We start from the raw sequence: 105,691 nt of genomic DNA, 5'->3' as shown, positions 1-105,691 counted from the left end.
ATCTGCTCTTAGCATGTGCCAGAGTACGCAGGTTGATTTCAAGAAAGATTGCAGGCGAATCCCCCTGTAACCTTGAACGTAATCCAGGCAGGTTTGCAGACTCAGAGGCCCGCCCACAGATGCCCCAAACGACCGTGGAATATGTCACCCTTTGAATCAATATCTGGAACTCAACAGTAGGGAGACTGCCGAGTCCTGCGTGGGATGCGCAGCAGGCGGCATCGGAGAAGAAAGGGACGAGGCATCGGCCGGTCCGTCCCGCCTCACGCGGGACTGCTCACCTGACAAAACTGTGGGCTTTGGATCCTTATGTTCTTGCTGTCAGAAGAGAGGGGCCCCCCGTCCTGTCTCTCTCTCACGCTGCAGTAGGAGAAGTAGGAAATGAACAAGACGATGACGTATTGGAAAACGCTACGCAACAAAAGGGCTTCAGCGCTGCACATGCACTGTCGCCAACCTCTCTTCCTCCCTACCCTCATGCAGGGCATGCACGCTTCAGATATTAGGGATTCGTTACAAGAAGAATGGACGGAGTGAGTGAAAGGGAAGCTGAGGTTTTGCACCGAGAAATATAGAAGATGGAGATGAGTTGTACCTCACTTAACACTCTTCTCATTTGTCATCTCCTATCAGGATCGTTTAGGTTTGGATTCCTTCTTCTAATCTTTCTCAGACAATAAAAGAAGAAAGACGAAGGGAATATTCCCTCCTGCTCACCTTTTTCTAATTCTCACTTTCTATGCAATAAACCTTATGTTCCAAGGCACCATTGTCAGTCACACACACACACATATATATATTAGTCCGTGCAGAATGAGCTGAAGAAAATTATGGTCAAACATGACCCCAAAAACAAGCTACTGTCCGCCAATCTTACGCGCAAAGGCAGTGAAAAGCGTAGAAGACGACAATTAGAACTGCACCTTTGCATGTCTCTCGTTTCCGAGAGAAGAAGAAGAAGAAGAAAAGAACATCCTAAGATCTTCCCTTGTAATACTTTTGAATCCCAGTTTAAGATCTGAACAAGGAGATTTGATACCAAAAAAGAAAGAATCCAAGCAACAACGAGATTTACACGAATGAAGCAAAGGAAGGGGAACGAGCACCGACAGGACATGCACTCAGATTAGTTCTCCCTGATGTACACCAGCAGCGAGAAGCCGTCCGATCTCTGCAACTCCATCTCCTCCTGGCTCGCCCACTCCATCACGGTGGAACTGCTCGCCGACGACGCCGACGACGCCGACGATGAGGAAGAGGTCGTCTTCAGGAGGTCCTTTCTCCTGCTCTTCCTCTTCCTCTGTGCTGCCGTTGTCTCCGCTCCGCCGCCGCCGTTGCTGCTACTCTCACTCCAGTTCCTGGTCTTCCCGGGATGCCCCCCGAACACCGTGCCTTTGTACGCGCCGTTCCCAGAATGCCCCCCGTACGGGCCGCCAGATACCTTCCCGGAATGTCCCTCCGCGGCCTTTGCGACCTCTTCCTCCTCTTCCTCGAAGCGGAACACGAACACGGCGTGCCCCCGCTCCGCGGCCGTCGGTACGGCTGCGTCGCTTAACGCGGCGTCTGCCGTTGACTGGAAGAGCCAGTCGTGGAGGTCCCACGAGACCTGCATCCGGGCGCCGCTCTCCACCTCCACTTTTTCTGTCCCCCGGAACTTCCAGCGGAGCCGCTGCACGTGGACGACCTTCTCGCCGTCGACAGCCACAGCCATCCCCGCCTCCGGCTCCCTATCTTTCGGGCCCAGTTCGATCGAAATCTCCCTATTCTTGCCCCCGAATCGCGCCATTGTCCGGTACGATCTCGGGCCGCCGGAGGTCCCCAGCACGACGTGCTCCCGCCTGGCGGTCGGCGTCGGGTTCGAGAAGGGGGCGATGGGCCTCCGGGCCTTGGTCTTCTTGTACGCCTCCTCGACGAGGTCTCCAGCGACGAGGAGCATCTCGCCATCAAAGGCGACGGCGACGAAGAACCCAGACGCAGGCTCGGGCCGGCCGCTGCCGCCCGTGTGGAAGCTGGCCCGCGAGAGGTCCCACGCGAACTCCACGCAGCGGTGGCAGGAGCGGTCCCTGAGGCTAAACCGCCGAGACCCCCGCCGTTTCCAAGGGAGCCACGGCCTGACGCGGAACCGGAGGCGCTCCCCCTCCTCGTCATCCTCCCCGGGTTCGCTGCCGGATAGGCGGAGGTCGGCGAGGAGGGTGAGACCGACGATGGCGCGGGACCAGGTGAGGGAGGCGACGCCGAGGTGGGTGTCGTAGATCGAGGTCGTCAGGTTGGGCCCGGCCATCGTCGAAGTCGGGGTGCCCCTGGTGGCGCCACCGCCAAAGCAGGACGGCAATCGATCCGGCATCGTCTTCGACCGGCCTCCGAGTCTGGGGTTGGAACCGGAATCGAAGCGACGAAACAAGGGGTTTGGATCGAGGAGACGAAGTCCACAGGAAGAGCAAGCTTGGTTTGTGCGCCTCTCGTAGCGACCATATTTATATATAAACTCTGAAAATAAAAGTGGAGCCCACAGTGGGGCCCAGAGTAATTGAGGCAAAAGGTGTGCCTTTCTTTCTTTTTTGAAATTATGCGCTACTAATACAAGTTTATCAGTCAATAATTATATGATAAAAAGGGGGAGCGAAGGGAAGTACCAAAGAATCTGAGGGTGATGTGGTCAGAGGGATGGATGGTCAAACAGGGTGTTGGACTTTGACTTGCGATTGACCTTGTAATTGATGAAAGGAGAAGAAGAAGAAGAAATAGAGAGTTTGAAGGGTGGATCAATCTCAACTTGACCAATTCCTGAGCACGTTTGCTTGCTGTGCTTTGAAGGGTCTAAGCGCAGGCAGGGAGACACGTTCAAGAGTTGGAAGCTTCTCGTCAGGAAGGTTTTGTTTGGCTCATGCAGGGCCTAACTATGGGTTAAGGTTTAGTATAAGAATGATAAGCACCTCTAATTTCTATCATTTTAGGCTAATTCTAAAGATGATAAAACGATTAAAAAATTAAAATAATATAAATATGTACTAATACAAATCCATTAGTAGTAATGTAAAGACATTTGTGAATCTTTAAAGATAAATATGCTTCATCATTACAGTAAAAATATTAATATTTGGTTTGAGAGCTTTATTATAATCATTATCTTTAAAACCTTTAATTCTCTGAATCAGATGAGTTTAATCACACCATTTGGATAGACATGTCACCTTTTATTCGGACCAAGTATTATTCTTTTGTTTCATCTTGTGATATCTATGTTAATAAGACTTGATTTATGATATATACAAAAAAATATTTTGAAATGGATATAAAATTATTTCAAATTTATTGAAGAAATTACTTTGAAGAAGATTTTTCTATCATCATCATTTATCTTTGAAAAAAAAATAAAAATTAATGTAACAGTAATTTGAAATACATCCTAACTCATATAATTAGATATTCTCATTTTTTTTGCCCCTTACCACTAATTATTATAGAGTTATGTTACACTTAAATAAGTTGGGTTAGATGGAGATTGAAGTAGCAAATATTATATTAGAAAATGTAAAAGAAGACTGGGCAGATATAATACTCACTCATTAGAAGATAACTTTTAGGAAAAAAATTACCAGGAAAATGTGTTATTTATCTTATTTGATGATATTTGTTATTATGTTGATGAGAGTGAGGTTGGATGCCACACCCCACCACAGACTCTGATGGACATGGATGGGCTACTGGTCATGTCAGCCGTCCCCACTTCGATAGCTTAGTCTTCCCAACCATCCAATCAATCGAGACATGCTCTTTTCGAGCCTTATTTACTACTCCAAGTTTCCTTAATTCATATGAATTTGCATTATTATAAGCTAACAAGCAGTATCCCAAACACTTTACTATATAACACTCTAAAACAGTGATTTCATGACCAATTATGAGAGTAACGCAGTAATATGATTGTGGAGAATAAGCTGTTTCACTTGGATTTCATGATGCAGTAGCAGGAAGAATTAACGTCAGTCGTCACTGAGATTTCTTGAGGGTACAATCCATGGCCACCATGAAGCTCTTGCTCGCACAGTATCTGCTATCTCAAACGCCAAAAAATGATGTTGGTATTCCCTTGTCATCTCTTTCATAGGTCCAAGGAATCCCTCTCCGGCTCTGAGCTACCTGCTAAACTCCAAAGCAATGAGACCAGGAGAGAGATCAAACACTAACAGCTTTCCATCAGTGCAGAGTTCTGCAAGGTGGACATGGCTGAGAAGGTTTGTGTGTCCACATCGGAGCTTCACCAACCATAGATTCTGAGGCAAACAAGACCCACAACAATCCACTCACCAATCCATGGCTCATTAATATGCTTATTCATTTGTCTTCCAGAATCCCCCAACAACTTGCAAAGGAGATCAACCAAATAAATTACTGTTGTACTTTTCTGCGAGTAGAGTGAGATAGGGAGATCATTGAAAACAATATTTGTGTGCTCCTAAATGCTACAGACATCCCAAAGTAATCAGTAAGAAAAATCTGAAGACTAATGGCTGCTGCCACCAGTAGACTACAGTAGTTGAACCTACTTGTTGATGTCACCAATAGTTTTACATGGTCCACCTACCACAGTAGATGAGTTGGGCACCGCTAAGCCTTTCTGTCATCTTCCTAATTACTTAACGAAGGGGAAGCACAGGCATAAATTAAATATAGTTTAGTTCTAAAATATTCTTCTCCGTTAGCTTTCATTTGTGTTGCCAAGCAACAAAAGAAGAAGGGGGAAAGAAAAAGAAAACAGTATTTAAGGCATAAATTTTTTTAGATGTACTGATTTAACTATATGCTAGAATTTAGATTTAGATTTTTCGAACACAAGGCCAATTTAGATCTAATTTGGTTTCTCCTTAAGTTAGTTTTAAGAAAATTAATCAAGTTGGACTTTTGATCCCCATAAAAATAAGTCAAAATAAGTCGAGAGCAGTTTCGATAATATATCCCTCCGATACTTAAGTCAGTACTCAAGTTGAGTAATTCGAATAATCGAATAAATTAGATAAATTATATTTTATTTATTATTTAGTATGCATTAAGTATATGTATGTGATCTCTTTTTATAGCGGGTGCCTAAGTAAGAAAAGACGTTGAAGCGAGAAGTGATTATCATAACCCAACGACCTCAAGTCGTTATACTCATCCATTACCTTAGTTTTGCTAATTTAGCTTAGCCATATGTCTTTGATCAATAACTTGGACATGTGGTGAGAGAGCCCTTGTTATGTGGATGGTAGTAATGATAGCGTAGAGTGCTGATAAGTCAGCCACATAAGATGTCAACGGGGCAACCACATCACTCTTACTCTAACACATGGCCCTCGCTTCTCGAGTTAAGGAGCATCACATATAATTAGTCGGGAAGTGTAGTCCGATTGGTATCTGCGATCTATTTAAGAGATGATGGAATTTTTGACTCGGGCCATTCAACTCGATAGGTTCAAACTGGGTGACTTGACTCTGTGAACCCAACTTGAGTTGCTCGACTTGATAAACCCAACTTTAGTTGCCCGACTCGATAAGCCTAACTTGACACATTTGTCTTAGTAGTGTCGACGTAGCATATTGGCTAAGTACCCAAACTCGACATATTCCTAGCTAGGCATGATAGCACATAAAGAAGTTACAACCAGACATGGTAGTATACAAACAGTCGATAGGGCTACATGTATTGGTGCCAAGGGCCAAAAAGGCCAAGCATGACAATGACTAATAGAGTTGTGTTTAATGGCGCCACGGGCTAGAGAGGCTAGGCACGATGATGCATAGAGGCTGATAGGGCCACATGCAGTGGTGTCAAGGATTGGAGAGGCTAAGCACGATGATGCACATAGGGCCAATGTGTAGTGGCGCCAGAGGTCGGAGAGGCCAAGCATGATGGTGCACATAGGGCTAATTGGGGCAATTGCCATTGAGCTATTAGGATTGTACTATATGTACTTAATAATGTTGGATAATGTCATATGTCCCACTCTCAAATATGAGAGCTGAACAAGTAATTGGTAAGTATCATCTTTAACCTTTGTAAATTATTTTTTACTATCTCAAATATTCCTCATCTTATCTTGTAATTAGAAATTCTATGAACAACACCCTTACGGCTTCAAAGCAACCTCAATTTTCAAAGGTCTGCAATATCATCCTCAGCCTCATCCTTCAACGCCTTGGACTTGGATTAGTTATCAACCTCATCATCATCTTTGGTGCAGGTAACAAATGCTTCAATCTCGGAAGGAGATAAGTTTGAATAGTTGGTACTACTAGCTCGATTAGGAGCATTGCTTCAATTCTCTATGCTAAATAGAAAGGGGATTCCTTAGTATATGTTTTTGGGGTAGTTCGATAAACCCATAATATATTCAAAAGTTTATCTACCCATGCATCATTAGCTCTTAAGACTTTTTTATTTAATCCATCTAGCATGACTCGGTTAGTTATCTTGGCCTAACTATTAGCCTACGAATAAGCCATTGAGCTGAATCTCAAAAGAATTCCAAAGAAATCATAAAATTTCTCTTTATTGAACCGCGTTTCATTATTAGTGATTAGCACTCTCAACACTCCAAATTGAGATATGATGCTCTTCCAAACGAACCTTTCAACCTGCTTCTCTATAATCGATACTAATAACTTGACTTAAGTTCATTTAGTGAAATAGTCTACCTTGATCACCGGATGCTTTCTTTACCCTATGGTTAGTAGAAAAGGTTTGAGTATATCCAGTCCTCACTCGATAAAGAATAAGGTTGGATCGGCTATGATTAATTTTAGAATAGGTAACCTTTAGACTCAAGCATTACACTAGCATTTGTTACAACATCAAACGTATTCCTCGACATTTTGCTTGAGGGTTAGCTAATAATAGTCCTATCGTAGAATCTTGAAAGTCATTGTACTAATGTGTTATATGCAAGCCTCCTCATGGATCTTGAACAGTACATGAATGACCTCAACAGGATAGAAACAACACAGCAGGGGATGTAATAAGGACATAGACCACGTAGTACCATGCTTGATGCGTGCACACTTTTTTTTGCTTCGATTAGCTCATTAACAAAAATCTTAGTTTTCATATATTTAATAATATTTCTCATCAAAGTGGCTTTAGAATAGTAGTTGTCATCTAATCCTTATGTAAATTCTTTTGAGTTAAGACTTTTATGGTGATCCCACTAGATGGTATAGGATATTTGTCGATGGGTCCAGTATCATGTTATCCTTTCTTGGGATTTACTGAATGCTAAATATCATGATATTAATTATTAGTATTGGAAAATCTGATCAGAGCATCATATGTATAGTGGAAGAACAGAAAATAAAAAGTACAAATTTTTCAAAAAAAAATATCTCCTCGTCATGCGAAGATTGGTACACAAAACATAAAATCGAAAACCGCACGTATCAAGTGAGATTTATTATCTAGGGATATCATATATACTTGAAAAATCTCAGATCTACAGGGGTAGATGAAGGATGTCAACTATCCTCCTCTCTAGCAGTGATTCACATAGTAGATACAACGAAGATGCTCCTTAAATCACTGCATTATCTTTCTCTCCACGCGCACCACATGATCAATAAGGGGTCGACCTTTCTTGCTATCCATACACCCTCAACTGAGGTTGTCGACCAAGAGGTGACTAGCCTATGCCATCTTTTGGGCCCATTTATTTATAAAGGTTCCTACCATTTAACATTAATGGATTATGTTTTATTGGGTATTAGATCCCTATCCAATTATCCAAACCTCTTGGATTAATGGATTTTTACTCAATAATCTCTTATTGGCTCTTATTGGATCTTATCCACAAGATCCAATAATTCAGAGCTTACCAGATATCTAATAAGATAGGAGCTCCAACGGATATCTCATATCTGAGCCTCTACTTATCGCAACACATACCATATGAATGGACAGTCACCTCTAGAGTAACTTACGATGAATCTATCCGGTTATCTCGATGTCTCTCTCGAGTAACTTACGATTGAGATTATTTAACGTCTATATTTAAAGGTGAATCGATTTTATTATCATGATCTTATCACGATCTGATTCTCATTGGACATCATAATTTATACAACATATAAAATAAAATGAAAAAATATCAATAAATAATTATAAGAAAAAAAAACTATGTAGCGTGTCACACGTGTCATCAGTCACGTGATTGGCTTCCAAGTGACTAGCAATTAATTGTTTTATTAGTTATTAATTTCTTACGATGAATATTAATTATAATAAAATATTTTTTTAATTAAAATATTATATATTTGAAGCATTACATTAATTGGTTTTCTAGCATGATTAGTTTAATTTTGTTGACAAATAAAAAAATAAACCATCAAGTTTAGAAAAAATATTAAATTTTTCGAAGAGTAGAAGCGTAGAACAAATAATCATGAGCTTCATTATTTATTTATATTCTTTTTTTTCTTGTTAAGACAAGCTTAATGAGCCAATCCATTTTTATCACCAAAGCGGGAGCAACGTGAAACTTATCTCCTGTAATTTTTCACTATTACACTATAAAATCTAATACTGGTAGAGGGGTCTAAATATGTATGAAAAACAACAACTATCCATGTATAAGGATTTATCCTCGAAAGAGCTCCTCTTTATATCCCATTAATTGTAAAGAATATGTTTTGAGTGAATTTTCAATTATTATCAATGATATCAATTTTTTTTAAAAAAAGTTCTATGTTGTATCTTGTTAATTATACGTTTTTTCATATATTGTCGACTACATATGAAAATATTTGATCCTTTCGTCCACTTTCTTTTCTTTTAAGCATATCTTTCCTTGTATCAAGATCTTTACAGGGAATCAATGATATTGAATATTCAACCCCTAGGAGAAGAATAAGGTATATAATGTTCATCTCACTCTAGGAAACTACTTAATGTTGATTCATTTTCTCTCAAGTTACTTTAATACTTATTTGTTATATTCACATACAAAAACCTAAGCATCAAAATAAAATTATCTCTTTAATAATTTAGATTATTAGGGTTCAACTCACAAAAATAAATTTTTTTTATGAGGGTAAAACTAAGTACATTGAATCTAAAATTCGTAGAGAAAGATAGAGAAACACGAGTTTATGTTAAAAGACAATGACAATGACAAAGGAAAAATTATAAATATATTTTTTTTTTATGAAATCAAAAGATGCACTGTAATGAATATTTTCTTTCATGAAAAGATTCTGTAAATTAGATGATGTTAAGGTTGAAACATCCCTAATGTGAATCGATTTAGTGAACTTTAACAATACCATAAAGGAATAAGAGGATTTGTCTACCTGCAATTGATACAATCCAAGGAAAATGATATGTGCAATTAAATTATCTGAAAGGACAATATTGTTTTTCACAAGAATTGGAAGGAGGACGACGACGACGACAACAACAACAACAACAAAAAAGGATGGTCAAGAGGAAATCTCCAGCAAAGTCTTTCCAGTTGAATTTATGGGTCTTGGTTCAATTCAAAACATGGAATTCAACATGATCAACACAGGAGTTGACTAATAACATGAAGTCATTGTTCCAAATTGATTGAACCATGACTCATCAAGATCAAGACAAAGCTTAGATCTTTTTGTCTTCCTTTCCAATAAGTTCAAAAGAAGAAGAAGAAGAAGAAGAAGAAGAAGAAGAAGAAGATATTTCTTGTCGATGTTTCGGATTAATGTTTCAGATAGTTAATCTATTTTTACCTACTCCAAGTCATATATGCAGAATAGTAATTATTCTTGAGAATCAGTAGAAGAAAACTTAATATTTGTGTTTTAATAACCATTTTCTTTTTTATGAGTTTTTCTCTATATCACATCGTGCATTTTCCGTAAATTAATAAGGTAAGCGATTTTCCATAAAATAAAATAAAATAAAATAAAATAAAAACATTTCTAGTGACTCTTCTCATCATACTCAAATATCTGTTATATTGGGACTACCCATTATCACTTTCAAAGGTTAATTTTATTATTATATCGATAATTAGTCTTAGTGTGGAGATTTAAGAGTGAATAAACCAAAAGAAGCTCCAAGTATGTGTATTTGATGAGTTAAATTGATGCCAACATATTAAATTTTAAAGTAATATTAATATATATATATATATATATATAAATAAATCAATTTAATCTAATTGAATAGAATTAGAATCAATAATATTTATAAAATTAAGTTTATATTATTTATAATTTTGAACATTTGAGTCGGTTTGAATCGATTAAAGTTTTATGATAGTAAATTTAATATCTTTTAGATTAAACTTGATTTTGTTATAATCGATCGAATCAATTTGATTCATAATCGATTCGTATTTCCTGGCTCGATCTGAACATTCCGGCCTCAGCCGCTTCATCTCCTGTTCTAGTTTGATGGGTTGAGGCTTTGCGTGCGCGAATGATAGTAGCTGAGTTGGAAGCGTTAATGCTTACTTCAAATTAGTCTCTTTTGCCATCCCACCACGTCGATGGCAGGACCGGTTCTGCCGGACCCCCGCGCTCGCGAACCGGGCTTTGCTCTCCTCCTTCGTCCCCCACCCATTGGCACGTGTCCCGATTTCCAGGCGTCGCATCTGGCGGGCCCCGAATTCCGGCCCTCCTCTACTATAAATTGGCGGGAGTTCCCATCGAAACAAGTACATCAAAGGGAGGAGGCCCGAGAAAGGAGAGAAGAAGAAGAAGACCCTGTTCTTCTCTCCCTCCTCCTTGCACCCTACCAGCCTCACATCCTTCTTCTAGGAGGATGGCCACCGGTTACAATGGAGTCGCCACCAAGTCCGTGTCGCTGGAGGACATCAAGAACGAGACCGTCGATCTTGTTAGATGTTTCTCGGACTCTTTTAGCTTCTTCGCTTTTCCAGTTGCCATGACATCGCTTCTTCACCTGGTAGACTTACTTGCTTCCTCTTCGCTTCCTTTCAGGAGAAGGTTCCCGTGAGCGAGGTCTTTGAGCATCTGAAATGTAGCCAGGAAGGGCTCACCGCCGAGGAGGGCGAGGACCGACTGCAGATCTTTGGCCCCAACAAGCTCGAGGAGAAGACGGTCGGTGCATGGATACTACTGCGACAAACTTCACCTTTCACCTTCTTTCACCTTGCAGCTAATCCATACGTCCCCTGCTCTTGAAATGATGACAGGAGAGCAAGTTCCTCAAGTTCTTAGGATTCATGTGGAATCCGCTGTCGTGGGTCATGGAGATCGCTGCCATCATGGCCATCGTCTTGGCTAACGGAGGGGTAACGATTCTGTGTCTTGTGTATCTTACATATATCTCCATGATTGCTGAGAGAAGGTTTTCGGAAGAAGCAGTAATCGTTTGCATGCATGCATTCATGCAAACAGGGTGAGCCACCGGACTGGCAGGACTTCGTCGGAATCGTCGTTCTCCTCATCATAAACTCCACCATCAGCTTTATCGAGGAGAACAACGCAGGCAATGCCGCCGCCGCCCTCATGGCTGGCCTCGCCCCTAAGACTAAGGTCTTCCACCGCGGTTCCATGAGTTCCTGCGTCTATTGCGGATTGCGTCGACTTAACGGGTCGGTTGATCTGTGGCAGGTGCTGAGGGATGGGAAGTGGTCGGAGCAGGAGGCTGCGATCCTCGTCCCCGGTGACATCATCAGCATCAAGCTGGGTGATATCATCCCTGCCGACGCCCGCCTCCTCGAGGGCGACCCGCTCAAGATCGACCAGTCGGCGCTCACCGGCGAGTCCCTCCCTGTGACCAAGAACCCAGGCGATGAGATATTCTCCGGTTCCACATGCAAGCAAGGAGAGATCGAGGCCGTCGTCATCGCCACCGGCGTCCACACCTTCTTTGGAAAGGCCGCCCACCTCGTCGACAGCACCAACAACGTAGGCCACTTCCAGAAGGTGCTCACCGCCATTGGAAACTTCTGCATTTGCTCGATCGCCTTCGGCATGCTCGTCGAGATCATCGTCATGTACCCGATCCAGCACCGGCGATACAGGGACGGCATCGACAACCTCCTGGTGCTGCTCATCGGCGGAATTCCCATCGCCATGCCCACTGTGCTGTCGGTGACGATGGCCATCGGGTCCCACCGTCTGTCAGAGCAAGGGGCAATTACCAAGAGGATGACGGCCATCGAGGAGATGGCCGGCATGGACGTGCTTTGCAGTGATAAGACTGGTACCCTTACCCTCAACAAGCTCACCGTCGACAAGAGCCTGATCGAGGTGACGCCTACATCTCCGACCTCAATTAATTCTTGACGTGATCCAGTGCGAATTAGCATGATCTTCTATCGGTTCGCTACAGGTGTTCGTGAAGGACATGGATAAGGATACGGTAGTCCTGTACGCTGCAAGGGCCTCCAGGGTTGAGAACCAGGACGCCATTGATGCCTGCATTGTCGGGATGCTGGCCGACCCCAAGGAGGTAGGAAGGGGTTCATGTTACATAGTAACGAGCGATAGAATGCTTCCTTTTTATCTGATTCGATCACATCCATGATCTTTCACAGGCACGAGCTGGAATCCAGGAACTCCACTTTCTGCCCTTCAATCCAGTAGAGAAGCGCACTGCCATCACATACGTCGATTCGAAAGGCAAATGGCATCGCGCGAGCAAAGGCGCTCCTGAGCAGGTAAACGGGTTCGATCTTCTGGAATGTATTCATTATACGAACTCTTAGCACCATCATGAATTCGCTTCTATCTCACGCATGCATCAGATCATTGACCTCTGCAACATGAAAGAGGACGCCCGGAAGAAGGTCCATGCCATGATCGGCAAGTTCGCCGACCGCGGCCTCCGCGCTCTGGGTGTGGCAAGGCAGGAGGTGCCCGAGGCGAGCAAGGAGAGTGCCGGCGCTCCATGGCAATTCATGGGTCTGTTGCCCCTCTTCGATCCCCCGAGGCATGACAGTGCCGAGACCATCCGCCGTGCGCTCAACCTGGGTGTCAATGTCAAGATGATCACGGGCGACCAGCTTGCCATTGCCAAAGAGACCGGGCGTAGGCTCGGCATGGGCACCAACATGTATCCGTCCTCCACCCTCCTCGGCGAGAAGAACGATGACACCACCGGCCTCCCCATCGATGACCTCATCGAGAAGGCTGATGGCTTTGCCGGAGTCTTCCCCGGTAAGAATAATAGTACCTCCCCCACTGCATTGTGTGGAGGATCTATCTGATCTCCGATGGATTAATGGTGAGACGTTCCTACAGAGCACAAGTACGAGATAGTGAGGAGGCTACAGGAGAAGAAGCACATCTGTGGCATGACAGGGGACGGCGTCAACGACGCACCAGCTCTGAAGAAGGCGGACATCGGCATCGCAGTGGCAGACGCGACGGACGCCGCACGCAGTGCTTCGGACATCGTGCTCACGGAGCCCGGTCTGAGTGTGATCGTGAGCGCAGTGCTGACGAGCCGCGCCATCTTCCAGCGGATGAAGAACTACACCATCTACGCCGTCTCCATCACCATCCGCATCGTGCTCGGCTTCATGCTCGTCGCCCTCATCTGGCGCTTCGACTTCTCCCCCTTCATGGTCCTCGTCATCGCCATCCTCAACGATGGCACCATCATGACCATCTCCAAGGACCGAGTCAAGGCCTCCCCACTGCCCGACTCATGGAAGCTCCGGGAGATCTTCGCCACCGGCATCGTTCTCGGTGCTTACCTTGCAATCATGACCGTGGTCTTCTTCTACGTTGCTCACGACACCGATTTCTTCTCCGTGAGTAACTATACCAAAAGGAAATTAAATGGATAGGCAGGCAAAAGCAGAGAACCCGTTGATGATCTCCACCTTTAACGGTGCAGGAAGCGTTCGGTGTGAGGTCAATCAAGGACCACAGTGATGAGCTGACCGCAGCGCTGTATCTGCAAGTGAGCATCATCAGTCAAGCACTCATCTTCGTCACCCGGTCCAGGAGTTGGTCCTTCGTGGAGCGCCCCGGTCTCTTGCTAGTCTTTGCCTTCATCGCTGCCCAGTTGGTGAGCTTCGCATCCTCCACGCACGCAGAATTACTCCTAGAGTCTCTCATCGATGGGCATCCATCCCCTTGTAGGTGGCTACTGTCATCGCGGTGTATGCCTCGTGGGGGTTTGCCAGGATCCAGGGCATCGGATGGGGGTGGGCTGGGGTCATTTGGCTCTACAGCCTCATCACCTACTTCCCTCTCGACGTTCTCAAGTTCATCATTCGCTACGCTCTGAGTGGAAGAGCCTGGGACAACTTTCTCCAGAACAAGGTTAACCGTCTCTTCTCTTCTCCGGAACTGCCGACGATTGATGTCTAATGGCTACTCGTAACAATGCAGACGGCCTTCACCTCGAAGAAGGATTACGGGAAGGGTGAGAGAGAGGCACAGTGGGCGCTGGCTCAGCGCACCCTGCATGGCCTACAGCTGCCCCCAGACACCTCGGGCCTGTTCGACGACAACAACAACTACAGGGAGTTGTCTGAGATCGCGGAGCAGGCCAAGAGGCGAGCCGAGGTTGCAAGGTGAAGTCACACACTCCAAGATATGCTAGAATTCTACACCGATAGAGAAGAGAGGTATTTGTTCGATTAAGAACATAGAGATTTACAAAGGGCGATGTTTTTGGTGCAGGCTTCGGGAGCTGCACACGCTCAAGGGGCATGTCGAGTCCGTGGTGAAGCTCAAGGGACTGGACATCGAGGGCATGCCGCAGCATTACACTCTGTGAGGAGCTGCCGCCGGATAGCCGGATGTTGTTCGAGTCATGAAGGATGGTGGTTGTGGTCTATCTTCTCAAGGAAGGGTTTTGGTAACTCGATATAGCTTATGCAAACGGTGGAGAGATCGCCGGAATCCGCGCAAGGATGTGTAGGCTGTTTATTTTAGTACATTGGAGTAGAAGATGAAATTTTGCTCTCTTTCTTGCTGCTTTATTGCCTCTCCAACTTTGCACATACACACTCACTCTTTGGACTAAAGCATAAAGGCCACAAGAGAAAAGGTAATCATCAGGAATGCATAAATTATATCGTAAAACTGGAATATGTTTGTATAAATAAATGAACACCCCCCAATGAAAGTTTCTCACTCGAGCCAGAATAGAAGAAATTTCAAAACAATGAAACACACTCGAGGAAGAATGAGTTGAGATCTTTTGGTAAAAGGACTCAATTTCTCCTGCAAAGCCATACTAGAAACATACAAACAGGTGCAGTTGGCAACATCACTATAATCCAAATTGCTTCTGATTGAAGAGGCTTGTCTATTTCTCCAAAAATAACCCACCCATTTGTTTGCAGCAACACACTTCTTTTATACTTATCCTACACAAATACATATCTCATTCCGAGCTTGCAGATGGAAAACAATTTATATTTTTAGTAGTCCTATAAAATAATGATCAATGTTTGTGATCAACAGAGTAAGCTCCATCATGCCCACAACCGAAAAGTTGAATATTTGTCACATTCAAGATGAAATTATATCAAACATTTGAATTCAACAAAAAGCATCTACATCTCATCTCTTCGATGATATTAGCTAGTAAAAACTTTTAGATCAAGCTTTGCGCACAATAACATGACGTTCCCTCTTATACTCCACCTCATCTCTTTGATGCATAATTAAGACAGCTCTCCTCACCTGAAATATTTAGCAGATATTAGGAGTTGAGTAACTCAAGGAATTTACAAAAGATTTGCATGCAAATTGAGTTCCTTACTATGGACTCATTCATGCCCATTCTCGCAAGCTCATCTATGAGACGCCTTTCTGATATGTGGCTTCCGATGCCCATTCTTCTTTTTATTTGTGCCTCGGCTTGCTATTCATGGGGTTGAAAGTGTTATTTAAGAGATCCAATAAATTTGATAGAAACTAGAAGCAAACAGGCCTGTTTTATACCTTGATTTCGTTTGCAATCTCAGGAGTTAAATTCAAATGCTCATTTATTCCAGAACGAGCAGCATCCATTGTGGAAACATTGAACAACCTGAATGCCTCTTCCACATGCTCTTGGGTAGCAACAGAAGTCCTGAATTCATGAATGATATTACATATAACACAAACATATACTTTCACCTTAACTAATAACACAAATATATATATATACATATATATATATATATGTATGATACTTACAATCTCATCTTAGCTAGAGATTCACTCAAACGTATTATTGCCTCAAGCTGCCTGACAGTAATTGGAACTGCAGCAGCTTTTCCAGTCTCATTGGCCTGCTGCCTCATTCTCTACAGTCACATGTAACTACTAGTATAAGGTAATTCAAACCTGCAGAATGATCCAGTTCCAGGCAGCAAGTGCATCATGATCTTGAATTAACTATACCATACCTGCCTGATCTCTACATACTTGTTTTGTAACATTTCAGCAGCCTTTTCTGATAGCTGTGGATGGCATGTGACCCGGCAGTACTCAATGTACCTTTTATAAATCTTAAGTTAGCAAATATCTTTTCATATTTCTGGAGAACAATCAGAATATTAAGTAAATGTAACTTCCCATCCACGATAATCACAGAAATAGCATACATACCTTTTCAGCCAATTTTCTCCCTCAGTAGCATTGGTGCTTTTGGAGGCCGCAGCACCACTAGCATGAACTTTAATAATATGACTAGCAATTTTCTGCCAAAAGGAATTAGTGTCAGGAGTAAAATTTAATAAGCAACTTGAGCACAACTTCAAATCAATGTGAACCTTGTCTTGGTCATATTCTCTGATATCTTTCACAATGAAGATCAGGTCAAATCTGGATAGGATGGTCGTCTGCAAATCAATGTTATCCTGTGCAGTCTGCAAGAAGGTAGAACTTGTAAACAAAAGATGTGTGAAGCCATGTTCAATAAACTAATTAAAAAAATATTATAGAAACCAACTAACACACCTTAAGATCATCATAGCGCCCAGATGGAGGATTAGCAGCTGCAAGTACAGATGTTCTTGAGTTGAGTACTGTTGTAATTCCTGCTTTGGCAATAGAAATAGTTTGCTGCTCCATGGCTTCATGAATAGCAACTCTGAAGAAAAGGAATGCTCAGTTCTATATCAGAACAAAGTTCTGAAAACAGAATCAAGAAAAATGAAGCACGGCGTCAAAATAAAAATGTAACCTGAATTGAGCTTGTAATATATTTTACCTATCTTCAGGCCTCATTTTGTCAAATTCATCAATACAAACTACTCCACCATCAGCCAAAACCATGGCACCTCCTTCAAGATAAAATTCACGCTGAAAGCACATTGCATTCAACTTTTAGTTAGGATAACTATTGTAATTGCAAGTTCTTAGTCCCATACTAACTATGCCCAGAAAACTAAAACCAATTTAGAGATCAAGTAATGCATTAATATTAGAGCCTGTAGACTTACTGAGCTACTGTCACGAATCACGGATGCAGTTAGACCAGCAGCAGACGAACCTTTTCCTGAAGTATAAACAGCCACTGGAGCTGTTTTCTCGACAAACTTGAGAAACTAGCAAACATGAAAATTCATTAAAAGCAAGGTATATCTGGTGTACTAAAAGAGAACTTGTAATAACTGCAAATCCAGAGGAACTGGATATCTGTAATAGTTTAGAAAATTTTAATCAACAAGAAGAAAAGGACTCTTCGTTTTTATGATGTTTACATCTTTAACTGTTTTTGATGGCTGCAATGATCTAATTATGGTGTTAAAACAGCAAATATTCACATCAGCATCGATAAGGCCATAGGATCAATAAAATTTCCAAACAAGTTCACAAAAAGGAAAAGCTTATTACTAGTTTTACCAATAACTATATACACGAATTTCAATGCTCTTTACTTAACTAGGGGTATCGCTTCGCACAAAGCTTAATGGTGGTAAAACATCCAAAGACAAACCCAAATGGTTAAGACATTACGGCTTTTTTGTGTAGTTGTATAAAAAGACTCGACTCATTTTTTGACATCTTGAAGAGTCCATTTAATAATAAATCAAGTCAATATACACATTTTCAAAAAATAAAACCTCAAATGCTTCCCGTATAGTATAAAGCATATGCTGCACATAAACATGATAGCTCATGCTAAATAACTCGTCAAAAATTTATGTATGATAAATTTATAATGATGTCATGATTCCTTGAAAGACCACCTTGGGCTAATTCTTCAAACTATGGTGAATAGAAGCTAATTATTGGTGACATAATAAATTCTACTATGGACAGCCTAATAATGAAAATATTAAGATCTTGTTGAAGAAATTATTTGAGAAAAAATCAAGTTAGACTCGAGTTTTGATGATGCACATAAAGATGCTAGCTTATGGTAAACAAATTGTTCGATGACTGATACATGATAAGTTTGTATGCACATCCCTTAATTATCTGAATGACCACCTTGTTCTTCTCATCAAAATTATGCATAGCATCTAATCAGGAGTGACTATACGAATTCAGAACATACAGTTGTCAAAAGCTAAGTTGCATCTACTATCCAGAATGTCAACCTGTGATTTTGCTGTAGATGGATCACCCAGTAGCAAGACATGGATGTCTCCCCTTAACTGTACGCCATCTGGTAGCCTCTGCATTATTTGGCAAAAAGAATATCTAGATACCTTTGAGATCTTATTTCATTTGCTTATAGGATGATAAGTTGCACTGTTGTACCTTCTTTGAACCCCCAAATAACAAACAAGCCAGAGCTTTCTTTACATCAGCATGGCCATAGATTGAAGGTCCAATCATTGAACATAACTTAGCATATGCATCAGGCCTTTGAGCAAACTCTTTGAATTCTAACTCCTAATTGAGAAAAAATTGATTATTAATTTTCAATCAACAGAAAGCAATTGCAGAAGCTTATTTTACTGGAGTTACCTCATCTAAGGTAAAGGTTGATGGACCAGAGGAATTTGTTTCACGGGTTTGTTCCAATCCGACAACTCTAATATAAGGTTGTTTAACTCCAACCGCACCTTTCTGACTGGAAGCACTAAAGAGTCAATGATCTAGAACTAAGAAATGAAAAAGGAAGGTACTAGAGTAAGAATTGACTGAATCCACTTCTTCCTTACGCTGCAGATGCTTGATAGATGCTATAGATGCCCATAACTGTCAGCCTTGTGCCAGGCACAATAGTCTGAACCAGGTGCCGATCTATGGATACAAGTGTATTTCTTGGCAGCTCTCCAGTTGGGACATCCTTGAAGACAATAAAAACATTGCAAATGAAACAAACTCTCAAACAAAAGCGGAAGTTGCCTATCCTCAAAGAACCAACATGATGATCGGTACTACATGAACTTGCTACTGGAAGAGAATTCCTGACCTCTGGATTCTCCTGCAGTTTGAGGGTCTGCAGGTCAACATACTTGCTCTTATCTGGTGCGACTATCCAAGGATCCAAAGGGCAAGGCTCTTCACCAGCCTGAGCAAAAGAAAATCCATCCAAAAAAAACAATTCGAGTGCAAATGAGAAAAACATGAAACAAGGAGCAGAAGGAAATGTTTTGATGATTGGGCACCTGAGGCACATGGTCACATGACCGGGGAACGATGGCACCTCCAAGCCCTGGTCGACAAGGCACAGTCTTGATGCTCTTGCAATTCTTGCACATCAGAGTTACGTATGTGGCCTTGGCCTTGACTCTAGAAGCAGCGATCGCAATCCCAGATATCTTAACAAGCCTGGACATGTACTCGGCCTAAAATCCACATTTAAACCAATACCAATTGTTCATAAAAGATAATTGGGAGAAGTCAAGAAGGCAGACGATAATTCGAGACAATAAGAACGAAACCAACCCCGACAGATCTCATGGAGACCGAACTCTCTTTGGAAGATAGAAAGACTTGCACCTCTCCTGTGATGGGCTCCTCCATCTCCCCTGTCTCGCCTGCAACCTTAGATCTCAGGCTCGCAAGCACCTCTGAGGCTGCGGTTTCGAACTAGTAGACAGAGAAGAGAACAAAAGGCGACTCCATTTCATCACGCAAACAACAGGAAATGGAATCCAAAACCCTAAAGAACGAACTCAAAATAAATGGGGATTCACGGGGAAAGCGGGTTATACCAGGGGGAGGAAATCGGCTGGAAACTTGCGGATCTTGTCGGAGAGCACGGCATCGAAGGCGTCGAGATCCTCCATGGCCACGGTGAGGTGGTCGGGACTATGGACGAGGCTCTCGCTGCGAGTTCGAGATCGGGGACACACGTTAGGGAGGATGCAAGCGACGAGGTTGGGATCCGAGGGGTAAGGGGGAGGGATTGGGAGGTTACCGGTAAGGGAAGTCGCCCTTCTCGCCATTGAATCCGCGTATGAACTCCTTGAACTTGCGGAGGGCGGTGTGGCGAGTGATGGATCCCTGATCGGGGTCTCCGCCGCCGCGGGGGAACTGCGCCTGGTCGCTGTAGAACACCGCCCCTTCATCCCACCCCGACATGATTCTCTCTTCCCTCCCTCTCTCTCTCTCTCTCTCTCTCTCCCTCAGACGACAGAGATTCTTAATTAAGGAACGGGCATTTGGGCGGGAAGGGGGAGATTTTGGCGGGAAGGGAATGTGGCGGGTGGGTTACTATAAGAAGAGGCCCAATTGGAGCCTTCGGCCCAAAGTAGTGTCGTTGGGATTGGCCCACAAGATCTGACCATCAATGTTCAAATATTTTATGATTTGAGAAAATTAATATCCTCAAAATTTATCGGATATAAAACTCTTAATCCTCACTACGTAAGCATATATTACTATTTGATTATTGTTTTAAGTATAAATTTTATCAACGAAAATTTTCAATAAGTCTCATGCATTATCACCAAACATATATTTTTTGTATGATCATTTAAATCGCATAGACTCTTAGAAATTTCATATTTTATTATACCAAATGTTGTAAATACATTATAAGTTTACAATAGAGATTGTTGCTTTTTGAAATGCATCAAATATGGCTACAAGCACTAAGCATGTTTATATTAAATTATGTATTGGTATAATACGATTGAAGATGTAAATCGTTTTTGTTTTATTTTTTATGTTTTCATAGTGTACGTAATATTTAGATCTTTATATATATCTAAAATCATATGATTATTTTTAGGATGAAATTATGAGAAAAAATGGCTAGTGATAAGGCATATTCTAAAGCTACCCTTGTGGCAACAATCAACGACCACGTCAGCACCAATATGGATCATTAAGATTGAGATGGTGCATCGCATCAATATGGCACCTCAGACTCAGCGATGGACAATCACATGTCCCACACTATTCGAGGCCATACGAGACAACGCCACATAGCATAAGGCTACTTCAAAAAGTTCGGAATGACGTCACGTGGTGTAGATTTATGCAGGTTAGTCGACACTCGCATAAGAGATACAAGCTACCGTATAAGGAGTTGACCGCTATTAACCGATCACGTATGATCGACCATCGTTCATGGGTATAAAAGTCAACCCTTTGATTGGCGTTAGGTGAAGCACTCGAGACATTTGACCCCTTTATCCGCACAATACTTCAAGTTTCGAAGGGGTCGAGTCGAAAAATCTCCCTTCTTACCTCGGCATATGTGCAAGAGCAGTTATAAAGAAGCAAACCACTCACCACAAGAGAAAATCACATTCGAGATACGAGTGTCAAACTCTTGACCCGACACTAGCTTCCACCACCCGATCATCCATGTTGACAACCTTACGTATTCGGGATTGGACTGAGCTGTGCTGACACCCGAGCCATGGTGCAAGGGTTCGGCATCTTTATGATAAAATCGAATCGATATTTTTTTTAATTAAATTATTTGATAAATTGTATAAAAAAATATAAACCTAAAAACAAATTTCAAAATTTAACACAAGAATAAAATTTATAAAAAAAAATATCTATCAACATAATATCAGGTATTTATATTTTAAAAATAATCATACAAACACTAAATATTTGAAAATTTTGACACTATTTAAAACCCTTTTAAAGTCAGCAAAGTAATTTTCAGGTCCAATCTCTACGAGGTCAGCTTCATCACTATTTTCTAAAAGCAACAAAAACGTGCATATTATACACTGAAATTTTGTTTACATTTAAAGAAAGTCTTTATAATAAAAAGGTATATTCGAAATATTTTTGTGGAAGAAATAAAAAACGAGACGGTCGTACTGTTTCAAAAAAAATAATACAACTTATCAATTCTTAATTAAATTGCATCTAGTTTTACACAAAGTCTGCAAAATGAGATTTTGCGGTAATGAGACTCTGTGGTTATATTTTTGAATTGAAAACATAGGATTATTATTGTTATACTATTTTTATAAAAATGAAAATGATCATATCTTAATGTTTTTAAACCATATCTTATTGTTTAGATATACTTAATACACATTCGATAATATTTTTAGTTGTTATAAATCTAAAAGAATAAAAATATTAATTTTTTTAACATGCATATTTTATGACTATTATGATATTTAGTTTACGTGTTATTTTAATTTTTATTATTAATTTGGTTCAATTTAATTAGTTGTTCCGATTTTAAATGCATTGAATCATACAATAAAAGAATCACCGAGAAATGTTAAAATCTTATAAATCAAAGATGCTCTATGAAAAAAAAAAATATCATACTATGTTGAAATAAAAAAGAGAAGATCGACAACCATAATTTTTTAGTGTAGTTTGTAAATAATTCTGAGATGTTGTTGAATTTTTTCTTCTCAACTCCTCATTTAACAAACTGCTTGTTACTTGACTCGTGACAATACCGAAACTACCGGTGTCTCCCAACTTTCTGGTAATGAATTGAGAAATAATAATATATACAATTAATCATCAAGAGACGTTTTCTGATTAGTTCAAAGTACCTTTAGGTTTATAAATTTTCTGATAAATAAAGTTAATTACTTTATATATCGATGTTGAAAATTGGACACTTAGCGTCCATGCCTTTTCCAAAGGGCGATCCGTGTTCCATACGTTACATCAATGTATACGCCAGTCAATAATGTACAACGCGGTAGGAAAAGGTCGTGCTATTTTAATACCCCGGTGGCTGTGTGAAGATCAAAAGTATACGTTACGCGTCATTGAGTACTCGGTTCATGACCTAAGTGCTTATTCGGCCTCAAAGTTGTCCCCTGTGGGTCCATGCCCAATCATCGCGCGGTCGAGAGTTGAGTTTCTCGAAAAGGGGTAGAAAAGTATATAACACGGAGAGGAACCGACCCGACGGCTGTCGGTCGAACGATCCGCCAGCTCATGTCGACCGTACCCGATTCGCTACCCCTCTTGCCTTGGTTATCTCGCAACAATACCCTCGTCGTCTCGAGGTTCCACAAGCTTTCTACAACCGTCCGATTTCAGATCAACGGTACGAAAATTAATCACGACCAAAAGAGCTTCGGTGATGGGCTCGATGTAAATTTTTTCAAGTTCAGGGTCGCCTTGTTGGCAGGATGCGATGATTGCGTCCAATGGTGGTTTTCTTGACGCGTCAGATTCGGCAAACTCCTCTTATGAAAGTCCTCATATAGAGTAGCGTGCGGGTAATATTTCTACCGTACGATCTCTAAGAGGAGGCGATCGCAGCGGTTCAGTGTACGATGGACGCACCCGATGTGCCTTGTTTGATCCACAGGTCGTCGTGTCCGTATAGGAATATGAATGCGGCCGCGTCCAAAATAGGAACGCTCTCCCTCTATAAAATGCCGAGTTGGGTACCCTTTATCTCGCCAATAATTCACGTCCTCTTCTTCTTTAGGTTTTTCTGTGGTAGGTGATCTTACCCTAATGGGCACAGAGGTGCTGCGACCGCACGATTGTCTGAGGAACCCCCTCTACGTCGATGCCTTCGGGTCCCGACCTCCGCCGCCGGCGAAACCCCACCGCAAGAAACCCCCCCGGTCGCCACCCACCTCCTCCTCCCCTCCTTCCACTTCCTTCCACGTTCCTCCTCCTCCTCCTTCGAAGGCAGGCCGGCGTGGCCTGGGCCAGCCTGCCCGCTCGCCGCCTCCCCAGGCGGTGGCCAAACCCAGCCGCGCCAACCCGCCGTTCGACAGTCGGAAATCGCCGTCTCCGCGGAAGGATGGTGCCCTCTCCGAAGGAGAGACCCGCTCGCGGAGGGCCCTCGTGATGGAGGGGGTCCGGATCTTGAAGCGAGGCGAGGAGTTGAAGCCGGGAGCCCCCCGGGCTGCCGATCTGGTACGAGAGGGTGATGGTTCGGTGTTCTGCTCCACGAATCGGTTGGGGCCGGAGCCGGAGATCCTCCCGAGGAAAGGAGGGCTCGCCGTTCTGGAGTCGCCGTACGCGGGACCGGCGTTCTTCGCGTCCCCTCCTCCCAGTTCGCTCCCTCTTCCTTCTTTTTGCCTGAAGAAGGGTGTGGTCAAGGGCGAGGAGGCCGCGAGGGCCCTTCCGTCGCGCGTTCTGGCATGGTAATCCGCTGCGGCGGCAAGTCAAATCGGCGCCGATTACAGGTGTAGGGATGAAAAGATGCGATCTTTGTAGGAAAAAAAAGGTGTTTGGTGGGAAAAAAAGTGATATTTGTCGACAAAATTTCAACTTTGGGGGCCCCCAAAACAAAAGAAAGGTGGGGGGGGGGGGTGGGGGGTGGGAAAAAGAAGGGATTATGGTGGCGTCTGAAGGGGCTAAAGCTTTAGATGGGACTGTGTCGTGTTGTTGGCTTCTCCGGTTCATCAATATTCCTCTATTTTTTCAAAAGGAAGGTGGGGAATCGGAGAACCAAAGGTCATAGGAGTACAACGACAGCCGTAGTTTATTGGTAGGGGATGTAGCTATTGCTTATGTTCATCTGGTATGTGGTAATGGTGATGCGTTGTTTGGTCAATTAGAAGGTATCTATGTTTGATGCGTCGAATGTTTTGCTTTATAGTTGTGGTTTGTAATCTTTGATATGCAGTTCTAATGGTGTTGTGGGCTAATGTTCTTCCTCCTGTCCAACTTAGTCATCAGTAAAAATAAAATGTTTGTCTTTGATGTTGTATGGATAGGCATGTTCAGATTTGTTTACTTGGTTGGATTGTTCAACTTGCCTGCAAATTTATTAGATTCTGCGGATTGGTCGAATGGCTTTGTTGGAGTCTACTTGGTGGAGTCGGTGAACTACCTATAATAACATGATTCATTTCCAACCAACTCTCTCCGAAGCTGTCATTGTTTGACTCACTCTTTTTCATTATAAAAAAAATATATATCTAATTTATTTATTATAATAATAATAATTATTATTTTTAAAAAGTAAAAGACAAAAATAAGATTTAAGAAATGAAATGTTATATGCATCATAATTAAAAAAAAAATTTCAAATAAAAGAGCTTGGAGTGTGTGATGTAATATGTCTTCACAGAACATAAGAATCAAAGCATCTGATACATCCTAATCGAGTAAAATATTCTTATGTATTATGCTTCCACCCAAGAAAAGTATCAAAGCATCCATATATGTAGAGCCCAATTAGCCTAAAGATGATAATGTTTCAACTGGGCTACCTGATTTCTAAAGAAAATATATTTTGATATACTTAAGCTTCCATAATTTTATTGTGATGTTTTTATATTAAATATATTTTGATATTTTTAATCTCAAAAATATTATTATTATTATTATTTGAACTCTAGAATCCTCATGGAATTGGACTGCAGAGGCAACATGTTTCCTACTTTGCTCAAGCTGCAAATTTCATTACAATCATTAATATATTAATAATTTCTGTTGTAACTTCATGTTAATGTTGCTATGTGGATGTCTTGGATATATATATATATATATATATATATATATATATATATATATTCATATTTTACAGTAATTGGTGTAATTGTTGGGCCGAACTTGATGGCCCAAAGATCTGACATTGGATGGAAGTCAATGGACCGGGTTTGTATTAACAGATAGAAAAGGATGGATGGAGTTCGGGTCATAATACTATTATTAGCCAAGGCTTGTGGTTTTAATTAGAACAGATCATGAATAATACTTGATTAAGCATATAATAATGATCATTTTTGTGCAATGATGTAAGTGTAATGGGGAGTAAATTAGAAATTATGTCGTCCTTCGTAACGTAGTAAAAACGATTGGAATTGATCTGAAACGATGCTGATTTCGTCGGTGAATGCGAACCCACGTCAACCGATTTGGTGCAGTGCAGCCTGTTGTTGATCGCACCCGTTTCTGGTATCCACCAGCTTGACCCCTCTCTCTGTCTTTTAAGTGGGTCCCACAGGCCACGATTCCCCCCTCCGACCGCCTTCAGATCTCCGATCTAAATTCCCACCCCCGCCCTCGCCCCCGCCGCGTCTCCGTTCTCTCTGCGTCGCCTCCTCCTTCCTCCACCTCCTCCTGCGCCGCTGCCCTCGAGAGCCCCCGCGGCGGGCCATGGAGCCGGATGTGAGCTTCGAGACAGGCTCCATGATCCGGATCGCCGTCCTACCCGTCGGCGGCTCAATCCCACACCCGCGGTTGCGTTCTTACGTGGAGATGCTGGGCCGCCACACCCGGATCGACCTCTCCTCTATCAGCTCCTTCTACTCGGAGCACCAGAAGAGCCCCTTCACCCACCAGCCATGGGAGACGGGCAGCCTGCGCTTCAAGTTCATGCTGGGCGGCGCCCCGCCCAGCGCCTGGGAGGACTTCCAGTCCTGCCGCAAGATCCTTGCTGTCATCGGCCTCTGCCACTGCCCCGCCTCCCCCGACCTCGATCTCGTCGCTGACCAGTTCGCCACTGCCTGCAAAGCCTACACCTCAGCACTAGCCAAGCGCTGCTTCGCCTTCTTTCCTACCGATTCCCAGGTGCGTCCAAGATCCCTTCTCTCGATTTACTCTCAAGGTGTAACATTGCTTGACTTCTGTTGATTGCTCCATGTGGTGTGATCTTGACGAGAGGTGTGATAGGTTTGGTCGTGAAGTATTTCCATGGAGTCCCTCTTTCTGAACGAGGCATGCAAATTTGATTTTTGGATCCACAGAGAACTTCTTATTCATGAATAAATCGTGGCAAGAACGGAAAATTATCAGTAATTTGGTAATGGAAAACTTAGTTTACCATGATTTGTCAATAAGTGACTCATTACCTAATCAGCTTGCAGAAGGATTTTGTTTTCTGACCGGAAGTTACAAGCTAGGAAGGTAGGAGTTTCTGCTTCTTCCTATGGCCAGAATGGACTGACCTTTCTTTTAACATTTAGAATGGCGTCTGATAGACCAAGGGATGCATTGATGTCAACAAGAAGTTGTGGTTGAACAGTGCTCATGGTTTTGGTAATGGATCTGCTTGGTTAGATTTACAGTTCAGACTCGTTTTTTTGTTTTGTTTTGTTTTGTTTTTGTTTTTGTAGAATTTGAAAGTTCAAAATGGGCCAGAATCTTCTAGTTGCCTGGCGTCTATACCAAAATAATTGAGTTCCTAATTCTTGCAGATGACATAATTTTGAGACAAATAAAGGATTGTGTTTTAACTAGATTCTTTCTGATTCTAATTTGGTGAGTTTAAATGATTAAAAAAAACCATAGATTTCTTGCCTATTTATCAAATGATTTTGAACAATGCTCATGGTTAGGCACATACTGATTGAGCAAATTCGTGATGAAATTCTGTGGCATATGTTTTATAGATGGTATTGGTTTTGCTGATTGTAATCGAGAAGGGATAGGCTTTAAGTAAGACATACGAAGATGATTTTTGCAAACAAACAAAAGGCTTAAATTACAGAGGACTACAACCTGGCCATAGTTTTACCAAAATAGGTTTTGAAACAAAATATTCAAGTCAGTTTATAAGGTAGGATTTTTTATGTCTTTACATTTATTGTATGATACTAAGGGGAGACTGAAATTTTTTTTTTACCTACCGTTTCTACTTCTACTATCCTAGATCTGTTGTATAATAGAAAGCGGATACTCAAGGAATGAGAAAGGTTTTACCCATTCATTTAAAACAGGGCAATTAAAAAGGAAAAAAAATGGTCTCAGAGTATTATGTTTCTGTTGTTTACCTTTTAGCTTGAAAGGAGAACCGCAAGATGATATTAAGACCATGGACCATCATGTTAGTGCACACTACTTTGTATCCAACCACCTTCTACTGGTTGGTGAGCCTTGGATCATAGCAAATCTTAATATACCAGTTGTTGCTGGTTTCTACGAATCCGATATAGGTCGTTACAGGTTCGACATAGTTCCATTCCTTGCTTGGGCTTCAACGGTCCTATCTTGGCCCATTGTTCATGGTCGACTGTCAGCTTTATCTACACACACCACCCAATGATATTGATCCACATACTTTAGTTGGTGACTTTGATCTTGGTACCAATATTATGTGACTTTGTTCTCTAGTAACACAAGTTCTAAAACATCAGAAATCATAATACCAATATTTTGAATATGTTAGACAAAAATGAGGACTTTGATCTTGAGACTGGTAGACATCCAAACCTCTGTACCACTTAAATAAGTGAATTTATGCTTATAGGGAGTGGTTGTATTACTTTTTGGACAATGTATTTTGATTGAATTATTGGATTATGATGTATATCTTCAATTGAGTTTCTTTGTATTGTGATTGTTTGATCAACTCACTTAATTATCATGTAATATTTTTTTCTTTGAGATATTCTGCTCATGATATGTTATTGTGGTGCTAAATGATGTGTGGGGTCATGATGTTCCTGTTTTTAGTCAAAATATCAAAACATGAGAAAATAAAAATGGTTTATTGGTCTGGCTTATTTGGCTGGGCTAACAATTGTATGGAAACTACTGTCACTTGCTATGATTCAGTACTAGCAACACACAGTTCAATAGGGCATTGGTATACATTTTGTACATCATATGATGAACGTTGATTAAGCCATTATGTTTCATGGGCTAGCATACGGGTTTGCTAGGAAATGATACACACAAAATATGTTCTAGAGAAGACCAAGTTGAGATGGATGTAGGGTGTTACTAAAATATATAAAATAAAAGTTGTTTGTGTTCATGGATTATGTAGGGTACCAGAAAATGATGTAATGTAAACTATTAAAAAGTTATTTGAATATAGCAAAGTTGGATTTTGACTAATATATTAGGCTCTTAGCATCTTGGAAATAATTATATCATACTCGATGAAGTCAGTTGATATAGTTCTGGTTTAATAAAAAAACTTTGTTTAAACAAACACATTTTCTCATTTGGCTTCTTTACCTACTCTTATTTGATTATAGATCTTTTATACTTACCATACATTTGTGAGCTTGGTTGTAAACTACGCTATGGTGTGATTCCTAATTCTGAGTCAGAAAGCTTGGTTTTTCTTATCTATCTCCTTTTTTCTTGGGTTCTGTCAACAGTTAGAGGAAGGGGACAATAAAAGAGAGAACATTCTATTGTTTCCTCCTTCTGATCAAAAGACACAAGAATTCCACATGCTCACCATGATGCAAGATCTTGCTGCTTCCTTGTTGATGGAGTTTGAGAAATGGGTTCTTCGTGCAGAATCAGCTGGAACCATATTGAAGACACCCTTGGACTCTCAATCTAGTCTTGGTTCAGAGGAGGTTTATTCTTTAGGTGTTCTATGGAATTAGAAAAGTTGTATCTTGTGATATTGAAAATGATTAGAATACTTTTAATTGATTGAAGAGTTGTATGACTTTAATTTGGTTCTACTTCAGTTTATCAAAGCAAAGAAAAGGAGGCTTGCCCGTGCACAAAAAACGATAGGGGATTACTGCATGTTAGCAGGATCACCTATTGATGCTAATGCACATTATTCCACTGCAATAGAGCTGGCCAGGTTAACTGGGGATATATTCTGGCATGCAGGGGCTATGGAGGGTAGTGTTTGTGCCTTGCTGGTAATCATATTTCTACATTCTTGTACTGTTACTTTATCGCATGGTTAGACAAATGATTTTGAATTTAAAGATTGCAGAAGCTCCATAAGCAGTATAGAATTTTTTTTACCCTTTACCCTTGACCTGTTGCTTTTTGATTGCTTTAGAGGTTTTGTACTAAGAACAATGATTGATTTAGTTAACTTGTTTACAATATTCAGGTTGATCGAATGGATCATAAGGATCCTCTTTTAGAAGAGGAAGTCAAGTACCGCTATTACAATGTTATTCAGCTCTATAGGAGATCTTATCTACAGGATAATGCACAAAGGTAGGCATCATTCATTAGTTACTTGTAGACTTCTTGAACATCCATGAGTCTGTGAAATAACCCAGCCAATTTTATGTTTGCATTAGTTTAAATAAATTTTAGATGGGAGTTGTCTACGTGATGAGAATATTTCTTTGGATTTTATCTGTCTTTAATTTGATGACAATATTTCTTGCTATAGAAAAAATTGTTTGGTTTTGTTGCAATGTGACTTTAGATCAAAACATTGAAGTGTTGTAAAATGGAGGCATGTTCTCTCTTCTCTGGTACTGTGAACAGAACTGATACCAATGAAAGCATATTTGTACATATATACATCAGCATATCTCTTTTGGAAAGCTAACATTTACAGGAAAAAAATTTGTTTATTCCTGGCATCAGGTACACATTTGCCATAACAACGACATTTTTGTTCTTAATAAGATTATAAAAATCTCTTTTTTCTTGGTTAGCCAATTTTACATATTTTTATTATTATAAAGACAGGGTGGCCTAATTCACATGGTTTCAGCTATTGAATGGTTCTCACAAACATAAAGGTTGTTTTTGTGATGACGCATAATCACAGCAAACTTACCACCACCCCTAGGCCCATGCTCTTACATATTTTTATCATCGTTATGGAACTGAAATCTTTAAGGATGGATTTCAGTCTTGTTTCTTGTTGGTCTTCTGACCTATACCACCCAATATCAGAAGATCGATCTGCATCTATCTGACCTTTATTTTGAGACCTGTAGATTCCAATCTATTCTTAGCTTAGAAAGAGGAGATTTCGACATTACTATCCTCTCTGTTCTTTGGAGCATCAAGATTGAGAAATATAATCTTCTGATTTGTATGCTCTATTTGTCAAGGCCTTTTAATTATGCTGAGTTATATCTGATTATAATATATCAGTAAATTTATTGTGATCTCTTTGTTGAACATGACCCAAGATGAGTTGATCACCTTCTTTATCTCTTGTAGAGTTTCAACAGTGAGCTTTGAACTAGAGGCCGCACTGAAGTTAGCTAGATACCTTTGCCGGTAAGACTGAGTATGTTAGTTGTATTATCATTTCTCTTATATTACTGGTAAGACCTATGTTTGCCATATTGTTGCTTGTTACTGATCAATCTTAAAATCACATGGATATTGTTTTTGCTTCTTTATATTTCACAAAAGCTGTAATAAACAAATTATTATGTGGTAACTGATTTGAGTTTTCTTTTAAAATTTGTTAAGATTTGTCATTCATCACAGATCAATGAAAGTTATGTATGCTTTCAAATACTGTACATGCTTGAAATTTAAATATCAAATACATCTCTAGTTGTTATTTCGTGTTTTCTCCAGGTCTTGTCATAGATTCTAATGTAGACAGCCCTTTAACATACAAGAACCTATATATTAGGTCGTTGCATGTAGATATACCTTGTTGTGATCTGTACATGTGAAAATAGATGTACATTTGGTAAGGTTAAGGACATTATTGTAAAAAAATAATAATATACCAAGAGGTGCTATTGGTGGATAAAAAAAATAAAAAATCTTAATTGTTAAAATCTTTGTAATTTCTCAGGCAATCTAGTAACTTTATTAATGATAATAATCCATCTGTTCTGATGCTGATAATTTCATAGTAAAATGGAGAAAATAAATTATCTTTATCTTTATCGAAGCATTGTACATGTAAAATTACATTTGTTCAACTTCTAGGTTTTCTTAATTGAAACATGTTTTGTAAATTTGTATAAAAATGATTGTGTATAAAATTTCTGCAACTACTTCTGTCTGTCCCTTCTCCAGTAGTTCCCTCTCTCATTCTGATATTTGTCATAGTGCCAAGTTTCTGATTTCTTTGTTCTAGCTTATTGATCTTCTTATTCCAATTTAATTTCTGTTTGAAGTTCTGGTAGCTATAAGTTTCTTTTACAACTGATTATTCATGCATGCTATTGGACATATGCGTATCATACTGATTGTCTGGTGCTGAAGAAAATTTTCATTCATCCTTTTTCTTTTTCTTCTTAAAGTGGATCAATCGTAATATGCCTATGTACTGCCACACAACAGCAACCTTTGTCTGTCCCAAGGGTGTTCTTTTTCTAATCTTGTATTAGAGTTCTTAAATCTTCAAATCATAATGAGGCAGAACCGTGAAGGTCCAAACACTCATCAACTTATTTCTGGGTCTAATTTAAAACCATAAATAGTAGTCTATTTAATGATCTGCCGAGGCAGCAACAGATGGAAAATAGGGAGCAGGTGGGAAGACAATGTAAAATGGGTGAAAAGTTTAGCAAGCCCAAAAACACTGATAAAATCACATAAAGAGTCCCTTTGATAAGAACCAATTGGCCTCTACTCCTCTCCTAAGTTATGGATCCTTTACTCTTCTTGTAAGTTATGCATCCTAATTTTGTTAAACTATGAACCTATTAGAACCTTAAATTGAACTGCTTTTCCTCCTTAAAAGGAACTATAAGATAACATTATTGAGCTAGTAAAAAATAAAATTCATGATGGAAATTAGTCCAAATAACTTGAAAACATCCTTATCTATACCCTCTGTGACTTATTTAAAAAACAATGCAACAACTTGATAGCTGATCCATGGACTATTATAGTTAGCAGTCTAGAATAGCTAGCTTGTTGAATCTATTTTCTTTTATTTACTACCCTGCCTATTGACAGAATTAGAGTCCAACTATTATGGAGAAAATATCACCCAATTTACTGACACCTAATCATGTGCACAACTCCTCATTATGACTCTCAATACTGAAATTAAAAATACTGCACAATCTCTGAAATAAGCTTCTGTAGCCTAGCACAAAATTAATTTAAGTGATTGTTAGAGAAGGGCTTCTACTGAAAACTCAATTTTTTGTTTAATTGGAAGTTTAGAACCAATCAAGATAAGCTTTGCTATATGTCCACTAGACCCTAGATTCATGTTGTGCAAAAAGAACCCTAGTTACACTATCCGCTATTATTAATTCCAATAAAGAAACTTTCTGTCCACTGTTTGTATTAGTTTAAGATGAAGAGTCCCACAAGGAAAAATTAAGGCGTCTAAGTTGAATCCTGAGGTTTTCTACTTGGACTTATAGAATTAAACAATTTCAACTCGAGAGCATTTGCAACACTGGGCCTCCCGTTTTCTTAAGAATATTCAAGGGTGTATATTCTACGTATCTATATGTACAACTGAAAAAGTTACTGAAACCATTTTAGTTATAATTGAATCTCTGTTCTTCATTTAATGCCACCATTCATATCTTAGAACAATTTTTCATTTTCCAGTGATCAATATAATTTGGGAGTATTTATGACAAATGTCTTCCTAACTTTTATATTTATGATGTTTTGTTGGGGGATTGATTTATTTTTTTTGGATGGGGGATTTTAAATTTTTAAAATTTTCTTACTGTGGTTCATACTTCTTCAATTGCTATTAATAACTGGAGATCACTTATATCTACTAGCATTATTAACCAGTTCGGAAGTTGAAACATCTTTGTGCTGCTCTTGATCTCTTCTTATTAGGCGTGAACTTGCTAAGGAGGTTGTCGACTTGTTGATGAGTGCTGCTGATGGTGCAAAGTCCCTGATTGATGCAAGTGATCGCTTAATATTATATGTTGAAATAGCAAGATTGTTTGGAACTCTTGGCTATCAACGGAAGGCAGCCTTCTTTTCACGACAAGTAGCTCAATTGTACTTGCAGCAGGATAATGCCTGTGCTGCTATGAGTGCTATGCAAGTTTTGACTATGACTTCAAATGCTTATCACGTCCAAAGTAGAAGGAACAGCCAAAAGATGTGTCCATCATCCCAAGTAAGTTGTTATTAGAAGAAATACTGAGAATTTCATATTTTTATATCAAAATTCAGAATTTTCTCTCCTTGATAATTCTTTTTATTAACCAAACTCTACTTATTTTATATGCACCATTAACTGCATGTCTGATAAATCACTCTATTCCACTCATTAACTAGGTGTTTTTGGCTGGTTTCTCTTGAAAATCTCTTTTATTTGCAAGAAAAAATAGGTGCAGAAAACAAAAAAAAAGTGAGAGATTCTATACCCAATTATATATCCACAGAACTAAATAACACTAATTAAATTGTATACCCAAGTTCTAGATGACATAACATAATGTTCCTGAATGTAAACTACTATATATTAGGATAAGATTGTGATTTCATAGTTTCATGGTGGTAGAGAGATCTTGATTCCCATGGATAGAACTAAAAGCACAGTGAGAGGTATATTAGAAATTCACAAAAGTTTTAACTACTTGAGATTGTTCGGATAGCAATTTGACTGAGATATGTGGTTAATTGATTGCAAAAGTAGACATTGATAAGTATAGATGCTTATCTTTGTGTCTGAGAACCAGGAAAATGGATTGTTGAACTTAGATTTTAGAAAATACACTGTCATGAGTAGGATTGATAGAAATGATTTTAGAAGATATTGCATACTGCTGCTTAAGCCACAAATTAGGTTTTTATTGTTGAAGATGAATTATTGAAGTTAGCGTGCACAGAGTTCTAGCAAGTTTGATCATTGTTGACATATTGTTAGCCTTTGTTATGTTACTTGTTAGCACTTTCCAGTTGCCCCAGTGTATGGCTTGGTGAAACGAAATCTGAACCTTTCCAAAGTGAACGTGTATGTGGTTTGAGCCATTGGATGATGTTCCTTTGATCTAAGGGCCTAAATTTCTTAATAGCCAAGTATAGGGCTAACGTGGGAATGAGACTATGTGCATGTGTACAAAAGAACACTAGATTATTCTGGAAAGATTGACAGAGAAGAAAGAAGCCTCAAAGTTCTAGTTCGTCTTAGTGCCCATTATTATGTAGGATCATTTTCTTTTTGAGGGTTAGATAAGAAGTTGGATGAGCTTTGTCTTGTATGCTTCGACACTAAGTTGTGATTCTCTTGTAATCTTCCAGTAATAGAAAACAACTTTTGCATTCTTCTCCTATAGATGCTGGCCTTGTTCCTTAGGCCGAACCTGTAAATTCTTGTGCCTTTGCAATTTACTTTTCTCTTGCTATATGCCGTTCTCTTGTATAAGTGCTCATTGAGTTTATCCAACCATTGCAGACTATGTTGGTTGTTTAAAGTTTTTCCACCAAATGTTTGTGATATTGCCACTTCCAACCTTCACAAACATAATACTATATTTTATATGTTTTTCCTAATAATCAAGCTATTGAGGACCCACACAACAATGATAGGTAAGACTGGTTGAGTTGTCCCAAAACCCTTGCTTGGTTTCCATGTTCTTTTGTAACACTATTAGGTGACCTTATGAAAAAATCATGCTATCAATGTGCACAAATATAGTTTTAATATCACCACAGTGTTCTGTTTTTTAGTCTATCTCACACACACATTAAAGAAGTCACGTGCATGAGGATATCGGAAAGAATATTTTTTAATTTCTTATTCTCCAAGTTTGTGCCTTTTATATTGCCCTTAGTAGATTTCTAAATTTGCATTTGTTTGGCCAGAAGAGTAATGTGGTTAATAAAATTAAGCTGAGCTCACTATTTATTTTCTTGTACAATGTAATAATATTTTCGTAACATTGTCCAAGGATTCTGTTCTTATCACATTTACTATTTTACTTTAAGATTCCTAACTTTGGAGTTCTATAGTTAATCTTGAATCAATAAATTGCTTAGATAGCAGTGATTTAAAAAGGCGCTCGGGCGCTCGCCTAGGCGCTCGGGCGAGGCGAGGCGAGGCCTAAGCGCCTCGCTAATCTCCAGCGCGCCACCTGGGCGCTCGCCCGAGCCCAGGCGCTGGGCACTTCGGGCGAGCGCCTGGGTTAATCAAGGCGACCGAACCAGGATTTTAGGTCTGGTTCGGTCCTGGTTCGGTCTCTGATGGTTAGTTGGTTCAATCGAACCAACTAAAATCGATATAAGTGAGAACCCAACCCTAACCCTCGCCGCTGCCGCTGCCGCTCCCGATCCTGATCCCGATCTCACTGCTCGCCGCTGCTCGCAAACGCTTCCGTTGTCGCCGCTGTCGCTGCTCGCAAACGCTGCCTCTGTCGCCGCTCGCACCTCCCGCTGCTCGCCGCTGTCGCCGCTCATGCTCCCGCTGCCGTTGCTCGCCGCTGTCGCTGTCGTTGTTGCCGCTCGCGCCTCCCACTACTCGCCGCTCCCGCTGCTCGTCGCTATCGCCGCTCGCCACTGTCGCTGTCGTCGCTCGCTGCTCGCTGCTGCCGCTTCCTCTTTTCTCAGTCAGCAGGCTCAGCACCCGTTTACACTTCCTTTTAACAGTATACGTATACTGTATACTGTTAATATTATTAAGTTTATTTAAAATAATTAATTTTCAATACTGTTAATAGATTAATAATATATTGTTTTGATTTTAATACTGTTAATTTTTATTTATTTGAAATTATTGCTAGGTTTCTTAATACTGTTAATTTTATATCTTAGATTTTCTTAATTTAATAGCATATTTTTATTTAAAATTTTAAATAATTATATTTATTAATTATATTATATATTTTTATATTTTAGCGTCTTGCTTCGCTTGGGCGAGCGCCTAGCGCCTCGGATTTTTTTGGACCTTGGCACCTTTTGGCGCCTAGCGCTTTTTAAATCACTGTTAGATAGTAGATTGATACTATAGAGCTTAAAAATAATGATAGCTGGTTCCTGGTGCATGCATAGGAGTGGATGCTAATATATAATTAACTTTTATGAATTCCGTGTTTTACTCAGAGCATAGTACTATGGTACATCCAACATACAGATTGTGCTGTACTAGTCAAACTGTGGAACTGGTACAGTAGTATGCTAGTACCATGGTAGACTGGCCATCTACCAAAATTAAACCATTTTAGATCTGTTTTTTGGTCTACATTTACTGTTTGCATATTGGTCCGATTAGGTTCCGGAACTGGTAACAGACAAGTTCTGAACTGTCTTATAGTGTTTTGTTTTCATTGTATTCTCTATGACAGTGATTGAAATTAAGTCCATCTTAAGATGGATGCAATAAGCTGTTTCTAGACTCCATTTCCTGATATTCTTCATGCAGTTTAGGTATGGCTAATAATCTCTTCAACTTACTTGCATCAAGGATCTTGGAGCAAGTCATGGTGATGGCGGAAAAATGCACCCTTTATCAATAGTCTCCTTGTTTGAGTCTCAGTGGAGCACCATACAAATGGTTGTTTTGAGAGAGATACTGATGTCCTCTGTTCGTGCTGGTGATCCTCTTGCTGCATGGAGTGCTGCAGCTCGTCTACTTAGATCATTTTATCCGCTCATTACGCCTGCTGGTCAGAGTGGGCTTGCAAGCTCACTTGCAAACTCTGCAGAAAGACTTCCATCAGGCACACGCTGTGCCGATCCTGCCCTTCCTTTTATCAGGTATTTTTTATTTTTTCATTGTATTGAGAAATTGTTGTTTCCTCTCTGGTTTAATATTTATATAGAAATTGTTGTTTCCTCTCTCCTCATTATTTCCTTTCCGTGCTGCCAGTTCTGAATTCTTATTGCTGATAAATATACAATGATGAATGAAAATCCAAATAGTCACTAAAGAAAAAAGGGACCAAAATCATATGATAACTGTACTTGGACATACTATCCTGTTTTCCTTAAAGGAGCAGTAGCTTGTTGTTGTCTACTCTACCATGACTTAAAACATTTTCTGGCTATAAACATGAAGGTTCTAGATTCTGATTAATGCAAAAATTTATCTGAAAATCTGTTACAACCTAATTGTAGCCTAGTTCAAGAAAGAATGATATTTTGCAGTTCTTATGCTATATTTAAGATTTCTGAACAATTTGTTTGTCTTTAAACCAAGAGTTAGTTACTTTGAAATCATCCTGATCTTATTTCTGAATATTCCTGACTGTAAAAAAATTTCTAATATATTAATTTTTCTGTGCACATCATATATTTCTCATGCTTCTTCATTTTTTGACATTTGCTTTGGACTTTCTCACCATATTAATATGATTGATGAATTTGAATTAGTTTCTTGATTGCTCCTTTGTATTACTATATTACCTTATAATTGTATTATATACACTTCCATAACCACCTATTATCCAATTTGAACTTATATTTGTTGTATGTCCAGCTTATAGTAGTATCAGCCTTAAACAAATATGGTTACAGGATTTACTATCTGTTCTATATGTTTATATGAATTTGTGTTTTCTGATAAGAAATGTCCATGGATATGTTTTTTTCACAATCTGATGTCTGTCGAATCTATTATTTTCCCCTAGCTATGGTCATAATTGTTATCTGTCTGTGTTTTTGCATCTAGTTGGTTTGTAGTTTACAGTTAAAGTAACCAAAGCATTTGTTTCTAGGGACTTTTCTCTACTGATGCACTTTAGGTTCAAATATTAGACAAACTTCAAGTTCAAGTTATTCCTATGCCTAAAAATAAATAAAATGCAATGAATTATAGTATACAGTATCAGTACCACGGTAATTTTTCCTGTAACAGTAATGGATGCTTGCTTCTTTTCCAGGTTGCATTCGTTTCCTCTCCATCCTTCACAAACAGATATCATAAAGCGCAATCCACAAAAAAAGGAGTGGTGGACTGGTTCAGCACCTTCTGGACCATTTATTTACACTCCTTTCAGCAAGGGGACCATCTCTGATTGCAATAAACAAGAGCTTACATGGATTGTAGGAGAACCAGTTCAGGTTTTAGTGGAATTGGCAAATCCATGTAGCTTTGACCTTATGGTTGAAAGTATTTATCTCTCAGTTCATTCTGGAAACTTTGATGCTTTTCCTGTAAGTGTGAGTCTGCCACCTAATACTTCCAAGGTGATCTTATTGTCTGGGATTCCAACAAAAGTTGGAGCAGTTTCAATACCAGGATGCATTGTCCATTGCTTTGGTGTGATTACAGAGCACCTATTCAGGGATGTTGACAACTTACTTCTTGGGGCATCACAGGGCCTTGTTCTTTCTGACCCTTTCAGATGCTGTGGCTCTACCAAACCAAAAAACATGTCCGCTCCAAACATATCTGTGGTGCCCCCTCTACCTCTGCTAGTTTCCCACGTGGTAGGAGGGAATGGTTCTACCATCTTGTATGAAGGTGAAATTCGTGATATTTGGACAAGTCTAACGAATGCTGGGACTGTACCAATTGAGCAAGCACACATTGCATTATCAGGGAAAAACCAGGATTCTGTTATTTCAATTGCACATGATGTTCTGTTATCATCTCTTCCTCTGAAACCTGGTGGAGAAGTGACTATTCCAGTAACTGTAAAAGCATGGCAGCTGAGCTTGACGGATTCTGAATTTGATGCTAGCAAGAGCTCCTCTGGAAGTGCACGAAGAATATCCAAGGAAGGAAGCAGCCCGTTGTTGGTTATTTATTATGCGGGTACTTAAATGTCCCTTTCAAATTTATAATTTTCTTTTAAAGTTGTAATCTCTATGATAGCAGCAGTCTTCTAGAAATAAGTTCTCTTATATCTGTGAATTTGTTTTGTAGTTCATGATCCACAAATTCTTCAGCTACATTCCTAGGGAAAGTGTTTAAATCTTCTCTTGCCTTGTAATTTCATCTTTGATTCTTTTTTGTGTCAGAATAAGTCAATATGTTTACGAGTGGGGTTAGCCCTTGGAGTTCTATTTTTGTAATGACTAGAGATACAGAAACTTTGAAATGACTGGAAATAAGATAGTGACCCACTAATTTATGGGACTGATCAGAATTAGTCAGGATTGTTATGTAATATGTGGAACACATTGCTTCAGACATCAGTTTGACGAATCAATCTAGCTAGATAGCTGAAGTAGATATAACTAAATAGAATTGGCTAGAGTAGTTGGAACAGGAAAAGAAAAGAAGCTCAAATCAATTATATCTTTAGTCAGCCTAAGGCTGACGGATCCCTTCCAAACCTTAGGGTTTTCTGACTCATGTAGAATTTGTTTGATCCTTTAGAAAATGAGTGAAAGGGATAAATCTGGCACATTCTAACCTGAATCAGTGAAATTTATCAGGATTAGGTGAACCTGGAGATCATGGCATCACCATAACATTTTAAGAATACCACCAAGCAGAGCAAAGATTGTTCCTTTGCTACCTGGGAGACCAGGGTTTGAATTACGAAAACAGCCATGTTATTTAGAGGAAAGGTTGTATACATTGACCCTCCCCCTATCCATGGTGGTATGAGCACTGTGCAGTAGGTATGTGTTTTATCTGTTGGAAGTTGTGTGTTATATCTGAGAAATCTGTGCAAGTGGTTCAGACATGTTTAAAGAGTAAATTTAAATGCATCAGTACGACATGACTAACCAATTTAGATTTAGAGTTGTTAGAGTGGAAAGGAAAACTGCCAGAGTCATGGCATTGCTTGTTTCTACAGGACTGGATGTGAATTTGTCCATGTTGTTACTATCTTTGACATAACAAGTACTTTAGCAAGATCAAATATTGGCATACTTTTTCATTGATTCTATTATTATTCAATTGGTCTGAAGTGGGCTAACCTTTTCCTCTTTGTTCTTTTAGGTCCATGGACAAGTCCTGATGAATCAAATGGCAGTGGCAATTCTGTGCCACCAGGAAGGCGCTTGGTTGTCCCATTAAATGTGTGTGTTCTTCAGGGCTTGCGCTTTGTAAGGGCACGCTTGCTCTCAATGGAATTTCCGGCACGTGTGAGCGAGGCACTTCCTAAGCAAATTTATGGTGAGAATGGTATAACTGAAGAACTAAAATCAGTGAACCAAAATGACAGTTTGGTTAAGATTGATCCATATAGAGGAAGTTGGGGTTTGCGACTTCTTGAACTAGAACTGTCTAATCCCACAGATGTAGTCTTTGAGGTCAATGTCTCAATGCAGTTGGATAGTCAACAGAGTGAGCATGGCATGGCAAATTTCAGTAATGAAGACATTGACTTTGGGTACCGTAAAACCAGAATTGATCGTGACTATTCTGCAAGAGTGTTAATACCCATGGAGCATTTCAAACTACCTGTTCTTGATGCTTCCTTCTTTTCAAAAGATGCTCAAGTCAATAATCTTCTAGGAAATAAATTTTCTAGCACAGCAGAAAGGAATGCAAAGGCTGAGCTGAATGCTTCCATCAACAATTTAATATCCAAAATAAAAGTGAGATGGCATTCAGGACGAAATAGCTCAGGAGAGTTGAACATCAAAGATGCCACTCAAGCAGCATTGCAAGCATCGATCATGGATATATTACTGCCGGACCCTTTAACCTTTGGTTTCAGGTTGGGTGAAAATGGAACTGCATCAGAAAATATTGTTTCTCCTGAAGAGTCCAGTATATCAGACAATCCCCCTGGCCAGCCTGGTAGTAGGAATGTTGCAAGAGCTAAAGGTTCTGTCTTGGCTCACGAGATGACTCGTATGGAGGTCATCATTCGGAATAACACAAAGGAAAGGATTAAAATGAGCCTTAATGTTTCATGCAGAGATGTAGCAGGAGAGAATTGCATTGAAGGAAATAAAGCAACTGTTCTATGGGCTGGTATGATTCAATATCTCTTGATCGATAGCAGTAATTTGTTTTATATCAACATTTTCTTATTTTGGTTGACTAAATGAACTGACAGTCTATAAACAAAATGATAAGGCAAGATAAACTTCCATACATGCACATTTCGTAGGACCTAATTTTTCCCACATGTCTTGTGTTTTTTCATCTTTTTACGACTAAAGTGACAACTTTGGGACTGGGCGTTCCCGACACAACCTTTTTTGTTGACCCCGTTTAGTATGTTCTTGTTAGATAGTGCCTCTTTCATTGAACATGACATGCTGGTTCATTTCTTATTGTGAAGCAGAAAAATAAAGCAATATTTCCCTTGTTATTTCTTTTTTTGTCCGTTTTGTTATACATGTGATTTGGTAAAGCTTCCAGACATTTTAGTTACTGGACCACAGTGACTGTTTCCTAGCCTTACATTCAAGTCAGATAAAAAGTTCTGTTATTAACCAAAGTCGATATTCCTTGGAATCACGCACACACAAAGAGCTGATGTTGCTCATTTATCCCTCTTATCAGAATCAGAGATGGACCAAATAGAATGGTGTTACCTCACAATTATACAATATTTTGTTGACTCATTTTTAGTTTTCTCTTTCCTCAGGTACCCTCAGTGATATCAGTCTGGAGGCTCCTCCACTCCAAGATATAACACATTCCTTTGCCCTGTACTTTCTTGTGCCAGGGGATTACACACTTCTTGCAGCTGCCGTCATAAATGATGCAACCGATGTCCTGAGGGCTCGTGCAAAATCGGACTCATCTGATGAGCCAATATTTTGTCGTGGATCCCCATTTCATGTCCATGTTGTCGGGACTGCCTAATGCCTACCTGTGTGGCACAAATTGGTTAGTTTTTCCGATTGTCTTTGTATTTGTTGATACAAACAGAAAAACCATTCAGATTTGATTTTTGTTTGATGGGAGGCTTTGCTCACATGCTTTATTTTACTTTTTGTGCCTTGTGAAACCTTAATCACTGTTGTTGCAATATTATGAGTTAGTAGCCCTTCTCACTATATGCAGTATTCCATGTAACAGCTAGTCCACAGTTTTTTTTTTTTTCTTTCTTTCTGAAAAATAAAGAAACTATATTCGTGATCTATCATTTAGCACAACTGTTAAATAGATTTTCCATCCCAATAATGAGAAGAGCGGTTAGATGTAGCTATGTTTGCAAGGTTGTGTATGATGATGTCCTAGGAATAAAAACCCATGGAACTACTTGTAGAGTTGGTTCTGCAAGTTGAGGAGTCGTACAAGTTCTTCTTCTATGTGGTCAATGCTATATCGTCTCAGCAAATTTATCTGTTGACCGCAATGGCGAAGGAATGTGCTCCATGGAGTAAGCATCGCATACACTTGTTGGTATATCTTTAAGAAGAAGAAGAAGAAGAAGAATGGCCAAGGCAAGCCACAAAAAAAGGTTAGATTGTTAGAATAACACGTTATGTAGTAGGGAATAGTCATGTAATTGGATGTTAACAGGCCTCGAGAGTATCCGAATACGATCCGACGATATTGGGCATGTATGTATCTACATGATAGTAGTTACTTGTACATGCATAAAAATCGACAGCAATCCTATTTTGTATTTGGATTCTCTATAATTATCCGAATTGAACTGACATTGGATCCCTCTTTTCGGATTCAAGTTCCGAGACATTCTTACCCGTTATATGCCCCGCGGTTTAAAAGCGGTGCAGGAAATTGCCGGCACACTTTGTCTGTGCACAAGAATATTATATATATATAACCATATCAGTTTGAGATTTAACAGTCAAATGGTAAGGACGAAAAACATGTTACGTTTTGGGTTTTTCTCTTATCTCATGTTTTCAAATTTTTCCATAGATAATAGGGCGATTTTTCTAGAAAATATTTTTATTTTGAATATTTTTTAAACAGTTATCCCAATTTAGTTTTTCCTAAATCATCCTTCTAATCTAAAAAATTCTAAAACTACCCTTCTCCATTGTTGTCCGCCTCCGTGGTTGCCTCTCGTCGTTCATTGTTCACTCATTGTCGTTGCCCCTCGTCGCCTATCGTCTACTCGTTACTCGAGGTCCACAAGGGGAGGGAGTGTGAGGGTCGTCGCTTGTCCTCTATTTTGTTGTCATCCTCTGTCCTATTAGATTTGTTGCCCTCAACCATTGCACGAGAAAAGGAGAGGGTGTGAGGGTCATCATTGGCCCTGACCCTTTGCTTGGTAGACAACATTGCCTTCGGGAAGGGGCGAGGCTGATGACAATCCTCATGCGGGGCCCTTCCTTTCCTAAGAATCAATAGAGTAGAGGATGAGGATGAAATTAAGAATCAATAGTAACCCTCGTGCCCTCTCTCCTCACGGATAGCATGGACAATGGGCGACGATAGCAAGTGGGTGGCAATGAAGGTGGGTAGCGATGGAGAAGGATAATTTTGATTTTTTTTAGATTGATGGATATGGTTTAGAAAAAAATTAAAATGGGATAACTATTTGAGAAATACCTAAAATAAGAATATCTTTTTTTTAAAAAAATACCCTAGATAATATATTATATTTTTAATTCAAAATATCCTTATAATATTTTCGAATAAAGTTATAGTGTTATATTTCACAGGGTCTACAATGGTGTTCAATTACTTTAAATCTCCATCAACACTTAATTATTAATATTATCATAAGTTTATGAGATTTTAATATTTTGTAAATTTAAATCTCCATCAATTTTGATTATCAATCTTCTTGTATATTTTAATAAAATCATCATATATGGAAAAGCAATATGTATATTATATATTTTTTTGTATAGTATTTTAGGAGCCATAATAAGTTACTGATATTCCTTTTCTTTGTTTTTAGATAAAATAAGTTATTAGTCTCTGATGTGTCATCGTCGTTGACCGAATCTCCCACGAGTCTTTTCTACCCGCGTAGCCCCGATATTGGAGATAGCAATGTTACACGGAGCCCCCAATAGAGTTTCCAACCACAGGGCAGGTAGCATTGCGGGTATCTGTGCTAACGCACGGGATAACTGCTGCCCTACGATCCCCGTCAACAGGTGGTCATCACACTAAAGCAGTCCATTACATCGACTGATGGCAAGTCGAATGAAAGTACAAAACAAAGGTCCTCATAAAACATATATGCGAAGTAATATTGGCCGCTTGATCAAACTAAGATATTATCGATGGCGAGAACTAAAGCTACCGCATATAATTTTCTACCAAACTTATCGCATAAAACGAAGAATTAGCGAGAAGCAGCTCTCTTTGGAACCCATACTTGGAAGTCACCCAATTCGTATGTACTTAATTCCCCAAGTAACAACAAGAAAAGGTTTGATAACAGAGAAATAACAAGGGAAAACTAATCTGTCGCCAGCTTTGTCGAGATCACATTATCGTCGGCACCGTCTCTCCTCACTTCCTTCGTCGCGACAGATGTTGTGAGCATCCGGGGGAGATGTTTTTTGGTCTCCATATCTTTGATCCGATTTCTCTGTTCGATCCACTCGACGGGTTGTTTCGAAAAGCGGCGCTTGGATCTCTCGTGTCGGTGGAGATCTTCTAGGGTTTCTATTTGGCGGTCGAAGGCTGGTGCTTGGGTTTCTTCGCGATCAGAGTTGTGGGCGGATGAAAGTTTATTGATTCGGTATTCGGTAGTGAGTGGTGCTCCTTTTGTTGGATCCTCTTATCAGAGGAGGATTCGGAGTCCCGATGATGCGTGTGCGTGCTGGTTGGAGGTCTAGGAGTCGGTTTCCTTGTAATGTAGGTCTTGATGCCCAAGAATAACGATTTTTAGGGTTTTTTTCTGTACGAATTGGTGGCTTCGATTGTTCTGATCGTGTTTGGTCGGTGGAGGAGAGTCGTAGGGTGGATTGCTGGTGATTTAAAGGAGTATTCTTTGGTACAACCTTGGAGATCTGAGGATTTTGCGTTGAGTTGATTAGTGTGGGGTATTTGTATTGGATCTTGAATGATGGAGCGTGTGATAGGTGGAAAATTTAAGCTTGGCAAAAAGATTGGAAGTGGTTCTTTTGGCGAGCTCTATTTGGGTGTGTTATATTCTCGGATATTTGTGCATCATTTTTTTAGTTTATGTTATGTCTTGGCTCATGCTCCAGTTATTATTCTTTTTTTGTCTTACTTTGTCTTCGTTGTTGATTTGATTCAGGTATTAACGTACAAAGCGGAGAGGAAGTAGCAGTAAAGCTCGTATGCACTGTTACTATGTTCATATATATAACTTGTTTTAAAATGTAAATGAAGTATTTTCTAACTTGAATTCGAAACAATAAAACCACTAGTTGATTATGTGAGATGTTACAATTGTTTTTAGTTATTAATGTTGCCCTAAGATTACAGTGCAAGTTTAATGGCTGAAAAAAGAAAAAACATGTAGCACAAACATAGTGCATGTTCTATTGTACCAGGAGTACGGTACAACACCTTGCAACAATGTATACATGATCAGTCAAAAAACTCTATTCATGGTATTCATATTTGAATTATTAATATAAACTCTGATCTTTATTACATTGATTTTGCCTTTTACACAAGTGGTCCTAATGCTGAAAATCCAATTGCTCATTCACCCATTAAAGAAAATTGTTCCTAGGTGTGTATAATGTGATGTTAGGTCTATCTTTTAGTAAGTTCTCTACTTGAAAGCTCCAATCTGGGCTTCTCTTTGGAGATATATTGCAAGATTTCTAGTTTACTTCAACTCATTTTACTAATTAAGTCTGATGTTTTCATCATGGAGCAATCTACTTCTGTTATTCTATTGGATAACCCATGGGATCTTGGTATTTACTACCTATGCTTTAATGCTGGCAGGAATCAGTGAAGGCAAAGCATCCTCAACTTCATTATGAGTCGAAGTTGTATATGCATCTCCAAGGAGGAAGTAAGTTGTCAATCGATTAGTATGATTCATTTTGTTTGGTCAGTCAATGCTAATGATGATTTTTGTTTGTTGTTTTAATGAAGCTGGAATCCCCCATCTTAAGTGGTTTGGTGTGGAAGGAGAATACAATGTCATGGTCATTGATCTTCTCGGACCTAGCCTAGAAGACTTGTTCAACTACTGTAACCGGAGGTTTTCACTGAAAACAGTCCTAATGCTTGCTGATCAATTAGTATGTGAACCATTTTCTCCCCTTCGACTCTAGCTTTTAATTTAGTTGTCTTTTTGTTTTTCAGAGTTTAGAAATGAAACTCTCTTTAAACATCACCATAATATTTGTGTTTCTTTCTTTGAAGATTAACCGAGTTGAGTATATGCACTCAAAGGGGTTTCTTCACCGTGATATAAAGCCAGATAACTTTCTTATGGGCCTTGGTCGTAAAGCAAATCAGGTGTGTTATCATATTATCGGAAATTTCATTTCCCAAAAGCCCTTCAGATGTATCTGAGGATACATTCTAGTGGTTATTCACTGTGCTCAAACTAGTGCATACAAATATTTGGAACATCAAAATTACTTGGCAATCCATCTTCTTATTACCTATGTTATGAGTACTAGGAAAAATGACCTCAAATTACTTCCCAGAATTGCACTTTTCACTATCATCTTAAAGAGCATGTAATTGTTCACTTAATTTTTCATATCTATGATTCTTCCAACCAAGAATACAATGTAAGTATTTCTTATCAACTCGCTCGAAATAAATTGATTTTGATAATACTAATGTAAGGTAATAATTTCTGCTTTTTACCAGAATCATAGATCTTCTAATGTGTGTGTGTGAAACTGGTTTCTATGAAAGTTTCATCTGAATTTTGTTGCAAGGTAAGTTTTGATCTTAAGTTTTGGACTTCCTACGGTAGTTATACACAGAGAAATTAGTAGTTTCTTTTCTTTCATGGTCGTAGGTTGCTTTGTGGAACCTATGGTTTGTCTAAACCAGATTTTCTAATATTTTTCTTTTTTGTTGTATGTGTGTTCGTGTGGTGTTTTTGTTGAGTTTTATCTGAATTTTTTTAACCAATTTCTGATTTTAATTTTTGGACTTCCTGTGTAGTTATACACATTGGAATTAGTACTTTTTTCCTTTGATGGTCAGGTTGCTTTGTGAAGCCTATGGTTTCCATCATAGACATAAATAAGGTCTTCAAACGTGTCTTTCGTGTGTGTTTCTATATTGTTTTATCTGAATTTTTTCACAAAGGTAAATTTTGGTTCTAATTTTTGGACTTCCTATGGAAGTACACACAAAGAATTAGTGCTTTTTTTTCTTTCTATGGTCTTAAGTAGCTTCATGGAGCTTATGGTTTCCATCATAGACATAATCTAGATTTAAATGTATGCAACCAAATATTATTTGCGTGATGGGTGGGAATTTTACTTTGCACATCCAAGAGCTATTGCAAGTTGTCTAGAAAATAGGAGCGCTAACATAAAACAAAGTGTTGAATTTGTTATATTCTGAGTGATTGTGAGCATTCAACATACCCTTCTAAACAATGCCCTTCCATCTCCTTGTTTAAATTCCTGATGCCATGGACTTTAAATCTAAACTAATTTGGAATAATTTACTCTAGATTCCACTGATTTTATTAATATCCTCGAGTCCGTAGTCCACACAATCTCATGTTGGGTGCATGTTTAGTGTTAGATATCTGTCTAACAAATACTTGTGTAGGATATATAATTGATCCTATTTAAATTATCTTTATTTTAAGTGTTGATTCCAAGAAATACTCTAAACTTAACTAAACATATTACTTTTTGCATATCTCAATGGCGATAAAAGATTCATGTAGTCAACCCCAAATAGTTGGGACTTATAGTTTTGTTGTTGTTGTTATTGTATAAGTGTTGATTCCATTAATTTGTGTCATAATTACCTGCAAACCGACTGTTTCAAATGAGACTTCTTCCTTGTCTTTGGTTGGCTGTTTTGGAAGAATGGGGAGGCTTGCACCGCATTGATACATCGTACGCCTTCTAGTAAGGAAGTGAGAACTAGTATGGCTGAAGATACAAACACATGATGGATCTGTTGGTGAACATAGCTGCTCATTAGTAAAATCACATAGAGGATGGTACCTTTTAACCATCTCAGCTATCATTCTTTCCTCAGGTTGTTTCATTGCACCTCCATGGAATTTCATGGTCACACCTCGATCCCTTTGTTCTCACTTTGTTCTAGTGATCCACTAAGAACATCAGGGACCTTGTATCCACTAAGAAAGAGCATCCACCAACAGGTTGGATGGCAGATTTTTATTTTATTGCATCTATCAGTGGATAGAAATTAGTTTTATATACTGGAGATATTTAGTCTAACTGGCAGTCTTATCTGTTGCTGTGGTGGTTTATAAATGTTTGGTGCGATGCTTTATATGCAGCGTCACCATAAAGCACTTTAGGTCTACAGTGGCTTTATCTTAGGCTATTTGCTGCTTTGCTATGGGCCCTAGTAGTTGTTTTAAGCCCAATGACCCTTGAGTCAATTTTCTTATAAAGTGGTTAAGGAAAAACTCAATTCAGCTCAAGAGAAAGCTAGTTTTGATTCTTAACCCATATAAATAGGACTAGAAAAACTTAAATCAAGTTAAAAAAACATCATTAGACATTCAATCAATGACCAATGTCTAAATAAAAAGAACTTTAAACTATTTCTGCTTAATATTTGAATCAATGACCAATGTTCACATACCCACTGCTCGAAGTATTTCTGACAATCTGCACTGCTTCCTATTATCTCTCTCCCCCTCTCTCTTTTTCACTCTCGTGCTTTCTCGCTAGCATTCTCTCTATTTGATCTCTCTCTTCTTTCTCCCTTGTGTTCTTTCTCTCTCTTTCAATTTCTCATTGTTATATATCATTAATGAATTACGTTGGCATTATTTCATTCATTAACCATATTTTGGCTTTTTTTTATAGAATGAATGAACTTTAGTTTTATATTTTTGGCTCGTTTATATAAAATATTCATATCATTTGAAACTTATAATGTTTTTTTTTTTGTAAATTGGTGTTTGGATCTTTTATACAATTACTAAGAAGCACAAATACAGACATGGGACATGGACACGGCGACATCATTTTCAAAAAAATTGGAGTACGAACACGGCGAGGACAAATGCATTTTTTAATATATATATATATATAATATTTTATTAACATGAATTTTATAGTATTTATATTTAAATCCTATAAACTCAACAATGTGAACAAATAAATATCATCATATACGTTGAAATAATTACAATAATCTAAATATAGGTAGCCAAAATAAAATTGTGGAAGTCAAATATTATTTAACAATCAAATAATAAAGGTTGAGTACTATCAGTTAGTTACTATATGTTTGATAGGGTATATTATGTGGTTATATTAAGGATGAGGGTGGGCCTTGGTACTATAGTAAGATTGTTCCTCTACGACATGGAAGATCAGGGTTCGGGTCACAGAAACAACATCTTTAAATATTTAAAGGTAACACTGGGTACATTGACCCTCCCCAGAGCTTGCATTGGCAGGAGCCTTGTGCACTGGGTACATCCTTTTATATTATGTGGTTATATTAGTTCTCAGTGGGTGTATAGTTTCCGCTATACATTTGCCATGAAAACCCTCTGCCCCAATGCTTGCTATGCCCTACTTTTGACATGGGTGGAGATTGTGGCACCATATGACAATGACTACCTGGAACCAATCAGACTTTGCTGACTGCTGGGTCCATCTGATCAATGTTACCACTATTTTATTGGTTCCAGACATTCCATCTAGTCATTCTCATTCCAAGTTCTAGTGGGTTGCCACTCAGTTCTGAAAGCATCTGACAATCTGATATAGCCAATTTGATTTGCTCACCGTTCTACATCCGATGTTTCTGAAACTTATTACAGTCCGATGTAACTAAGGTGAAGAACAAAAAGAGGCTGAGCAGTGGATATTTGGACTGTATCATGGGGCATTGGCGGGGATCTTTTGATTGCATAACGTGGCAGTAGTGTGGGAGGTGGAGGGATATGTTCCATCATGTCTGTCGTCGAAATTACTGTGACCTTAGTAATCATTTATATACAGACTGAGAAACCAAATTATGAAATATGGGCTTTGTATGATTTGAAAACCGGCCTTTAGACACGAGTCTCATGCATTAGGACCATCTAGGTACGGAGGCTGTTTCTTTAGGTTCGTGTCTTGATGGTCAAGTGACCTGTGCCAATGTGCCAAGGCTGACATTTTCCTGTTATCAACCCTTCTTACAATCCTTGACCTATCATTTCTGTAATATATGCAATTTAATCTCTCTCTTAAGTCATAAGTATTCTTTTCTTGCTAAGCATGTCCCCAGCTGTTTATGTGGATCAGGGCCAGTGTTTTCTCTTTGTCATTTTGTTCACTGTCAGATTCTGAGCTTTGTGTTAGTTAACTGGGAAGAGAATTCAATATCTATTCAGTATCTGCCATAGAGATCCCTTAGGCTTGCATCAGCCAGCTAGATGGCATTGTATTCTGATGTAATGGATGTCTTCATCATGAACTCAACCCTCAATATAATTTATGAGTTCTAAGGACTTTGTAAATTACAAGAACCAACCGGTGCTTAGTGCTTCTTGGATCTGTCCTGAGCTTAGTTTGTCATTCTTAGAAACTCTGTCAACAGGATTAAAATTTGCCTTTTGTTCATAATTTTATATGGTTGAATATTTCTCCACATCTTTGATAAATAGGTTGCATGAGGAGCTATGTTTTAGTGTGATTGGAATATTGATTGATTTGTGAGTTTAGCCATGTATTCCCAGAGTTTTAATGTTGTGTTGTCTTTCTCTTTGTGATCTGTTTGACATTTGTTGTTTAATCTCAGGTTTATATCATTGACTATGGCCTTGCGAAGAAATATAGGGATCTTCAAACTCATAAGCACATACCATACAGGTAATAATGACTTGGACCAAATGGGCTAATTCAAAATCTTGTATCGACCTGCTTACTCACTGTAGATATTTTCCTGACATTATTATTGCACCTGTTGTTTAAGAGAAAATAGGAATTATTGGTAGTTACTAGATAGCATCTCTGACAAGACAAACTTGATAACTATTGTCTTTGACTTTTAATGAGTTTGTTTCGGTCTGACTTTTGAAAAGCTAATAATTTCATAGGCAAAACGAATTGCCGGCAAGCTCACAAACATGGCATTACTAAATTATTTGAATCAAGAGCAAGTGATGAATTAAAATTAGCACTTGGTATGGAACTTTGTTTTGTAAATAAACAAGATTTTCAAGATAGTACAAGGTGTTCAAACTTCAAAGCCAGAGTAGACCTTGGAAGTTCACATCTTTAAAGTTTCTGTCTTTCTGCAAGCAGCTTAGTAAGGTGGCTGAACTAGTTTTCTTGAGTCTTAGCCTTGGCTACTTTCCTATTTTGCATCCGAATGTGTTTGTCATCCTTCACAAGTTTCTAACATGGGTCCCTATGCATGTTCAATTATTGAGTGTCTCGAGTCTCTGTGTTCCATGTCTTCATGTGTAAATCAAATCTTCTTTAGTCCTTGTGTTAGTACTTCTTGGTTATGTAAGATGCATTAAGATAATTTTACAGGGAGAATAAGAACCTGACCGGGACTGCACGGTATGCGAGTGTTAATACACATCTTGGGGTTGGTGAGTTTCTCTCACCTTAGAAATTGATACAGGTTATTTTCCTTATATTTATACATCTTGTGCATACTTGTCTTGACATTTCCATGTCTACATGCAGAACAAAGCCGAAGAGATGATTTAGAATCTCTTGGTTATGTGCTAATGTATTTCTTAAGAGGAAGGTTAAGATCGATCTGTGTGGTTTATTCGTTTTCATCTTTGTTTTTTGATGGATGCATAACTTGTTACATCTGGTTGTTTTCCTTCACTTCAGCCTTCCTTGGCAAGGGCTTAAAGCTGGCACTAAAAAGCAGAAGTATGATAAAATTAGTGAAAAGAAAATGCTTACTCCTGTAGAGGTAACTCAGGATCTTCTTTCTGTCTGTTTGCTGAAGAACTTGCTTAACCAGCTATTTCTTCATTCAACTTATTAGCTTAATGACAACAAGTAAATGCGGACATTTTTGCACCATCTATGCTGTGAATCAGGCACTTTGCAAGTCATATCCATCAGAATTTATATCCTATTTCCACTACTGCCGATCATTGCGATTCGAGGACAAGCCAGATTATTCATACATGAAGCGACTTTTCCGTGACCTATTTATTCGAGAAGGTAGATTCCAAGTATTATATTCTCTGATCCTTTTTTACTTGTATGTTTGCAGTTAATCTTTACTAAAGCTTTCAGCCACTTGAGGTTTTGCGCACTAAATCTTCTCTTTATGTTGTGTTGTCATAGGGTATCAATTTGATTATTTTTTTGACTGGACCATTGTGAAGCATCCTCAAATTGGTGCCAGTCCTCGGATACGGGTATGCATTTTGAAGTTATTGTGTTGCTATGGATTTTTTTGTCACCTTTATTTCTTGTTTGTTTGTTTTGAAATATTGTATTTTCTTGCAGCAATCAAGCGATAGGACGAATGGAGCTATTGGTCCATCGTTTGATCGGGGAGAAAGAACTTCAGGTTTGCTTCTTTTCTGAAGAGTAGATGTAAACATAAAATAAAGTTTGTCCTGCTGATTTGGTTGTGACCTTTATCGGTGGTGCTAGAGCTTCGCGAAAGATTCTCAGGTGCAGTTGAAGCATTTGCTAGAAGGAATGCTTCAGGTTCTGCTCATCATTGTGATCATTCCAAGCACAAAACTTTAGACGATGCCCTTATGTCATCCAAAGATGCTGTAAGTCCTTGGTAGTTGTATCATCAGATGTTGCATTGGTGCTATAACAAAGTGTGTTTGTTTGTAATCTTAGGTTGACTCAGAAAAAACCCGCCCAATGTATCGCCATGGGAGTACATCAAAGATGGCTGTCTTGTCGAGCTTCAGACCGGGTTCCACCGAACCTAGTGAGCCACAAAATAGCAGAACAAGTAGAATATTTTCAAGCAGCAGCCGGCCATTGAGTGGTCAAAGGATTCAGCAGCCTGTGGTAGATTCTAGGTCCTCATCCATGTCCCGAGCTGCGGTTGTCAGAGGAACCCGTAATGAATCTCTACTTCGTAGCTTAGATCTCCTCTCTCTTGGTGCTGAGAAGAGGAAGTAAAGAAAGCTGGAGGTGCTGGCCTTCATTTAGGGGATGAGTTGTTTCACACATCCCCAACTTCCTTGAGGATTCCATGCGTTTATGATGCATTGTCCATATTTTATGTTAAGCCTGATGACCATCCGATGTAATATAGTGCCAAACTTGATAACTATGACATTCAATAATTGAAGTCAAAGCCCCCGGTGACACCAGCTAGAGGCAGTAGTAAGTTGCCCAAAAGCCAAGTCGACGTCAGTCGTGGGGTCCGAGCATATAACTCTTTACAGCACTCTACCTTGATTTGTTATATTGTGCTGCAATATATATATATATATATATATATATATATATATATATATATATATATATATAGTGTTTGACGTAGATTGAATACTGTGGTTATGTCCTGTTGTTGGTGCCACTAGTTGTGTATTTATCTGCTGGCTTCGAGAAAACATGGCCCGAGATCTTGTTGCTTCTCCCTTTTATCCTGGTTTGCCGTGGGGACAGATTTACTCACCTTAAAGCCCGGAAGTAGCAAGGGGCCAATGAAAAGTCAATTTTTATTCTGATTAAAAAAAAAAGAAAGGAAATATATGATATGTTTATTGTATATTAGCCCATCAATTTAGCAGTAACAAGTTCAAATCATCCGTCGATGAACTTACACGCCTTTTGCTTCTGAAGTTGAAGGAATAACACTGGTCGTCGGGCATCCGATCGAGCTTGATCTACTGGTCATGCTTGCCTTCCACCTTCCCATCACACCTGACAACCAGTTACTGCACCACCTTCTGGTAAGCACCGCATCGCACATTTTGGTAGGTCGGGCATCAGAATCGCAGTCTCTCTCACCCATCAACTTGCTACAATTATATCAATAATCATTCTTGAGCAAAATGAGGTGTAGATTCAAATCCCGTTGGATCTTCATCCGAAATACCAGACGGCTGTATTCGATATTAACACATTTGGTATCAGCTTCCAGAATCAAGTGATAGTTTTAATATGTGTGTGTGTGAGAGAGAGAGACTTTTTTTTTTTTTTTCGATTGTTTATAATTCTTTTTTAATTGCTTGCACCTTTTTTTTTTTTTTTTATCTATAACATCAAAACAATTAGATTCTAAAACAAACATGTAAAATCACCAGATTTATATATTTATAAAATATTATGAAACTTTCTTGAATATGTTTCAGTATCACTAAAATAACTTGAATTAGAATTATTGTAAAGATTCGGATTTGATATTAATAATAGGCAATGTATCATATGTCTTATCAACTTCTTATCGGATGACTACTGAAATTTTAATAGCTTTAGAGTTTTAAAATTTTTATTAAAAATAATATAAAAATATATAATTAATTTCTTAATTATAGAATCACAAAGTCTAAAACCTTTTGCCTCATACAGAAAATAGAGTTAGTGTAGCCGTTTCGAAAAGCATATGTAGCTACTACATGTTTTAATTCTTTTATTGGTTCCAATTGAATCGTGTTCTTCATCAATTATTCAACGCCAATTATTCAGCATCACGGCCTCAATTATTCAGCTGCTCAAACCACTAAGTTCTCCATGGAGCCTATAAGACACCGAGCCGTGATGGTCCTCTACATCAACCACGCTGTTCTTGTCCACCTCGTCAAGCCTTCGAGGAATGGAGGCCGTGAGTTCTCAGTCATCTGATGCCGCAGGCCATCAGGTCGTGCGGCAGTGTGCAGTCTATCATCCCCGACCTCTGGGGTGACTACTTCATCACACACCATCCTTGCTCCGATGAAACAGAGGCACGTGTCTCATCGAAGAGTTTCTTTTAATCTTGAAGCTGTGATATAGTCTCTGAACTCTTTGTTATATACGCATGCATGAGTGAGCGATCAACTTAACAGTACATAGGTATAATTTTGGAGCACAATCAGCTTCAGCTCGACTGTTGTTTAGCTTCACTTTACTGAATTGGCATGCAGCTCTTTGAACATCTTCGTTTTCTAGTATTTCCTATGTTTTCTTAAGCTTTAGTAACTCAAGTCGCATCCCAAAAAAGTTGAGAGAGTTGCTAGTGCTTCTAAACTCCCATAGTCCACCACATCTTTGAAAACAACTGTTTCAACTTGAAGACTGCAGTCCTGTCTTATCATATAAGCCAGAACGAATACAGATCATCAGAGGTGGATCCGTGACATCAACTAACACCTAAGCATGATACAGTCAGAAGCATGGATGAGAGAACGAGACGAAGAACTCAGGGAAGAAGTAAGGAGAATGTTCCAGGACAATTACGATGTGACACAAACCATGCATTTGATCGATACGATTCAGCTTCTTGGACTCGATTACCACTTCGAGGAGGAACTAACCGAAGCTTTGAAACGAGTCTATGATGCCGATAGCGCCAACGATGGACTGTACGAGGTTTCACTCAGATTCCGACTGCTTAGAGAGAAAGGATACAGCGTGACCTCCGGTAATCTCCTCATCTTCTTTAATGTATAGGGTAGTATTCTATACGTAGTTTTGTTGAACTTGTCAGTAAAGCAGAAGAAAGTGCCCAATGATTCCCTCATTTATTTCGATCATAATAAGAAAGTAAAGACTCTAGGGAGATATGGATGCCAGCTAAGGGTCCGATAGGTGCTGCAAACCTCCTCCATGGTAGGTTAAGAGCAATTGTCTTGTTCTTCCTCCAAGATCCTTTTTTTCTTCTTCTAATTTTTAGAGGACACAAAACTTAATAAAAGAAAAAAAATCCAAACTTTCCTATTGCATAATTCTCTTGTTTTTCTTTTAGTAATATCATATTATCTAAAAATCTGAATTAGTAGATAAGATATGATCTATTGACTTATATTCGGATGTTTCTGTTATGTAACTATGGGTAGGAGACGAGCAAAATCAATCTGATACTTAGAATTTGAATTAATAAGTATATGCATACGTAAGGCCACTTTTGATATCGTTTAAGACTTTTAACTACTAATGTTATTTATTTAAAAGCTTTTGCTGTCTCTGTCGAGACATCATAGTGCTATTGCTTATGATGGATAGGTCTCTTGTTTTTTTTTTTTTTTTTTTTCCCTAATAAAATAAAGATTAAAAAAAAGAAAAACAAAAAACTTAAGCTAGTACATGGTGATAGTATCATTTAATTTAGTTCATTTGTTGCTCTATGGATCATAACAGAGGTCTTTAGTTTTTACTAACACAAAAGATGTCATCACTCTATTTATTCAGATGTCTTCAGCAAGTTCAAGGATGAGGGAGGGAGCTTCTCAACAACCTTGACTGAGGATGTAAAAGGGCTGCTAAGCTTATACAACGCGGCTTACCTTGGAACTCACGGAGAGACCATACTTGATGAAGCTATTTCTTTCACGCGGACTCACCTTACATCCATGGTTCATGATCTCAACCCACCTATGGCAACGCTAGTGTCTCTTGCCCTCGAGACCCCTCTTCGCAGAAGCATAAAAAGGCTTTTCGCAAGGCATTACATCTCCATCTACCAGGAGGAGCCAACACGAAACGATAAGATCCTAGAGCTCGCAAAGCTGGACTTCCATATACTGCAATCTCTTCATCGTCGAGAGCTTAAGGACGTCTGCATGCAAGTCTTCTTTATACGGCATTTATATTTGCTTACGTTTAGGTTCCAAATTGATGATAATTATTGACAGGTGGTGGAAGGATTTAGCCCTAACCAAAACCCTAAGTTTTGCTCGAGATCGAGCGGTAGTAGCATACTACTGGATACTGGGTGTGTACTATGAACCCCAGTTTTCACGTGCGCGGGTAATGACTACCAAGATAGTGCTCATTACTTCCATCTTGGACGATATCTATGATGACTATAGCACATTAGAGGAGAGCCAACTACTAACTGATGCCATCCAAAGGTTTGGAGACCTCGCTGCATTTTTGCTGATACTATTAAGCTAAGAAGAAAATGCAGTAGCAATTAAGTTATGCATCACACATATATAGAAACCACGAAAATGTGATTTCTGGGTGCCTTTAGCAATTCGAGATAATCCTTTGCTGAGAAGAAATGCTACGTGCAGGTGGGACTTTGAGGCTGTTGATCAGCTCCCGGAGTACTTAAAGGACTTCTTTCTCAAGCTTCTATTCGCTGTTCGAGAATTCGAAACTGAGCTTGCAGCGGAGGAGAAGTTTAGGATATTTTACCTCAAGGAAGCAGTATGTACTTATATCCTTCTTTTATAAGGAAACTCATTAAATAGACTATATATTTATGGATGGCAAGCCTCAGTGTGTATACAATCAAACCTAAATCATGAAAGATGATGACAGTTCACATAGAAAATTTCTTAGACTTGCACCTCTCTCTCTCCTGACGCGTTTCTGCTGTCATATTTGGTTTGGTTTCCTCGTGATCACAGTTGAAGTCTCAAGCTAGAGCTTATTTTGAGGAATCCAGATGGAGGGATGAGAAATATGTGCCCACATTAGAAGAACACCTGGGTGTTTCCAAGATGAGCACCACGTATCCCTTGCTTGCTTCTGCCATTTTGGTTGGCATGGGGGAAGTCGCAACCAAGGAAGCATTTGAATGGGCTGCCAGCTTTCCCAAGATCGTCGACGCTTCTTCTGCAATCGGTCGAATAATGAATGACATCACTTCGTATGAGGTAATTAACCCACACGATTTCCCCCATTCTCCAGTTGTTTATGGACTTTTGATGTGGTGAGCGTCTGAAAGCTAAGCTTTGAAAAGTAATCAACATCGATCGATCTGTATCGAATGCCAAAAGTAAAGAAACATTTCTTCTTTATCGACTTGCACGCAGAGAGAAGGGAAGAGGGAACATGTTGTCTCCACAGTACACTGCTGCATGAAAGAGTATGGAACATCCATAGACGATGCATGCAAGAAGCTCCAAGAAATGGTGGAAGACGCATGGAAGGATATAAACCAGGAGTGCCTCAATCCGACCACATTCCTCGCCCCGCTACTCCAAACGTCACTCTATTTTACACGAATCTTAGAGAACGTGTACAAGTACATCGATGCATACACCGAATCTAACACTACAATGAGAGAGTGCATCTCCTTGTTGCTTCTTCAACCTGTTCCTATATGATCGTGTCATCCATAGTATGAAGCATTTTCCTTTTTGTATCGTAATAACAATCCATCAGGAGCTGTATTTGATAGAATCCTTATCAGCCATGTTCGAACTCTTCTTGTTTAAGGAAATAAAAGCTGCACTGTTTCTGATGATCGATTATTAATTAGCCCATTGTTTAATGATTAATATTTACTAACAAGAGAAGCTTACTTGAGCCTGCAATGAAATATTTTCAACCAAATACCTAAAATTTCCAATCCAATTGTCTTTTCGTTGAGTTAGACAAACGGAGGGGTAGGTGATATTGCTGACCAGTTTCCAAAGGTGGTAGATATGGATCATATCTTGAGAACATCTACCTATGCATGAAGAAGATCTCATTATATGAAACAGGCTTTCTTTTGTAAATTACTGTATTTTTTTTGTGTGTCAACTCAGTAGTAGCTTTGATTTTTGGTCACAGAAGCAATCGATTGAGAGGAAGAATGATCATCTTATCTTATGTTCTAGTTTCTTGTGCACGTTATTTATATTTTTATCATTTAGATATATATAGATATATTCTTAAATGCGCTTATTGGATATTACTCAAATATTCGACTCATCCGGTGATATTCTATCGATATTAATGTGACGTTATTTTAAAATTTATTAAGAGTAATTTTGAAAATAAGTTAAATATTTGTTAAGATTTTAAAATAATAAAAATAAGAAAATTATTCTTATACTTTTAGATTGCACGAGAATAATTATATAAATATAATCGTGTCTCTTTTCTCAAGCCTCGAGACGAAGCGTGTACTGCGATCGGAAACAGCTGTTTTCGGCAATGCTCGCCGAGTTGGTCGTGTGTCAACATCTGTGGACGCCCTGAATGACATGCCATTCACAATGCATGTGTTACTGCTGTGAGATCAATAATTGGAAGGAACACACACAGATGAAGCAGCAAGCTGTCAAGTGAAAAATTAGAATAAATTTTCATTATAAGTGAAAGTTATTGTAAGGAGTCAATTACTTATCGTTATTGAATTGAGTTCAACTGCCATCACATAATTTGAATGATTTATTTGTAGATAAAGGAGTAGCTAATTATTGAGGAAGAATCCTAAATTTTTGAGGAAGATTCGATCAAGATTGACAATAATATCATCTACGTATACTAGATGATAAAGCCAATTGGTAACAAAATATGTTGAAGAATCATTAGCAAAATATTATTTCTCCACACATTAATTATTTTCCCACGCATGTCTGAGGCCAAGTTGCCACTGATCAACCGAGAGAAATAACTAGCTACAATAGAAACATAACACAAATGCTTTAAAACAACGGCATAAAATAAAAGGTATCAAAAGATAATTAGAAATAAAATATCAAAATCAACAGGGATGTTCCACTCAGACGAAACTCCTGAAGAATATAAATTGTCACAAATTTAAGATGATTAAATAGTGCAGTCAGGATGCAACAGGTTTACACATTGTCTCGGGGAAGCACTCGCAAACCTAATTTTCAGCGACAACATGGTGCTTTCCCTGCACAGCAGCAACATAGGAATTATAGAGAGCAGTAAATTTCTCCTTGTACGGGAAAAGAAATTTGTTCATGAACTTCTGCTCAGTTAGTTTCATGACATATGCAAGGCCTTGTCCTTTATCTAGCAATTTATTCTGCTCAAGAAAATTTATAACATCATGACGAGGTCTCAACCTCTTCTCCAAGCTATATGAAAGCATCCCAGAATGGCGAATGATATACTGCAGCTCACAACCAGCTTCCTTCATCAGGAATGTCATCTTGTCAGATATGTTATTCTTTGAGAGTGTCCAAACACTTGGGTTCTTCCTGAGTATGGCAACGATGTCTGGCTGGGACCAACCAAAGCTATTAAAGGTTGCAAAGGTAGCATCACACTTAGATCTGCTCATGTTCATGACATAATGAAGTGCATGACGGAACATTCCACAATCCCGTGGCACACCCAACTCCTCAACATAATCGATAACTTCCCTAATAAATTTGTTATTTCGAACAACAAAACACGGATTCGACACCACCATACCCGCGATGCATTCATCACTGATGCCACATTCCCTTAAGAGAGATATATTGGGCTCTATCTTCCGAGCTAAGCTAGAAGTAAGAAGAAATCGGTTCCTACTGCAGGCTTTCAGTAACCTCTCATTAGAACCAAGTAGTGACTTCAAGAAGTTCAAATTCGGTTGGATATTCTGAAAGAGCATAGCCGGACATTTTGAAACCAACTGAACTATTTCAGTAACAGAAAATCCCATGTCCTGCAAAGATCTCATCCTGGGCTTCAGTGTAGTCTCTACGTTAGCACGCAGCACCTTGGGTGCCTTCTGGGTAAGTTTCATGACTTGTGCATCGCTCCAACCCTTCTGCTTAAAGAACTCAATGGAAAGACTCGAAGAATTTTTACGACAGGTGTGATACTTGGCTGTTTTTGCAGCCTTTTCCGAGGAAAGTTCACATGATTGAAGGGGGTTGACCACTATAAAGTTGGAACTGTTCTCTGAACTATCGCATTTGGCAGTGGAAAAGTTAAACAGGCTGCAAAGTTGATAGGAGGAAAGATAAATGGAGGAATTGTTACATGGGAAAAGGCAAAAGAGCCTTTTTTGCACCAAAAACATCATCTTTTGAAGCAGTATCGTGTGCTGTTTGCAGAAAAATACAAAAAAACTAATCTAATCGCTGCCCTCTCTAAGACCAACTCCTCTTCTACCTCAGATCAAGCGCATCCAAACTAAATATATTTTCTGTATCTGCTTCCAATCAAAAGGAAGTTGAAAACTTCAAGCTGATCATCTGTATCAGATAAAATTCTTCACATAAATCCACCTGCCATCAGTTCCCATAAACCATTTCTCTCAGATTTAAGTCTCTAAATGGTGTTTGAGTGTTGATTATCAGTACCTTTGATCATTTACTTGTTATCATGCTCAAATCCAAGCAATTCTCCACCACTGAAATAATGTCTTGATGTGACACATGCGCACTGACACTACCTTCCACTATTTATCTATTGCAGTTGGTAGCTTCAGAAACTGTGAAGCACGCTATATCCCTGCAGATACTGAAAAATGACATCAAATATATTTTCATCAAATATGCAGCATAAGAGTGACAATGGCATTAACTATGTTGATCGTATACAGATGATATTCAAGTTTGTGCTAATAGGTTGAACATCAGTCAAGGACTTGCACTAGGTACTTCAGCATTCAGATTAGGTGGAAGATGCATAATGTTTTGTCTAACATCAGATTCACTAATGTCCTACAACGAAAACCAGAAACATTTCAAATGAGCACTTCCAGAATAATTGATCCTTTTCATCAAGAATGTAAAGAAATGATTCACTTACATGTCAAACTAGACCGGTATGTAGAAAAGACATTGTTTGAGAAATTTGTGGATTGGATCAAATTTGAAGGGATTAAGGAAATGAACACTCTAATCAAGATTAACTAGAGACACCCAACCATCATAATCATTCGACCAATGTGCAAAAGCAAAGGAATAGACAAAGGGGAAGACAATAGCATCAGTCGCACAGTTGAAAAGAATAGAGTTGGACGACGAGACACCTTCTCAATCGCATTCAACAACCAGCTCCGTCCAAAGACATGACAGCGACGTAGAAATAGTACCTTGATCGATAATGGCAATGACGTTAGAGATGGTCACGTCTACACAATTTGAGGGTAGTGCATGCACTGAGGAGCAATATTTTACACATATCACCCAGGATTCAAATCATTAAGCTCGACGAGATATCGGTGATGTTTATACATAGAAGGGAAAAGGGAAAACAGTGGATGGTTTTCAGCAGATGCGACAAAGATATAGACACAACGTGAAGCTCATCATATGCACAACCATCATATTATGAAGAATCTTACAGCCAACAGTACTACAATCATGGTTGGTCATTCTTCTACGAGCAACAATGCGATTATCGATCTTATGACACGAAGCAACCAATCAGTGGTGAAAGTAGAAGTTCTGACATTCTCCATGCTCCATACCAATATATGTCACAACCATCCTTGCCTCAAGAACTGCCTCGAACACTTTGTTCAAGACAATCAAACTACGACCAAACTACATTAATGCATTAATGGCATACGGTGTACCATTATACTATGTCGCGAGATCAATTTTAGGATTGGATCTAACAAGCATGTCAAATTTATATATAGATATAGAGGATTGAAGACCCCAATCCACAGCCGATGGAATCGCGTCGTTCTTTTTGGTGGTAGAACCAAGTATATCCATCGATTGATTATTTGATTCATTTGAATCTTAAAGTTTAAATTGTTTAAATAAATAATATAACAATTCATCGATTAATTACTTGATTCATTTGAATCTTAAAATTTAAGTTGTTTAAATAAATAATCTAATAATTCTAATCATTTGTTTATAAACAATTCAATATTAATATAAAGATGATTGAGAACGTACCACAAAGATATTCCTTAAAGCTCGAAAAAAATGTGTCACTATTCTTTCCTAAATAAGATTATTTTTGGTAAAATTATAGTAAATTTAAATTTATTTCCAAATTAAAAACTTTAATCTAACTTAAAATTATAGTAACTTTTTTCCTTTAATCTAACAATATGAGGTCAGTGAACCAGCTGATATCCAAGAACCAGAAATTAATTGTCAATTGTAAAAAAAAAAACATCATTGGAGATACTGTATGATAATAAAATTCCAAACACTGAGCACCATATTTGACCACAGTATCTGGCTACAATCAAGTTACGTTAATCTAAATTAATATATCAAAATTATTTTTTATGGCCTCCTTAATGGGTTACAATGATCAGGAAATGAGTATGTAAAAAAGATCACTTGTTCCATGCTACTGTGCCAATGTTCAAGACAGTGTTGTTAAAGGCACTCGCCCAAGCTCCGCAAAGAACTAGCCAATATAAAATAATAAAAAATATAATTAACAAAAAATCCAGGCATTAAAATAAAAATTAGACAAAATGAGTTTCATCTAATTTCATATTCAAATCATCACCGGTAAATATAAAATTACATTGATTTAACTATCTAGAAAACATTAAAGTGCTAAATTATCCAAATCTAATAATAAGATAACTAAAAAAAGAAGATTAACATCAAAAATGACATTTTAATAATTATAGTAAAAAATAATAATTCAAAATTAACATAAAAATTACAGCAGTCACAAATACAGAAAGGAGGAGTGAGGAGGAGGAGGAAGACCGGGCTGTGGTCTGGGAGCAGCGAGGAAGAGGGGAAGAGGGAGAAGAGGTCTGCGAAGGGGGTTGCGACGAGGCGAGGGTCCGGGGGACTGTGATGAACAGGGGGAAGAGGGAGGAGGGAGGAGGAGGAAGGAGAAGGGAGGTGGAGGATCGTATCGAGGAAGAAAAACAAAGAAAATTTGGGGGAAGAGGGAAGAGGGAAGAGGATGGTGTCGGGGAAGGGGGCGAGCTTGCGACGAAAGGGGGAGAGGAAGGAGGGATCGGGGAAGGGGGGCTGGCGCGCGTGGGGCGGGGCTGCGATGAACAGAGGGGCAAGAGGGAGGAGAAGGGAGTGTGCGATGGCGAAGGAGGAAGAGAAAGAGAGATACCGGGAGGGGAAGACGCCACCGCCAACTGTCGCTGTTTCCCGATGGAGACGAAGGCAGCCGTCGTCAATGAGGAGACGCCGCACTCGCCGAAGAAAAAGAGCGGTCGCTGCGATTAGGGTAAGGTCGCGCCGCGGGGGTTTGGGTGGGGTTCGAAATGTGACTCAGGTTCGATCCGGATTTTGATCATTCGGGCGCCTGACCCGTCGAACCGCCTCCGGTCGAATTCGTGGGGCCCACCCCACTTATCGGATGATGCTCATGTAACAAAACCAACTGTCGATGAAGAAATTATTTTGGATGCCAAAACAATATGAGTACTAATGCTTCAACATGTAAAATGAAATCACAGTGTTTTATTTATTATTACCGCTGAGGCACACATCGATCGTCTCGTAGCAAAGGAAATGACAAGAAGAAAAAACGGAAAAGAAAATCTATCAATGTATTATTAAGTATCTTAGTAAGTCTGCCAAACTCTGCGAAAATGTATCAATCTATCGATGTTCGATACCAATCTTTTCTAGCTTATTATGCTTATTTTTTTGTGTCTGATTTTTCACTTCGATTTATTTTGATTTTAAATCATATTATTTCATGTGATAATAATGTCTCCTAGTCTCCACTTGATTATAACAATAGAAGAACCATTTACAAAAACTAAGATGTCTGATATCGTGGTGGAGAAATGATGAGCATGCGATGATGAATGAAAGTCCTCACACAATTAAATTTCTCTATACATTCATACATAGTCAAACTCCGATAGAAACATAACATAAAAACTTGAGAATATTTTGATTATCTTTCTAATCTAATAACTTGTACTCATTCATATTGATATAAAAGATTCTACATCATTTATAGCACGAGAAAATTTATAGACAATGAATCTCAAAATCAACTATGGTAGAAACATAACATAAAAACTTCAAAAATTATTTTGATTATCTTTATGATCTAATGACTTGTACTCATTCACATCGATATAAAAGATTCGATATCATTTATAACACGAAAAAACTTTATAGAAAACAAATCTCAAAATTAACATGGATGTTATACCGTAAGAGGTTCCTCACGAAGAATTTAAATTGTCACAAATTTAAGATAAATTAACATGAATGTTATACTCTAAGAGGTTCCTCATAAAGAATTTAAATTGTCACAAATTTAAAATAGTACAATCAGTATGCAATAGGGGGATAGGGTTAATTTATCATTGAACTCTGCATGATCAGCCATGATGTCCAAGCTAAGCTATTCATGATCAGCCATATGGATCTTCTGCATCATTGAACTCTGTGGAAGAAAATATCTCTAGTTAAATTAAATGGAATGACGTGTATTCTTCCCTCCCTATCCACTGATGTACGAGAAAATGGAATGACATGACATTCACAATGCACGTGTTAGTGCTGTGAGATCAATAATTGGAAGGAGCACACACAGGTGAAGCTCGTGTCGTCTTGCTTCGAAGGCACGTATGGATGTTGTGAAGTCTCATCTTAGTCGATTGATGTTTCCACTCGATTCATTCGTTGCATCACCAATCACCACAAATGAGTGGTGATCCCTGCAAGCTTTCAAGTGAAAAATTAGTATAAATTTTGGATCACCACAAATGAGTGGTGATCCCTGCAAGCTTTCAAGTGAAAAATTAGTATAAATTTTGGATCACCACAAATGAGTGGTGATCCCTGCAAGCTTTCAAGTGAAAAATTAGTATAAATTTTGGATCACCACAAATGAGTGGTGATCCCTGCAAGCTTTCAAGTGAAAAATTAGTATAAATTTTGGATCACCACATCGTCGAGATGAAGATAGTTCAAAAAAAAAAAAAAAAAGATTAGTACTTCAAATCTATAGTACCTTGGATTTATTTAATAATTCCTATTTATATGAATCAAAAGATATAAAAGAGTATAAGTTCATTTAAATAATAAAGAAATATATTATATTCCAACAAATCTTCTTATCCTCATTCATTTTTCTAATTTAAATCTTTATCTTTTATTTTATTTAATTATAAATATTTAAAATAATCGTATCACACCTCCTTAATTCAAAGTGATGCTTATAGGGCTGTGCATAAATCCGAATAACAAACTAACTGTAAATATAAGATCCGATCTTGAATGTGTGAGATAAATTTATGTTCCAATTAAACATGTATATTATTTTTTTTAATCTATTTTTAACTATATATTTTAACATAATTTATCATTTGTATTCATTGGCATATAAGTTGTCATATGAAACCTTTTAAACAAATATTTACCATATTTTTCTTAGCACATTATATATATATATATATATATATGTATCGTGTACTTGATTCGAAAGTTTCTCCAAGTTAGATTTCATAATATGTACGGGGTCTTTAAAATGTTTCCTCGCTGCTGTAATGTTATGATATTTCAAGTGGTTGCAACTTTTATTTTGCTTACACTTAATTTCAGTTTAGAAGAATATTGAAAGGGCTAAGATTATCACTCATGTATCGTTTCGATCTCTCTTGTAAGAGAGATAGAGATGGCGCAGAGATATTGAAAATATGATGAAGAGTCACTCGCAAAATATTGTTTCTCCACACATTAATTATTTTCCCACGCATGTCTGAGGCCAAGTCGCCACCGATCAACCGAGAGAAATAACAAGCTACAATAGAAACATAACACAAATGCTTTAAAACATCGGTATAAAATAAAAAGGTATCAAAAGATAATTAGAAATAAAATATCAAAATCAACAGTGATGTTCTACTCAGAAGAAACTCCTGAAGATTATAAATTGTCACAAATTTAAGATGATTAAATAGTGCAGTCAGTATGCAATAGGTTTACACTTTTATCTCGAGGAAGCACTTGCAATCCTAATTTTCAGGGACAACATGGTGCTTTCCCTGCACAGCAGCAACATAGGAATTATAGAGTGAAGTAAATTTCTCCTTGTACGGGAAAAGAAATTTGTTCATGAACTTCTGCTCAGTTAGTGGCATGACATATAAAAGGCGATGTCCTTTATCCAGCAATTTATTCTGCTCAAGAAAATTTATAACTTCATGTCGCGGTCTCAACCTCTTCTCCAAGCTATATGCAAGAATCCCAGGATTGCGAATGATATACTGCAGCTCACAACCAGCTTCCTTCGTCAGGAATGTCATTTTGTCAGATATGTTCTTCTTTGAGAGTCTCCAAACACATGGGTTCTTCCTGAGTATGGCAACGATATCTGGCTGGGACCAACCAAAGCTCTTCAAGGTTGCAAAGGTAGCATCACACTTCGATCTGCTCGAGTTCAAGACAGTAAGAAGTGCATGAGGGAACATTCCACAATCATGTGGCACACCCAACTCCTCAACATGTTCCATAACTTCCTTAATAAATTTGTTTTTTCGAACAACAAAACCCGAATTCAACACCACCATACGCGCGATGCATTCATCACTGATGCCACATTCCCTTAAGAGAGATATATTGGGCTCTATCTTCCGAGCTAAGCTAGAAGTAAGAAGAAATCGGTTCCTACTGCAGGCTTTCAGTAACCTCTCATTAGAACCAAGTAGTGACTTCAAGAAGTTCAAATTCGGTTGGATATTATGATAGAGTACAGTCGGAAATTTTGAAACCAACTGAACTATTTCGGTAACAGAAAATCCCATGTCCTGCAAAGATCTCATCCTGGGCTTCAGTGTAGTCTCTACCTTAGCACACAGCAACCGGGGTGCCTTCTGGGTAAGTTTCATGACTTGTACATCGCTCCAACCGTTCTGCTTAAAGAACTCAATGAAAAGATTAGAAGAATTTTTACGACAGGTGTGATACTTGGGTGTTTTTGCAGCCTTTTCTGAGGAAAGCTCACATGATTGAAGGGGCTTGACCACTAAAAAGTTGGATCTGTGCTCTGAACTCTGGTCTTTGGAAGTGGAAAAGTTAAACAGGCTGCAAAGTTGATAGGAGGAAAGATAAATGGAGGAATTGTTACATGGGAAAAGGCAAAAGAGCCTTTTTTGCAACAAAAACATCATCTTTTGAAGCAGTATCGTGTGCTGTTTGCAGAAAAATACAAAAAAAACTAATCTTATTGCAGGATGGTATCGAGGAAGAAAAACAAAGAAAAATTGGGGGAAGAGGGAAGAGAGAGGAAGGAGGAGGAGGATGGTGTCGGGGAAGGGGACGAGCTTGCGACGAAAGGGGGAGAGGGAGGAGGGATCGGGGAAGTGGGGCTGGCGCGCGTGGTGGGGGGCGGGCGGGGCGGGGGCGGGGCTGCGATGAACAGAGGGGAAAGAGGGAGGAGAAGGGAGTAGTGTGCGATGGCGACGGAGGAAGAGAAAGAGAAAGAGAGATACCGGGAGGGGAAGACGGCACCGCCAACTGTCGCTGTTTCCCGATGGAGAGGAAGGCAGCCGTCGTTCACTGAGGAGACGCCGCAGTCGCCGAAGAAAAAGAGCGGTCGCTGCGATTAGGGCAGGGTTGCGCCGCGGGGGTTTAGGTGGGGTTCGAAATGTGACTCAGGTCGGATCCGGATTTTAATGATTCGGATGCTCATGTAACAAACTAATCCTTCAACATGTAAAAATGAATTCAGCGCTGAGGCACATATCGATCGTCTCATAGTAGAAGAAATGAAAACGAGTGAAACTATGCGGATCATGTTCTCGATACCAATCTTTCACTCGATTATTTTTCGATTAAAACTTCGTAATATGATTTACCATGTTATTTCATGTGACAATGGTTCCTCGTCGTCACTTGAGCATAACAATAGAAGAACCTTTAACAAAAACTAAGATAAGTGATAAAGAGGTGGAGAAATGGTGAGTATATGATGAATGAAAGTCCTCACACAATTAAATTTTTCTATGCATTCATATATCATGACACCATCAATTTATAGGGCTTAGAACATAATTTTAATACGAACACATTTAATGACATCTATAATTCTGTCCTTATTCATATGATATTTCACACAAATGATAGTTCAGCTATGATGATTTTATATATTATAATAAAATCAGTAACAACGTAATCAATATTAATTTTAATATGACTAGGGCCAAGTTGACACAGATGACAAACATAATTAGTCAACTATCGTAGAAACATAACATAAAAACTTGAGAATATTTTAATTATCTTTCTGAACTAATGATTCGTACCCATTCATATCCATATAAAAGATTTGTAGCAAAAAAAAAATTATGAAAAATGAATCTCAAAATCAACTTGGATGTTGTACTCTAAGAGATTCTTTATGGAGAATTTAAATTGACACAAATTTAAGATGATTCAATGGTACAATCAGTACGCAACAAAAATGTTAACGTAGAGTTCATAAACTTTTGCTGTTAGATTTTAAATAACTAAACAAAAATGTTATAAGAAAAAAAATACCCCATTAAAATATGGAGTTTCACACTTACAACATGTTTCAGAAGGTATAAATTATATGACAGAGAATTATATCCTTAGTGAACTAAGCAGACATTGGATCAAGGAAATCCATATCAATATAGTTCTTCCACAACATATTAACATTCTAAGATGACTTCACAACATTAAAACTCCAATTGGATTAGGTGAGTGTTTGACCTGCCCAACACTCGAACCGGGGCGAGTGCTTGGACCATGCCCGATTGAACTCACTCGTTAGACTCTTGGGTCTCATCGCAAGAGTAAGTGCAAACAATCATAATAATAACAAAAGTCATAATGTTGCAACTATTTAGCTCTATGAATCTTTTTGCACTCTTATACAAGACAACCTATGTAGTCAAATTAAAATCATTAAAATCTCTTTCTATGACTAGTAAATTCTCCTTCAAATCACCAACTAAACTATCAAATATAATATTTGATCATTGAAACTTTTAACTTTATAGTGACTTTTAACACCAACTAAACTTCAAATCTTTTCAAAAATTTTTTAAAAAATTTTACACCGTTCAATATCAGTATCGATTTATAATCAATAATTACCCCACAATCATCCAATAATCTTCTTTGTCCACTTTTTTGAGTCCTTCAATTTAGAATCTTTCATTAAATTAAAATTTTAATAACTAAACATATTATAGAAAAAATAATGATATTGTTCCTTATTTTGAAGACACCAAAATAGTAACACAAACCAAGTTGTACCAAGTAAAAAATAGATAACTTTAATATCCTTTTCTGACAAGAATTTTATTCTCTGTAATATCATTGTCAGCTTATAATCAGTAGTCGCTCCACAACTATCCAACAATCTTCTTTTCAGTAATCGCACCACAACTATCTAACAATCTTCTTTGTCTACTCTTCTGAATCTTTCCTCTTAGACACTTTCATTAAATTAAAATTTTATCAACTAAACATATTACTAAAAAATTAATGATACTGTTTCTTATTTTTAAGATACTAAATAATTCATAACTATAGATATATGCTATAAATGTGTTCATTTTATCACCTACCTGGTAATTATTCTCTTAATTTAATTCAACTATTATTATCAAAAAATAGATATGCACCAATGTAGCTCAAATTCAATAATCTTTCTGGACCTGTGATGGGTGCTCAATTTGGTTACCTGTCTGAAGTAATTGACTTTCCCCCTCTACCAATTCCTGAGACATTAGCATAAAAGAATCAGTACCTTTTGTTGTCGGAAAAAATAAATAGAAGAACAATCACCAAATCAACATGGAAGTTATACTCCAACAAACTCTTGCAGAATTTAAATTGTCACAAATATAAAATGATTAATTTGCAATCAGCATGCAATAGGTTGACACAGTCTTAAGGAAGCACTTGCAATCCTAGTTTTCCGCAACAATGTGGGGCTTTCCCTGCACAGCAACAACATAGGAATCATATTGAGCAATAAATTTCTCCTTGTGAAGCAGGAAAAGGAATTTGTTTCTGAACTTCTCTTCAGATAGCTTAACGAGAGATAGCAGGTTATGTCCTTTATCCAGCAATTTATTCTGATCAAGAAAATTGATAACTTCATATCGAGGTCTCAACCTCTTCTCCAAGCTATATGTAAGAAGCACAGGACGATAAATGATATATGTCAGCTCACAACCAGCTTCCTTCATCAGGAATGTCATCTTATCACATAAGTTCTTCTTTGAGAGATTCCAAATGGCTGGATGCCTCCTGAATGCAGCAATGCTGTCTGGTTGTGACCACCCAAAGCTCATCAGGGTTGCAAAGGTAGCATCAAACCTGGACCTGCTCAGGGTCATGTCTGCTAATAGTACACGAGGGAACATTTTACAGTCACGTGACACACCCAACTCCTCAACATGTTTGATAGATTCGCCGATACATTTGTTCGTTCGACAAAAAAGACTTGGTCGTGTCACCACCATCTGCGCGATGCGTTGCTCACTGATGCCACACTCCCTCAAGAGAGATATATTGGGCTCAATCTTTCGAGCCAAGCTAGAAGTAAGGAGAAACATGTTCCTCCTGCAGGCTTTAATTAACCTCTCATTAGAACCAAGAAGTGACATCCAGAAGTTGATCCTCGGTTGGATGTCACGTAAAACGAGCATATTCGGACATGATGAAACCAGCTGAACTATTTCAGTGTCAGAAAATCCCATGTCCTGCAAAGATCTCATCCTGGGCTTCAGGATAGTCTCTACGCTAGCACGTAGAAGCCTGGGTTCCCTCTGCATAAGCTTCGTGACTTGTGCATCACTCCAACCACTCTGCTTAAAGAACTCAATGGAGAGACTTGAACTTGAAGATTTTGTGTGACAGGTGCGACACTTGGCTGTTTTTGCAGCCTTTTCTGAGGAAAGTTCACATGATTGAAGGGAATTGACCACGGTAAAGTTGGATTTATGATCTGAAATTTGGTCTTTGGCGGTGGAAAAGCTACTAAACAGACTGCAGATTTCATAGGAAGAAAGATGGATGGTGGACTTGTTACATGGGAGAATGCAAAAGAGCCTCTTTTGCACCAAAAACATTATATTTTGAAGCAGTATCACACACTGTTTGCAGAAAAACACAAGAAAAGTAGTTTTATTGCTGCCCTCTCCAAGTCCAAATGCCTCTTCTACCTCAAATCAAGCGCATCCGAACTAAATATAATTTCTGTATCTGCTTCCAACCAAAAGGAAGTTGAAATCTTCCAACTAATCATCTGTCTCGGATAACATTCCCCGACCAATCACGTAAATCCACCTGCATTCAGTTCCCATTAATCATTTCTTTCAGATGTAAGCCTCTAAATGGTGTTTGAATGTTGATTAAGAGTACCTTTGATTAGTATTATCTTAGGTATATTTTTAATTAAAATGCTTCACATGAGGAATAGTCAGACTTTTGCATGATTCTATTGAAAAATGATTACGATTTTATTTGGACAGTGACCCAATTATAGTCTCTTGTTCTATGTTTTCCGTGCTTTCTTTTTCTCTAAGACTTCCCCAATTCTCTTTGCTCTCTCGAAAAGCAGCACTTCTCCTGCTGTCTATCTTAACAACCGTATTCAACTTGCATACTGTGACTTGCTATTTCTTTAAAGTATGCTCATGACATGATGCTGACCGTTTGTTCGGAGGGTAGCGGGTAACTATCAGGGAGTAGGAAAGGGGAGGGGAAGATGTATAGAGAGGGCGAAGAGGGGTGTAGAGGAGGGAGGGGAAGGGATTGTGTAAGAGGCGAAGGAGGAAGAGGAGGAGGAGGAGAATGTGTAAGAGAGAGATACCGGGCGCTGTCACCGTTCGCCGACGGAGAGGAAACCGCAGCATCCACCGTTTGCCGAGGAAAACGCCGCAGCGATAAGAGCTCGACGGAGGAAGATGCCACCGCTGCTGCCGCCTTTCGCCAAGGAAAACGCCGCAGTCGCGGTCGCTGTGGAGAAGGAGACGGTTTTACCGCTGCATTTAGGGCACGGGTGCGAATTTGAGGATGCCGTTCTCATCTGGTTCAATCGAACCAGAGATCCAAATTGACTTGACTTGGGCTAGACCCAGCCTTAATCAGACGGGTTCCTGGGCCGCATCCGGTTGAACACGCCCGCCCGGCCCACTTATCGGGCGCCCAGTGACTTCAATTGCTTCAGCTATTAATCTAAATCAGTGAGAATTTGCCAATAAAGCCAACAAGTGCTAACAATCACACTAATAACAAAAGCCATAATATCCGAACTATTTATGCTCTGTGTAAGAAAACATATGTAGTCAAATTTAAAGCATTCAAATCTCTTTCTATTGTTACCAGTATTCTATTCTCCTTCAAGTCACTAACTACACCAGCAAATATAAGATTTGATAATCTAAATATTGGTAAGGTATTGTATTTTGTGTTAAGAACAAGTCTCAAATTGTCGAGATAGTGGCTTTCATCAATGTAAGGTTTGCTTAGGCTAGATAGACAAAGCGTGAATCTTACAGTCAATAGTAATACAATCTTGGTTGATTATTCTTCAAACGGGGATAGAGAATGAGGTAGGGAGCAAGAGAGAGAAAGCGTGAAAGTAGAGGGGAGGAGAGGGCCCTACGAGAAAGAAGAAGACGGGGCGAGCAATGGGCCATCAGAGAGACTGAGAGAGTGAGGAGCTGAGGGGGAAGAGAGGGCAAAGAGAGAGAAGGTATCATTAGGAAAAGATATGCCACTGTGGCTTGAGACAGGGAAGGCACGGCACTGGTTGTTGGTTGTTTGGGTCGCCGCCTGCTCACACGAAATAGGGAGTAAGAATCGAGCATGTCTAAGGAACTCCAATGGGAGAGGGGAAGAAACATTGTAAGGGAAGTAAATCAAAGGAGGGTGGGGATCAAATTACTTTTTGTTCGACCCAATCGGGGGTTCGATTTAAGTGCAACAACACTTGGGCGTGCGACCGCCCAACGCCCATCCGATGCTCGCCAAAGCATTGCACGAATGATAGAGCATACAAGATGTGCATATAAGGCGCTCAGGCCTCACCTCACTTGAGCGATTAGGCGAGTGCCAAGCGCCCAGTGTTTAGGTTAAAAAGAACTAAGACGATCTAACTTGAATCTCATGACAAATATATATATATATATATATATATGACAACTTCTGTATCTTGTTATTATCAAAGCACCATTGTATATATTGGCAACTACTCTTGTCGTGTACTTGATTCCAAAGTTTCCGAGCTTGTTGGGGATTGGTCTCCAAGTTAGACTTCATAATATGTTTGAAGTCTTTCAAATGTTTCCTCGCTGCTGTAATGTTATGATATTTCAAGTGGTTGAAACTTTTTATTTTGCTTCACTTATTTTCAGTTTAGAAAGAATATTGAGAGGGTTAAGATTATCTCTCTCGGAACATTTCGATCTCTCTTGTTAGACAAGAGAGGCTCTAATAGAGCTAGAAATGGCGCAGAGATTTTGAGAATATGATGAAGAGTCACTCGCACAATATTGTTTCTCCACACATCAATTATTTTCCCACGCATGTCTGAGGACAAGTCGCCACCGATCAGCAAACAAAAATAGATAGCTACGGTAGAAACATAACAAAAAATCGTTAGAACATGGGTATAAAATAAACGGTATCTAGCGTTGTACGCAAAAGATAATTAGAAATAAAATATCAAACTCAACAGGGATGTTCTACTCAGAAGAAACTCCTAAAGAATATAAGTTGTCACAAATTAAAGATGATTAAATAGTGCAGTTAGTATGATTACACTTTTGTCTCCAGGAAGCACCTGCAATCCTAATTTTCAGGGACAACATGGTGCTTTCCCTGCACAGCAGCAACATAGGAACTATAGAGAGCAGTAAATTTCTCCTTGTACGGGAAAAGATATTTGTTTATGAACTTCCCATCGGTTAGTAGCAAGACAGACACAAGGCTATGTCCTTTATCCAGCAATTTATTATGCTCAAGAAAATTCATAACTTCATACCGAGGTCTCATCCTCTTCTCCAAGCTACGTGAAAGAATCCCAGGTTGGCGAATGATATCCTGCATCTCACAACCAGCTTCCTTTATCAGGAATGTCATCTTGTCAGATATGTTCTTCTTCGAGAGTTTCCAAACAAATGGGTTATTCCTGAGTATGGCAAAGATGTCTGGCTGGGACCAACCAAAGCTCTTCAAGGTTGCAAAGGTAGCATCACAGTTAGATCTGCTAATGTTCAAGACAGCAAGAAGTGCACAAGGGAACATTCCAGAATCATGTGGCACACCCAACTCCTCAACATGTTCAATAACTTCCATAATAAATTTGTTTTTTCGAATAACAAAACCCGGGATCATCACCACCATACGCGCGATGTGTTCATCGCTGATGCCACATTCCCTTAAGAGAGATATATTGGGCTTTATCGTCCGAGCTAAGCTAGAAGTAAGAAGAAATCGGTTCCTACTGCAGGCTTTCAGTAACCTCTCATTAGAACCAAGTAGTGACTTCAAGAAGTTCAACTTCGGTTGGACATTCTGAAAGAGTATAGTCGGACATTTTGAAACCAACTGAACTATTTCAGCAACAGAAAATCCCATGTCCTGCAAAGATCTCATCCTGGGCTTCAGTGTAGTCTCTACCTTAGCACGCAGCAAATTGGGTGCCTTCTGGGTAAGTTTCATGACTTGTGCATCGCTCCAACCGTTCTGCTTAAAGAACTCAATGGAAAGACTCGAAGAATTTTTACGACAGGTGTGATACTTGGCAGTTTTTGCAGCCTTTTCTGAGGAAAGTTCACATGATTGAAGGGGGTTGACCACTATAAAGTTGGAACTGTGCTCTGAACTTTCGTATGTGGCAGTGGAAAAGTTAAACAGGCCGCAAAGTTGATAGGAGGAAAGATAAATGGAGGAATTGTTACATGGGAAAAGGCAAAAGAGCCTTTTTTGCAACAAAAACATCATCTTTTAAAGCAGTATCGTGTGCTGTTTGCAGAAAAATACAAAAAAACTAATCTAAGCGCTGCCCCCTCTAAGTCCAACTCCTCTTCTACCTCAGATCAAGCGCATCCAAACTAAATATATTTTCTGTATCTGCTTCCAACCAAAAGGAAGTTGAAAACTTCACGCTGATCATCCGTATCAGATAAAATTCCTCACATAAATCCACCTGCCATCAGTTCCCATAAACCATTTCTTTCAGATTTAAGTCTCTAAATGGTGTTTGAGTGTTGATTATGAGTACCTTTGATCATTTGCTTATTATCATGCTCAAATTCAAGCAATTCTCCACCACTGAAATAATGTCTTGATGTGACACATGCGCACTGACACTACCTTCCACTATTTATCTATTGCAGCTGGTAGCTTCAGAAACTGTGACGCACGCTATATCCCTGCAGATATTCAAAAATGATATCAAATATATTTTCATCAAATATGCAGCATAAGAGTGACAATGGCATTAACTATGTTGATCGTATACAGATGATATTCAAGTTTGTGCTAATAGGTTGAACATCAGTCAAGGACTTGCACTAGGTACTTCAGCATTCAGATTAGGTGGAAGATGCAAAATGTTTTGTCTAACATCATATTCACTAATGTCCTACAACGAAAACCTGAAACATTTCAAATGAGCACTTCCAGAATAATTGATCCTTTTCATCAAGAATGTAAAGAAATGATTCACTTACAGGTCAAACTAGACCAGTATGTAGAAAAGACATTGTTTGAGAAATTTGTGGATTGGATCAAATTTAAAAGGATTAAGAGAATGAACACTCTAATCAAGATGAACTAGAGACACCCAACCGTCATAATCATTCGACCAATGTGCAAAAGCAAAGGAATAGACAAAGGGGAAGACAATAGCATCAGTCGCACCGTTGAAAAGAATCGTGTCGAACGATAAGACACCTTCTCAATCGCATTCAACAACCCGCTCCATCCAAAGACATGACAGCGTCATAGACATAGTACCTTGACCGCTGATGGCAGCAACGCTAGAGATGATCACATCTACATAATTTGAGGGTGGTACATGGACTAAAGAGCAATATTTTACACATATCACTCAGGATTCAGATTATTAAGCTCGATGAGATATTGGTCATGTTTACACATAGAAGGGAAAGTGAAAACCAGTGGATGGTTTTCAACAGATACGACAGAGCCTGCATGACATAGACACAGCGCAAAACTCATCGTATGCATAGTCATCATATTATGAAGAATCTTATAGCCAACGGCAATACAATCAAGGCTGGTCATTCTTCTCCGAGCAATAATGCGATGATCGAGCTAATGACACGAAGGAACAAATCAATTGCGAAAGTAGAAGTTATGACATTCTCCATGCTCTACACCAATATATGTCACAACCATCCTTGCCTCAGGAGCTGCCTTAGACACATGGTTCAAGACAATCAAACTACGACCAAACCACATTAATGTACTAATGACATACAGTGTATCAGTATACTATGTCGTGGGATCAATTTTAGGATTGGGTCTAACAAGCATATCAAATTTATATATAGATATAGAGGATTGAAGACCTCGATCGACAACCAGTGAAATCCCGTCGTTCTTTTTGGTGATAGAACCAAGTATATCCATCGATTGATTACTTGATTCAATTGAATCTTAAAGTTTAAACTGTTTAACTAAAAAATCTAATAATTCATCGATTAATTACTTGATTCATTTGAATCTTAAGGTTTAAGTTGTTTAAATAAATAATCTAAAAAATCAAATAATTTTTTTTATAAATAATTTAATATTAACATAATGACGATTGAGAACGTACCACAAAGATATTCCTTAAAGCACGAAAATTCTTTCCTAAATTAGATTATTTTTGCTAAAATTATAATAAATTTAAATTCATTTCCAACTTAAAAACTTTAATCTAACTTTTTTCATTTTTGAGCTATCTTTGATAATTTTTCTATATCGTCGATATGCCCCATCATATCGACACGTACTGACATATAATACCTTGGTACATACCATATCGATGATCAATTGATATACTGGTATAGATCGGTAGGGTGAACCTTGGTTTATGGTATCAGAGCTTGGTTTCAACAGAAATTGTTTTTCTTCTTTCTCTCAACCTTAATTGTTAACAAAATTTTCCTCTATTCTGCCACACTCCGGGTTAGCCCCAACTATTTCTTCTTCTTCGTTTGTTTATGAGGAACCTATGCTACAATGTCTAGAGGAGAGAAAATTGAAACCAATGCTTCCATCTCCAACAAACAGCTTAGGTGGCAATCCATCCTTGCTGATTATAATACATAAACTCAACAGAGAGAACTTTCTCCATTGGTCTTAGTCTATAAAACTGTATATCTGAGGAAGAGGAAAGATCAACAATTTGACCAGATCAATGACACCTGCAGAGGATGATCCTAAGTTCAAAGTATGCGATTATGAAAATTCCATAACCACATCATCATTGAAAAACTTTGTGAAACCATAAATTGAACAAACTTTTATGTTTTGACCAATACAAAGGAGTTATGGGATACTGTGATTGAGACATTCAAAAAGGGAATTCAACCCAAGTATTTGAGATTACAAGTAAGATCAAAGACCTGAAAAAAGGTAATGCTAGTGTTGCAAAACACTTTAATACCTTGAAGACACTCTCCAAGAGCTTGATATTTTTTATGATCTTGAGTGGTCATGTGCTACTGATAATGTTCAATATATAAAAATGCTTGAGAGGGCTCGAGCCATTCAATTTTTTACAGATTTAAACAAAGAACTAGATGAAGTTCATGAATGAATATTGGGAGAGGATCCATTGCCATCCCTCCAAGCTATATTATCTAAAGTTAGGAGGGAGGAAAGTCTAAGACAGGTCTTGATGGGATCTCCCACTACATCTATGGTTGCAAAAAATTCGGCACATATTATGACAACTGAAATTACTTCTGCTCATGCTCTGCAATGTAATCAAAGAAAGGGAGCTGATAAAAGCAAAGTATGGTTTTGCAACAAACCAAGACACGCAAGAGAAACTTGTTGGAAGATACATGAAAAACCAACAAACTGGAAGAACAATCGAGTTCCAAATAAGATTAATAGCCAAGAATTTCAAGTAGAAAACAATCTGCCCCTCTAAAGGAGCCGAAACGCCTCTATTTGGTAAGAAACAAATTGAGCAACTGTTTCAGTTTCTAAACCAATCCCAAAATCCTAATCCTTCTCCTTCATCATCTTGCTCTTTGGCCAAGAAAGATAATTATTTCACAACTTTGTTTGCTTCTTTGATCGCAAGGCTCCTTGGATCATAGATTCAGGTGCAGCAGACCATATGACTAGCCTTTCACACTTGTTTTCCTCCTACACACCTTGTCCTGGAAAGTAAAAGATGTTGATACTTTATATACTTTATATAGCAGGAAAAGGCACAGTTGCAATTTCATATTCCTTGTTCCATGCTACTGTACCAATGTCCAAGACAGTATTGTTAAAGGCACTCGCCCAAGCTCCGCAAAGAACTAGCCAATATAAAATAATAAAAAATATAATTAACAAAAAAGCCAGGCATTAAAATAAAAATTAGACAAAATGAGTTTCATCTAATTTCATATTCAAATCATCACCACTAAATATCAAATTACATTGATTTAACTATGTAGAAAACATTAAAGTGCTAAATTATCCTAATCTAATAATAAGATAACTATAAAAAAGAAGATTAACATCAAAAATGACATTTTCATAATTAAAGTAAAAATAATAATTCAAAAGTAACATAAAAATTACAGCAGTCACAAATACAGAAAGGAGGAGTGAGGAGGAGGAAGAAGACGAGGCTGTGGTCTGGGAGCAGCGAGGAGGAGGGGAAGAGGGAGAAGAGGTCTGCTAAGGGGGTTACGACGTGGCGAGGGGGCGGGGGACTGTGATGAACAGGGGGAAGAGGGAGGAGGGAGGAAGAGGATGGTGTCGGGGAAGGGGGCGAGCTTGCGACGAAAGGGGGAGAGGGAGGAGGGATCGGGGAAGGAGGGCTGGCGCGCGTGGGGCGGGGCTGCGATGAACAGAGGGGAAAGAGGGAGGAGAAGGGAGTGTGCGATGGCGAAGGAGGAAGAGAAAGAGAGATACCGGGAGGGGAAGACGCCACCGCCGACTGTCGCTGTTTCCCGATGGAGAGGAAGGCGGCCGTCGTTCACTGAGGAGACGCCGCAGTCGCCGAAGAAAAAGAGCGGTCTCTGCGATTAGGGCAGGGTTGCGCCGCGGGGGTTTGGTTAGGGTTCGAAATGTGACTCAGGTTCGATCCGGATTTTAATCATTCGGGCGTCTGACCCGTCGAACCGCCTCCGGTTGAATTCGTGGGGGCCACCCCACTTATCGGATGATGCTCATGTAATAAAATAGTCGATGCCATCCAAAAATTGAAATGTCAGATGAAATTATTTTGGATGACAAAATGACGAATGCTTCGACATATAAAATGAAACGACAGTTTTCCTATGACTGGTGAGGCATTATATCGATCGTCTCATAGCAAATAAATGAAATCGAGCAGAAAATCTATCGATGTATTATCGTCTTAGGCTTGTGAAGTTGTCGATACCAATATTTCTAGTTTATTATGCTTATTTTTAGGCTCGTTAATATGATTTATCATATTATTGAACGACTGAGTGATACAGAGGTAGAGAAATGGTGAGTATACGATGAATGAAAGTCCTCACATAATTATATTTCTCTATGCATTCATATATCATGACTCCATCATCAATTTATAGAGTTTAGACTATAATTTTAATACTAATACATTTAATGACTGACATTCATAATTCTATCCATATTTCATACTCTATTTAAATAGATTCCAATCATTTAGAGGACAGTTTAGCTACCAATATTTCACATATTTCACAATAAATAATAATAATAATAATAATAATAATAATAATAATAATAATAATAATTAAACGTAATCCATACCAATTAACATGACTGAAGTCAAGTTGATATAGATGATTCGATTGTGCAATCAGTATGCAATAGGTTTAGCACTTCAAAAATTTAATTTCTCTGCACAGCAGCAAGATAGGTATCATAGAGAGAAGTAAATTTCTCCTTGCGTAGCTGGAAAAAAATTTTCTTTCTTTATGAACTTCATCTCAGATAGTCGTATGACGGATAGCAGATTACTTCCTTCATCCTCTGTTTAAGAAAATACATAACCTCATTCACGGGAGAGCTAATGACATATGTCAGCTCACAACAATCGGCTTCCTGATGTCATCAGGAATGTCATCTTCCTAAAATGTTTCCTCGCTGCTGTTATGTTATGATATTTCAAGTAGTTGAAACTTTTATTTTGCTTCAATTATTTTCAATTTAGAAATATAGAGCAAGGGTTAAGATTATCTCTCTGGGAACATTTCGATCTCTCTTGTAAGACGAGAGGCTCTAATAGAGCAAGAGATGGCGCAGAGTCATTGAGAATCTGATGAAGAGTCCCCCGCAAAGTATTGTTTCTCCACACATCAATTATTTTCCCACGCATGTCTTGAGGCCAAGTCGTCACCGATCAGCCGACAGAAATAGCTAGCTACCGTAGAATCATAACACAAAAGCTTTAAAAACATCGGTAAAAAATAAAAAGGTATCAAAAGATAATTAGAAATAAAATATCAAAATCAACAGTGACGTTCTACTCAGACGAAACTCCTGAAGATTATAAATTGTCACAAATTTAAGATGATTAAATAGTGCAGTCAGTAGGCAATAGGTTTACACTTTGTTCTCGAGGAAGCACTTGCAATCCTAATTTTCAGTGACAACATGGTGCTTTCCCTGCACAGCAGCAACATAGGAACTATAGAGAGCAGTAAATTTCTCCTTGTACGGGAAAAGATATTTGTCTATGAACTTCCCCTCGGTTAGTAGCACGACAGACACAAGGCTATGTCCTTTATCCAGCAATTTATTCTGCTCAAGAAAATTTATAACTTCAAGTCGAGGTCTCGCCCTCTTCTCCAAGCTATATGAAAGAATCCCAGGATGGCGAATGATATACTGCAGCTCACAACCAGCTTCCTTTGTCAGGAATATCATTTTGTCACATATGTTCTTCTTTGAGAGTCTCCAAACACATGGGTTCTTCCTGAGTATGGCAACGATGTCTGGCTGGGACCAACCAAAGCTCTTCAAGGTTGCAAAGGTAGCATCACACTTAGATCTGCTCAAGTTCAAGACAGAAAGAAGTGCATGAGGGAACATTCCAGAATCATGTGGCACACCCAACTCCTCAACATGTTCCATAACTTCCTTAATAAATTTGTTGTTTCGAACAACAAAACCCGGATTCAACACCACCATACGCGCTATGCATTCATCACTGATGCCACATTCCCTTAAGAGAGATATATTGGGCTCTATCTTCTGAGCTAAGCTAGAAGTAAGAAGAAATCGGTTCCTACTGCAGGCTTTCAGTAACCTCTCATTAGAACCAAGTAGTGACTTCAAGAAGTTCAAATTCGGTTGGATATTATGAAAAAGTATAGTCGGACATTTTGAAACCAACTGAACTATTTCAGTATCAGAAAATCCCATATCCTGCAAAGATCTCATCCTGGGCTTCAGTGTAGTCTCTACCTTAGCACGCAGCAACTTGGGTACCTTCTGGGTAAGTTTCATGACTTGTGCATCGCTCCAACCGTTCTGCTTAAAGAACTCGGTGGAAAGACTTGAAGAATTTTTACGACAGGTGTGATACTTGGCTGTTTTTGCAGCCTTTTCTGAGGAAAGTTCACATGATTGAAGGGGGTTGACCACTATAAAGTTGGAACTGTGCTCTGAACTTTCGTATGCGTCTGTGGAAAAGTTAAACAGGCCGCGAAGTTGATAGGAGGAAAGATAAATGGAGGAATTGTTACATGGGAAAAGGCAAAAGAGCCTTTTTTGCAACAAAAACATCATCTTTTGAAGCAGTATCGTGTGCTGTTTGCAGAAAAATACAAAAAAACTAATCTAATTGCTGCCCTCTCTTAAGTCCAACTCCTCTTCTACCTCAGATCAAGCACATCCAAACTAAATATATTTTCTGTATCTGCTTCCAACCAAAAGAAAGTTGAAAACTTCCAGCTGATAATCTGAACGGATAAAATTCCTCACGTAAATCCACCTGCATTCAGTTCCCATAAATCATTTCTTTCAGATTTAAGTCTCTAAATGGTGTTTGAGTGTTGATTAAGAGTACCTTTGATCATTTACTTATTATCATGCTCACATCCAAGCAATTCTCCACTACTGAAATAATGTCTTGATTTGACACATGCACACTGACACTACCTTCCACTATTTATCTATTGTAGTTAGTAGCTTCAGAAACTGTGAAGCACGCTATATCCCTGCAGATATTGAAAATGGTATCAAATGTATTTTCATCAAATATGTGGCATAAGAGTGACAATGACATTTGCTATGTTGATCGTATACAGACGATATTCAAGTTTGTACTAATAGGTTGAACATCAGTCAAGGACTTGCAATAGGTACTTCAGCATTCAGATTAGGTGGAAGATGCATAATGTTTTGTCTAACGTCAGATTCATTAATGTCCTACAACGAAAACCTGAAACATTTCAAATGAGCACTTCCAGAAAAATTGATCATTTTCATCAAGAATGAAAAGAGATGATTCACTTATAGGTCTAACAAGACCGGTAAGTAGAAAAGACATTGTTTGAGAAATTTGTGGATTTGATCAAATTTGAAAGGATTAAGAGAAAGAACACTCTAATCAAGGTGAACTAGAGACACGCAACCGTCATAATCGTTCGACCAATGTGCAAAAGCAAAGGAATAGGCAAAGGGGAAGACAATATCATCAGTCGCACCGTTGAAAATAATCGTGTCGGACGACAAGACAGCTTCTCAACCGCATTCAACAACTCACTCCGTCCAAAGACATGACAGCGACGGAGACACAATACCTCGACCGATGATGGCAACAACGCTAGAGATGATCACGTCTACACAATTTGAAGGTGGTGGATAGACTGAGGAGCAGTATTTTACACATACCACCCAAAATTCAAATCATTAAGCTCAACGAGATATTGGTCATGTTCATACATAGAAGGGAAAGGGAAAGACGGTGGATGGTTTTCAGCAGATGCGATAGAGCCTACACGACATAGACACAACTCGAAGCTCATCGTATGCACGGCCATCATATTATGAAGAATCTTACAGCGAGAAGCTCATCATATGCACGACCATCATATTATGTGGATTAGATGAAATTTGAGAGGATTAAGAGGAAGAACACTCTAATCAAGATGAACTAGAGACACCCAATCGTCATAATAGTTCGACCAATGTGCAAAAGCAAAGGAATAGGCAAAGGGGAAGACAATAGCACCAGTTGCAAGGTTGAAAAGAATCGTGTCGGACGAGAAGACACCTTCTCAATCGCATTCAACAACCCACTCAGTCCAAAGACATGACAGCGATGTAGACATTGTGCCTTGACCGATGATGGCAACGATGCCAGATATGATCACATCTACATAATTCGAGGGTGGTGCATGGACTGAGAAGTAGTAATTTACACGTACCACCCAGGATTCTGATAATTAAGCTCGATGAGATATTGGTCATGTGTATACATAAAAGGGAAAGGGGAAGACAATGGATGGTTTTCAGCAAATTCGACAGAGTCTACACGACATAGACAAAGCGTGAAGCTCATCATATGCACGACGATCATATTATGAAGAATCTTACAGTCAACAGTAATACAATCTTGGCTGATTATTCTTTTTCGAGCAAAAATACGATGATCGATCTTATGACACGAAACAACAAATTAGTGGCGAAAGTAGAAGTTCTGATATTCTCTATGCTCCACACAAATAAATGTCACAAGCATCCTTGCCTCAGAAGCTGCCTCGGACACATGGTTCAAGGCAATCAAACTACGACCAAACCACATTAATAAACTAATGGCATACGGTGCATTAGTATACTATGTCGCGGGATCAATTTAAGGTTTGGGTCTAACAAATATATCAAATTTATATATAGATATAGAGGATTGAAGACCCCGATCCACAGCCAGTGGAATCCTGTCATTCTTTTTTGTGATAGAACCATATATATCCATCGATTGATTACTTGATTCATTTGAATCTTAAAGTTTAAGTTGTTAAAATAAATAATCTAACAATTTATCGTTAATTACTTGTTTCATTTGAATCTTAAAGTTTAAGCTGTTTAAATAAACAATCTAATAATTCAAATCATTTTTTTGTAAATAATTCAATATTAACATAAGGACGATTAAGTACGTACCACAAAGATATTCCTTAAAGCTCGAAAAAGATGTATCACTATTCTTTCCTAAATTAGATTATTTTTGCCAAAATTATAGTAAATTTAAATTTATTTCCAACTTAAAAACTTTAATCTAACTTTCTTCCTTTTTTGAGTTATTTTCGATAATTTTTCTAAACCATCGATATGCCCCATCGTACGACACATACCGACATACAATACCTTGGCACTTACCATACCGATGATCGATCGATACACTAGTATAGATCGGTAAGGTGAACCTTGGTTCATGGTATCGGAGCTTGGTTTCAATAGAAATTGTTTTTCTTCTTTCTCTCAACCTTAATTGTTAAAAAAATTTTCCTTTGTTCTACCACTCTCCGGATTAGCCCCAACTATTTCTTCTTCTTCGTTTGTTTGTGAGGTACCTATGCTATTATGCCTAAAGGAGAGAAAATTGAAACCAATGCTTCCATCTTCAACAGCTTAGGTGGCATCCATCCTTGCTGATTATAATACAAAAACTCAACAGAGAGAGCTTTCTTCATTGGTCTCAGTCTGTAAAACTGTATATCCGAGGAATAGGAAAGATCAACAATTTGACCATATCAATGACGCCTGCAGAGGATAATCCCAAGTGCAAAGTATGCGATTATGAAAATTCCATAATCATATCATCATTGACAAGCTTTGTGAAATCAATCGGGCATGGTCCTTTGTATAAAGAAAAGATTAATGAATGAAAGAAACTATATTCTCTTGGGTTCATCTTAGATATATTTATAAGTAAAACGGATGTGGATTTGTCAGCACTTCTATTTGCTTGGCTGTACAATTTGCTTAGCTGTACAGTTTGTAATCAACCTATCTATATCTTCCTTTGTATAAAGAAAAGATTAATGAATGAAAGAAACTATATTCTCTTGGGTTCATCTTAGATATATATATAAGTAAAACGGATGTGGAACTGTCAGACTTATACATGATTCTATTGACAAAAGAATATAATTCTCTTTGGCCAGCGACCCAATCACCATCTCTGCTATCTCTAGTTCTATCTTTTCCATGCATTTTTTCCCCTCAAAAGACTGTCCAATTCTATTTGCTCTCTTTAAAAGCAGCACTTCTCTTGTTGTCTATGTTATCAACATTATTCAACTTGTAGCTTGCTATTTGTCCAAAGTAAATTCTCATACATGACATGCATGCATTTTCAGAACATTCCAAGAACCAGAAATTAATCGTCAGTTTGTCAAAAAAAAAAAAAATCATTGGAGATATTGTATGATAAGAAAATTGCAAAAACTGAGCACCATATTTGACCACAGTACCTGGCTACAATCAAGTTACGTTAATCTAAATTAGTATATCAAAATTATTTTTTATGGCCTCCATAATGGGTTACAATGATCAGGAATGAGTATGTAAAAAAGATCACTTGTTTCATGCTACTGTACCAATGTTTAAGACAGTATTGTTAAAGGCACTCGCCCAAGCTCCGCAAAGAACTACCCAATATAAAATAATAAAAAATAAAATTAACAAAAAGGCCAGGCATTAAAATAAAAATTAGACAAAATGAGTTTCATCTAATTTCATTTTCAAATCATCACCACTAAATATAAAGTACATTGATTTAACTATCTAGAAAACATTAAAGTGCTAAATTATCCAAATCTAATAACAAGATAACTAAAAAAAGAAGATTAACATCAAAAATGACATTTTTTTTTCAAAATTATAGTAAAAAATTATAATTCAAAATTAACAATTCAAAATTAAAGCAGTCACAAATACAGAAAGGAGTGAGGAGGAGGAAGAAGACAGGGCTGTGGTCTGGGAGCAGCGAGGAGGAGGGGAAGAGGGAGAAGGGTTCTGCGAAGGGGGTTGCGACGAGGCGAATGGGCGGGGGCCTGCGATGAACAGGGGGAAGAGGGAGGAGGAAGGAAAGGGGAGGGGGAGGATGGTATCGAGGAAGAAAAACAAAGAAAAATTGGAGGAAGAGGGAAGAGGGAGGAAGGAGGTGGAGGATGGAGTCGGGGAAGGGGGCGAGCTTGCGACGAAAGGGGGAGAGGGAGGAGGGATCGGGGAAGGGGGGTTGGCGCGCGTGGGGCGGGGCTGCGATGAACAGAGGGGAAAGAGGGAGGAGAAGGGAGTGTGCGATGGCGAAGGAGGAAGAGAAAGAGAGATACCGGGAGGGGAAGACGCCACCGCCGACTGTCGCTGTTTCCCGATGGAGAGGAAGGCAGCCGTCGTTCACTGAGGAGACGCCGCAGTCGCCGCCGAAGAAAAAGAGCGGTCTCTGCGATTAGGGCAGGGTTGCGCCGCGGGGGTTTGGTTCGGGTTCGAAATGTGACTCAGGTTCGATCCGGATTTTAATCATTCGGGCGTCTGACCCGTCGAACCGCCTCCGGTTGAATTCGTTGGGGCCACCCCACATATTGGATGCTCATGTAACAAAATAGTCGATGCGATACAAAAATTTGTCGTTTTCCTATGACCGGTGAGGCATTATATCGATCGTCCCATAGGAAATAAATGAAATGGAGCAAAATATCTATCAATGTATTATTGTCACGACCCGAGAGTCTGATGAGTTAACTTGCTAATAACTTAATTTTGATCCTTCAATCATTGATCAAAATGCTTAAGTAAGAATTAACATAGTACACTTATTAGGCTCAAATAAGCTAATCATACACATTACCTACTTTCGTTGTGGGACTAATGAGATGTTACAATTATCGTCTTCGGCTCGTGAAGTTGTCGATACCAACATTTCTAGTTTATTATGCTTAATTTTATCTATGACTTTCGATTGTTTTTTGATTAATGCTCATTAATATGATTTATCATATTATTCAATTGAACGACTGAGTGATATAGGTAGAGAAATGGTGAGTATACAATGAACGAAAGTTCTCACATAATTATATTTCTCTATGCATTCATATATCATGACTCCATCATCAATTTATAGAGTTTAGACTATAATTTTAATACAAATACATTTAATGACTGATATTCATAATTCTATCCATATTTCACACTCTATTTAAATAGATTCCAATCATTTAGAGGACAGTTTAGCTATCAATATTCCACATATTTCACAATAAAAAAATAATAATAATTAAACGTAATCCATACCAATTAACATGACTGAAGTCAAGTTGATATAGATGAACTGATAGAATTAGCCAGCTAAGGTAGAAATATAGCATAAAAACACTTGAGAATATTTTGATTATCTTTCTGAAGTAATGAGTTGTACTCATTGACATCGTTATAAAAGATTTAGTATCGTTTGTGATCTAACAAAATATATAGGAAACGAATCTCAAAATCAACAGGGATTTTCTACGGCAAGAAATTCCTTTTGAAGAACTTAAATTGTCATTGATTTAAGATGATTCAATAGTGCAATCTTTATGAACTTCATCTCAGATAGTCATATGACGGATAGCAGATTACATACTTCATCCAGCAATTTATTCTGTTTAAGAAAATTCATAACCTCATTCACGGGAGAGCTAATGACATGTCAGCTCACAACAATCGGCTTCCGTCATCAGGAATGTCATCTTCCTAAAATGTTTCCTCGCTGCTGTTATGTTTTGATATTTCAAGTAGTTGAAACTTTTATTTTACTTCGATAATTTTCAATTTAGAAGAATATTGAAAGGGTTAAAATTATCTCTCTCGGAACATTTCGATCTCTCTTGTAAGACGAGAGGCTCAAATAGAGCTAGAGATGGCACAGAGATATTGAGAATCTGATGAAGAGTCCCTCGCACAATATTGTTTCTCCACACATCAATTATTTTCCCACGCATGTCTTGAGGACAAGTCGCCACCGATCAGCTAACAAAAATAGATAGCTACGGTAGAAACATAACACAAAAGCTTTAAAACATCGGTAAAAAACGGTAAAAAATAAAAAGGTATCAAAAGATAATTAGAAATAAAATATCAAAATCAACAGTGATGTTCTACTCAGACGAAACTCCTGAAGATTATAAATTGTCACAAATTTAAGATGATTAAATAGTGCAGAGCAATAGGTTGACACTTTGTCTCGAGGAAGCACTTGCAATCCTAATTTTCAGCGACAACATTGTGCTTTCCCTGCACAGCAGCAACATAGGCATCATAGAGAGCAGTAAATTTCTCCTTGTACGGGAAAAGAAATTGGTTCATGAACTTCTGCTCACTTAGTGGCATGAAATATAAAAGGCTATGTCCTTTATCCAGCAATTTATTCTGCTCAAGAAAATTTATAACTTCATGTCGCGGTCTCAACCTCTTCTCCAAGCTATATGAAAGAATCCCAGGATGGCAAATGATATACTGCAGCTCACAACCAGCATCCTTCAACAGGAATGTCATCTTGTCAGATATGTTCTTCTTTGAGAGTTTCCAAATACATGGGTTCTTCCTGAGTATGGCAACGATGTCTGGCTGGGACCAACCAAAGCTCTTCAAGGTTGCAAAGGTAGCATCACACTTAGATCTGCTCAAGTTCAAGACAGTAAGAAGTGCATGAGGGAACATTCCACAATCATGTGGCACACCCAACTCCTCAACATGTTCCATAACTTCCTTAATAAATTTGGTTTTTCGAACAACAAAACCCGGATTCAACACCACCATACGCGCGATGCATTCATCACTGATGCCACATTCCCTTAAGAGAGATATATTGGGCTCTATCTTCTGAGCTAAGCTAGAAGTAAGAAGAAATCGGTTCCTCCTGCAGGCTTTCAGTAACCTTTCATTAGAACCAAGTAGTGACTTCAAGAAGTTCAACTTCGGTTGGATATTACGCAAGAGTACATCCGGACATGTTGAAAGCAACTGAACTATTTCAGTACCAGAAAATCCCATGTCCTGCAAAGATCTCATCCTGGGTTTCAGTGTAGTCTCTACATTAGCACAGAGCAACTTGGGTTCCTTCTGGGTAAGTTTCATGACTTGTACATCGCTCCAACCGTTCTGCTTAAAGAACTCAATGGAAAGACTCGAAGATTTTTTATGACAGGTGTGATATTTGGCTGTTTTTGCAGTCTTTTCAGAGGAAAGTTCACATGATTGAAGGGGGTTGACCACTATAAAGTTGGTTCTGTGCTCTGAACTTTGGTCTTTGGCAGTGGAAAAGTTAAACAGGCTGCAAAGTTGATAGGAGGAAAGATAAATGGAGGAATTGTTACATGGGAAAAGCCAAAAGAGCCTTTTTTGCAACAAAAACATCATCTTTTGAAGCAGAGTATCGTGTGCTGTTTGCAGAAAAATACAAAAAAACTAATCTTATTGCTGCCCTCTCTAAGTCCAACTCCTCTTCTACCTCAGATCAAGCATATCCAAACTAAATATATTTTCTGTATCTGCTTCCAACCAAAAGGAAGTTGGAAAACTTCCAGCTGATCATCTGTATCAGATAAAATTCCTCACGTAAATCCACCTACATTTGGTTCCCATAAACCATTTCTTTCAGATTTAAGTCTCTAAATGGTGTTTTGAGCGTTGATTAAGAGTACCTTTGATCATTTACTTATTATCATGCTCACATCCAAGCAATTCTCCACCACTGAAATAATGTCTTGATATGACACATGCGCACTGACACTACCTTCCACTATTTATCTATTGTAGTTAGTAGCATCAGAAACTGTGAAGCACGCTATATCCCTGCAGATATAGAAAAATGATATCAAATGTATTTTCATCAAATATGTGGCATAAGTGTGACAATGGCATTTACTATGTTGATCGTATACAGACGATATTCAACTTTGTACTAAAAGGTTGAACATCAGTCAAGGACTTGCAATAGGTACTTCAGCATTCAGATTAGGTGGAAGATGCATAATGATTTGTCTAACATCAGATTCACTACTGTCCAACAACAAAAACATGAAACATTTCAAATGAGCACTTGCAGAATAATTGATCCTTTTCATCAAAATGTAAAAAGATGATTCACTTATAGGTCTGTTTGAGAAATTTGTGGATTTGATCAAATTTAACAGTATTAAGACGAAGAACACTATAATCAAGATGAACTAGAGACACCCAACCGTCATAGTCGTTCGACCAATGTGCAAAAGCAAAGGAATAGGCAAAGGGGAAGACAATATCATCAATCGCACCATTGAAAAGAATCGTGTCGGACGATGAGACACCTTCTCAATCACATTCAACAACCCGCTCTGTCCTAAGACATGACAACGACGTAGACACGATGCCTCGACCAATGATGGCAACAACACCAGAGATGATCACGTCTACACAATTTGAAGGTGGTGCATGAACTGAGGAGTAGTATTTTACATATATCACCTAGGATTCAAATCATTAAGTTCGACAAGATATTGGTCATGTTTATACATAGAAGGGAAAGGAAAAGACAGTGGATGGTTTTCAACAGATGCGACAAAGCCTACACGACATCGACATAGCGCGAAGCTCATCGTATGCACAACCATCATATTATGAAGAATCTTACAACCAACAACAGTACAATCATGGCTGGTCATTCCTCTCCAAACAACAATGCGATGATCGATCTTATGACACGAAGCAACAAATCATTGGAAAAAGTAAAAGTTCTGACATTCTCCATGCTCTACACCAATATATGTCACAACCATCCTTGCCTCAAGAGCTGCCTCGGACACGTGGTTCAAGACAATCAAACTACGACCAAACCGCATTAATGCACTAAGAGCATACCATGTATCAGTATACATTGTTGAGGGATCAATTTTAGGATTGGGCCTAACAAACATATCAAATTTATATATACATATAGAGGATTTAAGACCCCGATCCATAACCAATGGAATCCCGTCGTTCTTTTTGGTGGTAGAACCAGGTATATCCATCGATTGATTACTTGATTCAATCGAATCTTAAAGTTTAAGCTATTTAAATAAATAATCTAACAATTCATCGATTAATTACTTGATTCATTTGAATCTTAAAATTTAAGATATTTAAATAAATAATCTAATATTTCAATTCATTTCTTTATAAATAATTCAATATTAATATAAGGACGATTGAGAATGTATAACAAATATATTCCTTAAAGATAGAAAAAGATGTGTCACTATTCTTTCATAAATTAGATTATTTTTGCATAAATTATAGTAAATTTAAATTTATTTCCAACTTAAAAGCTTTAATCTATTTTTTTTTTGAGCTATTTTCGATAATTTTTTTGTACCATCGATATGCCCCATCGTATCGACACGTATCGACATACAATACCTTGGCATGTACCATACCAATGATCGATTGACACATTAGTATATATTGGTAAGGTGCACCTTGGTTCGTGGTATCAGAGCTTGGTTTTAATAGAAATAGTTTTTCTTCTTTCAGTTAACCTTAATTGTTAAATATTTTTTCCTCTATTATGCCACTCTCTGGATTAGCCGAAACTATTTCTTCTTCTTTGTTTGTTTGTGAGGAACCTATGCTACTATGTTTATAGGAGAGAAAATGAAACCAATGCTTCCATCTTCAAGAAACAACTTAGTTGGCAACCCATCCTTACTGATTATAATACATAATCTCAACAGAGAGAACTTTCTTCATTGGTCTCAATCCGTTAAACTGTATATCCGAGGAAGAGGAAAGATCAACAATTTGACTAGATCAATGACACCTTTAGTGGATGATTCCAAGTTCAAAGTAAGCATATATGAAAATTCCATAATCATATCATCGTTGCCAAACTTTGTGGAACCATAAATTGACCAAACATATATATGTTGACCAATACAAAGGAGTTATGGGATACTGTGATCGAGAGATATTCAAATATGGTGAATTCAACCCAAGTATTTGAGATTACAAGTAAGATCAAACAACTAAAACAAGGTAATACTAGTGTTGCAAAACACTTTAATACCTTGAAGACACTCTCCAAGAGCTTGATATTTTCCATAATCTTGAGTGGTCACATGCAGCTGATAATGCTCAATACATAAAAATGCTTGAGAGGGCTTGAGCCTTTCAATTTTTGACAGGTTTAAACAAAGAATTAGATGAAGTTCATGAATGAATATTGGGAAAGGATCCATTGCCATCTCTCCAAGCTATATTATTTGAAGTTAGGAGGGAGGAAAGTATAAGAGAAGTCAATATGGGATCTCCCACTCCATCTATGGTTGCAAAAAATTCTGCACTTATTATGACAACTGAAATTACTTCTGCTCATGCTCTGCAATGTAATCAAAGAAAGGGAGATGATAAAAGCAAAGTATGATTTTGCAATAAACCAAGACACGCAAGAGAAACTTGTTGGAAGATACAAGAAAAATCAACAAACTGGAAGAACAATCGAGTTCCAAATAAGACTAATAGCCAAGAATTTCAAGTAGACAATCAATCTGCCACTACCTCTAAAGGAGCCGAAACGCCTCTATTCAGTAAGAAACAAATTGAGCAACTCTTCAAGTTTCTAAACCAATCCCAAAATCCTAATCCTTCGCCTTCATCATCTTGCTCTTTTGGCCACAAAAGATAATTATTTCACAACTTTGTTTGCTTCTTTGATCTCAAGGCTACTTGGATCATAGATTCAGGTGCAATACACCATATGACTAGCCTTTCACACTTGTTTTCCTCCTATACACATTTTCCTGGAAAGTAAAAGATGTTGATAGATCACTTTCTTCTATAGCAGGAAAAGGCACAATTGCAATTTCAAAATCCTTTATTTTAAATTCTATACTTTATGTTCCCAACTTGTTGTCTATTAGCAAACTCACAAAGGATTTGTATTATGTCACTAAATTATTTCCTTTTTACTATAAATTTCAGGACCTATATTCGAGGAAGACGATTGACAATGCTAAAGAGAGTGCAGGACTTTATTATCTTCAAGAAGATGCTACTTGAAATAACAAAGATCAGTTGACAATAAATAGTAACACTCCTACTAGCAGTGAAATAATGTTGTGGCACTATAGACTACGCCAGCCAAGCTTTCCTTAGTTGTAAAAGTTTACCTTCATTATTCGAAAACAATAATCGTTCGCCATTTCTATGTGAAATTTGTCAATGTGCTAAACACCATCACTATTTTTCCTTCTCAGCCTTAAAAAGAATCCAAACAATTTAGTATTATACATAGTGACATTTGGCATCCTTCTAAAATGACAATTTTGTCTGGAACCTAGTGGTTTCTAACATTTTTTTATGACCATACAATAGTATGTTGGGTTTACCTCTTAAAGAAAAATTTAATGCTGAAAAAACTTTCAAGAACTTTCATACCATGATCCAAAATAAATTCTACGCAAAAGTACAAGTTTGAGAACTCTAAAGGGCAGAGGATACTTTAATATCATTCTTGGTTCCCACTTGTTAGAGCATGGAATAATCCACCAATCTTCATGAGTTGATAGCCCCCAACAAAGTGGTATTGCAGAACAAAAAAATGGACACCTACTTAAAGTAGCACGCTCTTTTATTTACCACTTATGTTCCTAAAAATCTTTAGAGAGATGTCATTATTATTGCTTCATATTAGATTTAATCGAATGCAAACAAAAATATTTAATTTTCAACCACCTCTGGATTGTTTATCCTCCATTTATTCACATGTAAAACTGTTTAACTCTATTGCACCAAAGGTATTTAGGTGCATAGCTTTTGTCCATATTCATAACCATCAACGAAGAAAACTTGAACCTCGTGCATTAAAAGTGTGTGTTCATCGACTACTCCCAAACTCAAAAGGATTATAAATGTTTGATCCTATATCGAAAAAAATATTTGTCACTATAGATGTCACATTCTTTGAGAACGAAACATATTTCAAAAATATTTAACTTTAGGGGAAGAATTCTACCCAAGAAGATTGTTTTTGGAACTATCACTACCAATCCATATTTCCTTGTAAAATTCATCTCACACTCCCACTCTACCAAACCTACCTAGCCAACAACTAATTAGTCATATTGATAATCCTAAATCAAAATCTCCGACTCTAAAACCTAAATCTTTAACGCCACAACATGCTATTGAATAGTCTGCTTTAGGGGGAGATTTCATTGTGATTGCACATGAGCTTCATGTGTGCTCAATGCAGCAAAATCTAGAAACGGTCAACGTTCACCCTCTTGAGTACTAACAAGAGTCTGAACCGAGAGTGATCCAGACCCAGACATAGGTAACTCTATTTCTTTCTCAAATCTTGATGTTCCCATTGTATTAAAAGAAATAAATTGGATCTTGTACGATGCATCCTACATCTAAATATGTGTCTTATCATAGATTGTCTCAAGCCTTTAATGCTTTCACAACTTACTTGTCTGGTTTAGAAAATCCAAAAAATATACAAGATGCTCTATTAATTCCAAAATGGAGAGAGGCAATTATAGAGGAGATTATTGCAATTCAAACGAATGATACTTGGAGTGTGGTGCAACTGACAACAGGAAAGAATCTAGTGGGATGCAAATGAGTGTTTATTGCTAAGAATAAGACGAGTGATTATATTAAAAGATGCAGAGCCAGCTTGGATACAAAAGAATTTACTCAAACATATGACGTTAGCTACTGAGAAATATTTGCTTCGGTTGCAAAACTAAACACTATTCGAGTATTGTTATCTCTTGCAGCTAATTTCGAATGGCCTTTACATCGATTAAATGTAAAAATTACCTTTCTCAATGGAGAACTGTGGGAAAAAGTATACATAGATCTACCACCCAACTTTGAGAATTTGTATGGCTCGAAGAAGGTGTGCAAGCTGAGAAGATCTCTTCATGGTCTCAAGCAATCACAGCATGCATGGTTTAAGAGGTTCACAAGGTCACTTCATGGCCATGGTTACGCTCAAAGTTATTCGAACCATACAATATTCTATGAACACTCAAATAAGGGAGATATTACTGTTTTTATAATCTATGTGGATGATATTATCCTAACAAGCAATGATACCTCAGAATTAGAGAAATCGAAGCATATTCTAGCCAAAGAGTTTAAATTAAAGATCTTGGCCAACTCAGATATTTATTAGGCATGGAAATAGCGAGATTAAAGAATGGGATATTTGTTTCACAAAAGAAATACACCCTAGACCTTCTAGAAGAAACAAGGATGCTTGATCATAAACCTGTGGACAACCCCAATAGATCTTGATCATATATTGTGATGTCATTCACAAGGAGCCACTATAGACACAATCAAATATAAGAGATTGGTAGGTAAGTTGATTTACCTATCTCATACTCCTCCAGACTTAGCATTTGCAACGAGGTGTAGTGAGTTATGCATTCACCATGTGAAGTACAATTAGAGACTGTATATAGAATCCTTCAATATCTAAAAAGGACTCCGGGCAATGAATTGTTTCTCAAAAAGGACAAACATATGAGAATTGAGGCCTTCATTTATGCTGATTGGGGAGGATCAGTAAATGATAGGAGATCAGCCTCAGGATATTGTATATTTGTTGGAGGCAATTTGGTGACCTGAAGCAAAAAGTAGACAGTTGTTGCTAGAAGCAATGCTTAAGCAAAGTTCAGAGCAATACCATAAGATATTAGTGAACTCCTATGGCTAAAAATGCTTCTAAAAGAGTTATGAATACCCACTTAAACTCCTGTTAGACTATAATATGACAATACGACAGCTATCAATATTGCTCATAGTCCAATGCACCATGATAGAACAAAGAATGTTGAAGTAGATTGATATTTCATAAAGGAGAAAATTAAAGAAGGAATTGTCTGCATATCTTATATTCCTACAAAGAAGCTACTAGCAAATATATTTACTAAAGGGCTTGAAATATTTTCTTGTGAGGATCTAACTAACAACCGAAGAACAATTAAAATTTTCGAACTTGCTTGAGGGGGAATATAGAAAATTCCATAATTAAGCATTTTATAATCAAATAATTAAGGGAATTTATCCCCTATTTTGGACCACTCTATCAATATTAAATCATCCCATATTACAGGAAAAGAATTAGAATAAAAAATTGTATGGAATCAATTTGCTTAGCTGTACAGTTTGTAATCAACCTATCTATATCTTCCTTTGTATAAAGAAAAGATTAATGAATGAAAGAAACTATATTCTCTTGTGTTCATTTAGATATATTTATAAGTAAAACGGATGTGGAATTGTCAGACTTATACATGATTCTATTGACAAAAGAATATAATTCTCTTTGGCCAGCGACCCAATCACCATCTCTGCTATCTCTCGTTCTATCTTTTCCATGCATTTTTTTCCCCTCAAAAGACTGTCCAATTCTATTTGCTCTCTTTAAAAGCAGCACTTCTCCTGTTGTCTATGCTATCAACATTATTCAACTTGTAGCTTGCTATTTGTCCAAAGTAAATTCTCATACATGACATGCATGCATTTTCAGAACATTCCAAGAACCAGAAATTAATCGTCAGTTGTCAAAAAAAAAACATCATAGGAGATATTGTATGATAAGAAAATTGCAAAAACTGAGCACCATATATGACCACAGTACCTGGCTACAATCAAGTTACGTTAATCTAAATTAATATATCAAAATTATTTTTTATGGCCTCCTTAATGGGTTACAATGATCAGGAAATGAGTATGTAAAAAAGATCACTTGTTCCATGCTACTGTACCAATGTTTAAGACAGTATTGTTAAAGGCACTCGCCCAAGCTCCGCAAAGAACTACCCAATATAAAATAATAAAAAATATAATTAACAAAAAGGCCAGGCATTAAAATAAAAATTAGACAAAATGAGTTTCATCTAATTTCATTTTCAAATCATCACCACTAAATATTAATTACATTGATTTAACTATCTAGAAAACATTAAAGTGCTAAATTATCCAAATCTAATAACAAGATAACTAGAAAAAGAAGATTAACCTCAAAAATGACATTTTTTTTCAAAATTATAGTAAAAAATAATAACTCAAAATTAACAATTCAAAATTAAAGCAGTCACAAAAACAGAAAGGAGTGAGGAGGAGGAAGAAGACAGGGCTGTGGTCTGGGAGGAAGGAGGAGGAGGAGGAGGATGGTGTCGGGGAAGGGGGCGAGCTTGCGACGAAAGGGGGAGAGGGAGGAGTGATCGGGGAAGGGGGGCTGGCGCGCGTGGGGCGGGAGTGGGGGCGGGGCTGCGATGAACAGAGGGGAAAGAGGGAGGAGAAGGGAGTGTGCGATGGCGAAGGAGGAAGAGAAAGAGAGAGAAAGAGAGATACCGGGAGGGGAAGACGCCACCGCCAACTGTCGCTGTTTCCCGATGGAGAGGAAGGCAGCCGTCGTTCACTGAGGCGACGCCGCAGTCGCCGAAGAAAAAGATCAGTTCTGCGATTAGGGCACGGTCGCGCCACGGGGGTTTGCGTGGGGTTCGAAATGTGACTAAGGTTCGATCCGGATTTTAATCATTCGGGCGCGTGACCCGTCGAACCGCCTCCGGTTGAATTCGTGGGGCCCACCCCATTTATCGGATGCTCATGTAACAAAATAGTCGATGCCAAAATAATTAATGCTTCGACTAATTACTTGGTAGTCTTTCAATAAGCTGGCCTATTGAAAGAAAGACAGAGAGGGTTGACGAGAGAGAGAGAAGCGAGCGTAGACGAGCAGAAAGGGAAGAGAGAGAATGTACCATTAAGGAAAGACATGCCACTATAGCTGGAGCCAGGGAAGTTATGGCGCTGGTTGTTGGTAGTTTGGCTCGCCACCTATTCACACGAAATAGGTAGTAGGAATCGAGCATATCTAAGGCTCTCCAACGGGAGAGGGGAAGAAATATTGCAAGCGAAGTGAGTCACACGAGAGTGGGGATCAAATTGCTTCTTGTTGGACCCAATCGAGAGTTCAATTTAGACGCAACAACACTCGGGCGTGCGATCACACAGTGCCCGGCCAATGTTCGCCGAAGCATCACACAAATGACAAAGCACACAGGATGTGCATGCAAGGCGCTCTGGCCTCCACTCACCTGAGTGATTAGGCGAGCGCCGAGCGTCCAGTGTTTAGGTTAAAGAGAACTCAGACGATCTAACTTGAATCTCATGACATTTAATATATATATTATATTATTATTATTATTATTATTATTATTATTATTATTATTATTATATATATATATATATAACAAGAAAACTTCTCAATCTTGTTATTATCAATGCATCATTGTATATATTGGCAACAACTCCTGTCTTGTACTTGATTCCAAAGTTTCCGAGCTTGTTGGGGATTGCTCTACAAGTTAGATTTCATAATATGTATGAGGTCTTTCAAATGTTTCCTCGCTGCTGTAATGTTATGATATTTCAAGTGGTTGAAACTTTTATTTTGCTTACACTTAATTTCAGTTTAGAAGAATATTGAAAGGGCTAAGATTATCACTCATGTATCGTTTCGATCTCTCTTGTAAGAGAGATAGAGATGGCGCAGAGATATTGAGAATATGATGAAGAGTCACTCGCACAATATTGTTTCTCCACACATCAATTATTTTCCCACGCATGTCTGAGGCCAAGTCGTCACCGATCAGCCGACAGAAATAGCTAGCTACCGTAGAAACATAACACAAAAGCTTTAAAACATCCGTAAAAAATAAAAAAGGTATCAAAAGATAATTAGAAATAAAATATCAAAATCAACAGTGATGTTCTACTCAGACGAAACTCCTGAAGATTATAAATTGTCACAGATTTAAGATGATTAAATAGTGCAGTCAGTATGCAATAGGTTTACACTTTTGTCTCGAGGAAGCACTTGCAATCCTAATTTTCAGCGACAACATGGTGCTTTCCCTGCACAGCAGCAACATAGGCATTATAGAGAGCAGTAAATTTCTCCTTGTACGGGAAAAGATATTTGTTTATGAACTTCCCCTCGGTTAGTAGCATGACAGACATAAGGCTATGTCCTTTATCCAGCAATTTATTCTGCTCAAGAAAATTCATCACTTCAAGTCGAGGTCTCAACCTCTTCTCCAAGCTATATGAAAGAATCCCAGGATGGCGAATGATATACTGCAGCTCACAACCAGCTTCCTTCATCAGGAATGTCATCTTGTCAGATATGTTATTCTTTGAGAGTGTCCAAACACCTGGGTTCTTCCTGAGTATGGCAACGATGTCTGGCTGGGACCAGCCAAAGCTCTTCAAGGTTGCAAAGGTAGCATCAAACTTAGATCTGCTCATGTTCAAGACAGCAACAAGTGCATAAGGGAACGTTCCACAATCATGTGGCACACCCAACTCCTCAACATGTTCCATAACTTCCTTAATAAATTTGTTTTTTCGAACAGCAAAACCAGGATTCAACACCACCATACGCGCGATGCATTCATCACTGATGCCACATTCCCTTAAGAGAGAGATATTGGGCTCTATCTTCCGAGCTAAGCTACAAGTAAGAAGAAATAGGTTCTTCCTGCAGACTTTCAGTAACCTCTCATTAGAACCAAGTAGTGCCTTCAAGAAGTTCAAATTCGGTTGGAAATTATGAAAGAGTATAGTCGGACATGTTGAAACCAACTGAACTATTTCGGTAACAGAAAATCCCATGTCCTGCAAAGATCTCATCTTGGGCTTCAGTGTAGTCTCTACCTTAGCACGCAGCAACTTGGGTGCCTTCTGGGTAAGTTTCATGACTTGTGCATCGCTCCAACCGTTCTGCTTAAAGAACTCAATGGAAAGACTCGAAGAATTTTTACGACAGGTGTGATACTTGGCAGTTTTTGCAGCCTTTTCTGAGGAAAGTTCACATGATTGAAGGGGGTTGACCACTATCAAGTTGGAACTGTGCTCTGAACTTTCGTATGTGGCAGTGGAAAAGTTAAACAGGCCGCAAAGTTGATAGGAGGAAAGATAAATGGAGGAATTGTTACATGGGAAAAGGCAAAAGAGCCTTTTTTGCACCAAAAACATCATCTTTTGAAGCAGTATCGTGTGCTGTTTGCAGAAAAATACAAAAAAAAACTAATCTAATACAGGCCCTCTCTAAGTCCAACTCCTCTTCTACCTCAGATCAAGCGCATCCAAACTAAATATATTTTCTGTATCTGCTTCCAACCAAAAGGAAGTTGAAAACTTCAAGCTGATCATCTGTATCAGATAAAATTCCTCACATAAATCCACCTGCCATCAGTTCCCATAAACCATTTCTTTCAGATTAAAGTCTCTAAATGGTGTTTGAGTGTGGATTATGAGTACCTTTGATCATTTACTTATTATCATGCTCAAATCGAAGCAATTCTCCACCACTGAAATAATGTCTTGATGTGACACATGCGCACTGACACTACCTTCCACTATTTATCTATTGCAGTTGGTAGCTTCAGAAACTGTGAAGCATGCTATAACCCTGCAGATATTGAAAAATGATATCAAATATATTTTCATCAAATATATTTTCATCAAATATGCAGCATAAGAGTGACAATGGCATTAACTATGTTGATCGTATACAGATGATGTTCAAGTTTGTGCTAATAGGTTGAACATCAGTCAAGGACTTGCACTAGGTACTTCAGCATTCAGATTAGGTGGAAGATGCATAATGTTTTGTCTAACATTAGATTCACTAATGTCCTACAACGAAAACCTGAAACATTTCAAATGCGCACTTCCAGAATAATTGATCCTTTTCATCAAGAATGTAAAGAAATGATTCACTTACAGGTCAAACTAGACCGTTATGTGGAAAAGACATTGTTTGAGAAATTTGTGGATTGGATCAAATTTGAAAGGATTAAGAGAATGAACACTCTAATCAAGATGAACTAGAGACACCCAACCGTCATAATCATTCGACCAATGTGCAAAAGCAAAGGAATAGACAAAGGGGAAGACAATAGCATCAGTCGCACCGTTGAAAAGAATCGTGTCGGACGACAAGACACCTTCTCAATCGCATTCAACAACCCGCTCCATCCAAAGACATGACAGCGTCGTAGACATAGTACCTTCACCGCTGATAGCAGCAATGCTAGAGATGATCACATCTACACAATTTAAGGGTGGTACATGGACTGAAAAGCAATATTTTACACATATCACTCAGGATTCAGATCATTTAGCTCGATAAGATATTGGTCATGTTTATGCATAGAAGGGAAAGTGAAAAACAGTAGATGGTTTTCAACAGAAACGACAGAGCCTACATGACATAGACACAGCGCAAAGTTCATCGTATGCATAGTCATTATATTATGAAGAATCTTATAGCCAACAGCAATACAATCATGGCTGGTCATTCTTCTCCGAGCAATAATGCGATGATCGAGCTAATGACACGAAGCAACAAATCAATGGCGAAAGTAGAAGTTATGACATTCTCCATGCTCCACACCAATATATGTCACAACCATTCTTGCCTCAGGAGCTGCCTTAGACACATGGTTCAAGACAATCAAACTACGACCAAACCACATTAATGTACTAATGGCATACGGTGTATCAGTATACTATGTCGCGGGATCAATTTTAGAATTGGATCTAACAAGCATATCAAATTTATATATAGATATAGAGGATTGAAGACCTCGATCCACACCCAGTGGAATCCCGTCGTTCTTTTTGGTGATAGAACCAAGTATATCCATCGATTGATTACTTGATTTAATTGAATCTTAAAGTTTAAACTGTTTTACTAAAAAATCTAATAATTCATCGATTAATTTGAATCTTAAGGTTTAAGTTGTTTAAATAAATAATCTAAAAAATCAAATAATTTCTTTATAAATAATTTAATATTAACATAATGACGATTGAGAACGTACCACAAAGATATTCCTTAAAGCACAAAAAAAGATGTGTCACTATTCTTTCCTAAATTAGATTATTTTTGCTAAAATTATAATAAATTTAAATTTATTTCAAACTTAAAAACTTTAATCTAACTTTTTCCATTTTTGAGGGAAGAGGGAGGAGGGAGGAAGGAGGAGGAGGATGGTGTCGGGGAAGGGGGCGACCTTGCGACGAAAGGGGGAGAGGGAGGAGGGATCGGGGAAGGGGGGCTGGCGCCCGTGGGGCGGGGGTGGGGGCGGGGCTGCGATGAACAGACGGGGAAGAGGGAGGAGAAGGGAGTAGTGTGGGATGGCGAAGGAGGAAGAGAAAGAGAGATACCGGGAGGGGAAGACGGCACCGCCAACTGTCGCTGTTTCCCGATGGAGAGGAAGGCAGCCGTCGTTCACTGAGGAGACGCCGCAGTCGCCGAAGAAAAAGAGCGGCCGCTGCGATTAGGGCAGGGTTGCGCCGCGGGGGTTTGGGTGGGGTTCGAAATGTGACTCAGGTCCGATCCGGATTTTAATGATTCGGATGCTCATGTAACAAACTAATGCTTCAACATGTAAAAATGAATTCAGCGCTGAGGCACATATCGATCGTCTCATAGTAGAAGATATGAAAACGAGTGAAACTAGGCGGATCATGTTCTCGATACCAATCTTTCACTCGATTATTTTTCGATTAAAACTTCGTAATATGATTTACCATATTATTTCATGTGACAATGGTTCCTCGGCGTCACTTGATTATAACAATAGAAGAACCTTTAACAAAAACTAAGATAAGTGATAAAGAGGTGGAGAAATGGTGAGTATATGATGAATGAAAGTCCTCACACAATTAAATTTTTCTATGCATTCATATATCATGACACCATCAATTTATAGGGCTTAGAACATAATTTTAATACGAACACATTTAATGACATCTATAATTCTGTCCTTATTCATATGATATTTCACACAAATGATAGTTCAGCTATGATGATTTTATATATTATAATAAAATCAGTAACAACGTAATCGATATTAATTTTAATATGACTAGGGCCAAGTTGACACAGATGACAAACATAATTAGTCAACTATCGTAGAAACATAACATATAAACTTGAGAATATTTTGATTATCTTTCTGAACTAATGATTCGTACCCATTCATATCCATATAAAAGATTTATAGCAAAAAAAAATTATGAAAAATGAATCTCAAAATCAACTTGGATGTTGTACTCTAAGAGATTCTTTATGGAGAATTTAAATTGATACAAATTTAAGATGATTCAATGGTATAATTAGTACGCAACAAAGGGGATAATGGTACAATTAGTACGCAACAAGGGGGATAGGGTTCAAGATGTTAACGTAGAGTTCATAATGTAGAGTTCATCTTGTCACATATGTTCATCTTTGTGAGTGACCAAACGTATGGGCACTTCCTGAATGCGGCAACGATGTCATCCCTTAAGCCTCAAAATTGAATATTTACATGCGTTCTCTACGTGTAATTAGTGAATACGTGCAAAAAGAGGTCCAACAATTCATTACTATGGTTCAAAGCAAGACACTAGAACCAGCATGCATGTGATGAAGTTATCCCGAGGGCAAACTTTAGACAAGAAACATTTACTATGCTCCCATGTGTGCTACCTGATGACTAAAGTAGAGACATTATTAAGTCTAAGAAACAAATAGGTATCAATTTATAATACAATATTATTTGATGTTGATAACCATTTGACAACCGACTTATGTGGCAAGCAACAATAAATTAATAAATGATCAAAAGATTAAATAAAATAGCATGCATTCAAATATGCATAGGCACCATCATATATTATATATACACTAGCGATAGAGGTGTAGGCCACTCTTCATTTGCGTCGAAGTCGATACAGTTACCATGCATATAACATCCCTGATTAATCCCACATCGGAGGTAGGTAAGATTAAGATTGACTTATAAAGGTCTGATAAGTGCATTATTATAAACTTCAACTTAATAATTTTGGCTCACCTGAGTGATTAGGCGAGCGTCGTATATATATATATATATATATATATATATATATATATATATATATGACTTCTCGATCTTGTTATTATCAGTGCATCATTGTATATATCGGCAACAACTCTTGTTTCCTCGCTGCTGTAATGTTATGATATTTCAAGTGGT

General features: G+C 38.4%; 7 protein-coding genes and 7 long non-coding RNA genes across 19 annotated transcripts; 5 read left to right on the top strand and 9 right to left on the bottom strand.

The window, feature by feature from the left end:
• Positions 1-963: 963 nt before the first annotated feature.
• Positions 964-2,452, bottom strand: LOC135594709 (uncharacterized). Its single transcript, XM_065085167.1, has one exon. It carries the CDS (start codon positions 2,342-2,344, stop codon positions 1,127-1,129), a length of 1,218 nt encoding a protein of 405 aa, XP_064941239.1. The 5' UTR covers positions 2,345-2,452; the 3' UTR covers positions 964-1,126.
• An 8,214-nt stretch (positions 2,453-10,666) lies between these two features.
• LOC135595094 (plasma membrane ATPase 4-like) lies at positions 10,667-14,906 on the top strand. The gene is made up of 13 exons (XM_065085614.1): positions 10,667-10,849; positions 10,954-11,073; positions 11,169-11,267; positions 11,374-11,511; positions 11,590-12,231; positions 12,314-12,433; positions 12,519-12,641; positions 12,729-13,140; positions 13,225-13,739; positions 13,826-13,999; positions 14,074-14,256; positions 14,326-14,510; positions 14,620-14,906. Exons 1-13 carry the CDS (start codon positions 10,775-10,777, stop codon positions 14,714-14,716), a joined length of 2,883 nt encoding a protein of 960 aa, XP_064941686.1. The 5' UTR covers positions 10,667-10,774; the 3' UTR covers positions 14,717-14,906.
• A 440-nt stretch (positions 14,907-15,346) lies between these two features.
• LOC103969669 (DNA replication licensing factor MCM5) lies at positions 15,347-20,449 on the bottom strand. Of its 2 annotated transcripts, none has more exons than XM_065085165.1 (19): positions 20,258-20,449; positions 20,052-20,166; positions 19,783-19,926; positions 19,503-19,682; positions 19,307-19,405; positions 19,053-19,180; positions 18,856-18,970; positions 18,646-18,780; positions 18,483-18,560; positions 17,379-17,483; positions 17,147-17,238; positions 16,894-17,026; positions 16,707-16,802; positions 16,543-16,634; positions 16,341-16,431; positions 16,129-16,238; positions 15,892-16,021; positions 15,710-15,811; positions 15,347-15,630 (listed from the first exon to the last, which is right to left on the bottom strand). In XM_065085165.1, exons 1-19 carry the CDS (start codon positions 20,419-20,421, stop codon positions 15,547-15,549), a joined length of 2,193 nt encoding a protein of 730 aa, XP_064941237.1. In that variant the 5' UTR covers positions 20,422-20,449; the 3' UTR covers positions 15,347-15,546. The 2 variants fall into 2 exon arrangements, with proteins under 2 accessions (XP_064941237.1, XP_009381562.2); XM_009383287.3 differs by having other exon boundaries at positions 18,856-18,961.
• Positions 20,450-23,690: 3,241 nt separating this feature from the next.
• LOC135594708 (uncharacterized) lies at positions 23,691-24,964 on the top strand. The gene has a single exon (XM_065085164.1). It carries the CDS (start codon positions 23,755-23,757, stop codon positions 24,397-24,399), a length of 645 nt encoding a protein of 214 aa, XP_064941236.1. The 5' UTR covers positions 23,691-23,754; the 3' UTR covers positions 24,400-24,964.
• A 1,248-nt stretch (positions 24,965-26,212) lies between these two features.
• Positions 26,213-42,628, top strand: LOC103969667 (trafficking protein particle complex II-specific subunit 120 homolog). Of its 2 annotated transcripts, XM_009383285.3 has the most exons (10): positions 26,213-26,772; positions 29,313-29,519; positions 29,637-29,819; positions 30,020-30,129; positions 31,099-31,158; positions 33,664-33,955; positions 37,241-37,533; positions 38,658-39,535; positions 40,676-41,659; positions 42,282-42,628. In XM_009383285.3, the coding sequence occupies exons 1-10, from the start codon at positions 26,359-26,361 to the stop codon at positions 42,500-42,502; spliced, it is 3,642 nt and encodes a 1,213-aa protein (XP_009381560.2). In that variant the 5' UTR covers positions 26,213-26,358; the 3' UTR covers positions 42,503-42,628. The 2 variants fall into 2 exon arrangements, with proteins under 2 accessions (XP_009381560.2, XP_018674762.2); XM_018819217.2 differs by lacking the exon at positions 26,213-26,772 and having other exon boundaries at positions 29,393-29,532.
• A 2,361-nt stretch (positions 42,629-44,989) lies between these two features.
• Positions 44,990-54,099, top strand: LOC103969666 (casein kinase 1). 3 transcript variants are annotated; one of them, XM_009383284.3, is made up of 14 exons: positions 44,990-45,720; positions 45,840-45,880; positions 46,505-46,574; positions 46,658-46,806; positions 46,931-47,026; positions 51,494-51,564; positions 52,234-52,295; positions 52,393-52,456; positions 52,549-52,633; positions 52,764-52,890; positions 53,017-53,090; positions 53,182-53,245; positions 53,332-53,459; positions 53,533-54,099. In XM_009383284.3, the coding sequence occupies exons 1-14, from the start codon at positions 45,642-45,644 to the stop codon at positions 53,821-53,823; spliced, it is 1,401 nt and encodes a 466-aa protein (XP_009381559.1). In that variant the 5' UTR covers positions 44,990-45,641; the 3' UTR covers positions 53,824-54,099. The 3 variants fall into 3 exon arrangements, with proteins under 3 accessions (XP_009381559.1, XP_064941235.1, XP_064941234.1); XM_065085162.1 differs by having other exon boundaries at positions 45,036-45,111; XM_065085163.1 differs by lacking the exon at positions 45,840-45,880.
• A 1,908-nt stretch (positions 54,100-56,007) lies between these two features.
• Positions 56,008-58,952, top strand: LOC135586900 ((S)-beta-bisabolene synthase-like). Its single transcript, XM_065085363.1, has 5 exons — positions 56,008-56,272; positions 57,040-57,430; positions 57,867-58,002; positions 58,206-58,454; positions 58,614-58,952. Exons 1-5 carry the CDS (start codon positions 56,008-56,010, stop codon positions 58,905-58,907), a joined length of 1,335 nt encoding a protein of 444 aa, XP_064941435.1. The 3' UTR covers positions 58,908-58,952.
• A 1,280-nt stretch (positions 58,953-60,232) lies between these two features.
• On the bottom strand, positions 60,233-64,715 carry LOC135594705 (uncharacterized). 2 transcript variants are annotated; one of them, XR_010480207.1, is made up of 2 exons: positions 64,543-64,715; positions 60,233-61,998 (listed from the first exon to the last, which is right to left on the bottom strand). It is a non-coding gene; the product is annotated as an uncharacterized LOC135594705 (long non-coding RNA). The 2 variants fall into 2 exon arrangements; XR_010480208.1 differs by having other exon boundaries at positions 60,233-61,989.
• Positions 64,716-67,319: 2,604 nt separating this feature from the next.
• On the bottom strand, positions 67,320-69,124 carry LOC135594706 (uncharacterized). Its single transcript, XR_010480209.1, has 2 exons — positions 68,891-69,124; positions 67,320-68,483 (listed from the first exon to the last, which is right to left on the bottom strand). It is a non-coding gene; the product is annotated as an uncharacterized LOC135594706 (long non-coding RNA).
• Positions 69,125-71,223: 2,099 nt separating this feature from the next.
• On the bottom strand, positions 71,224-73,579 carry LOC135594704 (uncharacterized). The gene is made up of 2 exons (XR_010480206.1): positions 73,255-73,579; positions 71,224-72,728 (listed from the first exon to the last, which is right to left on the bottom strand). It is a non-coding gene; the product is annotated as an uncharacterized LOC135594704 (long non-coding RNA).
• Positions 73,580-75,148: 1,569 nt separating this feature from the next.
• Positions 75,149-80,750, bottom strand: LOC135594703 (uncharacterized). The gene is made up of 2 exons (XR_010480205.1): positions 80,547-80,750; positions 75,149-76,822 (listed from the first exon to the last, which is right to left on the bottom strand). It is a non-coding gene; the product is annotated as an uncharacterized LOC135594703 (long non-coding RNA).
• Positions 80,751-82,083: 1,333 nt separating this feature from the next.
• On the bottom strand, positions 82,084-88,090 carry LOC135594702 (uncharacterized). The gene is made up of 3 exons (XR_010480204.1): positions 87,932-88,090; positions 83,659-83,809; positions 82,084-83,583 (listed from the first exon to the last, which is right to left on the bottom strand). It is a non-coding gene; the product is annotated as an uncharacterized LOC135594702 (long non-coding RNA).
• Positions 88,091-89,669: 1,579 nt separating this feature from the next.
• Positions 89,670-99,683, bottom strand: LOC108951469 (uncharacterized). The gene is made up of 2 exons (XR_010480203.1): positions 98,967-99,683; positions 89,670-91,427 (listed from the first exon to the last, which is right to left on the bottom strand). It is a non-coding gene; the product is annotated as an uncharacterized LOC108951469 (long non-coding RNA).
• A 650-nt stretch (positions 99,684-100,333) lies between these two features.
• On the bottom strand, positions 100,334-104,056 carry LOC135594701 (uncharacterized). Its single transcript, XR_010480202.1, has 2 exons — positions 103,854-104,056; positions 100,334-102,090 (listed from the first exon to the last, which is right to left on the bottom strand). It is a non-coding gene; the product is annotated as an uncharacterized LOC135594701 (long non-coding RNA).
• Between the last annotated feature and the right edge of the window lie 1,635 nt (positions 104,057-105,691).

This window comes from Musa acuminata, chromosome BXJ1-10 (assembly GCF_036884655.1).
Source record: "Musa acuminata AAA Group cultivar baxijiao chromosome BXJ1-10, Cavendish_Baxijiao_AAA, whole genome shotgun sequence".
Classification (NCBI taxonomy): Eukaryota; Viridiplantae; Streptophyta; class Magnoliopsida; order Zingiberales; family Musaceae; genus Musa; species Musa acuminata.
The sequence above is the reverse complement of the archived record's forward strand: the minus strand, read 5'-3'. Positions and strand labels throughout refer to the sequence as shown.

Bases quoted from the DNA above. Each gene is read 5' to 3' on its own strand.
- LOC103969669 (XM_065085165.1), bottom strand. From the start codon at position 20,421: ATGTCGGGGTGGGATGAAGGGGCGGTGTTCTACAGCGACCAGGCGCAG. The intron at 18,561-18,645 runs GTACAACAGTGC...CAAATAATGCAG, and splicing joins TATTTGGGGGTTCAAAGAAG to AGGCTACCAGATGGCGTACA. The intron at 17,239-17,378 runs GTAAGTCTACAG...ATGTGCTTTCAG, and splicing joins TGATTCGTGACAGTAGCTCA to CGTGAATTTTATCTTGAAGG.
- LOC135595094 (XM_065085614.1), top strand. From the start codon at position 10,775: ATGGCCACCGGTTACAATGGAGTCGCCACCAAGTCCGTGTCGCTGGAG. The intron at 12,642-12,728 runs GTAAACGGGTTC...CGCATGCATCAG, and splicing joins GCAAAGGCGCTCCTGAGCAG to ATCATTGACCTCTGCAACAT. The intron at 14,257-14,325 runs GTTAACCGTCTC...GTAACAATGCAG, and splicing joins ACAACTTTCTCCAGAACAAG to ACGGCCTTCACCTCGAAGAA.
- LOC135594708 (XM_065085164.1), top strand. From the start codon at position 23,755: ATGGGCACAGAGGTGCTGCGACCGCACGATTGTCTGAGGAACCCCCTC.
- LOC135586900 (XM_065085363.1), top strand. From the start codon at position 56,008: ATGATACAGTCAGAAGCATGGATGAGAGAACGAGACGAAGAACTCAGG. The intron at 57,431-57,866 runs GCATTTATATTT...TGCTACGTGCAG, and splicing joins ATGCAAGTCTTCTTTATACG to GTGGGACTTTGAGGCTGTTG. The intron at 58,455-58,613 runs GTAATTAACCCA...ACTTGCACGCAG, and splicing joins ATGACATCACTTCGTATGAG to AGAGAAGGGAAGAGGGAACA.
- LOC103969666 (XM_009383284.3), top strand. From the start codon at position 45,642: ATGATGGAGCGTGTGATAGGTGGAAAATTTAAGCTTGGCAAAAAGATT. The intron at 51,565-52,233 runs GTAATAATGACT...ATAATTTTACAG, and splicing joins CATAAGCACATACCATACAG to GGAGAATAAGAACCTGACCG. The intron at 53,091-53,181 runs GTATGCATTTTG...ATTTTCTTGCAG, and splicing joins GTGCCAGTCCTCGGATACGG to CAATCAAGCGATAGGACGAA.
- LOC135594709 (XM_065085167.1), bottom strand. From the start codon at position 2,344: ATGCCGGATCGATTGCCGTCCTGCTTTGGCGGTGGCGCCACCAGGGGC.
- LOC103969667 (XM_009383285.3), top strand. From the start codon at position 26,359: ATGGAGCCGGATGTGAGCTTCGAGACAGGCTCCATGATCCGGATCGCC. The intron at 29,520-29,636 runs GTTTATTCTTTA...GTTCTACTTCAG, and splicing joins CTAGTCTTGGTTCAGAGGAG to TTTATCAAAGCAAAGAAAAG. The intron at 29,820-30,019 runs GTAATCATATTT...TACAATATTCAG, and splicing joins GTAGTGTTTGTGCCTTGCTG to GTTGATCGAATGGATCATAA.